The 144,179-nt window shown below is 38.2% G+C and overlaps 1 protein-coding gene across 3 annotated transcripts; it reads right to left on the bottom strand.

Annotated features, from left to right (window-relative positions):
- Window positions 1-39,389: 39,389 nt before the first annotated feature.
- Window positions 39,390-135,348, bottom strand: LOC149161799 (protein TOPLESS-RELATED PROTEIN 2-like). Of its 3 annotated transcripts, XM_089437046.1 has the most exons (84): window positions 135,268-135,348; window positions 134,781-135,161; window positions 134,561-134,612; window positions 117,557-117,810; window positions 117,376-117,455; window positions 117,133-117,180; window positions 116,829-117,039; window positions 116,344-116,420; window positions 115,936-116,238; window positions 115,717-115,798; window positions 115,529-115,573; window positions 115,348-115,427; window positions 115,100-115,244; window positions 114,801-114,990; window positions 113,837-113,913; window positions 113,409-113,731; window positions 113,189-113,270; window positions 113,001-113,045; window positions 112,820-112,899; window positions 112,522-112,568; window positions 112,220-112,429; window positions 111,757-111,833; window positions 111,303-111,651; window positions 111,083-111,134; window positions 110,895-110,939; window positions 110,712-110,794; window positions 110,468-110,554; window positions 109,248-109,778; window positions 109,020-109,109; window positions 108,832-108,876; window positions 108,651-108,730; window positions 108,411-108,555; window positions 108,260-108,309; window positions 107,715-108,162; window positions 107,210-107,286; window positions 106,748-107,106; window positions 106,043-106,119; window positions 105,734-105,940; window positions 105,514-105,593; window positions 105,023-105,175; window positions 104,524-104,600; window positions 104,079-104,421; window positions 86,962-87,030; window positions 86,742-86,821; window positions 86,497-86,547; window positions 85,739-85,815; window positions 85,284-85,633; window positions 72,283-72,359; window positions 71,907-71,983; window positions 71,597-71,803; window positions 71,377-71,456; window positions 70,959-71,034; window positions 70,502-70,612; window positions 70,282-70,363; window positions 69,897-69,967; window positions 69,677-69,756; window positions 68,827-68,900; window positions 68,344-68,721; window positions 68,124-68,205; window positions 63,341-63,417; window positions 62,961-63,238; window positions 62,688-62,820; window positions 62,253-62,348; window positions 61,677-61,753; window positions 61,237-61,577; window positions 61,017-61,098; window positions 56,516-56,592; window positions 56,153-56,413; window positions 55,933-56,012; window positions 55,673-55,720; window positions 55,504-55,580; window positions 54,967-55,043; window positions 54,556-54,862; window positions 42,543-44,095; window positions 42,336-42,418; window positions 42,023-42,134; window positions 41,837-41,928; window positions 41,420-41,669; window positions 40,992-41,258; window positions 40,782-40,859; window positions 40,370-40,505; window positions 40,052-40,253; window positions 39,725-39,890; window positions 39,390-39,591 (listed from the first exon to the last, which is right to left on the bottom strand). In XM_089437046.1, the coding sequence occupies exons 42-46, from the start codon at window positions 104,149-104,151 to the stop codon at window positions 85,756-85,758; spliced, it is 333 nt and encodes a 110-aa protein (XP_089293172.1). In that variant the 5' UTR covers window positions 104,152-104,421; window positions 104,524-104,600; window positions 105,023-105,175; window positions 105,514-105,593; window positions 105,734-105,940; window positions 106,043-106,119; window positions 106,748-107,106; window positions 107,210-107,286; window positions 107,715-108,162; window positions 108,260-108,309; window positions 108,411-108,555; window positions 108,651-108,730; window positions 108,832-108,876; window positions 109,020-109,109; window positions 109,248-109,778; window positions 110,468-110,554; window positions 110,712-110,794; window positions 110,895-110,939; window positions 111,083-111,134; window positions 111,303-111,651; window positions 111,757-111,833; window positions 112,220-112,429; window positions 112,522-112,568; window positions 112,820-112,899; window positions 113,001-113,045; window positions 113,189-113,270; window positions 113,409-113,731; window positions 113,837-113,913; window positions 114,801-114,990; window positions 115,100-115,244; window positions 115,348-115,427; window positions 115,529-115,573; window positions 115,717-115,798; window positions 115,936-116,238; window positions 116,344-116,420; window positions 116,829-117,039; window positions 117,133-117,180; window positions 117,376-117,455; window positions 117,557-117,810; window positions 134,561-134,612; window positions 134,781-135,161; window positions 135,268-135,348; the 3' UTR covers window positions 39,390-39,591; window positions 39,725-39,890; window positions 40,052-40,253; window positions 40,370-40,505; window positions 40,782-40,859; window positions 40,992-41,258; window positions 41,420-41,669; window positions 41,837-41,928; window positions 42,023-42,134; window positions 42,336-42,418; window positions 42,543-44,095; window positions 54,556-54,862; window positions 54,967-55,043; window positions 55,504-55,580; window positions 55,673-55,720; window positions 55,933-56,012; window positions 56,153-56,413; window positions 56,516-56,592; window positions 61,017-61,098; window positions 61,237-61,577; window positions 61,677-61,753; window positions 62,253-62,348; window positions 62,688-62,820; window positions 62,961-63,238; window positions 63,341-63,417; window positions 68,124-68,205; window positions 68,344-68,721; window positions 68,827-68,900; window positions 69,677-69,756; window positions 69,897-69,967; window positions 70,282-70,363; window positions 70,502-70,612; window positions 70,959-71,034; window positions 71,377-71,456; window positions 71,597-71,803; window positions 71,907-71,983; window positions 72,283-72,359; window positions 85,284-85,633; window positions 85,739-85,755. The 3 variants fall into 3 exon arrangements, with proteins under 3 accessions (XP_089293172.1, XP_089293170.1, XP_089293171.1); XM_089437044.1 differs by lacking the exons at window positions 62,253-62,348; window positions 62,688-62,820; window positions 62,961-63,238; ... (58 more) ...; window positions 134,781-135,161; window positions 135,268-135,348 and adding an exon at window positions 61,844-61,921; XM_089437045.1 differs by lacking the exons at window positions 54,556-54,862; window positions 54,967-55,043; window positions 55,504-55,580; ... (68 more) ...; window positions 134,781-135,161; window positions 135,268-135,348 and having other exon boundaries at window positions 42,543-47,715.
- Between the last annotated feature and the right edge of the window lie 8,831 nt (window positions 135,349-144,179).

Genomic DNA, 144,179 nt, shown 5'->3' with positions numbered 1-144,179 from the left:
TCCAGTAGTCGGATATGATCCAAGAGTTTGGGTACCTCAAGGATCCTGCGCCTCATCTTCTGTAGTCCTTCTGACTACAGTGTGATGTCTTCCCACCTCTTCTTTAGAGGTTAATGAGCACTCATGGCACAATCGTCATCCGTCTCGACTTCTTTCTCTGCCTTAGACAGAGCTTCGTTGGAGTCATAAGTCTCTCCCTTATTCTTCTTCCTGGAACACTGAGTTGCATAATGACCCAAATCCCCACAATGGGAGCACTTTACCTTGGAGATGTCCTTCTTCCTCTTCCCCTGCTGTCCTGCAGATGTTAGAGTTGCATCCTCCTCCTCCTCTTTCTTGATTCGACCTTTGTTGCTGCTACTTCCCGCCTTGGTCAACCGTCTGCTCTCTTATTGGCGAAGAGCTGCCCACATCTCTTCCCACACTGGAAGATAAGTTCTGCCCAAAATGCTTTGGACAAATGTCTCCCAATCCTCAGAGACTGCATTCAGGGCGGTCCTCACCATGAACTCTTGATCCGGTGTGGTCCCTATGGAAGTAAGTTGGTCTTGAATCTCTTGCAACCTGCTAAGGTATAAATCTATCTTATCCCCCTTCTGTATCTGATACGTCTGCAGCGGTGGTCAAGGTATCCCACATCTCCTTTGCTGTGTTCTTCTCGACAATATGTAGTATCACATGATCCTTGACCTCACCAAGGATTATGCACTTTGCCTTCACCATTGCATCCTCATATCTTTCATTATCCGTTAGGTCGACTGGGATAGCCACGGTTCTCAAGGCGAAGCCCTTGATGCGATGTCTATCCAGAACAGACAGGATCCTGGCCTTCGAGATGACAAAGTTGGAGGACCCGTCCAACTTGTCGTGATCCCTCAATGCCCATCTACGCTCTTTTACTAGACTCCCTCTGAGTCTCGACTTCCCTCCTGGAAGTGCTCTCCTAGACTCCCTTTGAGTCTCGATTTCCCTATTGGAAATCTTTCCGCCAACTGTTGATCCGCTCCTCTCCAATTCTCTTTGCACTTGCAACATGGATCTGGATTTCCTGGCTAGAAATCCCTCAAGGTAGCGGTTCCCTCTACCTTGGTTCTGTTCTGTTAGGTAATGTTTTGCTTCGACAGCAACATCACCCCACCAGTTTCCTAATTTACAATCTGCCCACAGTGCCCTAGGCCCCAACAACTGAAGAAACTGGGCCTCTTAGCTTTGGGCAATCCCAACAAGGTTGAATCGCTCCTTTGGCCAACTGCATCAAGCCTACCTGAGTGAGTAGGATGACGTGGCTCTTCATGAGCCTCTTCTGCCTCTCTCTGCCTCTGCGCTAACCCTCTATCTGGGTCAAAATGATGAAGCCTACCCTCTGCGTCACTCCTTTACTGCTGCGTTTTGCTTAGGAACATCTCTGTCTCTGGGGACAATTGTTTCTGCTGCAAATTTTATGATTTAGGTGTTGCCTTCAACTCTCCTGTGATCTGCAATCCTCTGATAACAAGTTGAAATTTCTAAGTCTAACACGTTAGAAATTCTTCCTACATTATCTAGTTTATTTCTCCTACTTGTTTATTACTCAACAAGTTATTTAACCATATAAACACTGAAAATAAACACAAATGCAGTCTCAACTCATATACAGATCATCAATTGAAATAATAAACAACACACAAGGGACATGTTAAATTTGGACAACTAGGTCCAAACTCCATGTTCTGATGCTCAGATTAAGAGGCTAATATTTTTGTTGGATTCCTCTTTCTGAGAGGTGTAAAATCCATATAAAAATAGTCTTAATCCGATGAGCAGAACTTATATTTTGAATTTATTATTCTTAATAAATTATATGTGCAAAGGTCAGCCAGTTTTGTAATGTAGGCTCACATGCCCAACAGATGTGTCACACACCCTCATTGATGGATATATATATACAGGAAAAGTTGGAGAGAATTTGATCACAAAACAACTCACATCTTCCTCTCTCATCCTAAAAAGTACGAGCTACCTGGAGGACGAATTTCAGCCACACGTGGGAAGGACGAAGAGGATTTTTCTGCTGCTAGGGTTTCGCAGAAGTTTGACCAGCGTTGACTTTGGTCAACGCTTGGTCCAAACAAGCTGAAAACTTGTGGGAGGTTCGATTTTTGAAGGCCACACTACCTGGCACAAAAATCGAGGTCAAAGGGTTGACCGTTTTGCTGCTGCGTTGACTTTTAGCTTGCTGCCCCTGCGTTGACTTTTCAGGACAACGTTGACTTTTGTAGAACTGACTTGGGTTGACTCATCTACTAGTTGGAGGGTTGTTGTGACACATGCTGGGCTGGCTGACCAAAGGAGATTTTGCTGGTTGAAGCATCCTGTTGACCGCCGAAATAAACACATACATTTTTCTTGTTTCTGATTTGTCTTCTGTAAGATCTGCTTATATGTTCTATCTGCATTTTGCTTATCTACTTGTATGATTGCTGTGAGAAAAGTGAAATTGCTCTTAGCATAGAACATCTACAAAACTTTACATGGAATCGGAGCTGAGGTGAAGACAAACTCTATCTATAGCAATCATCATCGAAGGAAATGGATTCCTCTAAGCTTGAATTCAGGGAGAATGACAAGCTGACTGGAAGTGATGACTTCCATGCCTGGAAGATGTTATTAGATCTCAAATTAGAAGATCATGATCTCCTAGATCATGTGACAGGGAAGATTCAAGAACCTCCATCAAATGCCTCTGCTGCTGTTAAACACAAGTATAAGAAGGGAGAAATCAGAGCAAAACTGCTGATCAGGGAATCCATAAATAAGAGTCTGGTTGCCTACATATCTGAACTAGGCACATCCAAGGAGATGTATGACAAACTGATACTTATGTTCCGAGTAAACAATGTGAACCGAGTGCTATTCCTCAAGAACAAGTTGAAGAATATGAAGAAGGGCCGAGACGAGTCTATTCAAACTTTCTTTATGAAGTTGACCAAAACCAGGAACAATCTGCGAGCTATTGGGGAGACAATAGCTGATCGTGAGATGGTTCTCACCGCACTTGGAGGACTTCCATATGAATGGAAAGTATTCACAACTACCATTCTCAACAATAATACCATCCCTAACTTTGATGAGCTTTTGTCTAGATGTATGCAAGAAGAAACAAGGATGAAGGAATTTGATAATGAAAGAAATGCTGCCTATGTTGCTCATTCCCGAAAGAAGAACTCTGGTGGTTCCAAGGACAAAGGAAGGACTAAGACTCAAAAGAAGAAGGGTAAATGTTTCACCTGCCATAGGACTGGACACTATGCTAGAGAATGCCCCTTCCAGAAGAATTCTCCCGATAGTGACGACAACAACAACAACCGAAGGAATGGGAATCAAAGAAATGACAAATCCAAAGGAAAGAGGAAGGCTCACTTTGAAGGAAACCATCCACCTTCTAAAAGGACCAGAAATCCCAGGTATGAGGAGTCTAATGTTGTTGATAAAAGAAATGAGTATATTCTAATATCTGCTCTCTCAGCTGCATCTCCGCCCGACACTATGGATGTCTGGCTAATCGATAGTGGTGCCTCAAGACACATCACCGGATTCAAGGAAGCACTTTCTGACATGGTTGAAAGGGATACTAATCTAGAAATTATCCTTGGGGATAATGCCACTTATCCTGTGAAAGGGACCGGGACTGTGACCCTCCACTTGTCTCAAGGACAAGTCCTCCATCTACAAGATGTACTCTATGTACCCAAATTGAAGAAGAACCTTGTGTCTGTATCTGCCATGGAAGACAAAGGATTCAATGTAACTTTCTCTGATGGAAAGGTACTCATGTGGAAGAAGAGCTTCAAGGAAGCTATCTCAATTGGTTTTAGAGTTGGTACACTCTACCAGGTTGGAGGGAGTCCGTTGGGAGCTATGACTTGTGATACTATCCGTCAAACCGAACTATGGCACCGAAGATTTGGACACCTTCATTACAAGGCTCTCCCCGAAGCAAGGAAGGTGGTGACAGGGATGCCTGATTTTGGAAATAATCATAAAGGTGTATGTAAGGGCTGTGCTGAAGGAAAACATACAAGGGGACCTTTCCCCTCAAGTGTCACAAAGATATCTGAGATATTGCAACTGGTCCATTCTGATCTTTCCGGTATGTTGCCTGTAACATCCCTGGGGGGATGTTCTTACTATATGACATTTACTGATGACTTCTCTCGCAAAACCTGGATATACTTCTTGAAGAAGAAGGATGAGGCTTTCATGTGGTTCCGTACCTTCAAAGCCTTGGTGGAAAATATGACCGGAAAGAAGATCAAGATTTTGAGGACTGACAATGGCACTGAATATGAGTCAAATGAGTTCAAAGACTTTTGCAGAGAAGCTGGCATTAAGAGGGAGACTACCATTGCATATACTCCTGAGCAGAATGGTGTTGCTGAACGCAAGAATAGGACTATTGTGGAAGCTGCCCGTGCCATGCTATGTGACCAGGGTCTTCCAAAGTTTCTGTGGGGAGAAGCTGCAAATACTGCTGTGTACATTCAAAACCGATGCCCTCATTCCGCTTTGGACTCCAAAACTCCCGAAGAGGTTTTCTCTAGTAAGAAACCTGATGTCTCACATTTTAGAATTTTTGGATGTCCTGTCTATTTTCATGTGCCGAAAGAAAAGAGAAGTAAGCTGGATGCTACTGGGAAGAAAGGAATGTTTGTGGGCTACAGTGAGACTTCTAAGGCATATAGAGTCTATGTACATGGTCAAAGGGAAGTAGAGATAAGCCATGATGTCACTTTTGACGAAGATGCTTCCCTGAAGAAAGTAGTAGATCTTCCTAGATCTGAAGAAAACCATGAAGAAAGATCTGGAAATCTGGAAGAACCCCAGGATGAGACTATGCCTGATGTTGAAGGGCCAATGGACCCTATTGATCCTTCCCCTTCTCTAGGAAAGAGGCCATCATGGCTCAGGGACACCCTCGAAGATGCTGAGGGTCATGCTGCCCCAAGGGGAACATTCCGAGAAAGCAAGAAGCCGTGTAGATACCAAGGGTATCTAGCTGCCATGAGTACTATTATACAATCTGAACCTGGATCTTTTGAAGAAGCCATCAAGCATCAAGTCTGGAAGGATGCTATGCATGAAGAATATGAGGCTATTATGAAGAATGATGTCTGGGATGTGGTCCCGAGACCGAAGGACAAATCTGTTGTCACCGCTAAATGGCTCTACAAGATTAAACATGGATCTGATGGGAGTGCTGAAAAGTTTAAGGCAAGATTTGTTGCCCGTGGCTTCTCTCAAAAGGAAGGAATTGACTATGACGATATATTTGCACCTGTGGCTCGATATACCACCATACGATCCATCATAGCCCTTGCTGCTACGCAAGGATGGAGTCTTCATCAGATGGATGTCAAGACCGCTTTTCTGCATGGTGCAATAAAGGAAGAGGTGTATGTAGAACAACCTCTGGGATTTGAAGTTCAAGATCGAGACACTTATGTCTGCAGGTTGAAGAAAGCCCTCTATGGGTTAAAGCAAGCACCCAGAGCTTGGTATGAGAGGATGGATAGTTACTTGATGAAGCTGGGCTTCACTCGAAGCAATGCTGATCCAAACCTTTACTTTAAGGTTGAGGAAGGAAAGCCTCTCATTCTAGTGCTGTATGTGGACGACCTCTTCCTGACAGGTGATGACCCTCTCATTCATCAATGTAAGAGGGAGCTTGCTGCTGAGTTCGAGATGAAAGACCTAGGACTGATGTACTATTTCCTAGGCCTGGAGGTCTGGCAGAGACCTGGAGAGATTTTCCTTTCTCAAGGAAAGTATATTGTGAAGCTTCTGGAAAGATTTGGGATGGTGGACTGTAAGTCCGTGTCGACACCAATGGAACTCAACTTTAAGAAGTTGAGTGGCAGCGCTGCAGGGCCTATCTTGGCCAATCCTACTGAGTATCGTCAACTCATAGGAGCTTTGATGTTCTTAGTGAACACCCGTCCGGACATATGTTTTGCAGTGAATACTTTGATTCAACAGATGGTTGAGCCTCATCATTTTCACTGGGTTGGTGCCAAGAATCTTTTGAGATATCTTCGGGGCACGATAAACCATGGGCTAAGATACACTGCCGGGAGTGTGATACTCCGGGGATATACTGATGCCGATTGGGCTGGCAGTGTGGTGGATCGTAAGAGCACATCTGGATGCTGTTTCAATCTTGGTTCTGCTTCGATCTCATGGATGAGCAGGAAGCCGAAGTCGGTGGCTTTGAGCACCGCGGAGGCCGAATACATTGTTGCTAGTATGGCCTGTTGTGAAGCAGTTTGGTTGAGGAAGCTCTTTAGTGAGCTGTTCCAACATGTGCTAGATACCACTGTAATACTCTGTTATAATCAGAGTGGGATTCGTATGACTGAGAATCCTGTGTTCCACGACCGATCCAAGCATATTGATATCAGGTACCACTTTATCTGGGATATGGTACAGCGAGGCGCCGTAAGGCTCGATCATATAAGAACTGATGAGCAGGTCGCGGATATTCTCACTAAGCCCCTGGGGAAGGTCAAGTTCCTAACCTTCCGTGAGAGTCTTGGTGTCGTGGAAAGACCCTATGATGTGGGTCCTGTTGGACGATGAGCTCTGGGAGCTCTGGGGGGCTTTGGGGATAGCTTCTCGGAGCTATAAGCACTCATAATGCTTCTGCCCCACCCTTGTGATTATTGAGCTGGTTCGCCACTCATTTAATCTGTGCCCCGTATGCATCCTACCCATTGAGTTCAGGGCTCATGGGAAGTACCTCTCATTTGGCCAATGAGGTGTGGAAAAGCTAGAGACTATTAGCAAAGACTGATGGACGCATCAGAGATTGCCGTACTCTCTATCTAGGATGGCATGGTCCAACCACTTGATCTGGGATCAAGATTTGTGAGGTCTGGGACCTCTGGACTGATTATGTCAGTCGGGGAATGATGTCTTTGTCACTGACCCACTTCTGTTCTGAAATAAAGAAGCCAGCAAAGCAAGTTTCGGCGGGATGACTCACGATGTTAATTGCACTAATAGATGGAGTTCTCCCTAGTTGAGAGGGAGTGTTAAATTTGGACAACTAGGTCCAAACTCCATGTTCTGATGCTCAGATTAAGAGGCTAATATTTTTGTTGGATTCCTCTTTCTGAGAGGTGTAAAATCCATATAAAAATAGTCTTAATCCGATGAGCAGAACTTATATTTTGAATTTATTATTCTTAATAAATTATATGTGCAAAGGTCAGCCAGTTTTGTAATGTAGGCTCACATGCCCAACAGATGTGTCACACACCCTCATTGATGGATATATATATACAGGAAAAGTTGGAGAGAATTTGATCACAAAACAACTCACATCTTCCTCTCTCATCCTAAAAAGTACGAGCTACCTGGAGGATGAATTTCAGCCACACGTGGGAAGGACGAAGAGGATTTTTCTGCTGCTAGGGTTTCGCAGAAGTTTGACCAGCGTTGACTTTGGTCAACGCTTGGTCCAAACAAGCTGAAAACTTGTGGGAGGTTCGATTTTTGAAGGCCACACTACCTGGCACAAAAATCGAGGTCAAAGGGTTGACCGTTTTGCTGCTGCGTTGACTTTTAGCTTGCTGCCCCAACGTTGACTTTTCAGGACAGCGTTGACTTTTGTAGAACTGACTTGGGTTGACTCATCTACTGGTTGGAGGGTTGTTGTGACACATGCTGGGCTGGCTGACCAAAGGAGACTTTGCTGGTTGAAGCATCCTGTTGACCGCCGAAACAAACACATACATTTTTCTTGTTTCTGATTTGTCTTCTGTAAGATCTGCTTATATGTTCTATCTGCATTTTGCTTATCTACTTGTATGATTGCTGTGAGAAAAGTGAAATTGCTCTTAGCATAGAACATCTACAAAACTTTACAAGACACCATTATTTTTGGACAATCATCCCCGAGAAAACCCAACTTGGGAAAATCGGTGCAACAGTTCTGAGGGTTTTATTATTAAGTAACTTTCTTGAGTACAATTAGGGTGCCAAACTGGCTCACCCAACAGAGATATCTATCTGGTAGTAATACCTCTCTTCAGAAGCATATATTCAGCAACTCTGCTCCACGAAAATCTCTCCAACGCTTCTCTTAGGCTCTGCGTCAACCCTCCTAGCCTCTACATCACTCTGAAACCCCCTGCGTCACTCTGAAACCCACTGCGTCACTCTGAAACCCCCTGCGTCAGCCTTCTTCTGCTCTGCGCTGGTTCTCTGGCCTTCTGCGTTACCCACGTAGGCCTTATTAGCCTCTGCGCAGTCACTCTGGCCCTCTGCGTGGCTCCTGTTGGCTCTGTGTAGCCTCCTCAATCTTTGCGTTGATCCTTCAGCACTATCTCTGCCTCTCTGCTATGCACTCACTGCCCCTCTTTGCAACTTGGATCACTTGTTTGAATTTTCTCAGTGACCCTGCTCCAGAAAATCGAACTGACTGAGCAATTTTGGTGTCTCTCCAACTGACCCTCAAGCCTCCTCTTATACTTTTCCTGTTGAGTCTTCAATGACCGAGATTAAGTCTCTAATCAACGACGAAGATTAGATTTGGCTTGATCCATGTCATTTAGAACATTCTCACCTAGTTTTATATTAATACCCGTGAATATTTTAATTTTCCTAAGCTTAAACTGAGGAACTCCATTAAAAATACAAATTATTTTAATATCTCTCTAACCGGGTGGAATTTCCCCAAACCATTTCTGGGTCTTGGAGATCTCATGTGCTTTAGCTTCCACCAATTTTCATGGCTAGAGCACATCTGATGCTACCACAAATCAACATGTATCAAGGGCATGAGGGAGATGATTGAGGGGCAAGGTCTTGACATACATGTTGCTTTTTATGAAAATCATATTGAAAAGCGGTAACCGAAGTTGACTCGTCATATATATCATTTATAAAATTTGAATATTATTGAAAGGTGATACTGGGAGGAAGTGAAGATGTCTCAAACAAATTAATAATCATATCCTCTTGATCATTATATGGAAAGAAAAGCAAGACAAAATTATTGTTAGTATCATAATCGATATTATATATTGGATCCTTGTCAAAATGATGGCTACTCATATCCCACTTCCCCTCTGCTATATGCAAAAAGTCACCAATGTTAATTTATAAGGAATTTATGTGATCATCCTTTTCAAGGGCTTCACAAGATGTATCACCATACTCAATATCCATGAAACATATGGAGCCAGCCTCAATTTCTCATAATAATATATCATTCTCAATGAGACTTTCCTCATTAATACCAGAGTCCTCTCTTGGATCATATTCACAATCATTTTCAATATATTCATCTTGATGATCCGAAAGGGATTCTTCCTCTTGCTCGAGGTATTCTCTTCATCACAACCTTGATTCCCTTCATCAACAAGATGATCAGTGTTTTCTTGATAATCAGGGGTGATGTTATGTTCTGGATGACAATGATCATATTCCTCAAGTTCTAAATCTTTAAGGGATGAAGAAGGCACTTCTTCCGGATGGATATGGAAAAATCTCGAAGGACTTTTTCACCACTTTGAAACATTGACCCCTAATACTTAAGAAACCTTTCAATAAATACCTTGATAGAGGGAATGCTTCTAGGTCCATAGGAATATTTAACCTATTCATGTTGATCAGTCCCAAGAGAGTTAATGAATAACCTCATGAGAGCATCCTCATGAACCATATTGACCTTTGAGGCATATTTGATGAATTTTTTTATGTGACCAATTGTTGAAGAAGGGTGACCATCAAATTTTGGAACATTTATCATAGAATTTGTATCCCAATGATTTGGATATCTAGGAATATCCTTGACATCCAAAGCGGGGTACATATTATGCAAATCCCAAGGAGCCATTGCCTTGAGTCTTGCATAACAACCAAAATTCCTTAAGGGATGTTTGCTTCACCCTACAAGCATTGAAATTTTGAAGCTCAATGAAGAACTAGGGCTTCACTCTTCCAATGGAGTCGCTAGAAGAGAATCTATATTGTTAGAATATTCTCTTCAAAGGAAAGTGAAGCTCAATCTTCAGATAACGAGGAGGTTGACTCAAATCCTCCTTGGCAACAACGCTATAAATTTTGCCTCAAAATCCAGTAGGTCTTGTGAGATGCCTCACAAGACAAAAGATAGACTAAGACACAATGAGGTGGATGCCACTGTCACCTCAACTCTCCACCCCCTGCTCTTTAGTGGAATTTCACCACATGGGAAGATTCCTAGTATAGGTCACCTAAATAGTATTCTAGGCCAAAGGATCAAAGGTGACACTTCAATAGGCTTAATCACGGTACTCGGGATAAGAACATTGCTCAATTCTTTGTGATATGGAATAACCTAAAAGCCTTCAAATGGTCTTAAGTTGGAGCCTTAAATTTCCGGGGGTAGATGATGTCAGCCCTAGGGAAGCACTTTCAACCATGAAAATTACTAGATTTTGATGTTTTAAGGCTCAACAAGGTGAAATGACATCAAACCAGCTCAACATCCAAGCCCTAGTTGAATTCAACTTGAAATCATAACCCTAACAACTTCTCATGAAAGGCCAAAATTTTAGGAGAGAAAATGATATTATTTTTGAGTTTTGATCACCAATATGGATGCCAGTGCCCTTTAGATACTTGGGTGATGGAGTCTTAGGAATTTTGACCATGGAAATATCAAATCCTTGAAGGGATTTGAGGGGGTGGAGGCAGGAGAACTAGGTTTTCACTCGCTACCCGTAACTTATCACTTTATGAGGGGATGATACATTAACCTTAGCAATACTCATTACATGCAAAAATCATTAAAGGTATTCGCCAAAATGTACTCATAAAATATCCAAGAACAAATCTTCTTTATCCCAAAATGATGTCTCTGCAACAAGACTAGTCTCCAATAGCCAAAAATCCACAAAAGATCACATCTTCACAAAGTAGTGAAGTACAAATAACTAGGCCCAGTTCTCTAAGAGAGGCTGAATTTTCCAGAAGTGATGTTGAACAAAATGAGAGAGGTGATCCTCTATTTATATGAGGTCCACCTCTTCTAATTTCTAACTAAAAGCCCCTACACAAGTTTAATTTTTGAGTGGAACAAAATGAAATTCGGTTACAAGCCAATGCACTAGCTTTACAACATAAATATGCCAAGACAAACTCTCATGTGAGTCATAGACCTAAAAAAGTGATGATGGCATGCCATTTGAGGGCTCCAAATGCTCTATCAAGGCAATGCCAAGGCTCAAAATGTCTTCAAGCATCATGATCATCCCGCATTTGAGTAAAATACCCAAATCATGCATCAAGGTAGCTCCAAGGGTCCAAATATAGCTATAGGTACCACATATAATCTCCATGGTTGTCAGGTTAGCAACGTGGTGCCTCCTCTCTCCATTGTTAGTGATCCATTAGGCGCAACAAGCCCTCAATCATCCCTAAGGATGATCATCCTCATATGGGCCTTGGATCCAAGTGGTGTTAAGGCCAACTTGGGGGCATGTTGGGTCCATTGGTACATCATCGATAATCTTCTATGCTAGGCAAGAGAAACCCAATGTTCTGGCTCCTCGAGGTGCTCTTGGATGTATATCAACTACTTCATCAACAGACCAAAGTCTCTGCTAAAAGGGGGAAACACTACAACTACAAAATCATCATGCTCTCTGGAAATTATGTAATGTATGGATTCATCATCATGTGGAGTAGGGTGCCCTCAAGGCCTCTCCTTGGACCACCTAGCAAAACTAACTCAAACTCAATTGAAAGAAACCATTCATTAGAAACTAAGATCATAAATGCATTTAAGTGGACTATGCTCAAATGTTAAGGGCATATTCATGCTTCAAATTGAGATGACCCTTAAATATCTAACTAGACTAAGTCTTGTAAAGGTGTTCCCCACTATAGTAGTTAAGTAGTCAACCCTATTAGGTGCTTCTAACCCACAAGGGTAGGTGAAATTTTGAAGGTTAATCCTTTAACCAATAGGTGTTGGCATAAGTAAGTGGCAATGGAGGGGATAAATTTCATGGCTAAGTGGCATGGTCAATTGGGGCCAACGACAGATGTAATGGAGGAAACAATGCACGCGTTACCCTACTTGACCCACTTTTTCCTCTAAAATGAAATAAAGGCTCTAGTGGGCCTTTTATTTCTTTTTGATAATGCTTTGTATTATGGTGCATAACTTAAGGATCAAATCTTGCTCTTTATGATATAACATTTAATTACCCCTCAATATGAAGCAATTTATTGATCATTAGGGTTGGGACATGCAAATGTTCCTTTTGATGAGATGGAACATCAAGTGCTCAGGGACTCAGTGATTGTTAATGAGAAGGGTAGAGCTCATTTTAGGTTTTTGGTCACATGCTAACTTATGTCTTGACCATATTTTGCATTTCAATCTTATTTTTCTTTCATTGTGGCCATATTATGCTTTTACATTCTTTTAGCTGTAATAACTTCTAGGTCATTGTTTTCTGGCCCTACCAAGGATGTGGATAAGAGAGTGCTAAATCCTAATGAACCGGTAACATTTGAACTTATAAAGTATGGAAATGATATAAAGGGCTAATAATGTGACTTGGAAAGTGTTAAAGGATGGTAAAAGGGAGAATAAACACACTATTTCAATCCAAGTCTTCCACATAGTGCCCCTCCTATAATCCTAAGGCCTTATGGGAGGTCCCACTAGACCTAGGGCTAAAGATTAACTCCTCGAGTAAGGTGAGAGAAGAAACTTACACTCAATATTAATCAATCATCTAGATTACCCAATTGCACAATGATCAAAGTACATGTTGAGTGGTAGTCTATCTTTAACCCCTTTGGTAAGGTGAGAGAATAATCTAACAATCAATATCAATCAATCACCCAGATTATGCTTTTATCCATACTAAATGCCCAAAACATTAAGTAAATGCACACGATTGCATTATAATCAAAGTATTTGTTGAGTGGTATCTCACCTTCATTCAATAGAATTGCTAGATGGTGAGAGGTTTCATGAGATGGTGGAGTTATCATACAATCATCATCAAGTAGTGTGTGGGGTTGTTGGCTAGAAGTTTGTCCAAAATAGGAGAAACAATTTTTTCCTTTGAGGTTACCCATTTTGGTGGGTAACATGGCCTTAAATAATTTATTACTTGATTATGGCAAGTTGTGAAGTGGCTTTTGCACAACATCAATTTATTGATTTGGTATGGTACAATAACTCTTAAGGCAGAAAAAAGTTCTTAAAAGATTGAACGTTGGTAAAAGTCTCTATGAAGTGCACATTAACAAGTCATTTTTGCTTCAAAATCAAATCTTTAAGTTAATATAATAAACCCCTAAGAACAAAAATCCATCTGAGGAAAAACTCGACTGTTAGGGTATTGCTACTTGAACACATCTTATTTTCTTGAAAATGTATGACATTTGAGAATGATCTCCAATTTAAATGAAATCTCTTTGAGCAATTGTATTGAAATTTTCCGAAAATTTTGTTTTACCCTGTGATTGTGTTCTAAAATGTTATTAGCCTAGATATCAATTTGGACAAATATCCACCTATTTAGTGGAATCTATGTACAAACGCCATAAATTTTCTTTTTTTGTTTCTATGATTGAGCTACACATGGGGCAACAACCTCAACTCTGCGTTGTAACTTCAAATGTAAACTGTGTATGTTACATTCAAATTGTAAATTGCATTTTTTTCTTAGTTATCTAATAATATTAGTTAATATATGAATTTGTTGAATTATTTTTAAGATGAAAACATTTCATTAAAAATTAACTAAACTGGTTCTCAACATCATAATACATAATATTAAAACATAAATGAACTATTTTATAATTATCACTCACACACACATTAAATAAATAATTTGTTGTAAGTTAGAAAAAATTCATTATACTATCTTGGTATTTCAAGTGTATGTTAAGATGGTTAGTGTCCTCTGAGATTGTGTGAAGCTTCAAATTTTGGAACTATTTTGGGTATATGATCAATGTGAGGATTTGTGACATATTTGATTTGTTTGTAAGCAGATGGGGCGGAATAAATGAAATAAATGAGGAGGATAGAGAATGCCATGCATGCTATAGAACAAACCTGCACTACGGAATAAATGAAATAAATGAGGAGGATAGAGAATGCCATGCATGCTATAGAACAAACCTGCACTACGATCCATCATTGTGTTTAGTGATTCCCATTTTAAATAACGAGGATGAATTTTTGAAATATGTATTGTCCTCTAGCTGTGGCCTTGGGGAGTTATTGGATTGATTTAGTTGTTTCAACACTTTTTTATGACGAGGAATCATGTCTGCGCATGTTAGAGAAGGGAGAAAAGACCTATACTTGTTAAAGACCAAGAAGTGTTGTCATTGTTTCCAAGTGGCATGATTGTTTTGTTGCCAAGTGGCACAATATCTACTGACAAGTGGTGCCATGATATGTTGCCAAATGGCGCCATGATGTGCTATCAAGTGGCAGTATGATATGTTGCCAAGTGGCTCCATGATATGTTTCGAAATGGCTCCATGGTTCGTTGCGAAATGGTGCCATTGATTTTTCGCCAAATCACAACATTGATCTATTGCCAATTGGTGCAACTGATATAGTTGCTTATGGTCGACAACTAGCTTTCCTAGGGCCCTCGGATCTTGACCACTCGATTGGTCACAAGTGGCGGGACCTAGGTCCTTGGATATGAGTGTTGAATGGGCGATAAGTGGCAGTCTTAGGCCCTCAAATTTGGTCGCTGGATGGGTGACAAGTGGTGGGCCTAGGAGCCTTAGATTTAGGTGCTCGATGTTTGACAAGTGGCATGCCGAGGTCCCTCGGATCTGGGTGTTGAATCAATTACAAGTGGCTTGCCCAAGTCACTTGGATATGGATGTTGAATTGATGAAAATTGGCCTTCCTGAGTCCTCATATTAGGGCGCTAAATTGAAGACAAGTGGCTTGCCCATGCTCCTCTGGTTTTGGCCCTCTGTAAGTGGATGCCCTTGGATCTGGCTCTCGATGGGTGACACGTGGTGGGTTCAGGCCCGTCAGATCTATGCGTTAGATGGGCGAGACGAGGCAGGCTCAGGACCCTTGGATTCGTGCATTGGATGGGCAACAAGTCGTGGGGCCACTCCCCTATGTTTAGGTCGCTAGATGTGTGACAAGTGGCCTCCCAAGTCCTTGTGATTGATGGATGACAAGTGGCAAGCTCAAGGCCCTCAAATCTAGGTTATTTTGGATGCCAAGTGGCAGGCTAAGGTCCCTCCGATATGGGCTCTCAATGGAGGACAAGTGGTAGGGTAAGGTCCCTTCGATGAGGACACTAGATGTGTGACAAGTGGCTTGCCTAGTTCCCATCTATTTGGGAGATCGATTGATGATAAGTGGCTTGCTTAGGACCCTCTGATTTGTGCACTTGATGGATGACTAGTGGCTTGCCCAGGTCCCTTCGATTTGGGTGCTCGATGCATGATAAGTGGTTTGTCCAAGGCCTTTGGGTCTGGGCTCTCTTTAGATGACAAGTGGCAGGTTGAGGCCCCTCAGATATGTTTTCTAGATGGATGACAAGTGGCAGGTTGAGGGCCCTCTTATCTGGGCTCCCATGGAGGACAAGTGGTAGGCTTAGGTCCCTTCAATTAGGCCACTAGATGTGTGACAAGTGGCTTGGCCAAACCCCTACAATATTGGTGCTTGATGGATGATAAGTGGCCCACCAAGGTCCCTCTAATTTGGGTGCTCAATAGATGATAAGTACTTTGCCCAGGTCTGTCAGTTATGGGTGTTCAATGGATGACAAGTGGCTTACTCAAGGTTGTTGGATCAGGGCGCTGCATGGGTAACAAGTGGTGGGTTAAGGGTCCCAGATCTAGGCGTTGCATGGGAAAAAAGTGGCATGCCCAGGGCCCTCAGGTTTACCCTCTTGATGTGACAAGTGGGGGGCTTAGGACCCTCGGATTTGGGCTCTAGATGGATGACAAGTGACGAGATGAAGGCCCTTGGATTTGGTCTCTCATGGAGGACAAGTTGTAGGCTCAAGTCCCTCCAATCTGGAAATTGGATTTTCCCTATTGATGGGTGAAGAGTAGCGGGATTAGGGCTCTCAAATCTGGGCACTCGATGGAAGTGGCGAGTTCAGGGCCCTAAGATCTAGGATTTGGATGGAGGACAAGTGGTAGGCTCAGGTCCCTTAGAACTGGGTGCTCGTTGGTTGACAGTGGCGGGTGTAGGTCCCTTGGATCAGGGCGCTGCACGTGCGACAAGTGGTCTTCCCATGGCCCTTTGATCTGTTGGCAGGCTCAGGCTCGTTAAATTTGTGTGCTAAATGAGTGACAAAATGCTTGCTCAAGGTCCACGGATTTGGGTGCTCAATGGTAGACAAGTGACCCACTTAGTGCCCTCAGATCTGGGTGTTGCATGGAAACAAGTGGCGGGTTAAGGGCCCTTAGATCTAGGCATTGCATGGGAAACAAGTGGCGGGTTAAGGGCCCTTAGATCTGGGCATTGCATAGGAAACAAGTGGCAGGTTAAGGGCCCTTGGATATGCCCTATTGATGGATGCCATGTGGTGGGCTCAAGGCCCTCAGATCTGTCTTCTTGATGGGTGCCAAGTGGTGGGCTCAATGCCCTCAGATCTGCCCTCTGTATTGGCAACAATTGGTGGGTTCAGGCTCATCGGATCTGCAATGCTTGATGGGCGAAAAGTGGTGGGTGTAGGTCCCTTGGATCATGCCACTGCATGGGAAATAAGTGGTCTAATGAAACCTTCAGATGCATTGGCACGTTGACAAGTGGAGGGCTTAGTTTAGTTGGATCGACATGTTGGATGAGTGACAAATGGCTTGCGCATGGTCCTCGTATCTGGGCATTGACAAGTGGACCGCCTAGTTCATGTGGATTTGGGTGCTACATGGGAAACAAGTGGCTTGTTCAGGGCCCTCAAATCTTCCCTTTTGATGGGTCAAAAGCGGTAGGCTCAGGTTCCTTGGATTTGTGATTGTATTTTTTGACATATAAGTTATACAACGTGTAAGTTATTAGGTGGTTAAGTGATGTTCCCTTTCAACAAATAACTTATCTAATAGACAAGTGACGTAACTTATCCGATAACTTATTCCACAAAAAGGAACATCACTTATCCTGGAACTTATCCTTAATTGGCGACTTATCCCTAAAAAATAAGTTATCCTTGGATGTGTGACAAGTGGCCTCCCAAGTCCTTGTGATTGATGGATGACAAGTCGCAAGCTCAAGGCCCTCAAATCTAGGTTATTTTGGATGCCAAGTGGCAGGCTGAGGTCCCTTCGATATGGGCTCTCAATGGAGGACAAGTGGCAGGGTAAGGTCCCTTCGATCAGGACACTAGATGTGTGACAAGTGGCTTGCCTAGTTCCCATCTAATTGGGAGATCGATTGATGATAAGTGGCTTGCTTAGGACCCTCTGATTTGTGCACTTGATGGATGACTAGTGGCTTGCCCAGGTCCCTTCGATTTGGGTGCTCGATGCATGATAAGTGGTTTGTCCAAGGCCTTCGGGTCTGGGCTCGCTTTAGATGACAAGTGGTAGGTTTAGGCCCCTCAGATATGTTTTCTAGATGGATGACAAGTGGTAGGTTGAGGGCCCTCTTATCTGGGCTTCCATGGAGGACAAGTGGTAGGCTTAGGTCCCTTCAATTAGGCCACTGGATGTGTGACAAGTGGCTTGGCCAAACCCCTACAATATTGGTGCTCGATGGATGATAAGTGGCCCACCAAGGTCCCTCTAATTTGGGTGCTCAATAGATGATAAGTACTCTGCCCAGTTTGTCGGTTATGGGTGTTCAATGGATGACAAGTGGCTTACCCAAGGTTGTCGGATCAGGGTGTTGCATGAGCAACAAGTGCTGGGTTAAGTAATGTTGAAAAGGAACATCACTTATCTAATAAATTATCCTTAATTGATAATTTATCTGCTAATAACTTATCCCTAACAAATAAATTATCGTTGATAAATTATCCCTAACATATAACTTATCCCTAACTTATATCTAATAACTTATCCTTAATAGATAACTTATTTGTTGATAACTTATCGCTAATAGATAACTTGTCATGGGCAACTTAACAAATAAATTGCTGAAAATAAACATTACTTATCCACCCAATAACTTATTAGCATAACTTTTCCGCCGAAAAGGAACATCACTTATCTTCCTAATAACTTATGTGTCGAAAAGGAAACTTCTTATTTGACTATAACTTATTTTCCGGAAAGGAACATCACTTATCTGCCACATAACTTATGCACTGAAAAGGAACATCACTTGTCCATTGAATAACTTATCTGACGGTTGACAAGGAATGTCACTTCTTGCTTTGGAGCATCTATAAAGCTCCATTCTAGCGTGCAATTCAATCATAGTTTCCTCTTAAACTTTGTAGGAACTACAAAAATCTATCTTCCTACTTACGAAAACTCTATTGCTCGTCTCTAGTTTGTAGCACCTTTTCCTTCAAGGTATGGCTTCTTTTCTTTAACTGGTCCGCTTTTTCTTGTCAAATGTTGAGCTTTTAGATGGCTACGAAAGGGCGAAGGAAATGTGTTTATTGTTTTCCGTACACTGTTGTATGTTGCATTTAATCTTTATTGCTTGCAAATTTGCGTATTGTAGCATGGGACCTCTAATCTTATAATCCAATCTAAATTCAAATTAAACATGATTTAATTGAGGGTTTGATATCACTTCTAGGAAAACTAGACTTTTCAAGCTCGAAAGCAATGGCTTTCCACGTTGTTAAAAACACTCGCATGGGCGCTAAGAGAGTGATCAATTTAACTCTTGAATCCTTCTGGGATAGCAAGAGCTCTACCACTGATCTCGAGGCCATGGCCAAGGCACTAGAGGCTTTCCTCTGAAGTAGATGGTAGCTACCAGAGTTAAATTGATTCCCAACAATGTCTTGTTGTATTAGAATCCAGTTCTGGACACCACTATCATGCTTGGAGTTGTTCCTCCCAAGTATGGCTTTGTTGGTAGGGATATTGGCTTTGACATTTACTTTTTCATGGCCCGAGGAAATGCCATGGTCCCTGCAATGGAGATGACCAAGTGGTTTGACACTAACTAGCAAGTTCGATCTTGATGAAATTGACCTTTTTGTGAGGATTGCTAAGTCTAGTTATTGGGCATTAGGCCAGGATCTAAGAAGATTGTGTTTTTGGTTGGTTCAAGGCCCTCGGTTCTGGACGCTAGATGGGCAACAAGTGGCTTGCCTAGGTCCTTGGATCTGGATGATGGGTGGATGGCATGTGGTTGGTTCAAGGCCTTTAGATCTGGATGCTGGATGAGTGACAAGTGGCTTGCCTAGGCCCCTTTGATTTTTGCCCTTTATAGTTGACAAGTGGCTTGCCTAGGCCCCTTTGATTTTTGCCCTTTATAGTTGACAAATGGCTTGCCTAGGCCCCTTTGATTTTTGCCCTTTATAGTTGACAAATGGTGAGCTCAAGGCCCTTGGATTTGGGCTCTCGATGGGCGACACTTGGCAGGAGTAGACCCCTTGGATTTGCATGTTGGATGGGCAACAAATGGTAGGGTTCAACGCCTTGGATTTGTGAACTACATGTGTGACAAGTGGTAGGGTCACGCCCCTTCGATTAGGACGTTGGATGTGTGACAAGTGGTATGCCGAGGGCCCTTCAATATGAGGGCTTGATCGATGATAAGTGGTGGGCTCAGGGAGCTCGGATATGGGCTTTCTTGGATGACAAGCGACATGCTATGGGTCCTTGGATCTAAGCCCTCTTGAATGAGAAGTGGTGAGTTGAGGGCCCTCAGATATGGGCTCTAGATGGATGAAAAGTGGCGGGTCGAGGGCCCTCAGATATGGGCTCTAGATGGATGAAAAGTGGCGGGTCGAGGGCCCTCAGATATGGACTCTAGATAGATGAAAAGTGGCGGGTTGAGGGCCCTTAGAGGCTCTAGATGGATGACAAGTGACATGCTCATGCTCAGGTCATTGGATGTGTGACAAGTGGTATGACGAGTGCCCTCGAATCTGGGTGCTTGATCGATGACAAGTGGTGGGCTCAGGGACCTCGGATATGGGCTCTCTTGGATGACAAGTGGCGTGCTATGGCCACTTGGATCTAAGCCCTCTTGAATGAGAAGTGGCGAGTTGAGGGCCCTCTGATATGGGTACTAGATGGATGAAAAGTGGCGGGCCCCCAGAGGTTCTACATGGATGACAAGTGACATGGTCATGTCCCTTCGATTTGGGCTCTCGATCGAGGACATGTGGCAAGCTCAAGTCCCTCTGATTAGGCAACTAGGTGAGTGACAAATGGCCTACTAGGGCCCTTTGATATTGGTGCTTGATGAATGACAAATGGCTTGTTCTAGTCTCATTGATTTAAGTGCTCGATGGATGACAAGTGGCCTGCGTAGGTCCCTTTGTTTTGGGCACTCGATGGATGAAAAGTGCCTTGCTCGGGCCCTCCAAATTGTGCGCTTGATGAATGACAAGTGGCTTGCCTAAGGTCCCTCTAATTTGGGTGATGGATGACAAGTGGCTTGCCCAGGTCCCTCCGATATGGGTGCTCAATGGATGAGAAGTGGCTTGCCTACGCTGTTGGATTTGGTTGCTTGATGGATGACAAGTTGCTTGCCCAGGGCTGTTGGATTTGGGTGCTTGATGGACGACAAGTGGCTTGCCCAGCGCTGTTGGATTTGGGTGCTCGATAGATGACAAGTGGCCAATTCACATCCCTTGGATTTGAGTGCTCGATGATGACAAGTTGCTTGCCCAGGGCTGTTGGATTTGGGTGCTTAATGGATGACAAGTGGCTTGCCCAGCGAGTTCACATCCCTTAGATTTGAGTGCTCGATGATGACAAGTTGCTTGCCTAGGGCTATTGGATCTGGGTGCTCGATAGATGACAAGTGGTGGGCTTAGGGCCTCAGATCTAGGCACTCGATGGATGACAAGTGGTGGGCTTAGGGCCCTCAGATTTGTTGGTTCGATCATTGACAAGTAGCCTGCTTAGTGCCTTCGGATCTGCGTGTTTAATGGGCAACAAGTGCCCTGTTTGACACCCTTGGATTTGGGTGCTTGATGGTGGACAAGTGCCTAACGTAGGGCCTTAAGCCCTGGGTGCTCGATGGCGAACAAGTGGCTTGGCTAAGTCCCTCAGATCTAGGTGCCGAGTTGGTTTAGGGCCCTTGGATTTGGACATTAATGGGCGACAAGTGGCTTCCCTGGCCCATTTGATTTTGGTCCTAAGTCATTGACAAGTGGCAGGGTCAAGGCCCTTGGATCTAGGCTCTCAATGGGTGACATGTGGAGGGCTTAGGGCCTTCGGATATGCCCGTTGTATGGGTGACAAGTGGTAAGCTTAGGCCCCAATAATCTATGAACATGGGCAACCCCTTCGATCAGGTCACGAGATATGTGACAAATGGTGGGGTGATGCCCCTTCGATCATGTTGTTGGATGTGTGACAAGTGGTCTGTCCAAGGCCCTTGAATTTGGCGCTTGATTGATGACATGTGGCGGGCTCAAGGCCCTTGGATTTGGGCTCTCTTGGATTATAAGTTGTGGGATGAGGGCCTAGGATTTGGGCTTTAGATGGATGACAACTGGCAGGTTGAGGGTCCTCGGATCTGGGATCTCTCATCGAGGACAAGTGGTAGGCTCAAGGCCATCTAGACATGCCATTGGATGTGTGTCGAGTGCCCTACCTAGGGCCTTCCGATCTTTGTGTTTGATAAGTTTGATAAATGATAGGTGCCTTTGATCTAGGCACTTTATGGATGACAAGTGGCTTGCCCATGTCCCTTTGATTTGTGTGCCCGATGGATGACAAGTGCCTTGCTTATATCCCTCTAATTTGGGTGCTTGATGGATGACCAGTGCCCTGTTGATATCCCTCTAATATGGGTGCTTGATGGATGACAAGTGCCCTGCTTATATCCGTCTAATTTGGGTGCTTGATGGATGACAAGTGGCTTTTCTAAGGCCCTATGATCTAGGTGCTAGATGGATGACAAGTGGCTTTTCTAAGGCCCTCTGATCTAGGTGCTAGATGGATGACAAGTGGGCTGTCTAGGTTTGTGAGATCTAGGCGTTGATAGATGACAAGTGGGCTGTCTAGGTTTGTGAGATCTAGGCGTTGATAGATGACAAGTGGCTTGTTTAGGGTTATCGGATTTGGGCTCTCTTTGATGACAAGTGGCGTATATCTAATGGCTAATGGCTAAGATCTAGTGCTTAGGGCCTTGCCCAGTGGTACAGATCCAATGGTCGAGACTATTTATAGTCTATGGGTGGGTGGTATGGGACCACCCATGATATTTTAAGAATGGGACCAAATAAATGAATGCTATTTTAACATCCACGAGTTGGAGTGTCAGATAATATATTACTTTGGAGTGAAAATAATATATATTAGTAATGCCTCAAATTCCTATTTCTTTGAGCTCGCTAAACGCGACCCTTCTTTTTTTAGGAGATTGATCTTAGGACCAGGTCGTATACATGATTTATTTGGGGGGTGGAAAACGACCGGCATATTCTCCATCCGCTTGTTGTCCCCTATCCGAAGGTTGGGCGGGAGCTACACGAAATCACCTATATAAATAAAGATAGAATCACGATATCGTAGTCATTTCGACCCGATAAAACAGATCTAGATACAACTATCCCGTTACTCCGATGGAGGGGTCCGCTGTAGTGAGTCTCGGCCTGACGATGGATAGGTAAACGACCATCAGTAACACGCCAAAGAGCGAACCAGCCCCGGAGATCCAATGGCCAAGATCTAGCGGCCAGGGCACCGCCAAGTGGCAGAGACCAGTAGGCGAGATGTCGTGTCCATCTCACTGCCAAGTGCGCAGTATCAAGGGGCCAGAGGACTTGTCCAACTCACTGCCAGGTGGCGCAGTATAAAGGGGCCAGAGGACTTGTCCAACTCACTGCCAGGTGGCGCAGTATAAAGGGGCCAGAGGACTTGTCCAACTCACTGCCAGGTGGCGCAGTATAAAGGGGCCAGAGGACTTGTCCAACTCACTGCCAGGTGGCACAGTATAAATGGGCCGGAGGACCTGTCCAATGCATTGCCAGGTGGCACAGCAACAATGGCCCAGTCTGCACAGGTCAGGTGCCTGCAAGTGGTGCAGATCTGGCTGCGAAGTGGCTCTGATCCAATCGCCCAGATCTGGCTAGCGAGGATCTGCTAGGTGGCACTGATCGAATGGCCCAGTCTGCACAGGTCCGTCGGATATATCCGTTGTTGTGCGACAAGAAGTGGGATCAGGGGCCCGCGGATCTTCGCCTGGTCAATGGAACAAGTGGTCGGCTGCCGGAAAATGCTATTTCCAACCCCATAGCCTCATTAATGCGGGGCTACATGTGCAGGAGATAGCCACCTCGCGTTTAGATAATAAAAAAAAAACGGCGTAGTAACCACCTCGCGTGTTATAAACTCCTATCTCCTGTGCATGTAGCCCCGCATTAATGAGGCTATGGGGTTGGAAATAGGAGTTGCGTCGGCTGCCAACCTCGCGTAAGTAAAGCTTCGCTGTAATATTATTAACCTATTGCTTGTGAAGAACTTCTATGTTAGTCACTTACCGGCGAGAACGTATTTTTGGATAAGTTATCTGATGATAGCTTCTGGGCAGAGGGTAGATAGCGTAGCTACCAAGGACTTATCTCCATATAAGTTATAAGATGATAGCGTATCTTCCAAGAACTTATCTCCATATAAGTTATAAGATGATAGCGTATCTACCAGGAACTTATCTCCATATAAGTCCTCATCATAGAAGTTATCAGATGAGAGCGTATCTACCATAGCTTATCCCATATAAGTTATCATCCTATAAGTTTTCATATGATAGTGTATATACCAATAAGTTATCTGCTTAACTTATCTCCATATAAGTTATTATCATAGAACTTATCAGATGATATCTTATCTACCAATAAGTTATCTGTTGAACCTATCTCCAAATAAGTTATTATCATAGAACTTATCAGATGATATCGTATCTACCAACAAGTTATCTTCTGACAATTATCAGAACATAACTTATCTGAAAATAATGAGTTATCATCTGAAAACTTATTGAATTATATCCGATCAGCTGATAATGTATCGTTATAACTTATTAGCAAATAACTTATCGTCGAATAACTTATCGGCTATTAATTTATCAGCTTATAACATTTGGTAGATAAGTTATAATCTTATAAGTCATCAGCGGATAGCTTACTGTTAGATAATCTATCAGCCAAGGACTTATCATCTGATAACTTCACGGAAGATAATCTATTCGCTGATAACTAAATGGATGATAATTTATCGGTATCCGTTAGATCTGTAAAATCTGAGCCGTCAGATCCAGACAGATATGGGCCGTCGGATCTGGAAGATCTGGGCCGTCAGATCTGACATATCTCAGCCGTCGATTTATTCAAATATGAGCCGTCGGATCTCGCCAATCCGGGCCGTCAGATCTCGCCAGATCTGGGCCGTTGGATCTTGCAATCTGGTCCGTTGGATCTCGCTCAATCTGGGCCGTGGGATCTGGCAGATCTGGGCCGTCGGATCTAGCTCAATCTGGGCCGTCAGATCTCGCTCAATCTAGGCCGTGGGATCTGCGAGATCTGGGCCGTCGGATCTGAAATATCTGAGCCGTTGGATGAAGCGAGATCTGGGCCGTTGGATCTGGCTCAATATGGACCGTTGGATCTGGCTCAATATGGACCGTTGGATCTTTCTCCATCTGGACCGTTGGGTCTGGCTCAATCTGAACCGTTCGATCTTTCTTAATCTGGACCGTTAGATCTGGCAGATCTGGGTCGTAAGATCTAGCCATATCTGGACCGTCGGATTTAAGAAAACATGGACCGTTAGATCTACCGGATCTGGGCCGTCAGATCTAGCTCAATCTGGGCCGTCAGATCTCGCTCAATCTAGGCCGTGGGATCTGCCAGATATGGGCCGTCGGATCTGGAATATCTGAACCGTTGGATCAAGCAAGATCTGGGCCGTTGGATCTGGCTCAATATGGACCGTTAGATCTCGCTCAATATGGACCGTTGGATCAAGCAAGATCTGGGCCGTTGGATCTGGCTCAATCTGAACCGTTCGATCTTTCTTAATCTGGACCGTTAGATCTGGCAGATCTGGGTCGTCAGATCTAGCCATATCTGGACCGTCGGATTTAAGAAAACATGGACCGTTAGATCTACCAGATCTGGGCCGTCAGATCTAGCTCAATCTGGGCCGTCAGATCTCGCTCAATCTAGGCCGTGGGATCTGCCAGATCTGGGCCGTCGGATCTGGAATATTTGAGCCGTTGGATCAAGCAAGATCTGGGCCGTTGGATCTCGCTCAATATGGACCGTTCGATCTTTCTCCATCTGGACCGTTGGATCTGGCTCAATCTGAACCGTTCGATCTTTCTTAATCTGGACCGTTAGATCTGGCAGATCTGGGTCGTCAGATCTAGCCATATCTGGACCGTCGGATTTAAGAAAATATGGACCGTTAGATCTACCAGATCTGGGCCGTCGGATCTGGAATATCTGAGCCGTTGGATCAAGCAAGATCTGGGCCGTTGGATCTGGCTCAATATGGACCGTTGGATCTGGCTCAATATGGACCGTTGGATCTTTCTCAATATGGACCGTTGGATCTGGCTCAATATGGACCGTTCGATCTTTCTTAATTTGGACCGTTAGATCTGGCAGATCTGGGTCGTCAGATCTAGCCATATCTGGACCGTCGGATTTAAGAAAATATGGACCGTTAGATCTGCCAGATCTGGGCCGTCGGATCTGCCTCAATCTGAACGGTTGGATCTGGCTCAATCTTAACCGTTGGATCTCGCTCAACCGTCAGATTTAAGAAAATATGGACCCTTGGATCTTTCAGATCTCGGCCGTCGGAACTCGACAGATCTGTGCCGTCAGATCTCGGCCAATCTAGGCCGTTAGATCTGGAAGATCTGACTCGTTGAATCATGCCAGATCTGGGCCGTCGGATTTTATATTTTCTGGCCGTTGGATCTCGCTCAATCTGAACCGTTGGATCTCGCTCAATCTGGACCCTTAGATCTGGAAGATCTGGGCCGTCAGATCTAGGCAGATCTGGGCCGTCGGATTTAAGGAAATATGGACCGTCGGATCTACCCAGACGTGGACCGTCAGATCTAAGGAAATATGGGCCGTCCGATCTAGGAAGATCTGGACCGTCGGTTCTCGGGCGATCAGAGCCGTCGGATTTCAACAGATCAGAGCCGTCGGATTCAGCAGATCTGGGCCGTGGAATCTCTCCAAATCTTGACCGTCGGCTCTCGCTAAATCTAGACCGTCAGATCTGGTCGAGGCGTATGTAAACCGTGCGACATTGCAGTAGCGTGTGGCGCATCTCAAATCTGTTCCAGCTCGTGAGCGCGCATTTCAGATCGAGTCCGGTGGGTGCTGGTCAGCGCAACCAGATAAGCATGTGATTCATCGCAAATATCAGATGGGGCATAATTTTTTGACTGAGAAACGAATTTATGGGGTACTATGTATCCTGCTCTGAAAAAACCTGAGGGGAGGGAGCGTCTCAACACTTTCCATACCCTCAGCGGGGCAGAACGGACGCCCACGTACAAAAATAGAGGATATTAGTTTTATTGCGCATCTATACAACAATTCAATACCCATTTGCCATTCACACGTGCATTGTTACCACTAAAAGTAAGATTTTATATTAAGATTAATTATATAAATTATATGTTGCTTCAAGCAACCTTTTTCTTTTTATTTTGATTATTTCTTTTTTTATTTTAATATTAAAATTAATTTTGATTAAATAAATAATCATTGTTATTGTTAAAAAAATTGAAATTAAAAATGTTAATAGTGTTATAAATTTTTCAAAATTAAAAGTAAAAATGAATATGTATAAGGTTGAAGGACGGGTTGAGATATCCATGTATCATTAAGTCCGTCATAATTCCTACATATTTTATGATTTGATGAAAAACTTGTTTCTTCAAATATCAATTTTATAAATTTTATTATAGTTATACAAATTATATGTTGTTGTCATTCATCATTAAGTCCGTCATAATTCTACATATTTTATGATTTTATGAAACTTCTTCAAATATCAATTTTATAAATTTTTTATGAAACTTCTTCAAATATCAATTTTATAAATTTTATTATAATTATATATTGTTGTTTCAATATACTTTTTTTTATAAATTTTATTATAATTATATAAATTATAGGTTTGTTTCAATCTTTATTTTATTTTATTTTAATATTAATCTTTAATAAAATAAAGAGTCATTGTTATCTCAATTTTTTAAGATTAAAAATGTTAATATCATTATAAAAATTGTAAAATTAAAAGTGAATATGCATAACGTGCTATAGGAGTTTTTGAGATATTTATTTATTATTAATTGAATTACAATTTGTATTTCTAATAAAATTTTGAAAACAATGCAATAATGATATACAAAGAATATTTTCCAAGGACTATTGGGATTAGCAAGAAACATAGAATTATATATCATGACATTTTAATGGATTATTAGTATGTTTCCATTAGAGGTTTGAAATACCATATTTAAATGAGATCTATAGTACAAAGTGCGTGCTTGAGAGCAATGACTTCAACAATTTGCAGTAGTAATGATTTACTAACTCCTAGTGTTACTCACTCCTAGTGCTTTCTCAAGAATGGATTTCCATCCAAAATGGAAACAAATAGTAATGTTTGTAGTGAGTTGTTTTGAATGTAAGATAACACTCCTAGTGCTTTCTCAAGAATGGATGTCCATCCAAAATGAAAACAAATAGTAATGTTTGTAGTGAGTTGTTCTGAATGTATATATTGTTAGTGTATTTCTCATGTTATTATGTTAAATTAAATTATTTAGACATAATATTTAAATTGTTTAGACATAATATTTAGGGTTTGTAGGTGGAAATGATTTACAAGACAAGAAATCTCCTTGACAAACTACCATTGTTGACACAACCTAGGTGTTTCTCTTACGACACCATAGGGTTTGCAGGTGAAAATGCTAATCCAACACGGGCGAATACATGCAGATGCAGCGAAGAAACATAATAAAAAACTTAGCTTAATATCAAGCTACACAGAAAAGTTATGTAAACTATCAACCCAATCAAATACCTGTATAGTTTAAAGAAATCATGTGACATTGAACTTGGTACGGTTTATAAAAACCAGACACTACAACTGGTGAGAACAATACTGCAATTCAATCAACAAAACCATTTTCCTCTTCATTGTTTCTTACAAACGCAGGCACTCGTCCAAAATTTCCAGGTCTACACAAGAATCCAAGATGTGGTCAATAATGGAAATTTTTTAAAGCAAATAAAAAAATATGACTAAAAATTATTAAGTTAATGGATGGGTAAATATATAAAAGGGTAATATTAATATTTTGTCTCTATTTTGTTTTTTACATTTTTCTTATACATGCAAATTCAACAAGTTAATCATTATTATAAGTAATATTCATTTTATGCTCTTTGTTGTTATTATACAATATGATAGAGTTTAAGGAAACAATATTCATAGTGAAGTTATAAATAACAAGTTAATCATTATTACAAGTAATATTCATTTTATGCTCTTTGTTGTTATTATACAATATGATAGAGTTTAAGGAAACTAGTGAAGTTATAAATAATTATGCAATTGTTTCTTATAGTCAATTATAAAAGTGAAATGAAGTAGAAAAATTAGCTTTTTAAGCTCCTCAAAGTATTATTTCTAATATTTATTTTATGTTCTTTGTTTTTATAATTAAAATTAATATAAAGTTTAGAGAAACAATGAGATTACTCATAAAGAAGTTATAATGTATGGGTTTTAGTTTTCATTTTAAGGGCAACATGTACATATTCACACGCTCATGGATCATATAGATGTTTATCGATTTATCACATCATATGGTCACAACCTTAATGGCGATCTTGCAATAGAGGAAATAAATTGTGTTGTGAATCCACCATCTAACCATATTACAAAATATAGATTATAGGATTGGGATAAGCCAATACTAGGGAGAAATGGTATTCATGCACATGGAACATTTGCAATTCAACAATTCATTGTTTCACTATTTTGATTTATATAAAAAAAATAAAACCATATAATACTCAAAAATCATACTTTTGGTATTCATCTATTCAAAACATCATAATTTGGGTATTATCCATTCAAAACATCATAATTTTGATATTAGTCTATTTGACACAATTATTTTCAGTAATGTCATCATTTGGTTATATCAAACATTTTTCAATTAGGAATAAATTTTAATTTTTCAATTTATGATTAAATTTTGAAATGTGTTGATAACTTGAATATGTTGATTACACAATATTAATATGCATACTTACTATTAAAACATTAACTTAAAGTGGATTAAAGTGGAAGATGTTGTGACGAAGCAATTTTATGCTTATTTGGAAACCACTTCTTTAAAATTCAAAGTTGGGTTGGAAAGAGGATCAACTAACCACATAGCGCTGATTAGGTTGAAAAGACTAGATATTCGGAGACTCTTTGATTGTTATTAAATGGTTTAATGAGATTAACAAATGTCACACTCACAGATTGTTGCCTATTCTTAGGAAATTTTGAGCTTAAATCTTTTGTTGTTGTTGTTCAAATTTCATGTGCTCATATTTACAAGGAAATGAATAGAAGATGTTGTGACGAAGCAATTTTATACTTATTTGAAAACCACTTCTTTAAAATTCAAAGTTGGGTTGGAAGGAGGATCAACTCACCATATAGTTTGATTAGTTTCAAATTGTTATTGTTGTTAGCTATCGAAAGGATGTTAGAAGACTAGATATTTGGAGAATCTTTGATTGTTATTAAATGGTTTAATGAGATTAACAAATGTCACACTCCTAGATTATTGCCTATTCTTGAGGAAATTTTGAGGTTGAAGCTTTTTTTTGGGTTCAAATTTCATGTGCACGCAAATTGCTTATCAAACTCTATAGGAAATTTCGAGGTTAAAGCTTTTTTTTTTTGGTTCAAATTTTATGTGCACACAAATTGCTTATCAAACTCTAGAGGAAATTTTGAGGTTAAAATTTGTTTGTTTGTTTTTTTTTGGGCAAATTTCATGTGCACACAAAGTGCTTATCAAACTTCTTGATATTATTAGCTTTTTGGTTACATTCTCATTTAAATTTTGAAAATTTTGATGTTCCAAATAGATAGAATTTTAATGTTTCGAATAGATAGGCTTTGATGATGTATCATTTGTAAGATGATATGTATTTATTTTGTGGACCTTTTTATATGATGGGACATAATACGAGCTTTACAACCCAATTTGTTTTGTGAATGGGTGACTTTTACACTTATTTAAAATATGAAAAGAGAAATTATACATTTCATAAATATTTATAATATTTAAATTTGGAGGATTAAAAATTAATCTCCCCGACTTATGATTAAAGTTAGATTGTTGATATTAAGCCAACCCACAAATATATCAAAACCATTATAATAATGCTCATCATGTTACTAGTAAATTTGAATTTGAATAGAGAAAATTACAAACCTCAATTAACATATAAAAATGATTAAACTTTAAAATTAGAAATTTCAATTAACCTAATTAAGATATACAAATTATTAAACATTCAAACTTTATTATTGGTGGGAGGTTGTTTAAAATGACTTTTATTATTGATTCATATTTTTAAAGATAATTTTATTATTTAAAAAAAAACTTTATATATTTCATAAATATTTTTTATAAGAAATGTTAAATTAAATCTTGTGGGTTTAAAATGACTTTTATTATCTATTTATAAACTCAAACTTTCAAACTTGTGGGGTTGTTTAAAATGGCTTTTATGGAAATGTTAAATCAAATTTATATAAAAGGAAACATGATACTATTCAGGATCATATAAATTACTTAACATAATACTAGGTAAGAAATGTTAAATTAAATTTATGGATAATTAACATGATACTATTCAGGATCATATAAATCACTTTGAACTTATAAACATATACTATTCAGAATTTTTAAATTTTATAAGAAAAGAGACCTAGATAATTTTTAAATAATTTTAAATAACTTTGTAGGAAAATTTTTAAATAATTATGAACTTTTAAAGTTGGTAAGAAAATAGTTCATAAAAAAAACGTTAAATTAAATTTATATAAAAAGAAATATCATATAAATTTAAACTTTGTAGGAAAAGAGACATGATACATATATTATGTTTATATTTGTATGAAAGAAAACATGATACTATTCTTAAATAACTTGAATTTTTAAATTTTGTAAGAAAAGAGACTTACATATATTATGTTTGTATGAAAGGAAACATGATACTATTCATAAATAACTTGAATTTTTAAACATGATAAATAACTTGAATTTTTAAATTTTGTAAGAAAAGAGACTTACATATATTATGTTTGTATGAAAGGAAACATGATACTATTCATAAATAACTTGAATTTTTAAACATGATAAATAACTTGAATTTTTAAATTTTGTAAGAAAAGAGACTTACATATATTATGTTTGTATGAAAGGAAACATGATACTATTCATAAATAACTTGAATTTTTAAACATGATACATAATATTATGTTTGTATGAAAGGAAACATGATACCATTCATAAGAATTTTTAAATTTTGCAAGAAAAGAGAAGGGACTTGCACAATTTTTAAATAATTTTGAACAACTTTGTAGGAAAATTCTTAAATAACTTTGAACAATTTTGTAGAAAAAGAGACATGATATAATTTTCAAATAACTTTGAAAATTTGAAGTGATTAAAAAAGAAGAAGACATGATATGATTCTTAAATAGTTTAAACCTTTAAACTTGAACAGAGACATATACAATTCAAATAACTTTGAAGTTTATGATGATTTTATAAACTTTTAAATTTTATGACGATTTTATAAATTATGATGATTTTATAAACTTCAGAGAAGTATACCATTCTTAAATAACTTTGAAGTTTATGATGATTTTATAAACTTTTAAATAACTTTGAAGCTTAGGATGATTTTATAAACTTTTAAAGTATACCATTCTTAAATAACTTTGAAGTTTATGATGATTTTATAAACTTTTAAATAACGATTTTATAAATTATGATGATTTTATAAACTTCAGAGAAGTATACCATTCTTAAATAAAAGAGACATATATATTTCAAATAACTTTGAAGTTTATGATGATTTTATATACTTTATTTGAAGTTTATGATGATTTTATAAACTTCAGAGAAGTATACCATTCTTAAATAACTTTGAAGTTTATGATGATTTTATAAACTTTTAAATAACTTTAACTTGAAGTTTATGATGATTTTATAAACTTTTAAATAACTTTAACTTTGAAGTTTATGATGATTTTATAAACTTTTAAATAACTTTAAATAACTTTAACTTTGAAGTTTATGATGATTTTATAAACTTTTAAATAACTTTAAATAACTTTAACTTTGAAGTTTATGATGATTTTATAAACTTTTAAATAACTTTTTGAAGCTTAGGATGATTTTATAAACTTTTAAAGTATGCTTTGAAGTTTATGATGATTTTATAAACTTTTAAATAACTTTGAAGCTTAGGATGATTTTATAGCTTTGAAGCTTAGGATGATTTTATAAACTTTTAAATAACTTTGAAGTTTATGATGATTTTATAAACTTTTAAATAACTTTGAAGTTTATGATGATTTTATAAACTTTTAAATAATTTTGAAGCTTAAGATGATTTGATAAAATTTTAAATTTTATGATAATTTTTTAAATTTTAAGATGGTTTTATGTTGATTTTATAAACTTTTAAATAACTTTTTGAAGCTTAGGATGATTTTAAATAACTTTGAAGTTTATGATGATTTTATAAACTTTTAAATAACTTTGAAGCTTAGGATGATTTTATAGCTTTGAAGCTTAGGATGATTTTATAACTTTGAAGATTAGGATGATTTTATGAACTTTTAAATAACTTTGAAGCTTAGGATGATTTTATAAACTTTTAAATAACTTTGAAGTTTATGATGATTTTATAAACTTTTAAATAACTTTGAAGTTTATGATGATTTTATAAACTTTTAAATAATTTTGAAGCTTAAGATGATTTGATAAAATTTTAAATTTTATGATAATTTTTTAAATTTTAAGATGGTTTTATGTTGATTTTATAAACTTTTAAATAACTTTTTGAAGCTTAGGATGATTTTATAAACTTTTAAAGTATACATTCTTAAATAACTTTGAAGTTTATGATGATTTTATAAACTTTTAAAGTATACATTCTTAAATAACTTTGAAGTTTATGATGATTTTATAAACTTTTAATTAACTTTGAAGCTTAAGATGATTTTATAAACTTTTAAAGTATACCATTCTTAAATAACTTTGAAGTTTATGATGATTTTATAAACTTTTAAATAACTTTGAAGTTTGAAGTTTATGATGGTTTTATAAACTTTTAAATAACTTTGAAGTTTATGATGATTTTATAAACTTTTAAATAACTTTGAAGCTTAAGATGATTTTATAAACTTTTAAAGTATACCATTCTTAAATAACTTTGAAGTTTATGATGATTTTATAAACTTTTAATTAACTTTGAAGCTTAAGATGATTTTATAAACTTTTAAAGTATACCATTCTTAAATAACTTTGAAGTTTATGATGATTTTATAAACTTTTAAATAACTTTGAAGTTTGAAGTTTATGATGGTTTTATAAACTTTTAAATAACTTTGAAGTTTATGATGATTTTATAAACTTTTAAATAACTTTGAAGCTTAAGATGATTTTATAAACTTTTAAAGTATACCATTCTTAAATAACTTAGAACTTTGAAGTTTATGATGATTTTATAAACTTTTAAATAACTTTGAAGTTTGAAGTTTATGATGGTTTTATAAACTTTTAAATAACTTTAAAGCTTAAATAACTTTGAAGTTTATGATGATTTTATAAACTTTTAAATAACTTTGAAGTTTGAAGTTTATGATGGTTTTATAAACTTTTAAATAACTTTAAAGCTTAGGATGATTTTATAAACTTTGAAGTTTATGATGATTTTATAAACTTTTAAATAACTTTGAAGTTTGAAGTTTATGATGGTTTTATAAACTTTTAAATAACTTTGAAGCTTAGGATGATTTTATAAACTTTTAAATTTTATGATAATTTTTTAAATTTTAAAATGGTTTTATGAATTTTTAAACTTGTATACTTTAAATAAAATAAAATTGAAGCTTATGAAGCTTATGATGATTTTATAAACTTTTAAATTTTATGAATTTATTTTATAAACTTTTAAATTTTATGATAATTTTATGAATTTATTTTATAAACTTTTAAATTTTATGATAATTTTATGAATTTATTTTATACTTTTAAATTTTATGATAAATTTTTAAATTTTAAGATGGTTTTATGAATTTTTAAATTTGTATACTTTAAATAAAATTGAAGCTTATGATGATTTTATAAAAACTTTTAAATTTTATGAATTTATAAAATTTTAAATTTTAGGATGGTTTTTTGATTTTATAAAATATAATGATTTTATAACTTTGAAGTTTATGATAATTTTATAAAATATCACGATTTTATAATTTGAAGTTGAATTTTTGGACAAGTGGTAAGAAAAATGATTGAATTGTTTTGGTAGACATAGAAGTTGAATTTTTGGACAAGTGGTAAGAAAAATGATTGAATTGTTTTGGTAGAAATAGGTATTTTATAAGTTGTAAAAGTTATTTCTTAATTAAATTTTATGATAGTTTTATGAATTTTTAAACTAATGATTTTATGAATTTTTAAATTTTATTTTAAATTTTATGAATTTTTAAATTTTATTTTAAATTTTATGAATTTTTAAATTTTAAACTAATGATTTTATGAATTTTTAAATTTTATTTTAAATTTTATGAATTTTTAAATTTTATTTTAAATTTTATGATTTTATAACTTATGAATTTTTAAATTTTATGATTTTATAACTTTGAATTTGAATTTTTGTACAAGTGGTAAGAAAAATGATTGAATTTCCAAAAAATTGGTATTTTATAAGTTGTGAAAGTTATAATAATGTTTTAAATATATTATATATATATATATATATATATATAAAATTGAATTTTTAGACCAGTAGTAAGAAAAATAATTGAATTTGAAAAATGATTGAATTTCCAAAAAATTGGTATTTTATAAGTTGTGAAAGTTATAATAATGTTTTAAATATATTATATATATATATATAATTGAATTTTTAGACAAGTAGTAAGAAAAATAATTGAATTTCCAACCTAAGTTGTGAAAGTATAATAATGTTTTATATATATATATATATAATTAGACAAGTAGTAAGAAAAATAATTGAATTTCCAACCTAAGTTGTGAAAGTTATAATAATGTTTTATATATATATATATATAAAATTGAATTTTTAGACCAGTGGTAAGGAAAATGATTGAATTTGGTAAGGAAAATGATTGAATTTGGTAAGGAAAATGATTGAATTTAAGTGGTAAGGAAAATGATGATTGAATTTGGTAAGGAAAATGATTGAATTTAAGTGGTAAGGAAAATGATTGAATTTAAGTGGTAAGAAAAATGATTGAATTTCCAAACCAATTAAATATATTATATATATATATATATATAATTGAATTTAAGTGGTAAGAAAAATGATTGAATTTCCAAACCAATTAAATATATTATATATATATATATATATATATATAATTGAATTTTTAACAAGTAGTAAGAAAAATAATTAAATTTCCAAGCCAGTTGTGAAAGTTGAAATTATGTTTTATATATATATATATATATATATAAAATTGAATTTTTAGACCAGAGGAAAATGATTGAATTTGGTAAGGAAAATGATTGAATTTAAGTGGTAAGAAAAATGATTAAATTTCCAAACCAATTTTGGTAGACATAGGTATTTTATTTTTATATTCATTACACCATGGAAAAATATACACCATGGAAAAACATTATGTAGAATAAGTTCCAGTTTCTAAAAAAATCTCTCTAAATCTGATTATATAAAGTTTGCAATCCCTCTTTACCACTGAAAAAAAATCTCTCTAAATCTCATTATATAAAGTTTGCAATCCCTCTTTACAGGACACTGGAAAAATCGAAATATTACAGGACACATGGAAAAGATAAAACCTCCAATGGCATTGGCATAAATGAAGCTTCCTATTAAAGCGACATGGAAATCGAAATATTACAGGACACATGGAAAAGATAAAACCTCCAACGGCGGTAGCGTAAATGAAGCTTCCTATTAAAGGGAAATGGAAAAAGACCCAAGGAAAATCTCTCAAATACAAAAATCCATACAATACAAAACACATATACAAAGAGTCCATCATATACAAAACACAAAGGCTACAGCAATGAAAAATATGAGGACACAAATCCATCATATACAAAACACAGGCTACAAAAAATATGAGGACACATACACAAATACAAGAGTCCATCATATACAAAACACAGGCTACAGCAATGAAAAATATGAGGACACAAATACAAGAGTCCATCATATACAAAACACAAAGGTTACAACAAAGAAATATATGAGCATTATCCCATCAACTGAAAGACTTTCCATAGATATGTGGCAATATGATAGTCTTTCATAGATATGTGGCAATATGATTAAACAATAAAGTCATCAAACAAGAGAGTTGGTTGAATCAATTGCAGAAGCAATATGTTTAAACAATAGTCATCGAAGACTTTCGATAGATATGTGTCAATATGATTAAACAATACACAAAGGCTACATACAAAACACAAATACAAGAGTCCATCATATACAAAACACAAAGGCTACAGCAATGAAAAGTATGAGCATTATTCGCATTATCCCATCAACTGAAAGACTTTCCATAGATATGTGGCAATATGATTAAACAATAAAGTCATCAAACAAGAGAGTTGGTTGAGTCAATTGCAGAAGCAATATGTTTAAACAATAGTCATCGAAGACTTTTGATAGATATGTGTCAATATGATTAAACAATACACAAAGGCTACATACAAAACACAGATACAAGAGTCCATCATATACAAAACACAAAGGCTACAGCAATGAAAAGTATGAGCATTATTGAGTCAATTGCAGAAGCAATATGTTTAAACAATAGTCATCGAAGACTTTTGATAGATATGTGTCAATATGATTAAACAATACACAAAGGCTACATACAAAACACAAATACAAGAGTCCATCATATACAAAACACAGGCTACAGCAATGAAAAGTATGAGCATTATTCAATCAACTGAAAGACTTTCCATAGATATGTGCCAATATAATTAAACAAGAGAGTTGGTTGAGTCAATTGCAGAAGCAAATATTGTTTAAACAATAGTCATCAAACAAAACAAAGTTCGCTGAGTCCATTGCAGAAACTCATGCATAATTAATGTTTCCTCGATTGCATTACTTCAATCTGAGTTCCAATGGCATTCAACCCAAAAATGCTAAAATGCTGATTCAGTTAATAAATAATATAATATTCCCGCAGGCAGCACAACTCCTACAGTTCAAGATCATATGATATCATGAAGACCTATAGCTTCCCGACCTATTGACTTCTTTCGATTGCTGGGCTGATCATATGTCTCCTGTACCTCGTGCTGCTTTTATCGCTAGCGGGTTGGTGGGTTGATGGGAGTGGTTTCTTTTTGCAGATATAGTAGTCTGAAATGAAATAGACCATGACAAAGCTTTCCTCATAAACCAGGTTGGCCCGAATGCACATGAACATATGAAAACAACTCGTGGTTCGAAAAAGGGTTTCAAAAACTGAGAAACGCTCGGAAATATCAGACTTTAAATTTTTACACGACCTAGAAAGGATATACTGACCAGGATTGCACCTAGATATTCATTTAGGTATCATTTACAATTGATTAACATCTACAGTGCTGAACAATATCTGATGAAAATTAGAATCTTGATAGAATGCCTCAACAACTGAACACAAGTTACCACTTATGTTTCCATTGAACTACCTTTGGCTCCGAACCTTTGGTTACTATTTGATCCGACAGTTTTATCTGGGGAAGTCCAACACCCCATTTCCCTTCTTACTCAGAAGGCTCAATAACATGAACTCCTCCATCTCTTATTCTAAGAGAAAATTGATTCGGTTCGGATGGATGTGATGCAATGATGCAACCGACTAGAGGATAGGCATTACCACTGCATAAATAACCAAACAATAAATTAAATCATAATATGCCTTCTCAAAAGGCAAATCTGAAAAATAGATGTATCAACCATGACAGTGAAGGAGCTCATTTACCTGTTCATTCCCGATGGTAATTGAATAATATGCAGAGGGTACAATGCAACAGTGAACCCTCAAGCTTTCTGCAACAAACACTCACTGCACCATCACAAAAGCTCGCATAAACTAAGACGCTGTCACATGAATATATAGCACTTTGAAATAGGGATAATATGCAGAGGGTACAATGCGACAGTGAAGCCTCAAGCTTTCTGCAACAAAGACTCCTCAAGCTTTCTGCAACAAAGACTCCAACTGCACCATCACAGAAGCTCGCATAAACTAAGACGCTGTCACATGAGTATATAGCACTTTGAAATAGGAACAAATAGGGAATCATGAAGAGACCACTGCAATGCAACCATGTAACAAGGTTATCCAATCAGATAAATAAGGTAAGGGACAATATATGACTGTCTATGTTTGAATTCAACATCGCTTACAAGTAATTACATAGCAATTGCTTACAAGTAATTGCATAGCGCAAACGCTCCAACTTGGAAGCATTATATATAGCAAGTTGGCTCTCATGCACAACCAACAAGTGAATTTGATCTTATGAAACTGTACTCTCGTATCCCCGACTGGTACAACTTTTGACTTGCGCTTGTCCCACCATCTATTCCCCAGAGGCATAACTGCCAAAAGATGTTGTGAGTACATGAACATTTCTACTCGGTAAATTTATGCGCACTTTAAAGTGAACATCCTGGAGTCGGACTACAGATAATAATAAGAGAAACCATATACCTGGTCATCAACTCCAAAAGATACCAACACATTCAAAACATGTGAAAAAGCCAGCCCTGTGATTCTCTTTCGGCGGCCTTTGAGCTTTGTTTTTACCTATAAAAATTGAGCATGCCACTTAGGTCATTTTTTATAAAACAGCACAATAAAGAAAAAAGAAAAGAATTTTAAATTCAAAGATATATTCACAGGCAGCACCTCATCAACTCGAACATTGTATATTTGAATTCATGAATCCTCCATACCAATTGGAATGATGTTATTGTGCTGGTGCTGAGGGTGGACAGCCAAAAGTGTGGCTAAGTTGTCATGATCTGCAATGAATCACTAATTAGTATCCCATGAAACCAGTTATTTAGATAAATTGGGAGCCTTTGAGTTCTTAGCCTATAGCGAGGAACATTACACAAGAACCTTGAGTGATCCTGAAGTGAACCCCGTTACCTTCATAATTTGAAAGTTAAAGGCGAGACATTAGATAATAAACCCTAAGCAGACCAAAGTATCAAAACTGAAATTATATATATCATCGGAAACATTGAAGCGAAACTGCTCTTTAGGTAAAAGGCACTCTTACCTTAGATGTCATCATATTGAGTAAGGAGACCTTGCCACAGGAAGTAGACATCACATAAGAATCATTCTCAATAAGCTATACAAGCAGCGGCTTCTTCTGGATTTGTATCACCAATGTCATTATTCATAACAATCCCACTAGCTGGTTGCCTGTGGTGGAATACTCGCTGTAGACGGCGGAACAAAGTACTAACTCTTAGTTAATCGTCAATCATTACTACATAAAATACAACTGCAAATTATATATCCAAAATTATAATAAACAAATAAATAAATAAAACAAGCTAAAATAAAAAGGAAACAAACAACAACTACTAAAGAACCCCACCTTTCCGGATGGATTCCTGTCACTCCGAGCTAAAACAACAACACCAACAACACCGGAATAGGTGTATATCAGTTTTACCACCTGCTTTACTTGTTTGGATCAATATCGACAGAATTTGTAGCACATGAAATTGTATATGGAGAGCATTGGACGTCAGAGCTAAAACAACAACACCGGAATAGGTGTATATCAGTTTTACCACCTGCAAGAAATTATCACATTACTTGTTAGGATCAATATCGACAGAATTTGTAGCACATAAAATTGCAATGTCAGATTTTAATGTTTTTTTTTTATAGTGGAAGGACGATTGCATACCTTGCTCGCATGCATTGTTAGGCAACCTGTGAGACCTACACTGACCCTCAGTGAATTTCCAGTTCTTGCTCTTGTCCGTGACCTCATCTAGAAGCCTTGGTTTAATATCTGGGGTCCGACTACTGTCTATACTACTCTGCACACATGTTGTGTGCAGTGTCAGATAATTGTTAGAATTCATTGATCATATCATCCCATTCCTATTAAAGATATGCCAAAATAATGGCTAATAGAGCATTTGAAAGGGGAAAAGAACAAAATCGTACGCTATATGAAAAGTTGAAAGCAACAATATCCGGACTCTTGGAGTGAAAGTTTAGAAAATGATAAGATATATGTAACCGACTAAACTGAATATGGGTAGACAAATACGCTAGATTCTAAAGAAACAATTCTAGGAGAAAGCTCTTACAAAATAGGTCATTTGACAATGCAGGTGGAAGTCTGTCTTAACGTTCAATAACACTGCTAAGGGAACCAGGAGCAGTGACTGCAGGAGGCATGACATTCACGATTGAAGTTTGCATAGTAAAAATGATCTAGTTAGAGTTTAAATTTGCCAACTTTGCCATTAATTAGTAGTTCGTGTACATAGTAAATGCGCATGGAAGAAGCAATTTACCTTTGTTTCCATTGACTCTGGTGGCACCCTCGTTCCCTCAAGGGATCTACTCTTGAGCATGGGAATTAGCAAAATCCCTCTACGTTGGCTAAGATCTTTATGCCATTGTCATTCGTTGTGACTGCCAACAGGGAACCACCATCTTGACTGAAACGGAGGCGAGGATTAGCTTGGAGCTTTTATTTCCACAGGGAACCACCATCTTGACTGAAACGAAGGCGAGGATTAGCTTGGAGCTTTTATTTCCACAGGGAACCACCATCTTGACTGAAACGAAGGCGAGGATTAGCTTGGAGCTTTTGGGAAATAAAGCAGAGATTTTGCATTGAGATGTGATTAAGAAAACTTAAATAATGTGTTAGATTTTTTTATTTTTTTTTATTAGGAAAATCAATCTCTCCCAAACTCTGAAAATAAAGCATCCTCACCTCATCTTCCAAAATAACTTCTTACCGAACTACCCTCAACATCAAGAGGATATTGGTGTTATCCATGTCCCAAAACTTTATTTGAAATTCAAAATCAAATGCCAAGAATCTATTCTTGGTTGTATCAAATTGCACAACACCTAATGAATGCTTCCTAAAACTAGAATAGGTCCGCCTGATTGTTCCCTCACTTTCGTTCCACTAAACGAGGTATGAATCACCAACTTTACTTGTTCCACAGGGAAAGAGCCTAATAAAAAATACAAATGATTATATACTTCAGATAAAATGCAAATGGTTATATAATCCATAAAGGATAGTCTTGACAGAGCAAATATAGAAAATTGGATAAAGTAAAACTCAGATCCACATGAAGAGACTTTACAAACCAAACACCATTCTAAGTTAACATTTTACCTTGTTCCATGAGCACTATAAGCCATTGTAGTGCACCATGGATCATTATAGTCCACCCTCGATCCCCCAAGATCACACAACCAGGCTTTGATCTTTCCATCAAATATAGAAAATTGGATAAAGTAAAACTCAGATCCACATGAAGAGACTTTACAAACCAAACACCATTCTAAGTTAACATTTTACCTTGTTCCATCAGCACTATAAGCCATTGTAGTGCACCAGAGGCCTGGATCATTATGGTCCACCCTAGATCCCCCAAGATCACACAACCAAGCTTTGATATTTCCATCAATAGCTGTAGAAAATATAAATTGCATACGAAAAAAGAATCATAATTCATCTATCTTTAGTGCAATAAAATATTTGTCATATGCCCAAAAATTAACAGGAAGCCAAACATCAAACAAAAATATAAAAGTAACTTCAAAACAACTAGAATTTAATATTACTCAACTACAATACACATAAATTTTTCAGGTCTCAAGGAACAAAGTACCTGAAAATTTTCTCACCGGTAAGGACAAACAGAACATATAGCTGCTTCATGACCTTCAAATGTGCACTGCTTTCGACCAGTTACTGCATCCCACACATACAGTCACAAACAATTTTTTTTTCTTTCTTTTTTAAATTTTCATATACAAATAAGTGCGACAAATAACAAATATTAGAATGAATCTTGACACATGATAAAGCGTATTACCTTGATGGTCTTATCATCCCCTCATGTAATTATGAAGAGCTGGTAGGGTGTGACAAATATTAGAATGAATCTTGACACATGTAAAGCGTATTACCTTGATGGTCTTATCATCCCCTCATGTAAGAATGAAGAGTTGGTAGGTAGGGTGTGAAAAAGCAATATCCTTCACACCACCAACATGACGCACATGTTTAAATTATATCAATGTTAATAAATATGCTTTCAATACAAACTTAATTTTACAGACCTACAAGAATGTACAGGTTGGCCATGCAAGCAAACCTCTAGCTGTTGTCTCAAATCAAACCTCTAGATGTTGTCTCAAATTGCCACAAAATAAGAATATATATGTGAATTATATGCTTGGAAAATGCAACTCCTATAACACAAATGCAGGCATGTCAGTATCTGAATAGAGGGGGTAGCACACCATTTTATTGGTGTGCAACCAAAAAAAGAGACTAGAGGCATTTGTAGATGGCATTATAACAAATCACTCACATTGTTGTATAAAGAAGGAAATGATATCAAAACATCTTATTAATGAATATAGAGTATAGATTGAGTTACCAAGGACTGGAGGACTGGAGTAGCGCACCATTTTATTGGTGTGCAACCAAAAAAAGAGACTAGAAGCATTTGTAGATGGCATTATAACAAATCACTCACATTGTTGTATAAAGAAGGAAATGATATCAAAACATCTTATTAATGAATATAGAGTTTAGATTAAGTTACCAAGGACCCCGATTTGGGCTAAAATACAACAATTCATTGATACAACTGGATTTTTCAAAAGAGCAGCGTAAGGTCAGTGCTATTGATCAAATATCAAAACATCTTATTAATGAATATAGAGTATAGATTAAGTTACCAAGGACTCCGATTTGGGCTAGCTATTGATCAAATATCAAAACATCTTATTAATGAATATAGAGTATAGATTAAGTTACCAAGGACTCCGATTTGAGCTAAAATACAACAATTCATTGATACAACTGGATTGCTATTGATCAAATATCAAAACATCTTATTAATGAATATAGAGTATAGATTAAGTTACCAAAGACTCCGATTTGGGCTAAAATACAACAATTCATTGATACAACTGGTTTTGTCACAAGAGCAGCTTAAGGCTGGTGCTATTGATCAACTCCAGTAAAGACTCTAAAATCTTTTCATGATCCATTCATACATGTACATTTTTCTAATTTTAATTAGAGAACTAATTTATGAAAAAATCATTTACCTGCATGGGAATCGAACAAGCAAAAATTTCCCAACCTTTAAAGGTCCAAATTTGAAGCACTAGTCAGTGTGAACATATTTATAAAGATAAAAGATACATCTTCCAAATTAACTGAATTTATTTAAATTATTTGAACCACATATTTATAAAGATAAAAGGTACTTCTTCCAAATTAACTTAAGGAATTTATTTAAATAAAGAATTGTATTGAAAGGAATTTGAAATCACCTTAGAATTGTTCGCTGCCAAAGGATGGAAACCCATGCTCATAACATTTGAACCCTGATTGAGAGTTCTTGCCTCGCTCGAAAATGAAGAGGGCAATATGTAACAATGCCAACTAATAACAATGCTATACCTAAAAACATTAAACATTCCCAGCTACTCAAAGATGCAAGGCCTTGTTAATTTTCCTTGATCATATAATATTTACTCAAGTGGCCCAAGGTTATAATGTTGAGGTCAATTAGCAAATTACATTGTATTATCAGGAGATGGAAAGTATCAATTAATTTTCTTTGATCATATAATATTTACTCCAGTGGCCCAAGGTTATAATGTTGAGGTCAATTAGCAAATTACACTAGATGCTCAAACTTAATTGCTTAGGGCATCTGAGCACTCATAACAAGACACAGGAAATAAATTGACTAGTTTGGATGATCATGGCCACCGTGAAGGATTATGGCTTTCATCCAAGATGTTTTCTATGTATCACATAGAACGAAATATCTTCGAGCACCTTTAATTTTGATAAGGGTATTTGTTAATTTTACCATTAGCTCTTTTTTCTTTCTTTTTTATCTTGTTATTCTGTATTAAAAGTTTTTCTTTGAAATATCTTCGAGCACCTTTAACTTTGATAAGGGTATTTGTTAATTTTACCATTAGCTCTTTTTTCTTTCTTTTTTATCTTGTTATTCTGTATTAAAAGTTTTTCTTTGGTTCTACATGAATAAAAGGCCACTTCCCACCAAGATGGACAAAAGGAGGGAGAGGATGCAGCGAAATGTAGATGGACAAAAGGAGGGAAAGGATGAAGCAAAATGTTGAAAGAGAATTGGGATCTTCCCAAGACTGCAATTGCAAGACCAGTACTGGTAATTTGGCAAGTACAAGCCCACCATTGTTTTGAGAAAAACCAACATTCAACATTTAATTTAAACTTGAGAAAGGGAAAAAGCAAATCTGGCTATAAGTTTCCCAGTATTTTGGTTTCATTTTTGAATGAGGCTATAATTGTGAAAGCTTTCAAGGAGGGGTTGCCAAAAAAAAGATCATTTCTGTTTGAAGTCCGTGGCATCAAGTATGCCCAATATGTATGTTAGATTTGATATGTTGTAACAAAAATTGCAAGGGAAAATTTTATTAAAAGATGGAGTATATTTTTGTCATGGTTATGCGTAAAATGAGCCTCTCATAAGTTCTGGTGGACTACTATCCAATTGCAAGTCGGTTGAGAACCAAAGGATACGATAGGCACCATAGAGAGATTCTCACAATCTGAGCCATCTGAAGGAAAGGCCCTAAACATTCACATGCTTTTTTCAAAAAAATCAGGATTGCTAAATTCCAAATCAAGGTTTTGGACGGACTTGGTCTTGATGTTAATTAAACAATCATAAGCTGCTCAATGGATTTGCACTAGATGTATTTTGAGCAGAGCAATCCACAAGGGAAGATGTTACAGCCAAGGAGATCAAAGCATTGCTGCTGCAAACTGCACACAATCAAGATGGATTGTAGTAAATATAACTTACTACACGCCAACAAATGCGCTTTAGTTGTTTCACTGTTTCAGTCACTGTTTAGACCAGAACACATTGAATTCAACAAATGCCTTTAATTATTTCAGTCAGAATTTAGACAATAACACATTAAATTCCCATGGTGGGAGCCCGGGGGAGAGGCCTTTTGAAATAGAAAATCAAGAAATTTTACTCTAAGAACTTGTGACAAGGGTTATCCATTGAATTCCCATGTTGGGAGCCCTCTCACCCAGAGAGGGGCCTTTTGAAATAGAAAATCAAGCAGTTTTACTCTAAGAACTTGTGACAAGGGTTAGCTAAGATAGTCTTGAAGCTATCCACATATCAAATTGTTTAGAGTAATTCAATATAGTCATGTCATAGTAATTTGAATGAATAATCTTCTGTGTACTCGTGTGAAGGCCCACATTTTTGGTTGTTTGTTTTAGAGATTCATAATGAGAAGACGTTTTTTTGGTTGTTTGTTTTAGAGATTCATAGTGAGAAGACGTTTTGTTATTGCAGTGCCTGCCAAACCCAACTTTATGACTATCACTAATGCTTATGGTTTGCGGATGGTTCTTGATACCTTCTAGGTGATCTCAAGGCTTCTTCAATTGCTCAATACTTCTAGGTGATCTTAGGGATTTTTCAATTGCCTGTCATATGTCAAGGGGAAAGGGTTACTAGTTTCAAGCTAGAACGCTTCAACAACTTCTTATTTAGATAGCGGATTTATGTACATAACGTCGAGCTATGGAGATTTATAACTTGTTAAATTGCATCTGTAGCTAGTTGTTTCAAGCTCACATGTAGATGTTTTGGAAAGACATGTAAATATCAATCATATAACAAACTACTGTATTTTAGATATGTAAATATAAAGCTTCAACAACTTCTTATTTAGATGGCGGATATATATACATAAGGCCGAACTAAGGAGATTTATAACTTGTTAAATTGCATCAATAGCTAGTCGTTTCAAGCTCACATTAGAAGTTTTGGAAATGTATGTAAATATCAATCTTATAACGAACTTCTGTATTTTAGATGAAAGTCAAGCATAAGGTCAAGTTGTTCCTTGTTTAGGAGCATTTAAAGAGGGTTTTCTCTTAAAGTCTACCATTATGAGCACGCATCAACAAAGCTACTGGGCAAAAAGGAGATTTGGTCATATTTGATAAGTACCCACTAGATTTTTTATAATTGTAGTCACAATGTTCTTCAAGTTCTTTTGGCCACTGAAGGGGTAATATTGTCTAATATTGTCTATCTGGGAATTGGAGAAACATTTGGTCATTAAGATTGATATAAATCCCATTGGTGATGATCCTTTGTGGATTGGATGGGCATATGTTTAACTTTATATTTAATATGAGCAGAGGGAAATTATCTCTTACGAAAGAAATTCCATTGGGTATGAAAGCTATTAGTCTTCGCACTTTTTGGTCTAGGAATTCAATGCATATTTTTGCAATGTCACCTAGGAGTGATAGGCTGACAACTCTATACAATAGCTTTGCCAATCATGGTAGCTTACAATTTGTTGTGTCTGATGAAAACAAAAGGTCCATGGAGCAATGTGCAGGTTGGGTGGTGATTTCAACGATATTTGGAGCCTACAACAAGATTATGCCACCTATGCATGTGAGGAGAATCACTGCTTTCCTTATGTTTGTGGGCAATATAGCTCTCGTACACCTTGCTAACCTTGCTAGTTACCAAATCAGCCAAAATGAATCTAATAAAATAGGACTTTGGCGCATAGTTTTGGCTAATGAGTTGCACCTTGCTAACTTTGTGTTGTAGTGGCTACAACCACCCTCCAAAATTTTGCCTTAGCTTTGTTTTGGAGCCTCCCTACCAACCATCCTTAGCAACATGTCTTGCACTGTCAAGTACATAGGCTTTAGCAGAGTTTCATTGGCTTGCTAGCCTGTGCATGTCAACTTGTGTGTCTCCCATCACAGGCTGCCATTCCGGACTTAAGTAATTTTCTGGCTGAGATGTTCACTCAGAAAATTGTGCAATTCTGGAGGGGGGACCAGCCTTCCCTCCAAAAATTGCGCAGTCCTTGCTGGGCTGCCTGCTGAGCTCTAGAATTGCACAATCCACCCAGGCAGCCCTCCCTTAGAAAATTGCCCAATCCAGCCCGACATAGGGCTTCAACCCAGAAATTGCGCAATGCCTCAGGGACAGCCAGCCCTGCTCAGCCCAGAAACTGCACAAATCCCTTTCCCAGGCTTGCAGATTGATGCATGTGCCTTCAGGTGGACCGGTTCCCTCCGGGACTGTGCAATCATGATTTGCATGAATGGGTTGCTTTTTCCCGAAATAGTAAAAAGCAAAATGCAAAGTGCAAAAGGAATCCCTAAATTTTAGGGATCTATTTTTAGCAGCTAGAGGTTACATGCAAAGATCGTTTTAGAAGCTTCCCTCCAAGTGTCATTTTTTCCTAAATTTGTGGCATGCGCATCATAACCTCGATCTTATCAAAACTCATTTTCCGGACGCTACAGAGCTCATTCCTCACATCAATCTTGCAACTCTGACATCCCACATCGCATCTAGGAGTCTTCGGCACATTCAACTCAACTTTTTCAAGGTAAGTCTACTTTTCATGTCTTGTGTTGCGTTTCTGTCACTTTTTGTATTTCGCTTTGTGTAAGTGTTGTCTGCTTGATTTCAATGAACGCTTGCTGTCGTTTTAATGTATATTAGCTTGTAGAAGCACCGTTTCAGTTTTTGTTTGCATCTCATTTTTTGCATGACACTATTTTGCACGGATGGTCGCCGTTGCGGCGACTTGTTTCACACACATGCATGCACTCTTGTTTTCTGAATCCTGCATTCATTGTTTGCATGCATGATCATTCACTCTTGCTTACACTCAGTCTCGCCATGCATCCAAACCTTTTCATGTTTTCAGTCAGTCGTCGGCAAATCTGGGTTGCCTTGGCCTGGACCTTGCCTTGCCCAGCAACAATGCACATTTATGAGAATGAAGGATTTGTGTTCCTCCCAGAAAATGCGCAAATCTGACCAACACTGGCCTCTAGGCTTGCATTGCGCAATTTTGGGAGGCAATGCCTTGTTGGCCCCAGAAATTGCGCAATGCAGTTCGCTGGTTTGCATGTCACTGCTGACTGAAATTGCGCATTGCGCAATTTCAGTCCTCAGTAGGCCAGGCTGGACTGTGCATTGTGCAGTTCTAGCAGTCAGTCAACCTCTTAACAGCCCGGACTATGCCTTGCGCAGTTTTGGCAGACAATCTCCAAGCTTCTCGGTGGAAATTGCACAATCTCCACAATCAGTCATATAGGTATGTTGCAAGTCAGTGCTCAAGTTTGTTTTGGTTCTCAACTGATGGATTGCTTGCCATGAGTGTTGCTATGTCTCCAGGTATCACAGGTGTTCGTCTGTCTCCAGTAGTACAAGCACAATGGCCTCTTAGAGAGCAGGGTCAAAGGACACCATTGAGAGCGCAACCGGAGATGCAGTTGAGAACATAGCAACATCGCAGAGAGAAGTACCATCAGCAGCAGCAGAGAGTAGCAGACTTGCGCGCGACAAAGGCAAGAAGAAGGTTGTTGACAACACAGTGGTGGGGCAAAGCTACAAGTTCAAAGCAGATCCAATTGTGATGAAAGCAGCTTTGGATATTGAAGCTAAGAGGTGACAGCGTGACAAGAGGATCGCGCAAAGGCAAAGAGACAAACAAAGGATGGAGGAAAAAAAGGAGGAGTTGCAGGAGTTGAAGCGACAACTCAGGGAAGAACAGGAGTTGTGCAGAGCAGAGAAGGAAGCACAGCAGGAACAGATCCAGCAGGAGGCGCAACCCGCATAGACTGATGAAACTGCGTGCCCATACAAGATATAGACCCATCCCAGCAGCTGGCACAAAGCAGACAGGGTGAGCAGTGTTGTTGATTGCATGCACGGGTGTTCAGGAGCATGGATGTCATTGTGCGCACGCATGCGATCCCATCCGTTGGCACACTCACCGAGGCGAAGACAAAGAACCAAGTCTAACTGGAGCTCGACATGTACTTCAACGAGTTGATGCGCATAGCCACCAACACACACTTGGAGATCAGCGCAAATAATATGCATCGGTGTGTTGCTGGCCCGACCACACTCAAGACTATGATGTGCATGTTATCAAACGAGTTGGACAGAGGAGCCAAATCAGTGTACCCGAATGCAATGGAGGCAAGAGTTCATTTTCAGTAAGATGTCACCATTGAGCATGTGGACACCATCACGGACTACCAAGCTTGGCATTAGTTCGCCACCGTTGATCATCATGAGGATGTCGAAGAGTTTTCAGTGTACCCGGATGCAATGGAGGCAAGAGTTCATTTTCAGTAAGATGTCACCATTGAGCATGTGGACACCATCACGGACTACCAAGCTTGGCATTAGTTCGCCACCGTTGATCATCACGAGGATGTCGAAGAGTTGGTCTTCCCACAGTTGTTTGAGTCTTAGTGATAGCTTGCATGGCTTTCTCAAGCCTATTTTGTCTCACATGGGTACATGTGCAGATTGTAATGTAACATCTTGTAAAAGTGAAAGACCAAGTGTCGATGGTCGAATGTAACAATCATGTAGTAGTTGAAGAGTCATGAGGGTAGGTGAAGAGTCACAAAGGGGAATGTCAAGGGTCACCTCGTCGTTTGCTATTTATAAAACCTCATAATGGTACAAGCTTTTGGGAGCCAAGCTTCCAATAGGTGTATCTTAGAGAAAGCTTGGAGTGTATTGTAACGAGCCTTGGCTTCTCCACAGTGCAGAGCTAGTATATCTCTTTGGAGGAGCAGGCAGTAGTGACTGTAACGTTCTGTTGTCGAGACTAGTAGTTGGACACGGTTGTGTGTATGATTGGAACTTTCACTTTCTTAATATAAGAGAGCCAACACGTTTCATGCATATTTTTTTATTGTATTTCAGCTATCTTGGTTACTCTAATGATATATGTAGTTGTTTGCTTACGCATATATGTATGGACTCTTTCTATATATGTATGTATGAATCTTATTGAGATGTGTTGTTGGTTTAACCATCACTTTGGATCGTTGGCTAACCTACTTTCCAACTTGTGATGTATCTTTGCTCGTGTGTTCCCTTTCAAGCTACGTGTTTCCACAAATTTCTAAGGGGCGCACTCATTCCCCATTTTGTGCCTGTGTGTTAGAACCCTTCATACACCTTCCTTGGCTTGCTGCGCTGGTCATACCCTTGTTACCAACAAAGACATCCTGCTTGCCTCTGCGTGCAACTGCGGTCAAGGCAATATCGTACGACTCACTGCTAGGACTCCTACACCAAACGGTCTGAGGTCTAGTTGGGACTTCTTACCAGGGAGATCCCCTGACATGTTGGCGAGTCCAACACCATCAACACTTTGCTAGTTACCAAATCAAACAAAATGAATCTCATAAAATAGGACTTTGGCGCATAGTTTTGGTCAATGAGTTGCCATACAAGAAAACTGTTATCTTCTAAACAAGTTTTTCCCGGCGCTAATGTCGCTTATACAAACTCTAGGTTGGTGATTATTTTTTGTTGGATATTGTTTTTAGCTTAAAGAACTCCAATACAAAGGTGGTCTTCTCATACCTATTGTAACTTCTTTCTCTGTTCGTTCCACGACTATAAAAATCATTCTGTTTTTGGTTGCAACATCATGTTTACGTCTACACAACATACAATTAAAGGGGTTGTAGTGATATAGAAAAATGTTTTGGATTTAAATGATTTAGACATAAGAAATGATCTCAAAGAGTTCTTTGGGAGAAAAGTATCATTGAAGCTACTCTTTGGGAGAAAAGTATCATTGAAGCTTCCCATCATATATTAGATCGATTCCAACAATGGAAGTGCAAAGTTAAGTGAAATGTGCTTCAACATCATCTTTACGTCTACATAACACAAAATTAAAGGGGTTATAGTGATATAGAAAAATGTTTTGGATTTAAATGATTTCATTGCAGACATCAGAAACGATCTCAAAGAGTTCTTAGGGAGTAAAGTATCATTGAAGCTTCTCATCATATCTTAGATCGATTCTAGCGATGGAAGTGCAAAGTTAAATGAAATATGCTTCTACGGGACTTAATATCTACTGATGAAGGAGTCATCACTGTCAGACCACTTATGCTTGGGTTTGTGTGAGTTTGCACCACAAAAGGGTTTGCCCTTTTGTGGACAAAGAACCCAAGCATTAGGATTTTGTACCCAAGGTGTGGGTGTGAAATCAAGAAAAGGAATTAAGGAATTATTATTTATTCATTGTTGCAAGTGGGGAACCCTTAGAGGAGGAAGGGTGATCTAAGGCTATGATGAAGGGTCTTAATCAAATGAAGAAATTAATTTTCCTTATGTTAGTTAGGGTTTGTCTAGAAACTTCAAGTCAGCCCAGGCTTGGAAAGACACCATCATTTGAGGGAAAATTCTACCCTAGTGAGAAAACTATGAGAAGGGAAGTTGTGAAACTCATTTGATTATCCAATGAGTGCAATTCTTCTCAAGTGAGAACTGATCCAAAGAAGCCGCATACCTCAGGAAGCCAATCTAGATAAAGAGCAAGAAGAAGGGTTTCGTGTTTGTCTTTTGTGTCATGCTCTTGTTCAGGTTCAAGGAGGACGTTGGTTGAGTTTGGCAAGGGTTTCAATGGGCAAGTCTGTGCATCCAAGTAGTGGAAGAGACTTGTGGAAAAGGGCTGAAAGTTCTGGGCTAACAACATTGGTACTTTTGTGATCTAGCCACAGAGTCTTGTACCTTATTAAAGGGCCAAAACACCTAGAATAAGGTTGTTTTGGTATGCCGTGAGGATTGGAGGAAAGTTGGAGTAACGCCGCTTGCCATAGAGAACGAATGCCACAAGTACAAGGTTGGAAGAAGGGTATCGCAGGTCTGAGATAACCCCAGATTTGAGGCCACAAAGATCTGTAGCAAGCCCTAGGATATCAGTCAAGAAAATGACCAGAACCATGGTTGCTTGGAGGCTAAGTGGTAGCGTCCTCAAGGAGATAGATTGCTAAGGTTGGGGGGTTGTCCCCCCAGATTTGAGGCCACAAAGATCTGTAGCAAGCCCTAGGATATCAGTCAAGAAAATGACCAGAACCATGGTTGCTTGGAGGCTAAGTGGTAGCGTCCTCAAGGAGATAGATTGCTAAGGTTGGGGGGTTGTCCATGAGGTTTTGGACAACAAATTTGATATGTTGTAATTAGGGCTTCTTCTTGTGCAGAGAGTCATCCTATGGTCTGCCCAAATCTTAGTGAAAGAATAGCCCAAATCTGTGATGAAAGGAGAGGGTTGAGACCCTAGAAAGGGAGGCAGATGCCTCTTTGTTGTGGGTAGAAGTTTGAGATGGAAGGAGAATGACAAGGGTGATGTAGAAAAGGAAGAGAAGAGGTATGTTCAAAGGTTTGTACAACAGTTGTAATTAGCCCTAAGAACAGGGGTATAGAACGCATCTTATCACTATCGGTGGGTTGTTTGGAATAGCCCTAGATCTGGACAATTTAAGGAGACAAATTGGAAGCCCTAGATTAGTCATGGTGTTGACTGTGTATGGGTAATTTTAGAATCCCTTTAGAATGCATCTTTTCAATGTTGGTGGGTTGTTTGGAAAAGCCCTAGATCTGGACCATTTAAGGAGACAAATTGTAAAATAAAGGGTAGCCTTGGAAGTCCTAGATTAGTCATAGTCATGGCGTTAACTGTGTATGGGTAATTTTGGAAGCGCTAAGGGTTGAATGTTGAAGGATGAAAGGGCATCCAATAGGACTAGATTTGGTGTGACCTAGCAGTAACATTTTAAGGCATCCATGACGTTGACAAGTGGGTAGCTTAGACGACCTCACATACATTATTCATGAGAGGAACCAATGGGCTATTAGGAGGCAGAGTGATGGAGCCCTAGTTCAGCTTATGAAAGGAGCCATATGGTTGACAAGAGGTCATATCCAGAAGACCCAAGGAGCAAACTTCTTAATGGAGCTAGAAGGTTGTTAGTGGGCATATCCGTGAGCCAAAGTTCAATAACACAAAAGGAGTTGTGATCATTGATAGTGGAAGCTGAAGATGCAAGTGCAGTGATCAACAGATTGGGAGGCAAGAGGACCTGCGAGATGTGTTCAAGGTATGTGGACTGAAAGGGCTATAGTGTGTGTTGTCAACAAGTAGGTCAAGTGTACTTTGTTTAGGGTAGAATGGTCGTGATAGCAAATGACACCAAGCCCTAGTTGTGTCCTTATATCAAGGTTGTATGTAAGGGCCATGATCCCTAGTACGGGAGCCTTAACATTGTTGTATTATAGTTTGTAATATAACAAGTAGAGGGTTTAAAAAGTTAAAAATTGTCATGTGCACTAGTTGATTCACTTATGTACGTTAATTCGTTGTGAAAAGTAGAAGTGTTGTCACATTTGAGTGTCTTTGTGTTCGTGATTTTAGACTCGAACAAAAGCCTTAAGTGTCGTGGAAAAATCAACAAGCTTACGCTTGAATTAACCATACACATATCCTGCCCTAACTTTGCTAATATTATAGTAGCAACAATCATGAAAAATAAGCACTAAAGATGTGAACCTAAGTATAACTTTTCTATTTCTTTCATATCAAAGTTTTAGGAAAAATTCTTGAATCTCACACACATGAACAAGATCATACTACCTTGAAACCATTACAAAAGGATAAATCGTTGTACAAAAAAAATATTTTAGCTTATTAAAGGACAATAGTATTTTGTAGGAGAAAAATATGGTTCACCCATCCTCTGTGCCAAGCTTCTAGAATTTCTAGTGTATCTTAACCACTTGATCTTTGTAGATTATACAATTGTAGTCGTTCACTACATAAAGAAGATCACTACATAAAGAAGATCATTATAGTTGATTATGAGAGCATAGATAACACATAATAAATTGAATAACAAACAAATGGACCCAGCAATTAACAAAACATACCTTTAAGTGAAATGCATTGCATATACGTATGTTAACTCACCTTCAATTATGAAGAATAACCTCCATTTTCTTTGGCTGCTTCCTTTATTTCTTTCTTTGTCTTCTTCCTTCATTTCATTTTCCACACCCAACAAATGTAACCAAGACCAAACTACAAAAAACGTGAAAAAAGGAAAACGAGTACAACACACCCAACAATTGAAACCAAAAAAAAAAAACGAAGGAAAATAAGTACAAATCAAAGCATGGCCATGCTCAAACTCAGAAAACAAAACATGCAAACAAGAAAAAAAGAAAAATTGCAAATATCCCCTTTGCACATCATCTCTCCTACAATGTGCTCTCCTCTGCTGAAAGGGAAAAAATTGGGTTGAATAAGGTTAAAATATACACACAATTAGTAATGGAAACATATTTCAAAACCAATAATTATTCATAATAGAAAACACACCTCCCCTAGAGTTTGTTTTATAACTATGGACACTCTCTTTTGTATTCCACTTGTTCGAGCTTATCAAAACAAGCCATCTACAACAGATACAAAACAAGATATTAGAATCGTTATATAAGTTATACTAAAGAGTCGAATGCAATAATTAATCGTAATAAGACATATTTCAAAACGAAAAATTATTCATAATAGAAAACACATCTCCCTAGAGTTTGTTTGATAAAGATGGACACTTTCTTTTGTATTCCACTTGTTCGTGCTCATCAAAATAAGCCATCGACAACAGATACAAAATAAGATATTAGAATCGATATATAAGTTAAACTAAAGACTCGAACGCAATAATTAATCGTAATAAGAAACACATTTTTGTGCTATATCTCAAAAAAAATAAAATTATAAACTAGATGTACTTCTACTACGAGTAATACAAACAATGTTTTCTTAAGATGGAATTTTTTGGGAAAAGGAATTCAAGTATATCTAAACATATTGAACATCCAAAATCCCAGGGTCCACAAGGCAGTAGTGTTGTACGTTAGCACGATGGTTGATTGGTTGAAGGGTCAATATGCTTGTCTGCTAGACCTAGACACTGCAACTACAGTCACTCACTGCACAAAGTAATATTATATATGAGATCACAAATAAACCACGAGAGAAAATGAATAACAAATATACAAAGCGACAAATTAATCACACGTACCTGGCCCTTGGCTAATGTTATAGCAGCCTCAACCATGAACAATAAGCCCTGAAATTGTGAACCTCAATATAATATTTCCCTTTATTATGTATCAAAGTTCTTGGAAAATCTCAAAGCTCACACCCATTAAAAAGATCATACTACCCTGAAGCCATGACAAAAGGATAAATCGATTCACAAAAAAAAAAAAAAAATAAAATCAAATCAAATCAAATCGACTAAAGTACAATATTCTTATGTAGGAAAAAAATATGGCTGACCAATCTTCTGAGCTGCATTGGTACAATGTCCAGGGTATCTTCACATTGACCTTCATAGACTATACAATTGTGGTCGCTCACTACACAAAATAGATCAATATAATTGAGTGTGAGACCACATATAAAACATATAATAAATTAAAAAGCAAGCAAATGGATTCACAAATGAGCAAAACATAATTGTGAAAGAATTGCATTGCATATAGTTAAGGTGATTCACCTTCATTTGTGAATGATAACCTCCATTTTATCTCTTTAAGTTTCTCTCCTCGTTGCGTTCCTTTCCTATTACACATCCAATAAACAAAACAAGACCAAACTAAAAGAAATGAGAAAAAAATGTAAAGCAAAGCTAAACGTGTACAACAAAAAGTATGACTATGCTCAAACTCAACAAAAACAAAACTTGTAGACAATAACAAACAAAAAATTGCAAACTTCCCCTTTGCAGATTATCTCTACTACAATGTCATCTCCTCGGCTAAAAGGAAAAAAAGTGGGGTGAATAACATTAAAATCCAAACATAGATAGTAATGGTAAGCATATTTCAAAACTAATAAGTATTCATAATAGCAAACACACCTCCTCTAGAGTTTCTTATATAATGATAAACACTCCATTTTGTATTCCACTTACTCGTGCTCACGAGAACAATACATCTACAACAAATACATAATAAGATATTAAAATCAATATACAATTTAAATTGGAGAATTGAATGCAATAATTAATGATAATATGAAACATGTCTTTGAGTTTTGTTATATAAAGGGGGATAATAATCCATTTTGTATTTCATGTATCCATAATTTTGATGGATTGTAGTAAACATAAGCTACACACCAACAAATGAACTTTAATTGTTTTAGTTAGACTAGAACACATTGAATTCAACAAATGCCTTTAATTATTTAGTCAGAATTTAGGCCACAACACATTGAATTCCCATGGTGAGAGCCCTCTCTCCATTGAATTCCCATGGTGGGAGCCCTCTCTCCAGAGAGAGGGCTTTTGAAATAGAAAATCAACCAAACTTACTCTACGAACTTGTGAAAAGGGTTAGCTAAGACAACCTTGAAGCTATCCACATATCAAATTGTTTAGAGTAATTCAATATAGTCATGTCATAGTAATTTGAATGAATAATCTTCTGTGTACTCGTGTGAAGGCCAACATTTTGGTTGTTTGTTTTAGAGATTCATAGCGAGGACACGATTTGTTATTGCAGTGCCTGCCAAACCCAATTTTATGACTATCACTAATGCTTATGGTTTGCGGCTGGTTCTTGATACCTTTTGGTTGATCTCAGGGCTTCTTTAATTGTTCGTTAATTCTAGGAGATCTCAGGGATTTTTCAATTACCTGTCATATGTCGAGGGGAAAGGGTTACTAGTTTCAAGCTAGAACTTCTAGGAAAAACATATGTTGCTTCAACAAATTCTTATTTAGATAGCGGATTTGTGTACATAAGGTCGAGCTATGGAGATTTATAACTTATTAAATTGCATCAGTAGCTATTCATTGCAGACTCACATGTAGAAGTTTTAGAAAGACATGTAAATATCGATCTTATAACGAACTTCTGTGTTTTAGATGAAAGTCAAGCATAAGGTCAAGTTGATCCTTGTTTTGGAGCATTTAAAGAGGGTTTTCTTACAGTCTGCAGTCATGAGCATGCATCAACAAAGCTATTGCATAAAAAGGAGATTTGGTCATATTTGATAGTACCACCTGGATTTTCTATACTTGTAGTCACAAAGTTCTTCAAGTTCTTTTGGCCATTGAAGGGGTAATATTGTCTATCTACAAATTGGAGAAACATTTGGTCATTGAGTTTGATATAAATCCCATTGTTGATGATCCTAGGTGGATTGGATGGGCATATATTTAAATTAAAATTTAATATGAGTAGAGGGAAATAATCTGATAAGAAAGAAATTCCGTTCGGTATGAAAGAAATTACTTTTTGCACTTTTCGGCAATGAATTCAACACATATTTTTGCAATGTCACATAGGAGTGACAGGCTAACAACTATATACAATAGCTTTGCCAATCATGGTAGCTTACGGTTTGTTGTGTCTGATGAAAACAAAAGGGCCATGGAGCAGCGCGCAGGCTGGGTGGTGATTTCAACGATATTTGGAGGCTACGACAAGATTAGGCCACCCATAAGTGTGAGGAGAATCACTATAGAATTCATTGGTTTCCTTATGTCTGTGGGCAATATAGCTCTCGTACACCTTGCTAACCTTGCTAGTTACCAAATCAGACAAAATGAATCTCATAAAATAGGACTTTGGCGCATAGTTTTGGGTGATGAGTTGCCATACAAGAAAATTGTTATCTTCTTCACAAGTTTTTCCTGACACTAATGTCGCTTATACAAACTCTGGGTTGGTGATTATTTTTTTGTAGGAGATTGTTCTTAGCTTAAAGAACTCCAATACAAAGGTGGTCTTCTCAAACCTATCGTGACTTCTTTCTATGTTTGTTACACGACTAGAAAAATCGTTTTGTTTTATATTTGTATGCAGACATTGAGCTCCAATCTCGTCCATTCTGCTAGCAAGCATAAGCGATTGAACCACCCAACATTGTATAAAGCCGCACAGTTGTTTGGCTACAACATCGTGTTTATGTCTACACAACAAAAAATTAAAGGGGTTTCGGTGATATAGAAAAATGTTTTGGATTTAAATGATTTCAATGCAAGGATCGGAAAAAATCTCAAAGAGTTCTTTGGGAGAAAAGTATCATTGGAGCTTCTCAGCATATCTCAAATTGATTCCAATAATGAAAGTGCAATGTTCTTCTACAAGTCTGGATCTCTACTGATGAAGGAGTCATCACTGTCAGACCACCTATGCTTGGGTTTGTGTGAGTTTTCACCACAAAAGGGTTTGCCCTTTTTTGGGCAAAGAACCCACGCATTGGGATTTTGTACCAAAGGTGTGGGTGTGAAATTAAGAAAAGGAATTATTATTTATTCATTGTTGAAGTGGAGAACCCTTAGAGGAGCAAGGGTGACCTAAGGCTAGATAAAGAGCAAGAAGGAGGGTTTTGTGTTTGTCTTTTTGTCTCATGCTCTGGTTAATGTTCAAGGAGGATGCTGGATGAGTTTTGTGAGGGTTTCAGTGGGCATGTCTGTGCATCAAAGTACTAGAAGAGACTTCTGGAAAAGGGCCAAAAGTTCTGGGCTAATAGAAGTGGTACTTTTGTGATCTAGCCGCAGAGTCATGTACCTTATTACATGGCCAAAACACCTAGAGTAAGGTTGGTATGTCGTGAGAATTAGAGGAAAGCTGGAGTAACGCCGCATGCCTTGGAGGACCAATGCAACAAGTAGAGGGCCGGAAGAAGGGTATCACAGGTCTGAGGTAACCCTAGATTTGGGGCCGCAGAGATTTGTCGCAAGGCACAGGATATCAGTTAAGAAAATGACTAGAACCATGGTTACTTGGAGGCTAAGTGGTAGCGTCCTCAAGGAGATAGATTGCTAAGGTTGGAGGGTTGTCCATGAGGTTTTGGACAATAAATTTGATATGTCGTAGTTAGGGATTCTTCTTATGCACAGAGCCATCCTATGGTCTGACCAAATCTCAATTAAAGAATAGCCCAAATTTGTGATGAATGAAGAGGGTCAAGACCCTAGAAAGGGAGGCAAATGACTCTTTGTTGTGGATAGAAGTTTGAGATGGAAGGACAACGACAAGGGTGATGTAGAAAAGGAAAAGAGAAGGTTTGAACAACAGTTGTAATTAGCCCTAAGAACAGGGATATAGAATGCATCTTATCACCATTAGTGGGTTGTTTGGAATAGCCCTAGATTTGGACAATTTAAAGAGATAAATTGCAGAAGAAAGGGCAGTCTTGGAAGCCCTAGATTAGTCATGGTGTTGACCGTGTATGGGTAATTTTCAAATCCCTTTAGAATACATCTTATCAATGTTGGTGGGTTATTTGGAATAACCCTAGATTTGGACAACTTAAGGACACAAATTGCAGAATAAAGGGCAGTCTTGGAAGTCCTAGATTAGTCACGGTGTTAACTGTATGTGGGTAATTTTGGAAGCCCTAAGAGTTGAGCTTTGAAGGATGAAAGGGAAGCCGAGGGGGCTAGATCTGGTGTGACCTAGGAGTAAAATTCTGGAGCATCCAGGACGATGACAAGTGGGTAGTCTAGAAGGCCTCTAGTACAGTGCTCATGAAAGGAATCAATGGGCTGTTAGGAGGCAAAGTGATGGAGCCCTAGTTCAGCTTATGAAAGGAGCCATATGGTTGACAAGAGGGCATATCCAGAAGACCCAAGGAGCAAACTTCTTAATGGAGCTAGAAGGTTGCTAGTGGGCATATCTGTGAGCCCGATTTCAGTGACACAAAAGGAGTTGTGTTCATTGATAATGGCAGTTGAATATACAAGTGCAGTGATCAATAGATTGGGAGGGAAGAGACCCGTAAGATGTGTTCAAGGTACGTAGACTGAAAGGGATATAGTGCATGTTGTCAACAGGTAGGTCAAGTGTACTTTGATTAGGGTAGATTGGTGGTCATAGTAGTTGACACAAAGCCTTAGCTGTGCCATTATATCAGGTTTGTATGTAAGGGCCATGATCCCTACTACAGGAGCCCTAAGACTGTTGTATTATAGTTTGTAATATAACAAGTATAGGGTTTAAAAGGTTAAAATTGTCATGTGCACTAGTTGATTCACTGATGTACGTTATTTCGTTGTGCAAAGTAGAAGTGTTGTCGCATTTGAGTGTCTTTGTGTTCGTGATTTTAGACTCGAACTAGATTCTTGAGTGTCGTGGAAAAATAAACAAGCTTACACTTGAATTACAAGCACTTGCCCTCCCTTGGCTAATATCATAGTAAAAATAAGCAGTGAAGATGTGAACATAAGTATTAAACTTTTTTATTTCTTTCATATCAAAGTTTTAGGAAAATTCTTGAATCTTACACACATGAACAAGATCATACTACCTTGAAACCATTACAAAAGGATAAATCGTTGTGCAAATAACAAATATTTCAGTGTATTAAAGGAAAATATTATTTTGTAGGAGAAAAGTATGGCTCACCCATCCTTTGTGCCAAGTTTGTAGAATTTCTATTGTATCTTCACCACTTGACCTTTGTAGATTATACAATTTTAGTCATTCACTACATAAAGAAAATCATTATAGTTGATTATGAGAGCATAGATAACAAATAATAAATTGAATAACAAGCAAGTGGAGCCGCAAATTAGCGAAAGATAATTTTAAGTGAAATTCATTGCATATAGGTATGTTAACTCACCTTCATTTATGAATAATAACCTCCATTTTATCTGTCTGCTTCCTTCAATTCCTTTTCCACACCCAACAAATGAAACCAAGACCAAACTACAAAAAACATGAAAAAAAAAAACGAAAGCAAAGGAAAATGAGTACAACACACCCAACAAATGAAACCAAGACCAAACTATAAAAAAAGAGCAAAAATACAAACAAACAAAAAACAAAAAAACAAAGGAAAATAAGTACAACTCAAAGCATAGCCATGCTCAAACTCAGAAAACAAAACATGCAAACAAGGAAAAAGAAAAATTGCAAATACCCCCTTTGCACATCATCGTTACTAAAATGTGCTCTCCTATGCTGGAAGGAAAAAATAGGGTTAAATAAGGTTAAAATATACACAATTAGTAATGGTAAACATATTTCAAAACCAATAATTATTCATAATAGAAAACGCACCTCCCCTAGAATTTGTTTTATAATGATGGACATTCTCCTTTGTATTCCACTTGTTCGTGCTCATCAAAACAAGCCATCTACAATAGATACAAAATAAGATATTAGAATTGATATACAAGGTAAACTAAAGAGTCAAATGCAATAATTAATTGTAATAAGAAACACACCTTTCTTTAAGACTGTTATATAAAAGGGGAGAGCCCATTTTGTATTTCATGTATTCATGCTCAATGGAGCAAGCCATTTGCACTAGATATACAATAAAATATTAGATTTCTAATAGAATTTAAACTAGAGAGTTTGAAAGTATGAACTTGTCATGCAACTTAGTTCGAGTCCAATTATATTATGTGCTATATCTCAAAAAAATATAAATTTTATAAACTAGATGTACCAACTACGAGTAATACAAACAATGTTTTCATAAGATGAAAATTTTTCGGAAAAGGAATCTAAGTATATCTAAACATATTGAACAACCAAAATCCCAGGGTCCACAAAGCAATAGTGTTGTGAGTTAGCATGATGGTTGATTGGTTGAAGAGTTAGTATGCTTGTCTGCTCGACCTTACCCACCTCCTCTACAAGGCACGTTGTGTGGGGTTGTGCATGTGATGTGGAGCAAGAGAACATACGCTGCACAATCCTAGACACTGCAACTATAGTCACTCACTGCACAAAGTAATATTATATATGAGATCACAAATAAACCACATGAGAAAATGAATAACAAATATACAGAGCGACAAATCAATCATACACATATTTGTTCACCCTTGGCTAATGTTATAGCAGCAACAACCATGAAAAATAAGCCTTCAAATCGTGAATCTCAATATAACATTTCCCTTTATTCTGTATCAAAGTTCTTGGAAAATATCAAACCTCACACCCATTAACAAGAGCATACTACGCTGAAGCCATGGCAAAAGGATAAACCAATTCGCAAAAAACACATATATTAGTTGATTAAAAGACAATATTCTTATGTAGGAAAAAAATATGGCTCACCAATTGTCCAAGCTGCGTTGGTACAATGTTTAGGGCATCTTCACCTTGACCTTCATTGATTATACAATTGTTGGTACAATGTTTAGGGCATCTTCACCTTGACCTTCATAGACTATACAATTGTGGTCGCCCACTACACAAAGTAGATTGATATAGTTGAGTGTGAGACCACATATAAAACATATAATAAATTGAAAAGCAAGCAAATGGATTCACAAATGAACGAAAGACAACTGTGAGTGAAATGCATGGCATATAGTTAAGGTGATTCACCTTCATTTATGAAGGACAACCTCCATCTTATGTCTTTGATTTTGATTTTCTCTCCTTGATGGCTTCCTTTCCTTTTGCACATCCAATAAACAAAACCAAGACCAAACTACAAGAAATGAGAAAAAAAAAAAAAAAATTAAAACAAAGCTAAAATTTAAAACAACAAAAAGCATGACTATGCTCAAACTCAACAAAAACAAAACATGTAGACAATAACAAACAAAAAATTGCAAACTTCCCCTTTACACATTATCTCTACTGCAGTGTCCTCTCCTTAGCTGAAAGGAAAAAAAGTGGGGTGAATAACATTAAAATTCAAACATACATAGTAATGGTAAGCATATTTCAAAACCAATAATTATTCATAATATCAAACACACCTCCTCTAGAGTTTGTTATATAACGATAAACACTCCATTTTGTATTCCACTTACTCGTGCTCACGAGAATAAGACATCTACAACAAATACATAATAAGATGTTAAAATCACTATACAATTTAAACTGGAGAATTGATACATAATAAGATGTTAAAATCACTATACAATTTAAACTGGAGAATTGAATGCAATAATTAATCATAATATGAAACATACTTGTCTTTGAGTTTTGTTATATAAAGGGGGGTAATCCATTTTCTATTTCATGTATCCATAATTTTGATGGATTGTAGTAAATATAACTTACTAAACACCAACAAATGCATCTACAACAGATACATAATAACATGTTAAAATCAATATACAATTTAAACTGGAGAATTGAATGCAGTAATTAATCATAATATGAAACATACTTGTCTTTGAGTTTTGTTATATAAAGGGGGGTAATCCATTTTGTATTTCATGTATCCATAATTTTGATGGATTGTAGTAAATATAACTTACTAAACACCAACAAATGCACTTTAATTGTTTTAGTCAGTATTTAGATCGGAACACAATGAATTCAACAAATGCCTTTAATTATTTTAGTCAGAATTTAGACCACAACACCTTGAATTCCCATGGTGGGAGCTCTCTCTCCAGAGAGAGCTTTTGAAATAAAAAATCAAGCAGACTTACTCTAAGAACTTGTGAAAAGTGTTAGCTAAGATAGCGTTGAAGCTATCCACATATCAAATTGTTTAAAGTAATTCAATATAGTCATGTCATAGTAATTTGAATGAATAATCTTTTGCGTACTTGTGTGAAGGCCAACATTTTGGCTGTTTGTTTTAGAGATTCATAGTGAGGAGACGATTTGTTATTGCAATGCCTGACAAACCCAATTCTATGACTATCACTAATGCTTATGGGTTGTGGATGGCTCATGATACCATCTAGGTGATCTCAAGGATTTTTCAATTGCCTGTCATATGTCAAGGGGAAAGGGTTACTAGTTTCAAGCTAGAACTTCTGGGAAAAACATATGTTGTTTCAACAACTTCTTATTTAGATAGCGGATTTGTGTACATAAGGTCGAGCTATGGAGATTTTTAGTTTTCTTATTTAGATAGCGGATTTGTGTACATAAGGTCGAGCTATGGAGATTTTTAGTTTATTAAATTGCATCAGTAGCTAGTTGTTTCAAGCTCACATGTAGAAGTTTTGGAAAATTATGTAAATATTCATCTTATAACTAAGTTCTGTATTTTAGATGAAAGTCAAGCATAAGGTCAAGTTGTTCCTTGTTTTGGAGCATTTAAAGAGGGTTTGAGCACGCATAAACAAAGCTACTGTGCAAAAAGGAGATTTGGTCATATTTGATAGTACCAATTGGATTTTCTATAATTGTAGTCACAACGTTCTTCAGGTTCTTTTGGCCATTGAAGGGGTAATGTTTTCTATCTGCGAATTGGAGAAAGAAATGGTCATTTAGTTTGATATAAATCCCATTGGTGATGATCCTATGTGGATTGGATGGGCATATATTTAACTTTATATTTATTATAAGCAAAGGAAAATTATCTGATAAGAAAGAAATTTTGTTGGGTATGAAAGAAATCATTGTTCGCACTTTTCGGCCTAGGAATTGAACGCATATTTTTGTAGTGTCACATAGGAGTGACAAGCTGACAACTATGTACAATAGCTTTGCCAATCATGGTAACTCACTGTTTGTTGTGTCCGATGGAAACAAAAAGGGCCATGGAGCAGTGCGCAGGCTAGCTGGTGATTTCAACGATATTTGGAGCCTAAATCAAGAATAGGCCACTGAAAAGTGTCAGGAGAATCACTACAGAAAACATTGGTTTCCTTATGTTTTTGGGCAATACAACTCTCATACACCTTGCTAACCTTGCTAGTTACCAAATCAGACAAAATGAATCTCATAAAATAGGACTTTGGCACATAGTTTTTCTCAATGAGTTGCCATACAAGAAACTTGTTATCTTCTTCACATGCTTTACCCAATGCTAATGTCACATATACAAACTCTAGGCTGGTGATTATTTTTCATTGGAGATTGTTTTAAGCTTAAAGAACTCCAATACAAAGGTGGTCTTCTCATACCTATCGTGACTTCTTTCTCTGTTCGTTCCACGACTATAAAAATCATTATGTTTTAAATTTGTATGTAGACATTGACCTGCAATCTCTTCCATTGTGCTAGCAGACATAACCGATTGAAACACCCAACGATGTATAAAGTCGAACAGTTATTCGAATACAACATCATGTTTACGTCTACACAACAAGAAATTAAAGGGGTTGCGGTGATATAGAAAAATGTTTTGGATATAAATGATTTCACTGCAGACATCAGAGATGATCTCAAAGAGTTCTCTAGGATAAAAAGTATCATTGAAGCTTCCTAGCACATCTCAAAACGATTCCAGCGATGAAAGTGTAAAGTTAAGTGAAATGTGCTTCTACAAGACTGGATCTCCACTGATGAAGGAGTCATCACTGTCAAACCACCTATCCTTGGGTTTGTGTGAGTTTGCACCACAAAAGGGCAAACCCTTTTGTGAGAAAAGAACCCAAGCATTGGGATTTTGTACATAAGGTGTGGGTGTGAAATCAAGAAAAGGAATTATTATTTATTCATTGTCGCAAGTGGAGAACCCTTAGAGGAGGAACGGTGACCTAAGGCTACGATGAAGCATCTTGATCAAATGAAGAATTTAATTTTCGTTAAGTTAGTTGGGGCTTGTCTAGAAGGCTTAGGCTTGGAAAGACACCATTTGAGGCTACCATCCTGAGAAAACTATAAGAAGGGAAGTTGTGAAACTCATTTTATTATCCAAAAAGTGCAATTTTTCTCAAGTGAGGACTGATCCAAGGAGATCGCATACCTCAGGAAGCTGAGCTAGATAAGGAGCAAGAAGAAGGGTTTGGTGTTTGCCTTTTTTTCTCATGCTCTGGTTCAGATTCAAGGACGATGTTGGCTGAGTTTGGTGAGGGTTTCAATTGGCAATTTTGTGCATCCAAGTAGTGGAAGAGACTTGTGGAAAAGGGTTGAAAGCTTTGGGCTAATAGCAGTGGTACTTCTGTGATCTAGAGGCGAAGTCTTATACCTTATTAGAGGGCCAAAACACCTAGAATAAGTTTGTTTTGGTACGCCGTGAGGATTGGAGGAAAGCTAGAGTAACGTTGCATGCCTTAGAGGACCAATGCAACAAGGAGATATATTGCTAAGGTTGGGGGGTTGTCCATGAGGTTTTGGACAACAGTTTTAATATACCGTAATTAGGGCTTCTTCCTATGTAGAGAGCCATCCTCTACTATGTCCAAATCTCAGGAAAAGAATAGCCCAGATCTGGATGAATGAAGAGGGTAGAGACCCTAAAAAGGGAGGCAATGACTCTTTTTTGTGGGTAGAAGTTTGAGATGGAAGGACAGCGACAAGGGTGATGTAGTAATGGAAAAGAGAATGCTTGTTCAAAGGTTTGAACAACAATTGTAATTAGCCCTAAGAACAGTGATATAGAACGCATCTTATCACTGTTAGTGGGTTGTTTGGAATAGCCCTAGATCTTAACAATTTAAGGAGACAAATTGCAGAAGAAAGGGCGATCTTGGAAGCCCTAGGTTAGTCATGGTGTCCACTGTGTATGGGTAATTTTGGAATCCCTTTAGAATGCATCTTATCATTGTTGGTGGGTTGTTTGCAATAGCCCCAGATCTGGACAGTTTAAGAACACAAACTGTAGAAGAAAGGGCACTCTTGGAAGTCCTAGATTAGTCATTGTGTTAACTATGTATGGGTAATTTTGGAAGCCCTAAGGGTTGAGCTTTGAAGGATGAAAGCGCAGTCGAGAGGGCTAGATCTGGTGTGACCTAGGAGTATCATTTTGGAGCATACAAGACGTTGACAAGTGGGTAGTCTAGAAGACCTCAAGTACAGTCTTCATGAAAGGAATCAATGGGTTGTTAGGCGGCAGGGTGATGGAGCCCTAGTTCAACTTATGAAAGGAGCCATATGGTTGACAAGAGGGCATATACAGAAGCCCCAAGGAGCAAACTTCTTAATGGAGCTACAAGGTTGCTAGTGGGCATATCTGGGAGCCAAATTTCTTAATGGAGCCAGATGTGTTCAATTTATGTGGACTGAAAGGACTATAGCGTGTGTTGTCAACAAGTAGGTCAAGTGTACTTTGTTTAGGGTAGATTGGTGTTAATAGCAGTTGACTCCAAGCCCTAGTTTTGTCTTTATATCAAGGTTGTATGTAAGGGCCATGATCCCTAGTACGAGAGCCCTAAGACTGTTGTATTATAGTTTGTAATATAACAAGTAGAGGGTTTTAAAAGTTAAAAATTGTCATGTGCACTAGTTGATTCACTGACGTATGTTATTTCGTTGTGCAAAGTAGTAGAAGTGTTGTTGCATTTGAGTGTCTTTGTGTTCGTGATTTTATACTCGAACAAGATTCTTGAGTGTCGTGGACAAATCAACAAGCTTACACTTGAATTAACCATACATATACCTGCCCTCCCTTGGCTAATATTATAATAGCAGCAATCATGAAAAATAAGCAGTAAAGATGTGAACATAAGTATTAAACTTTTTTAGTTCTTTCATATCAAAGTTTTACGAAAAATTCTTGAATCTCACAGATATGAACAAGATCATACTACCTCAAAACCATTACAAAAGGATAAAAATCGTTCTGCAAAAAGAAAATATTTCAGTGTATTAAAGGACAATAGTATTTTGTAGGAGAAAAGTATGGCTCACCCATCCTTTGTGCCAAGTTTGTAGAATTTCTAGTGTATCTTCACCACTTGAGCTTTGTAGATTATACAATTGTAGTCGTTCACTACATATAGAAGATCATTATAGTTGATTATGAGAGCATAGAAAACACATAATAAATTGAATAACAAACGAGTGGAGCATCAAATTAGCAAAAGCTATTTTTAGGTGAAATGCATTGCATATAGGTATGTTAACTCACCTTCATTTATGAACAATAAGATCCATTTTCTCAATCAGCTTCATTCATTTCTTTCTCTGTCTTCATTCATTTCTTTCTCTGTCTGCATCATTCATTTCCTTTTCCACACCCACCAAATGAAACCAATACCAAACTACAAAAAACATGAAAAAAAAGGAAAACAAGCACAACATACCCAACAAATGAAATCAAGACCAAACTAAAAAAAATGAACAAAAAAAACAAAAACAAAACAAAGGAAAATAAGTACATCTCAAAGCATGGCCATGCTCAAACTCAAAAAACAAAACATGCAAAAAAAAAGAAAAAAGAAAAATTGCAAATATCCCAATTGCAAATATCCCCTTTGCACATATCTCTCCTACAATGTGCTCTCCTCTGCTGAAAGGAAAAAAAGTGGGTTGCATAAGGTTAAAATATATACACAATTAGTAATGGTAAACATATTTCATAACCAATAATTATTTATAATAGAAAACGCACCTTCAGAGTTTGTTCTATAACAATGGACACTCTCCTTTGTATTCCACTTGTTCGTGCTCATCAAAACAAACCATCTACAACAAATACAAAATAAGATATTAGAATCGTTATATAAGGTAAACTACAGAGTCGAACGCAATAATTAATCGTAATAAGAAACACACCTTTCTTTAAGACTGTTATATAAATTAGATGTACTTCTAGTACGAGTAATACAAACAATGTTTTGATAAGATGAAAAAATTTCAGAAAAGGAATCTAAGCATATCTAAACATATTAAACACGCAAAATCCCAGGGTTCACAAGGCAGTAGTGTTGTACGTTAGCATGATGGTTGATTGGTTGTCAGTATGTTTGTCTGCTCGACCTTACCCAACTCCTCTACAAGGCATGTTGTGTGGGGGTGTGCATGTGATGTGGAGCAAGAAAACATACACTGCACCATCCTAGACACTACAACTATAGTCACTCCTTGCACAAAGTAATATTATATATGATATCACAAATAAACCACGCGAGAAAACGAATAACAAATATATAGAGCGACAAATTAATCATAAACATACTTGTTAGCCCTTAGCTAATGTTATAGCAACAACAACCATGAAAAATAAGCCCTAAAATTGTGAACCTCAATATAACATTTCATTTTATTATGTATCAAATTTCTTGGAAAATCTCAAACCTCACACCCATTAAAAAGAGAAAACTACCCTGAAGCCATGACAAAAGGATAAATCGATTCACATAAACACATATTTTAGTCAATTAAAGCACTTATCCACAAAAAACACATATTTCAGTCGATTAAAGGACAATATTCTTATGTAGGAAAAAAATATGGCTCACTAATTGTTCAAGATGCATTGGTACAATGTCTAGAGTATCTTCACCTTGACCTCCATAGACTATACAATTGTGGTCACTCACTACACAAAGAAGATCGATATAGTTGAGTGTGAGACCACAAATAAAACATATAATAAATTGAAAAGCAAGCAAATGGATTCATAAATGAACGAAAAATAATTGTGAGTGAAATGCTTTGCATATAGTTAAGGTGATTCACCTTCATTTATGAATGATAACCTCCATCTCATGTCTTTGATTTTGATTTTCTCTCCTGGTTGCCTTCCCTTCCTTTTGCACATCCAATAAACAAAACCAAGACCAAACTACAAGAAATCAGAAGAAAAAAAAAATGTAAAACAAAGCTAAACGAGTAAATAGTAGTAGCAATCATGAAAAATAAGCAGTAAAGATGTGAACATAAGTATTAAACTTTTTTTATTTATTTCATATCAAACTTTTAGGAAAAATTCTTGAATCTCACACACATGAACAAGATCATACTACCTCGAAACCATTACAAAAGGATAAATGGTTGTGCAAAAAGAAAATATTTCGATGTATTAAAGGACAATAGTATTTTGTAGGAGAAAAGTATGGCTCACTCATCCTTTGTGCCAAGTTTGTAGAATTTCTACTTTATCTTCACCACTTGACCTTTGTAGATTATACAATTGTGGTCGTTCCCTACATAAAGAAGATTATTATAGTTGATAATGAGAGCATAGATAACACATAAAAAATTGAATAACAAACAAGTGGAGCCGCAAATTAGCAAAAAATATTTTTAAGTGAAATGCACTGCGTATAGGTATGTTAGCTCACCTTTATTTATGAACAATAAGGTCCATTTTCTTTGTCTGTTTCCTTCATTTCTTTCTCTAGTTGCTTCCTTCATTTCCTTTTCCACACCCAACAAATGAAACCAAAACCAAACTACAAAAAAAGATTTAGAAAAAAACAAAAAACGAAGAAAAATAAGTACAACTCAAAACATGGCCATGCTCAAACTCAATGGAGCAAGCCATTTGCACTAGATATACAATAAAATATTAGATTTCTAATAGAATTTAAACAAGAGAGTTTAAAGGTATGAACTTGTCATGCAACTTAGTTCGAGTCCAATTATATTATGTGCTATATCTAAAAAAAATATAAATTTTATAAACTAGATGTACTTCTACTACGAGTAATACAAACAATGTTTGCAGTAGCATTGTACGTTAGCACGATTGTTGATTGGTTGAAGAGTTAGTATGTTTGTCTGCTCGACCTTACCCACCTCCTCTTCAAGGCACGTTGTGTGGAGGTGTGCATGTGGTGTGGAGCAAGAAAAATACGTTGCACCATCCAAAACACTGCAACAATAGTCAATATTATCTATGAGATCACAAATAAACCACATCAGAAAATGGATAACAAATATATACAGCGAAAAATCAATCATACACATATATGTTCGCCCTTGGCTAATGTTATAGCAGCAACAACCATGAAAAATAAGCCCTTAAATTGTGAACCTAAATATAACATTTCCCTTTATTATGTATCAAAGTTCTTGGAAAATCTCAAATCTCACACCCATTAACAAGAGCATACTACCCTGAAGCCATGACAAAAGGATAAATCGATTCGCAAAAAACACATATTTCAGTCGATTAAAGGACAATATTCTTATGTAGGGAAAAAATATGGCTCACCAATTGTCCAAGCAGCGTTGGTACATTGTCTAGGGTATCTTCACCTTGACCTTCACAAACTATACAATTGCAATCACACACTACACAAAGGAGATCGATATAGTTGAGTGTGAGATCATATATAAAACATTTAATAAATTGGAAAGCAAGCAAATGGCTTCAAAAATGACTGAAAGATAATTGTGAGTGAAATGCATTTCATGTAGTCAAGGAAATTCACCTTCATTTAAGAATGATAGCCTCCATCTTATGTCTTTCCCCAAACTACAAGAAATGAGAAAAAAAATGTAAAGCAAAGCTAAACAAGTACAACAAAAAGCATGATTATGCTCAAATTCAACAAAAACAAAACATGTCGACAATAAAAAAGAAAAAATTGCAAACTTCCCCTTTGAACATTATCTCTACTGCGGTGTCCTCTCCTCAGCTGAAAGGAAAAAAAAGTAGAGTGAATAACATTAAAATTCAAACATAAATAGTAATGGTAAGCATATTTCAAAACCAATAATTATTCATAATACCAAACACACCTCCTCTAGAGTTTGTTATATAATGATAAACACTCCATTTTGTATTCCACTTACTCGTGCTCACGAGAACAAGACATCTACAACAAATACATAATAAGATGTTAAAATCAATATACAATTTAAATTGGAGAATTGAATGCAATAATTAATCATAATATGAAACATACTTGTCTTTGAGATTTGTTATATAAAGTGGGATAATCCATTTTCTTTTTCATGTATCCATGATTTTGACGGATTGTAGTAAATAACAAATACATAATAAGATGTTAAAATCAATATACAATTTAAACTGGAGAATTGAATGCAATAATTAATCATAATATGAAACATACTTGTCTTTGAGATTTGTAATTATTCATAATACCAAACACACCTCCTCTAGAGTTTGTTATATGATGATAAACACTCCATTTTGTATTCCACTTACTCGTGCTCACTAGAACAAGACATCTACAACAAATACATAATAAGATGTTAAAATCAATATACAATTTACACTGGAGAATTGAATGCAATAATTAATCATAATATGAAACATACTTGTCTTTGAGATTTGTTATATGAAGGGGGATAATCCATTTTCTTTTTCATGTATCCATGATTTTGACGGATTGTAGTAAATAACAAATACATAATAAGATGTTAAAATCAATATACAATTTAAACTGGAGAATTGAATGCAATAATTAATCATAATATGAAACATACTTGTCTTTGAGATTTGTTATATAAAGGGGGATAATCCATTTTCTTTTTCATGTATCCATGATTTTGACGGATTGTAGTAAATATAACTTACTACACACCAACAAATGCGCTTTAATTGTTTCAGATGGTATTTAGACCAGAACACATTCAATTCAACAAATGCCTTTAATTATTTTAGTCAGAATTTAGACCATAACACATTGAATTCCCATGGTGGGAGCCCTCTCTCCAGAGAGAGCTTTATAAATAGAAAATCAAGCAGACTTACTCTAAGAACTTGTGACAAGGGTTAGCTAAGATAGCATTGAAGCTATCTAGATATCAAATTGTTTAGAGTAATTCAATATAGTCATGTCATAGTAATTTGAATGAATAATCTTTTGCATACTCGTGTGAATGCCAACATTTTGGCTTTTTGTTTTAGAGATTCATAGTGAGGAGACAATTTGTTATTGCAATGCCTGACAAACCCAATTCTATGACTATCACTAATGCTTGCAGCTTGTGGATGGCTCTTGATACGTTCTAGATGATCTTAGGGATTTTTCAATTGCCTGTCATATGTCAAGGGGAAAGGGTTACTAGTCTCAAGCTAGAACTTCTAGGAAAAACATTTGTTGCTTCAACAACTTCTTATTTAGATAGTGAATTTGTGTACATAAGGTCAAGCTATGGAGATTTGTAGCTTATTAAATTGCATCAGTAGCTAGTCGTTTCAATCTCACATGTAAAAGTTTTGGAAATATATGTAAATATTGATCTTATAACGAACTTCTATATTTTAGATGAAAGTCAAGCATAAGGTCAAGTTATTCCCTGATTTGGAGCATTTAAAGAGGGTTTTCTCTTCTAGTTTGCAGTGATGAGCATGCATCAACATAGCTACTGCGCAAAAAGGAGATTTGATCATATTTGATAGTACCCACTAGATTTTCTATAATTGTAGTCACAATGTTCTTGAGGTTCTTTTGGCCACTTAAGGGGTTATATTGTCTATCTAGAAATTGGAGAAACATTTGGTCATTTAGTTTGATATAAATCCTATTGATGATGATCCTATGTGGATTGGATGGGCATATATTTAACTGTGGATTGGATGGGCATATATTTAACTTTATAACTAATATGAGTAGAGGGAAATTATCTGATAAGAAAGAAATTTCATTGCGTATGAAGGCAATCAGTCTTTGCACTTTTCGGCCTAGGAATTCAATGCATATTTTTGCGGTGTCACATAGGAGTGGCAGGCTTACAACTATATACAATAGCTTTGCCAATCATGGTAACTTACGGCTTGTCGTGTCTGATGGAAACAAAAGGGCCAAGGAGTAGTGCGCGGGCTAGGTGGTGATTTCAACAATATTTGGAGCCTACAACAAGATTAGGCCACCCATAAGTGTGAGGAGAATCATTGCAGAAAACATTGGCTTCCTTATGTTTGTGGGCAATACAGCTCTCGTACACCTTGCTAACCTTGCTAGTTACCAAATCATACAAAATGAATCTCATAAAATAGGACTTTGGTGCATAGTTTTGGTCAATGAGTTGCCATACAAGAAAATTGTTATCTTCTTCACAATTTTTTCCCTACACTAATGTCGCTTATACAAACTCTGGGTTGGTGATTATTTTTTGTTGCAAATTGTTTTTAGCTTAAAGAACTCTAATACAAAGGTGGTCTTCTCATACCTTTCATGACTTCTTTCTTTGTTCGTTCCACGACTATAAAAATCATTATGTTTTATATTTGTATGCAGACATTGACCTGCAATCTCTTCCATCTTGCTAGCAAGCATAAGCAATTGAACACCCAACGATATATAAAACCGCACAATTGTTTGGCTACAAGATCATGTTTAAGTCTACACAACACAAAATTAAAGGGGTTGCGGTGATTTAGAAAAATGTTTTGGATTTAAATGATTTCACTGCAGGCATCAGAGACGATCTCAAAAAGTTCTTTGGGAGTAAAGTATCATTGAAGCTTCTCAGCATATCTCAAAATGATTCTAGCAATGAAAGTGCAAAGTTAAGTGAAATGTGCTTCTACAGGACTGGATCTTTACTGATGAAGGAGTCATCATTCTCATACCACCTATCCTTGGGTTTGTGTGAGTTTGCACCACAATAGGTTTTGCCCTTTTGTGGGAAAAGAACCCAAGCATTGGGATTTTGTAGCGAAGGTGTGGGTGTGAAATCAAGAAAGGGAATTATTATTTATTCATTGTTGAAAGTGGAGAACCCTTAGAGGAGCAAGGGTGACCTAAGGCTACGATGAAGGATCTTGATCAAATGAAGAAATTAATTTTCCTTTAGTTAGTTAGGGTTTGTCTAGAAACTTCAAGTCTCCCTAGAATTGGAAAGATACCATTTGAGGGCCAAGTCTAAAATCATGAGAAAACTAGAAGAAGGGAAGTTGTGATACTCATTTTATTATCCAACAAGTGCAATTCTTCTCAAGTGAGGACTTATCCAATGAGGTCACATACCTCAGGAAGCCGAGCTATATAAAGGGCGAGAAGAAGGGTTTCATGTTTGCCTTTTTGTCTCATGCTCTTGTTCAGGTTCAAGGATGTTGGTTGAGTTTGGTGAGGGTTTTAGTGGGCAAATCTGTGCATCCAAGTAGTGGAAGAAACTAGTGGAAAAGGGTCGAAATTTCTGGGCTAATAGCAGTGGCACTTATGTGATCTAGCCGTAGAGTTTTGTACCTTATTAGAGGGCAAAAACACCAAGAATAAGGTTGTTTTGGTATGCTGTGAGGATTTGAGGAAAGTTGTAGTAACGCCGCATGCCTTAGAGGACCAATGCAACAAGTACAGGGTAGGAAGAAGGGTACTGCAGGTCTTAGGTAACCCTAGATTTGGGGCCGCAAAGATCTGTAGCAAGGCCTAGGATATCAGTTAAGAAAATGACCAGAACCATGGTTGCTTGGAGGCTAAGTGGTAGCATCCTCAAGGAGATAGATTGCTAAGGTTGGAGGGTTGTCCATGAGGTTTTGGACAACAGTTTTGATATGCCGCAGTTAGGGCTTCTTCCTATGCAGAGAGCCATCCTATCGTCTATCGAAATCTCAGTGAAAGAATAACCCAGATCTGTGATGAATGAAGAGGGTCGAGACCCTAGAAAGGGAGCCAGATGACTCTTTGTTGTGGGTAGAAGTTTGAGATGGAATGACAGCGACAAGGGTGATGTAGTAAAGGAAAAGAGAAGGTTTGTTCAAAGGTTTGAACAACAGTTGTAATTAGCCCTAAGAACAGGGATATAGTTTTGAGAAATCTAAGGCATCATGAAGTAGGTGATTTCTCTTAATTAGTAACTGCTTGTGAATGACTTTTACTTCATTAGATTAGGATCTTCTAGTTGCTTAAGTTATTAGTGTTCTTCTTCATCAAAGAGTTACTAATGCATGAACATAAATAGACAACAGACACAAAATGTAGGCTATCAGCCAGGGCCAAAACCTCTCACTCTATCAGAGGAAAACCCGCACAAATTCTTCTTATAGAGATTCCAATTGACGAATACCAAGACTAAGACCTTTGACCTAGTGGCCTCTCCAAAACAAGGACACAAGTTCTCTTGACAGTCAACCTTCTTGTCGACTCCTCTTCCACTTCGATCTTTTGAGCATTGAGACATTGTCACCACCGAGTTCTTATCGAGAGATATCTTGTGAGACCTCCTCGCTGTCATCATCAACGAACTGTGGTTGTACCAAACTATTATGTCCTCAAGATTGTATTTCTGAATCGAGACAAAGAGACCCTTTATTGTGAGATAGTACTGAGTGTCTCTGCCATCTCGTATCCTAGACCTCGCTCCTACACCGAAACAATCTCTGTATTATTTATCCAAGACTTACCTCATACGAAATTCCAAAGTGATCTCTGAACTTCTTCACTGTGATTAGCCCATAAGAGATCCTCGTTGTCCCTTACTTATCTATCTAAGTTCCAACCGCACTGTAGCCTTCTATACCGAACTGTGGCACTGAAACTTACACCTGAAATGTTCATACGAATCTCAGAGTGTAATCCGAACTTGTCTCTTCATTAGGCCACCCGAAATCCGAACTTGTCTCTGTCACTGTTACCCGAAAGAACCAAAGATATGTTTGAACTCACTGTTGAAATGCAAAGTGCCTTCACCCATATATATAATGGTTGCCTTCTATAAATAAGTCGACCTGTGATCTTGAACCGATGTGTGTCCAAACAAGTGAGCTGATGTGAGATTGTTATTTCATTTTGAAGTCGACATGAAGAGGAGGACTTGTGCTTGTCGTCAGAGGGCTATCTAACAATCTTATTGACTCATATACATTCTTCATACATGACATTAACTCTATACGACTTTTATGACAAATCCTAAAGGCTCTAAATGGGAGCCATCTAAAATAAAATCTCTTGCTCATGAAACCCATGAAGCAAGCAATAATAAATTTATTTTCTTATTTTCATCATTTACAAAAATCATAATTACATGTCATTATGAAGATTGAACCTAGTTATACTTTTCAACAGTCCCTCTTAACTAGGGAGGTATTCATAATGGTACTTGGTCATTCTCAATCTGAAGAATTTCTCATAAGAAGAATCAAATTGGTAACCCATTTGATTAGCATCATATCAACCAGCATTATTACATAGCAAGGCCTCGACTAACAACTCTATCTCTCCATAAGATCTGAGCTCAATGCTAGCGAGACCAATGATTTATAGACACCCTCATCATTGTCTCTCTCGGAACACACCCCACCCGGGTTCACAGGGTGTATTCCATGAGGACTATTCTTATCTTGGACTCCCCAGCCCTCAAAGAATATCGGTCCTCTACGACTACTCTTATCTTGGATGCCCTATCTCATCCTCAAAGAGTATTAGATGCCAAATGATTACCCAATTGATCCAGGTGGATGTTGGTGGCCACCCACCTATCCCATTTGGACCCCCACAACTGTCTCTTTCAGTTTTCAGTTTCCTTAATTATAGCGCAGTTTACTATTTTTAGCAGTTTTTTGGGTCCTAAACTTCCGGAGCCGTTTTGAAGCCCTAAACGACGTTTTTTGGGGAAATCCATCGCCAGCGATTTTTCTGATAAAAATCGTCTTTTCCGTCGTAGTCCTGGGAGAGATCTTTCCAACGGGCTATCATGCGTGTCAAACGGAGATAATACGACCAATTCGCGACCCCGGGAAGTTGGTTGTCCAACTCACCCCAAAATGGGGCCCACAATTTGGTGTTTCATCTTCTAGGGTTAGGTTTTGGATTGTGAAGGGTTTTCCATTGTTTCTCAATAATAAATAGGCCTTCGAGCCTCATTGTAAACACAGTTAAGAAGCATGTAGCCGACACATCTCTTCTCAGAGATAAGCTACCATCGCCCTCGCTGGGTTATTTCTATTTGTAAGCATATTTCAGTATTCTCCATTAATAAAATGAAGTATTATTTCCGCTGCATCTCTGTTTTTATGGTTATCGCATCTCTGTATTTATGGTTATCTCTGTAATCTATTGCGTTCCTGTTTAAATCCGGATCAGTGGTATCAGAGCTGTCTGCTTTTTCTCTGTTTTTCTTTGCATGTCCCCAACGAGGTCGGGATATAAGGAGTTAGGTCTGGAATTGGTCGAACCTTTGCAAGACTAGCCTCGCAAATCTCGACGACCTCCCATGGCGAATGAGAAGAAAAACGAGGGGGCAAGAGATCCTATCAAAATCTTGCTCGAAGAAGCCCTCGAGCAGCAAAGGAACGCGATGATGGACATCTTTGCCCAAATCCTTCAGCGGCTACCTAGAGGCGACGCATCGGCTTCCAACAGCTACTCTGGAAATGCCACACCGTTTAAGGTACAAGTTAATTTTGAAATCCCCATCTTCGAGGGTCAAATAGACGCAGATGCCGTAGATAAATGGTTAAATCTGCTCGATGGGTATTTTTCTCTTCATGAATTTTTAAGTCGGGAAAAGATTGTTTTCGCTCTTCTCAAAGCAGCCCCCCACATCAAGGACTGGTGGGAAACCTACTGCGAACAGAAGGATGAAAGTACAGGCTCACTATTTTCAGTCGCACCCACTTGGAATGACTTCCGGGATGCCATCAAGGAGCAGTACTACCCTGTCAAAAGCTATGAGGACAAATACATCAAATGGACCACACTGCGGCAGGGACGAGACCAAGATGTGTCGGAGTTCACAAACATTTTTCATACCCTTCGCACACAATTGGGTATCAAAGATTCTGAGCTGCATCTGGTACTCAAATACCGCGGCTGCCTACACAGATACATCCAGGAAGAGATGGAGTTCTTGAACATCTCCTCACTCAGCACAGCATACCGATACACTATCAAAATCGAGCAAAAGTTCAAACAGAAGAAGCGAGACTTTGGATCTGCAAATCCAAAGCCCAAAGGACAAAGCCAAGGCGGGGTGACCCAAGACAACCCCTCTAAGCTGCAAGAAAAGAACAACACCACGAAGCCGAAGAAGGACACAGGAAAGTGGTGTGAGTTCCACAAGAGTCTCACTCATAACACAAGTGAGTGTCGGACCAAGCAGTCGCTGGTGGCCGAGTTGAAGGCTTCTGAATCAGATGCATGTTCTGACTCTGAGCCGGAACCCGACAAGGGGGATGGCAAAGGGAAGCAAATCATTGATGCGGATCCTAGTGCCACTGCCAAGATCCAGAAGAATGAGCCCGAAGAGCCAGAGCAGGGGTAACGTCTTTTCCACTCACAGATGTGGGTGAAGGGTTCGCCGCTGCAATTCATTGTCGATAGTGGCAGCCAAAAGAACCTCGTTTCAGCAGAGGTCGTGAAGCGGTTGGGCCTACCAACTACGCCACACCCACAACCGTACAGTATCGGGTGGCTTCACGAAGGACGAGATCTCAAAGTTCACCAGCAGTGCCGCCTTCCCTACAGCATCAAGCCCTTCACAGACGAGGTATTGTGTGATGTTACACCTCTGGATGTTTGTGATGTATTACTAGGCCAACCATACTTATGGAGGCGACATGCTGTATATGAGTCAAGGCCTCGTGCTGTCATTATTTCTTTGAATAATTCATTATACAGGATACCGGAGGTAGCCCCACCTACCGCCACCTCTTTGATCACTGCTAAGAAAGGCAGCAAGCTCATCTCACAGACTAGGAAATTTATTTTCTGTCTGGTTCGCTCCCAAAGTAAGGGGAAGATCGTTGCTACATCCATGACCCCCGTGAAGGGTTCCTCCACACAGCAGCAGCAACAGAGGGATACAGGCGTGACAGAACACAAGAACAACTTCTCCTTACCCGGAGGGGTACCACACAAGCTTCAGGTGGGCGACAAAGTTTGGTTACATTTGCAAAAGGAACGCCTTACCAGAACCCATCAGAAACTCAGACCACTTCGACATGGTCCTTACACCAGTAACAAGGCTATGGAAAACAATGCTTTGAAGCACAACATTCCTTCATTCCTCCGCTTGGACCGAGTGTTCAATGTGGACCGTCGTCTACCATGCTCCCCACCATTCCTGGACACATCAGAGATTGCAGAACAGCTCACCAGAGACCCAGCTCAGCAGAAGCTTCCTCATCTCAGGGAGGAACTCAACGCAATGGGGACCATTGCTTCATAAGGGGGGAGGAATGATCCAGGTGGATGTTGGTGGCCACCCACCTATCCCATTTGGACCCCCACAACTGTCTCTTTCAGTTTTCAGTTTCCTTAATTATAGCGCAGTTTACTATTTTTAGCAGTTTTTTGGGTCCTAAACTTCCGGAGCCGTTTTGAGGCCCTAACCGACGTTTTTTGGGGAAATCCACCGCCAGCGATTTTTCTGATAAAAATCGTCTTTTCCGTCGTAGTCCTCGGAGAGATCTTTCCAACGGGCTATCATGCGCGTCAAACGGAGATAATACGACCAATTCGCGACCCCGGGAAGTTGGCTGTCCAACTCACCCCAAAATGGGGCCCACAATTTGGCGTTTCATCTTCTAGGGTTAGGTTTTGGAATGTGAAGGGTTTTCCATTGTTTCTCAATAATAAATAGGCCTTCGAGCCTCATTGTAAACACAGTTCGAAACAGTTAAGCAGCATGTAGCCGACACATCTCTTCTCAGAGATAAGCTACCATCGCCCTAGCTGGGTTATTTCTATTTGTAAGCATATTTCAGTATTCTCCATTAATAAAATGAAGTATTATTTCCGCTGCATCTCTGTTTTTATGGTTATCGCATCTCTGTATTTATGGTAATCTCTGTAATCTATTGCGTTCCTGTTTAAATCTGGATCACCAATCCTCCATTTTGTCTTCCCATGTGAAGACTAGAATAATGTGCCTATCTCTCCCTCTCAATTAGGGAGGATATATCAATTCCAATAAAGGAATGTACTCATTCCTATAGACGAAATGTACCTAAGCTCCCTCTTGGCTTAGGAATTTCCAAGTTTCTTCCAAGTAAGAAACTTGTTTCCAGGCTTCCTCTTAATTAGGGACCTACAGCAGCTCCTCAGGGGGAGATAATGGGACAACCAACTGCTTGAAGAGCTCCTTCCTTCAAAGTCATGAATTTCTTTGTCAAGGAGTCTTCATCTCTTGGGACTTCTTCATAGGGCACAAATCATCCATCACTTTCATTCATGAGTTAGTGATGTTATCATTCCTTTCATCAAAAAGTGATCTATCAGTCTACATTTGGCCTCGCTTCATGTTATGTTGCCTTCATCATGCTTTCTTCTTCGGAAAGATCTTACATCCTTCTACATGGTTATCTTGGAAGACATCCACGGTTCTTCCCTTTGGCAGCCCTACATAAGCCCATCCAGATACTAGTTCATAAATAAGAAATGAACACTTAAATCATAATTACCTTTTTGATGGTCTTTCATCATGACATCTTCCTGTAGGCATCAACATCCAACGTACATGTTGACACATCTCCTAAAGATATGTATTGTCAAGGGTCTCCATCTTTTCCAGACTTCCATCAGAGTCTTCATATCTTTCTGGGAGATATCATAGTCAAATCTTCTTGGTCTTCCGAATGTTGATTGCCTTTACCATGGTTGCATATGTTATGATCTCTTCCTTCCTTTCTTCACACATTTCATTCCCAGGAGATTCCAATCAGAGTTCCTCAATTGTATTCAATCATGTCATACTTCATATGAGGACATATTATGTTGATTTCATCTAGTGTCACTCATGCCTTCCAGCATTCTTTCATAGGAGGAGATTCCTTTCCTTTGATCATGCTTCTCAAAATAATCAGAGTTCCTCAATTGTATTCAATCATGTCATACTTCATATGAGGACATATTATGTTGATTTCATCTAGTGTCACTCATGCCTTCCAGCATTCTTTCATAGGAGGAGATTCCTTTCCTTTGATCATGCTTCTCAAAATAGAGCAGTGATCTAAGTTATACAACATGACTTTATAATATCGAATACAAGCATACATACCTCGTTTACCTTTAGGTCATCTAGGCTCCTTTCAGCAGCTTCCTTGATTGAAAATATATTCAACCCCTTGATCTGCTTCATCTCCTACGTCATCATACCATCATCCCATGAATTCCACAAGTGGGAGTTCCAGATGAAACACTTGTTTCCTCTCTAGATCGGTGAACCCTCCTATGAGGATTCCATCAAAGAATCTTGAGGATCTCGCATATCCTTATCCAACAAATGTTTCCTTTTGGCTGATGTATGATGAGCCTTGTCCTTGTTGACTTCTTCCTTTCCTTAAGTTTCCAAAGAGGTTCCCAAGAGCTATATCCTTCATATTTGATTGCCATAGATTTTGTTCTAGACATCCTTCATGTTTCCTTATGGTGATTGTCCCAAGCTCTTGCTTTAATGCTTTTCCTTGTTCAGCGTCCTCCACTTCTTTGGTGAAATGGAATTCTTCTCTACTTTCTTTGTTAATGTCCCTCCACTTCTTTGGTGAAATGGAATTCTTCTCTATTTTCTTTGTTATTGTCCCTCCACTTCTTTGGTGAAATAAAATTCTTCTCTACTTTCTTCATTATTGTCCCTTTTGAGCTTAGGACAATCTTTCCTGTAATGCCTTGAAACTTAGCTATGTTCTTCTCTCCTTTCGAGAAATGTCTAAATACCTTTTTCCCTCAACCTGTCTTCTTCTATCTTGCATAGAAACCACAAGTTGTTGAATGGGAAAGACATCTTATCCTCATAGACATTTGTTACCTTGATCATCAGTTAGTGCATTTAGAACAATGAAGATTCTCTCCAAGATCTTGTACTTCAAATCTTATGAAGATAACCTTTTATCCTTTGATACCTTCAATTTGTGTAGATCAGATCTAAGTGATATGACCTTTCTTATCGCATCTTTAGAGAATAGCTCCACCAGTTTATCATATATCTCTTTGATGTCTCCAATCTTGCTATATAGGGGTGAGGGGACCTTTGACTGATTTCATAAGAATCCCTTGAGCCCTTCGATCCCTTTCCATGTACTCAGATAATGTTTGACCTTCGGATAGTTTGGAGACTTTTCCATTGAAATGACTTCACTTTCTTCGAGGACTATGTCTATCCTTCTTTTCCATGCAAGGAAGTTCAATGACCCAACGAGCTTATAGATCTCCTTGCAAAACAAAGTCATTTTCCTATATTAGATTATAGAATCAAAGATACTTACTTGACAAGTGAAGATGAAATCTTCAACTTGATCCCTTTGATGGTGGTTGATGAAGATGTATTAGTGCCCTTGTGGATGCTCTTCTTCCAAATGAAATCCCTTCTTCAATAGAAGGAGATAGCCCCTTTTTATGATGACAACACCTTTGATCTAGCTCCTTTTGATGATGTTGATTGATGAGGATGTCTTGATGCTTCCTCGAATGATCTTCTTGGAACCTTCTGAAGATGATGAAGGTGACTTTAGCCTTCTTTGGATAATTAGCCTTCAAGATACTTTGACTTCGTCGGTGGTGAATGCGTGTAGATCAGAAATGCTTCTAAGGTTTCGACCTTCTTCAAGATGATGTGATCTTTTTGCTTCTCTTGGTTGTCTATACTTTGGGCTACCTTGCTTTGTAGATCTCTTCACCTTAATAAGGGTCTTGGTCTTTTGAAAATGATTAGAGGATCCAAAAGTTTTGTTGGAGTATACTTCTTCTTTGATCTAGGGTTTGATACTTTGATGTAGATCTTGACTTCACATTGACATTCTTTGTCTCGCTTTGATACCTTTCTTAAAACTCGATCCTTGTGTCTCCTTAATCAGATGCCCCTCCTTGACTTTAGCACCTTACGTCTGATACCATGTTGAGAAATCTAGGGCATGAAGAATTAGGTGATTTCTCTTAATTAGTAGTTGCTTGTGAGTGACTTTTACTTCAATAGATTAGGATCTTATGGTTGCTTAAGTTATTAGTGTTCTTCTTCATCAAACAATTACCAATGCATGAACATAAATAGACAAGAGACACAGAATGTAGGCCATCAACCAAGGCCAAAACCTCTCAGTATTTGAGAGGAAAAACCGCACAAATTCTTCTTATTAAGATTCCAATTGACGAATACCAAGACCAAGACCCTTGAACTAGTAGCCTCTCCAAAACAAGGACACAAGTTCTCTTGACAGTCAACCTTCTTGACTCCTCTTCCACTTTGATCTTTTGAGCATTGAGGAGTTGTCACCAACGAGATCTTATCGAGATCTCTTGTGAGACCTCCTCGTTGTCATCATCAACGAACTGCGGTTGTACCAAACTGTTATATCCTCAACACTGTGTTTCTGAATAGAGACAAAGAGACCCTTTACTGTGAGATAGTATCGAGCTTGTCTCTGCCATCTTGTATCCTAGACTGAGCTGCTACACCGAAACAATATCTGCATTATTTATCTGACACCTACCTCATACGAAATTCCAAAGTGATCTTTGAACTTCTTCACTGTGATTAGCCCAAAAGAGATCCTCGTTGACCCCTACTTATCTATCTGAGTTCCATCCGAACTATAGCCTTTTATACCAAACTGTGGCACTGAAACTTCCTCCTGAAATGTTCATACGAATCTCAAAGGGTAATCCGAACTTGTCTCTTCATTAGGCCACCGGAAATCCGAACTTGTCTCCTCATTAGGCCACCAGAAATCCGAACTTGTCTCTATCATTGTTACCCGAAAAAACCAAACAGATGTCAACACTCACTGTGGAAATGTGAAGTGCCTTCACCCATATATATAATGGTTGCCTTCTATAAATAAGTCGATGGATGATCTTGAACCGGTGTGTCTCCAAATAAAGACGACGTGAGATTGTTATTTCATTTTGATTTAGGAAACAATCTTGAATCTCACACACATGAACAAGATCATACTACCTCGAAAAGATTACAAAAGGATAAATCGTTGTGCAAAAATAAAATATTTTGATTTATTAAAGGACAATAGTATTTTGTAGGAGAAAAGTATGGCTCACCCATCCTTTGTGCCAAGTTTGTAGAATTTCTAGTGTATCTTCACCACTTGACCTTTGTAGATAATACAATTGTAGTCATTCGCTACATAAAGAAGATCATTATAGTTGAATATGAGAGCATAGGTAACACATAATAAATTGAATAAGAAACAAGTGGAGCCACAAATTAGCAAAAGATAATTTTAAGTGAAATGCATTGCATATATGTATGTTAACTCACCTTCATTTAGGAAGAATAACCTCCACTTTCTCAGTTTGCTTCCTTCATTTCTTTCTCTGCCCGCGTCCTTCATTTCCTTTTCCACACCCAACAAACGAAACCAAGACCAAACTAAAAAAAAGTGAAAAAAAAAACAAAGGAGAACGAGTAAAACACACCCAACAAATGAAACCAAGACCAAACTACAAAAAAAGAGCAAAAAAACAAACAAACAAACAAAAAGAAAGGAAAGCAAGTACAACTCAAAGCATGGCCATGCTCAAACTCATAAAACAAAACATACAAACAAGAAAAAAGAAAAATTGCAAATATCCCCTTTGCACATCATCTCTCCTACAATGTGCTCTCCTCTGCTAAGAGGAAAAAAAGTGGGTTAAATAAGGTTAAAATATACACAATATTAGTAATGGTAAACATATTTCAAAACCAATAATTATTCATAATAGAAAACGCACCTCCCCTAGAGATTGTTTTATAATGATGGACACTCTCCTTTGTATTCCACTTGTCCATGCTCATCAAAACAAGCCATCTACAACAGATACAAAATAAGATATTAGAAGCGTTATATAAGTTAAACTAAAGAGTCGAACACAATAATTAATCGTAATAAGAAACACACATTTCTCTAAGACTGTTATATAAAAGGGGAGAGCCCATTTTGTATTTCATGGATTCATCCTCAATGGAGGAAGCCATTTGCACTAGATATACAATAAAATATCAGATTTCTAATAGAATTTAAACTAGAGAGTTTCAAGGTATGAACTTGTCATGCAACTTAGTTCGAGTACAATTATATTATGTGCTATATCTCAAAAGTATATATATTTTTTAAACTAGATGTACTTCTACTACGAGTAATACAAACAATGTTTTCATAAGATGAAAATTGTTAGTAAAAGGAAATTAAGCATATCTAAACATATTGAACACCCAAAATCCCGGGTCCACAAGGGAGTAGTGTTGTGCATTAACACGATGGTTGATTGGCTGCCAGTATGCTTGTTTGCTCAACCTTACCCACCTCCTCTACAAGGCACGTTGTGTGGGGTTGTGCATGTGATGTGCAGCAAGAAAACATACGCTGGACCATCCTAGACACTACAACTATAGTCACTCCACAAAGTAATATTATATATGATATCACAAATAAACCACGTGGGAAAATGAATAACAGATATGCAGAGTGACAAATTAATCATACACATACCTGTTCACCCTCGGCTAATGTTATTGCAGCAACAACAATGAAAAATAAGCCCTGAAATTGTGAACCTCAATATAACATTTCCCTTTATTATGTATCAAAGTTCTTGGAAAATCTCAAACCTCACACCCATTAACAAGAGCATACTACCCTGAAGCCATGACAAAAGGAAAAATCGATTCGCAAAAAATACATATTTCAGTTGATTAAGGGACAATATTCTTATGTAGGAAAAAAATATGGCTCACCAATTGTCCAAGCTGCATTGGTACAATGTCTAGGGTATCTTCACCTTGACCTTCACAGACTATACAATTGTGGTTGCTCACTACACAAAGTAGATCGATATAGTTGAGAGTGAGACCACATATAAAACATATAATAAATTGAAAAGCAAGCAAATTGATTCACAAATGAACGCAAGATAATTATGAGTGACATGCATTGCATATAGTCAAGGTGATTCACCTTCATTTATGAATGATAACCTCCATCTTCTGTCTTTGATTTTGATTTTCAATCCTTGCTTCCTTCCTTCTGCACATCCAATAAACAAAACCAAGACCAAACTACAAGAAATGAGAAAAAAATGTAAAACAAAGATAAACAGTACAACAAAAAGCATGACTATGCTCAAACTCAACAAAAACAAAACATGTAGACAATACCAAACAAAAAATTGCAAACTTCCCCTCTACACAATATCTCTACTGTAATATCCTCTCCTCAACTGAAAGGAAAAAAAGTGGGGAGAATAACATTGTAGTATCCTCTCCTCAACTGAAAGGAAAAAAAGTGGGGAGAATAACATTGTAGTATCCTCTCCTCAACTTAAAGGAAAAAAAGTGGGGAGAATAACATTAAAATTCAAACATAGATAGTAATGGTAAGCATATTTCAAAACCAATAATTATTCATAATACCAAACACATCTCCTCCTCTATATAACGATAAACACTCCATTTTGTATTCGACTTACTCGTGCTCATGAGAACGAGACATCTACAACAAATACATAATAAGATGTTAAAATCAATATACAATTTAAACTAGAGAATTGAATGCAATAATTATTCATAATATGAAACATACTTGTCTTTGAGTTTTGTTATATAAAGGGCGATAATCGATTTTGTATTTCATGTATCCATGATTTTGATGGATTGTAGTAAATATAACTTACTACACACCAACAAATGCGTTTTAATTGCTTCAGTCAGTATTTACACTAGAACATTTGAATTCAACAAATGCCTTTAATTATTTTAGTCTATATTTAGGCCATAACACATTGAATTCCCATGGTGTGAGCCCTCTCTCCAAAGAGAACTTTTGAAATAGAAAATCAAGGAGACTTACTCTAAGAACTTGTGACAAGGGTTAGCTAAGATAACCTTGAAGCTATCCACATATCAAATTGTTTAGAGTAATTCAATATAGTTATGTCATAGTAATTTGAATGAATAATCTTTTGTGTACTTGTGTGAAGGCCAACATTTTGGCTTTTTGTTTTAAAGATTCATAATGAGGAGACGATTTATTGCAGTGCCTGACAAAACCAATTCTATGACTATCACTAATGCTTATGGTTTGTGGATGGCTCTTGATACCTTCTAGGTGATCTCAAGGACTTTTCAATTACCTATCATATGTTAAGGGGAAAGGGTTACTAGTTTCAAGCTAGAACTTTTGGGAAAAACATTTGTTGCTTCAACTACTTCTTATCTAGATAGCAGATTTGTGTACATAAGGTCAAGCTATGGAGATTTATAGCTTATTAAATTTCATTAATAGCTAACCGATTCAAGCTCACATGTAGAAGTTTTGGAAAGATATGTAAATATCGATCTTATAATGAACTTTTGTGTTTTTAGATGAAATTCAAGCATAAGGTCAAGTTGTTCCCTATTTTGGAGCATTTAAAGAGGGTGTTCTCTTATAGTGTGCAATCATAAGCACGCATCAACAAAGCTACTACACAAAAAGGAGAATTGGTCATATTTGATAGTACCCACTGGATTTTCTATAATTGTAGTCACAATGTTCTTCAGTTTCTTTTTGCCACTGAAGGGGTAATATTGTCTATTTGGAAATTGGAGAAACATTTGGTCATTTAGTTTGATATAAATCCCATTGGTGATGATCCTATGTGGATTGGAAGGGCATATATTTAACTTTATATTTAATATGAGAAGAGGGAAATTATCTGATAAGAAAGAGATTCCGTTGGGTATGAAAGCAATCAGTGTTCGCACTTTTCGGCCTAATAATTCAACACATATGAGATTCCGTTGGGTATGAAAGCAATCAGTGTTCGCACTTTTCGGCCTAAGAATTCATCACATATTTTTGCAGTGTCACATAGGAATGACAGGCTGACAACTATATACAATAGCTTTTCCAATCATGGTAACTTATGGTTTGTTGTGCCTGATGGAAACAAAAGGGCCATGGAGCAGTGCACAGGTTGGGTGGTGATTTCAACGATATTTGGAGCCTACAACAATATTAATGTTGATTTTGGGTAGCATCGGATGTGCTCTAGCTCCGAAATTTTGTGGAGGGGCTAGGACACATGAGATCTCCAAGACCCAGAAATCGTTTGGAGAATTTCCACCTAGATGGGGAGTTATTAAAATAATTAATATTTTTAATGGGGTTCCTAAGTCTAAACTTAGGAAAATAAAAATATTAATGGGTATTAATAAAAATATGGGTGAGAAGCTTCTAAGAGATGAGGATCAAGTCTGTTTTAATCTTAGCTGTTGATTAGGGACTTAATCTTGGTCCTTGATTCATCAATAGTAAAAGTATAAGAGGAGGCTTTAGGGTCAATTGGAGAGGAGACACACCAAATTGATCAGTCAGTTCGATTTTTTTGGTGCGTGGTTTGCTAAAAAATTCGAACAAGTGATGTGAGTTGCAGCAGAGGGGCAATGATAGTTGGGGTTGGAGGATCTTCTCTGAGACCCCGAATACTCAACAGAGAGAGGCAGAGATACGCTATAGGAGGCAGCGCAGACCAAGGAAGGCTAACGTTGGGCCAAGAGGGCCCACACATTGCTTGACGCAGTACCAACGCAGGGGAAGAGCTGCCCTCCTGCAGAAGTCCAAATTCAGCCAGGGAGCAACAGGATCAGCGGAGAAGGCTGACGTCAGAGCTCCAGGAGGCAAAGGAGGAAGCGCAAAGTTGATGCAGTGTCTCAAAGAGTCCCACACATGCCCACGCAGCTACTGCGAAGGGGCAACGCAGTTGTACACGGGGATGGTCAGTGCCATTGCCTGATCGGAGGGATTTTTCCGGGTGAAGTGAGGTAATCTCACATAGGTTTCTGCCAGTGTATTTTATCTTTGTAACTGGATAGCCTAGAGGGCATCCAGAGTTGTATTTGGAACTACTACTTAATAATAGAAAACCCTCAAAGTTGTTGCACCGGTTTTCCAGCATTGGGTTTTTCCGGGGACATTTGTCCGAAAATAACAGTGTCCCTTGTTTGTTTGTCTCATATTTGTCTTAGTTTATGATCTGTATGTCAGTGTAGTCTGCAATAGTGTTTTTCATCACTGTTTATAAATTAAATAACTTGTTGAATGAAATAACAAGTAGGAGATGCTAAACCAATGACTGCAGTAGGATTTATGTTTGTAAAGATTCAAAACTTTTCACATGGTATCAGAGCATTGCAGATCATAGGACGTTGAACACGTCAACCGAGAGATCTAGTGAATTTGGTGCAGAGAAGCAGTTGTCCCAAGTGATAGCGTTGTTTCAGAGGCAAAGGAGTAGCTAAAGGAGTGACGCAGAGCCAAAGAAGTGATGCAGAGGCTCACGCAGTGCCTGCATCAGCATTTCGAGCCTGTAGAGGGTGACGCAGTACCCGAGAGGAGTTCATGCAATGACTGCGTCATCTCTCTGGGCCAGCGCAGAGCCTGAGAGGCTCAAATCAATCAGTTGTCGGGGATGAAGGAGCAGAGCAGTTTCAATCAATGGAGTTGGTGGGACGTTGTTGTTGTTGGTGTAGAAGAGTGTCTATGCAGACAAAGTCAAGGTAGAGGGATTCACTGCCTTGACAAATTTCTAGCCAAAGAAATCTAGAACCGAGTTGCAGCAGCAAAGGAGGATTTGAGAGGAGTGATTCGACATTTGGCTGGAGGATTTCCGTGAAGGAAATCAGGACTCAAAGGGAGTCTAGAGGAGCTTGTTCCTTAGAGGATTTCTAACATCGAAGAAATCTAGATCTGAGCCTTGTTGGATTAACAGCAGGAGAGGGAGAAAAGAACCAGTGCTATTTTTGTTGAGCAGAGATGGCAATCAATGGACTGAGGGATCAGGACAGATTAGATGGAGCATCCAATTTTGTTATCTAGAAGGGCAAGATCCTATTAGTCCTAGACAAGAATCGCATCAAGGACTGTGCCTTGAAGGTAGTTGTTGTTTCGGTCAATGCTGATCCGCTAAAGAAGTACGAAGAGGCCCAGGCAAAGGCTAAATGCATGATTCTAGACGGTGTCAAAGATCATGTGGTCCCACACATTGCTGAGAAGGAAACAGCAAGGGAGATGTGGGAGACGCTAACCACCTTGTACCAAGGGGCTTCTGTTCAACAGAAGATGCTATTGGAGAATCAGCTGAGACAGTACCAGATACAGAAGGGAGAAGAGATCGATCCCTTCCTTCTCAGGTTGCAAAGGATTCGAGACCAACTGACTTCTGTGGGGTCTACACCAGATCCTGATTTCATGGTCACGACTGCCTTGAATGTAGTCATCGAAGATTGGGAGACATTTGTCTAGAGTATCTTGGGCAAAGCTTCTCTCCCCAGTTGGGAGGAAATGTGGGCAGCTCTTCGACAGGAAGAGATCAGGAAGCTGACCAAGAAAGGAAGTAGCAACAAAGGAGCCCGGGTCAAGAAGGACGATGAGGAGGATGCAACTCTCGCATCATCTCCCATCATCGGGACAGCATGGGCAGCAAAAAAGGAAGAAAAAGGATATATCCAAGGTCAAATGGTTCAGGTGTGGTGAACTAGGACATTTCGCCACTCAGTGCCCCCAGAAGAAGGGCAACGAAGAGGCTTCTGACTCGAAGGTTGCTCCAACGAACGCTGACAAGGAGGATGATGACAAGGATTGTGCCATGAGTGCTCATGCACCTCTGGACAAGAGGTGGGGCGACATAGAGTTGTAGTCGGGAGGACTACACACACGCATGATCCTTGAAGTGCCCAAACTCTTAAGATCACATATGACTACGGGAGCCCTTAACGACAATAGCAAAATGACGAGTGTCGGTTGGTGCGAGTTGTGATGGAGCAACAATGGCAGAGCTAGAGTGCCAAAGTCTGAAGCAGCGCAGTGGATGTTGTAGCAGTGCGAGAGGCACAGAGCAGATTGCAGCTAGGAGCATCCATATCGACATAGAGTTGTAGTGACTACACACACGCATGATCCTTGAAGTGCCCAAACTCTTAAGATCACATATGACTACCCTTAACGACAATAGCAAAATGACGAGTGTCGGTTGGTGCGAGGTGTGATGGAGCAACAATGGCAGAGCTAGAGTGCCAAAGTCTGAAGCAGCGCAGTGGATGTTGTAGCAGTGCGAGAGGCACAGAGCAGATTGCAGCAGAGGTAGCTTCAACATCACGAGGCATCCATACTGACCAGCATGTCATCTTTTGGGTGAAGTTTCAGTTACTTACTTCTTAGTTACTGAGTTGCAGTGCAGCAGTTAGTTGTGGCAGTGCTATGGGCAGCATGATGCAACATTTTGAGAGGGAGTTGCAATACAGATGTAGCAGTGATAGTGGCAGAGTCATGGGCAGCAGTACAGGATGCAGCAGTGCAGTGGATGAAGGGCAACAGGCCAAGCATCAGTAGCACAGAGGACCATTGCAGTGGATCAGTGTAATACTTCTATTAAGAAGTATTGTTAGAGCACATTCCTTGCTAAGAGGGAGTGTTGATTTTGGGTAGCATCAAATGTACTTTAGCTACAAAATTTTGTGGACGGGTTAGGACACATGAGATCTCCAAGACCCAGAAATCGTTTGGAGAAATTCCACATGGATGAGGAGTTATTAGAATAATTAATATTTTTAATGGGGTTGCTAAGTCTAAACTTAGGAAAATAAAAATATTAATGGGTATTAATAAAAATATGGGTGAGAAGCTTCTAAGAGACTAGGATCAAGTCTGTTTTAATCTTAGCCATTGATTAGGGGCTTAATCTCGGCCGTTGATTCATCAACGGCAAAAGTATAAGAGGCGGCTTGAGGGTCAATTGGAGACACACCATATCGATCAGTCAGTTCGATTTTTCTGGAGCGTGGTTTGCTGAGAAAATCGAACAGGTGATCTAAGTTGCAGCAGAGGGGTAGGGATAGTTAGGGTTGGAGGATCTTCTCTGAGACCCCGAATACTCAGTAGAGAGAGACAGAAATACGCCAAAGGAGGCAGTGCAGACCAAGGAAGGCTAATGTTGGGCCAAGAGGGCCCACGCAATGCTTGACACAGTGCCAGCATAGGGAAAGAGTTGTCCTCCTGTCTCAAAGTGCTCCACACAGGCCCACATAGCTACTGTGAAGGGGCAGCGCAGTTGTAGCCAGGGATATTCAGTCCAGTTGCCAGATCGAAGGGATTTTGCTAGGTGAAGTGAGGTAATCTCACTTAGGTTTTCGCCAGTATATTTTATCTTTGTAATTGGATAGTCGAGAGGGAATCCAAAGTTGTATTCAGAATTACTGCTTAATAATAGAATACCCTCAGAGCTACTGCATCAGTTTTCCTGCATTGGGTTTTTCTGGGGACGTTTGTCCAAAAATAACGGTGTCCCTTGTGTGTTTGTCTCATATTTGTTTCAGTTTATGATCTGTATGTCAGTGTAGTTTGCAATAGTGTTTTTCATCACCGTTTATAAATTAAATAACTTGTTGAATGAAATAATAAGTAGGAGATGCTAAACCAATGACTGCAGTAGGATTTCTGTTTGTAAAGATTCATAAATTTTCACAACTAGGCCACCCATAAGTGTGAGGAGAATCATTGCAGAAAACATTGGTTTAAGTATTAGGGTTTTCGCAGGACATTATATTAGATATCATTTTGGGATTCAACTGCGTTAAGTAATTCATCTATTTCCATGAGAGGTAGTCGTAACTGACTAATTTCTCATGATTTTTGAATAGTCCACTTAGCACTCATTGCATTGGGTGATGCTCACAGGGGTGAAGAAATGGGATTGAAACTAGTGAAATGAATCACATAGCATCAATCATCACTTCCAGGGCTTGCACCCGATAACCAGGACTTCCCGAGAGGTCACCCATCTCAGATGGCCTCTAGCTCAAGCGCACTTAACTGTGGAGTTTTCTCCACAATCAAGCCCACTTAGCTTGCTACCCCATTTGCTTGGTGGGCTTGATTGTGGGAAAAACTCCACAGTTAAGCGCGCTTGAGCCAGAGGCGATCTGGTATGGGTGACCTCCCGGGAAGTCCTGGCTACCGAGTGCAAGCCCCTGAAGTGATGATTGACGCTATGTGATTCATTTCACTAGTTTCAATCCCACTTCTTCACCCCTGTGAGCATCACCCGATGCAATGAGTGCTAAGTGGACTATTCAAAAATCATGAGAAATTAGTCAGTTATGACTACCTCTCATGGAAATGGTCATAGATAAATGACTTACTTAACGCAGTTGAATCCCAAAATGATATCTAACCTTGGTTTAATTATGTTTGTGGGCAATATAGTGCTCGTACACCTTGCTAACCTTGCTAGTTACCAAATCAGACAAAATGAATCTCATAAAATAGGACTTTGGCGCATAGTTTTGGTCAATGAGTTGCCATACAAGAAAATTGTTCTCTTCTTCACAACTTTTTCCCAACGCTAATCTCGCTTATTCAAACTTTGCGTTGGTGATTATTTCTCATTGGAGATTTTTTTAGCTTGAAGAACTCGAATACAAAGGTGGTCTTCTCATACCAATCGTGACTTCTTTCTGTGTTCGTTCCACGACTATAAAAATCATTCTGTTTTATATTTGTATGCAGACATTGACCTACAATCTCTTCCATTCTGCTAGCAAGGATAAGCAATTGAAACACCCAATGATGTATAAAGCAGCACAGTTGTTTGGCTACAACATGTTTGCGTCTACACAACACAAAATTAAAGGGGTTGCGATGATATAGAAAAGTGTTTTGGATTTAAATGATTTCACTACAAACATCAGAGACGATCTCAAAGAGTCCTTTGGGAGAAAAGTATCATTGAAGCTTCTCAGCATATCTCATAACAATTCCAGCAATGGAAGTGCAAAGTTAAGTGAAATGTGCTTCTACAGCATTGGATCTCTACTGATGAGGGAGTCATCACTGCCATACCACCTATCCTTGGGTTTGTGTGAGTTTGCACCACAAAGGCTTTGCCCTTTTGTGGGAAAAGAACCCAATCATTGGTATTTTGTACCCAACCTGTAAAGTTTTGTAGATGTTCTATGCTAAGAGCAATTTCACTTTTCTCACAGCAATCATACAAGTAGATAAGCAAAATGCAGATAGAACATATAAGCAGATCTTACAGAAGACAAATCAGAAACAAGAAAAATGTATGTGTTTGTTTCGGCGGTCAACAGGATGCTTCAACCAGCAAAGTCTCCTTTGGTCAGCCAGCCCAGCATGTGTCACAACAACCCTCCAACCAGTAGATGAGTCAACCCAAGTCAGTTCTACAAAAGTCAACGCTGTCCTGAAAAGTCAACGCAGGGGCAGCAAGCTAAAAGTCAACGCAGCAGCAAAATGGTCAACCCTTTGACCTCGATTTTTGTGCCAGGTAGTATGGCCTTCAAAAATCGAACCTCCCACAAGTTTTCAGCTTGTTTGGACCAAGCGTTGACCAAAGTCAACGCTGGTCAAACTTCTGCGAAACCCTAGCAGCAGAAACCCTAGCAGCAGAAAAATCCTCTTCGTCCTTCCCACGTGTGGCTAAAATTCGTCCTCCAGGTAGCTCGTACTTTTTAGGATGAGAGAGGAAGATGTGAGTTGTGTTGTCATCAAATTCTCTCCAACTTTTCCTGTATATATATATCCATCAATGAGGGTGTGTGACACATCTGTTGGGCATGTGAGCCTACATTACAAAACTGGCTGACCTTTGCACATATAATTTATTAAGAATAATAAATTCAAAATATAAGTTCTGCTCATCGGATTAATACTATTTTTATATGGATTTTACACCTCTCAGAAAGAGGAATCCAACAAAAATATTAGCCTCTTAATCTGAGCATCAGAACATGGAGTTTGGACCTAGTTGTCCAAATTTAACACTCCCTCTCAACTAGGGAGAACTCCATCTATTAGTGCAATTAACATCGTGAGTCATCCCGCCGAAACTTGCTTTGCTGGCTTCTTTATTTCAGAACAGAAGTGGGTCAGTCACAAAGACATCATTCCCCGACTGACATAATCAGTCCAGAGGTCCCAGACCTCACAAATCTTGATCCCAGATCAAGTGGTTGGACCATGCCATCCTAGATAGAGAGTACGGCAATCTCTGATGCGTCCATCAGTCTTTGCTAATAGTCTCTAGCTTTTCCACACCTCATTGGCCAAATGAGAGGTACTTCCCATGAGCCCTGAACTCAATGGGTAGGATGCATACGGGGCACAGATTAAATGAGTGGCGAACCAGCTCAATAATCACAAGAGTGGGGCAGAAGCATTATGAGTGCTTATAGCTCCGAGAAGCTATCCCCAAAGCCCCCCAGAGCTCCCAGAGCTCATCGTCCAACAGGACCCACATCATAGGGTCTTTCCACGACACCAAGACTCTCACAGAAGGTTAGGAACTTGACCTTCCCCAGGGGCTTGGTGAGAATATCCGCGACCTGCTCATCAGTTCCTATATGATCGAGCCTTACGGCGCCTCGCTGTACCATATCCCGGATAAAGTGGTACCTGATATCAATATGCTTGAATCGGTCGTGGAACACAGGATTCTCAGTCATACGAATCCCACTCTGATTATCACAGAGTATTACAGTGGTATCTAGCACATGTTGGAACAGCTCACTAAAGAGCTTCCTCAACCAAACTGCTTCACAACAGGCCATACTAGCAGCAATGTATTCGGCCTCCGCGGTGCTCAAAGCCACCGACTTCTGCTTCCTGCTCATCCATGAGATCGAAGCAGAACCAAGATTGAAACAGCATCCAGATGTGCTCTTACGATCCACCACACTGCCAGCCCAATCGGCATCAGTATATCCCCGGAGTATCACACTCCCGGCAGTGTATCTCAGCCCATGGTTTATCGTGCCCCGAAGATATCTCAAAAGATTCTTGGCACCAACCCAGTGAAAATGATGAGGCTCAACCATCTGTTGACTCAAAGTATTCACTGCAAAACATATGTCCGGACGGGTGTTCACTAAGAACATCAAAGCTCCTATGAGTTGACGATACTCAGTAGGATTGGCCAAGATAGGCCCTGCAGCGCTGCCACTCAACTTCTTAAAGTTGAGTTCCATTGGTGTCGACACGGACTTACAGTCCACCATCCCAAATCTTTCCAGAAGCTTCACAATATACTTTCCTTGAGAAAGGAAAATCTCTCCAGGTCTCTGCCAGACCTCCAGGCCTAGGAAATAGTGCATCAGTCCTAGGTCTTTCATCTCGAACTCAGCAGCAAGCTCCCTCTTACATTGATGAATGAGAGGGTCATCACCTGTCAGGAAGAGGTCGTCCACATACAACACTAGAATGAGAGGCTTTCCTTCCTCAACCTTAAAGTAAAGGTTTGGATCAGCATTGCTTCGAGTGAAGCCCAGCTTCATCAAGTAACTATCCATCCTCTCATACCAAGCTCTGGGTGCTTGCTTTAACCCATAGAGGGCTTTCTTCAACCTGCAGACATAAGTGTCTCGATCTTGAACTTCAAATCCCAGAGGTTGTCCTACATACACCTCTTCCTTTATTGCACCATGCAGAAAAGCGGTCTTGACATCCATCTGATGAAGACTCCATCCTTGCGTAGCAGCAAGGGCTATGATGGATCGGATGGTGGTATATCGAGCCACAGGTGCAAATATATCGTCGTAGTCAATTCCTTCCTTTTGAGAGAAGCCACGGGCAACAAATCTTGCCTTAAACTTTTCAGCACTCCCATCAGATCCATGTTTAATCTTGTAGAGCCATTTAGCGGTGACAACAGATTTGTCCTTCGGTCTCGGGACCACATCCCAGACATCATTCTTCATAATAGCCTCATATTCTTCATGCATAGCATCCTTCCAGACTTGATGCTTGATGGCTTCTTCAAAAGATCCAGGTTCAGATTGTATAATAGTACTCATGGCAGCTAGATACCCTTGGTATCTACACGGCTTCTTGCTTTCTCGGAATGTTCCCCTTGGGGCAGCATGACCCTCGGCATCTTCGAGGGTGTCCCTGAGCCATGATGGCCTCTTTCCTAGAGAAGGGGAAGGATCAATAGGGTCCATTGGCCCTTCAACATCAGGCATAGTCTCATCCTGGGGTTCTTCCAGATTTCCAGATCTTTCTTCATGGTTTTCTTCAGATCTAGGAAGATCTACTACTTTCTTCAGGGAAGCATCTTCGTCAAAAGTGACATCATGGCTTATCTCTACTTCCCTTTGACCAGGTACATAGACTCTATATGCCTTAGAAGTCTCACTGTAGCCCACAAACATTCATTTCTTCCCAGTAGCATCCAGCTTACTTCTCTTTTCTTTCGGCACATGAAAATAGACAGGACATCCAAAAATTCTAAAATGTGAGACATCAGGTTTCTTACCAGAGAAAACCTCTTCGGGAGTTTTGGAGTCCAAAGCGGAATGAGGGCATCGGTTTTGAATGTACACAGCAGTATTTGCAGCTTCTCCCCACAGAAACTTTGGAAGACCCTGGTCACATAGCATGGCACGGGCAGCTTCCACAATAGTCCTATTGTTGCGTTCAGCAACACCATTCTGCTCAGGAGTATATGCAGTGGTAGTCTCCCTCTTAATGCCAGCTTCTCTGCAAAAGTCTTTGAACTCATTTGACTCATATTCAATGCCATTGTCAGTCCTCAAAATCTTGATCTTCTTTCCGGTCATATTTTCCACCAAGGCTTTGAAGGTACGGAACCACATGAAAGCCTCATCCTTCTTCTTCAAGAAGTATATCCAGGTTTTGCGAGAGAAGTCATCAGTAAATGTCATATAGTAAGAACATCCCCCCAGGGATGTTACAGGCAACATACCGGAAAGATCAGAATGGACCAGTTGCAATATCTCAGATGTCTTTGTGACACTTGAGGGGAAAGGTCCCCTTGTATGTTTTCCTTCAGCACAGCCCTTACATACACCTTTATGATTATTTCCAAAATCAGGCATCCCTGTCACCACCTTCCTTGCTTCGGGAAGAGCCTTGTAATGAAGGTGTCCAAATCTTCGGTGCCATAGTTCGGTTTGACGGATAGTATCACAAGTCATAGCTCCCAACGGACTCCCTCCAACCTGGTAGAGTGTACCAACTCTAAAACCAATTGAGATAGCTTCCTTGAAGCTCTTCTTCCACATGAGTACCTTTCCATCAGAGAAAGTTACATTGAATCCTTTGTCTTCCATGGCAGATACAGACACAAGGTTCTTCTTCAATTTGGGTTTGTCATTTCTTTGATTCCCATTCCTTCGGTTGTTGTTGTTGTCGTCACTATCGGGAGAATTCTTCTGGAAGGGGCATTCTCTAGCATAGTGTCCAGTCCTATGGCAGGTGAAACATTTACCCTTCTTCTTTTGAGTCTTAGTCCTTCCTTTGTCCTTGGAACCACCAGAGTTCTTCTTTCGGGAATGAGCAACATAGGCAGCATTTCTTTCATTATCAAATTCCTTCATCCTTGTTTCTTCTTGCATACATCTAGACAGAAGCTCATCAAAGTTAGGGATGGTATTATTGTTGAGAATGGTAGTTGTGAATACTTGCCATTCATATGGAAGTCCTCCAAGTGCGGTGAGAACCATCTCACGATCAGCTATTGTCTCCCCAATAGCTAGCAGATTGTTCCTGGTTTCGGTCAACTTCATAAAGAAAGTTTGAATAGACTCGTCTCGGCCCTTCTTCATATTCTTCAACTTGTTCTTGAGGAATAGCACTTGGTTCACATTGTTTACTCGGAACATAAGTATCAGTTTGTCATACATCTCCTTGGATGTGCCTAGTTCAGATATGTAGGCAACCAGACTCTTATTTATGGATTCCCTGATCAGCAGTTTTGCTCTGATTTCTCCCTTCTTATACTTGTGTTTAACAGCAGCAGAGGCATTTGATGGAGGTTCTTGAATCTTCCCTGTCACATGATCTAGGAGATCATGATCTTCTAATTTGAGATCTAATAACATCTTCCAGGCATGGAAGTCATCACTTCCAGTCAGCTTGTCATTCTCCCTGAATTCAAGCTTAGAGGAATCCATTTCCTTCGATGATGATTGCTATAGATAGAGTTTGTCTTCACCTCAGCTCTGATCCCATGTAAAGTTTTGTAGATGTTCTATGCTAAGAGCAATTTCACTTTTCTCACAGCAATCATACAAGTAGATAAGCAAAATGCAGATAGAACATATAAGCAGATCTTATAGAAGACAAATCAAAAACAAGAAAAATGTATGTGTTTGTTTCGGCGGTCAACAGGATGCTTCAACCAGCAAAGTCTCCTTTGGTCAGCCAGCCCAGCATGTGTCACAACAACCCTCCAACCAGTAGATGAGTCAACCCAAGTCAATTCTACAAAAGTCGACGTTGTCCTGAAAAGTCAACGCAGGGGCAGCAAGCTAAAAGTCAACGCAGCAGCAAAACGGTCAACCCTTTGACCTCGATTTTTGTGCCAGGTAGTATGGCCTTCAAAAATCGAACCTCCCACAAGTTTTCAGCTTGTTTGGACCAAGCGTTGACCAAAGTCAACGCTGGTCAAACTTCTGCGAAACCCTAGCAGCAGAAAAATCCTCTTCGTCCTTCCCACGTGTGGCTGAAATTCATCCTCCAGGTAGCTCGTACTTTTTAGGATGAGAGAGGAAGATGTGAGTTGTGTTGTCATCTAATTCTCTCCAACTTTTCCTGTATATATATATCCATCAATGAGGGTGTGTGACACATCTGTTGGGCATGTGAGCCTACATTACAAAACTGGCTGACCTTTGCACATATAATTTATTAAGAATAATAAATTCAAAATATAAGTTCTGCTCATCGGATTAATACTATTTTTATATGGATTTTACACCTCTCAGAAAGAGGAATCCAACAAAAATATTAGCCTCTTAACCTGAGCATCAGAACATGGAGTTTGGACCTAGTTGTCCAAATTTAACACAACCACCTATCCTTGGGTTTGTGTGAGTTTGCACCACAAAAGGCTTTGCCCTTTTGTGGGAAAAGAAACCAATCATTGGTATTTTGTACCCAAGGTGTTGGTGTGAAATCAAGAAAAGGAATTATTATTTATTCATTTTTGCAAGTGGAGAACCCTTAGAGGAGCAAGGGTGACCTAAGGCTACAATGAAGGGTCTTGATCAAATGAAGAACTTAATTTTCCTTAAGTTAGTTGGGCCTTGTCTAGAAACTTCAAGTCAGCCTAGAATTGGAAAGACACCATTTGAGGGCAAAGTCTAAAATCATGAGAAAACTATAAGGGGGGAAGTTGTGAAACTTATTTTATTATCCAATAAGTGCAATTCTTATCAAGCGGGGCATGATCCGAGGAGGGTTTCGTGTTTGCCCTTTTGTCTTATGCTCTCGTTCATGTTCAAGGAGGATGTTGGCTGAGTTTGGTGAGGGTTTTAGTGGGCAAGTCTATGCATCCAAGTAGTGGAAGAGAATTGTGGAAAAGGGTCGAAATTTTTGGGCTAATAGCAGTGGTACTTATATGATCTAGCCGCAGAGTCTTGTACCTTATTAGAGGGCCAAAACACCTAGAATAAGGTTGTTTTGGTATGCCGTGAGGATTCAAGGAAAGTTGGAGTAACGTTGCATAGAGGACCAATGCAACAAGTACAGGGCTGGAAGAAAGGTACCGCAGGTCTGAGGTAACCCTAGATTTCGGGCCATAGAGATCTGTAGCAAGGGCTAGGATATCAATCAAGAAAATAACCAGAATTGTGGCTAAGTGATAGCATCATCAACGAGATAGATTGCTAAGGTTGGAGGGTTGTCCATGAGGTTTAGGACAACAATTTTGATATGTCGTAATTAGGGCTTCTTCCTATGCAGAGAGCCATCTTATGGTATGTCCAAATCTCAGTGAAAGAATAGCCCACATCTATGATGAATGAAGAGGGTCAAGACCCTAGAAAGGCAGGCAGATGACTCTGTAGTGTGTGGAAGTTTGAGATAGAAGGACAGGGACAAGGGTGATTTAGTAAAGGAAAAGAGAAGATTTGTTCAAAGGTTTGAACAACAGTTCTAATTAGCCCTAAGAACAAGGATATAGAACACATCTTATCATTGTTGGTGGGTTCTTTGGAATAGCCCTAGATTAACATTGCATGCCTTAGAGGACCAATGGAACAAGTACAGGGTTGGAAGAAGGGTATCGCAGGGCTGAGGTAACCCTAGATTTGGGGCCGCAGAGATCTGTAACAAGGGGTAGGATATTAGTCAAGAAAATGACCAGAACCGTGGTTGCTTGCAAGCTAAGTGATAGCGTCCTCAACGAGATATATTGCTAAGGTTGGAGGGTTGCTCATGAGGTTTCGAACAACAGTTTTGATATGTCATAGTTAGGGCTTCTTCCTATGCAGAGAGCCATCTTATAGTATGTCCAAATCTTAGTGAAAGAATAGCCCACATCTGTGATGAATGAAGAGGGTCGAGACCCTAGAAAGAGAAGCAAATGACTCTTTGTTGTGGGTGGAAGTTTGAGATAGAAGGGCAGGGACAAGGGACAAGGGACAAGGTATATAGAACACATCTTATTATTGTTGGTGGGTTGTTTGGAATAGCCCTAGATCGGGACAATTTAAGGAGACAAATTGCAGAAGAAAGGGCAGCCTTGGAATCCCTAGATTAGTCATGGTGTTCACTGTGTATGGGTAATTTTGGAATCCCCTTAGAATGCATCTAATCATTGTTAGTGGGTTGTTTGCAATAGCCCTAGATCTGGCCAATTTAAGGAGACAAATTGCAGAAGAAAGGGCACTCTTACAAGTCCTAGATTAGTCATGGTGTTAACTATGTATGGGTACTTTTGGAAGCTGAAAGGGTTGAGCTTTGAAGGATGAAAGGGCAACTGAGAGGGCTACATCTGGTGTGACCTAGGAGGACCATTCTTGAGCATACATGACATTGACAAGTGGGTAGTCTAGAAGACCTCAAGAACAGTGTTCATGAAAGAAATCAATGGGTTGTTAGGAGGCAAAGTGATGGAGCCCTAGTTTAGCTTATGAAAGGAGCCATATGGTTGACAAGAAGGCATATCCAGAAGACCCAAGGAGCAAACTTCTTAATGGAGCTAGAAGGTTGGTAGTGGGCATATCCGTGAGCCAAATTTCAGTGACACAAAAGGAGTTGTGATCATTGATAGTGGCCGCTGAATATGCAAGTATTGTGATCAGCAGATTGGGACGCAAGAGGACCCGCCAGATGTGTTCAACTTCAAGGTACATGGACTGAAAGGGCTATAGTCCCTGTTGTCAACAAGTAGGTCAAGTGTACTTTGTTTAGGGTAGATTGGTGGTCATAGAAATTGACATCAAGACCTGGTTGTGTCCTTATATCAGGGTTGTATGTAAAGTCCATGATCCCTAGTACGGGAACCCTAAGACTGTTGTATTATAGTTTGTAATATAACAAGTAGAGGGTCTAAAAAGTTAAAAATTGTCATGTGCACTAGTTGATTCACTGATGTACGTTATTTCGTTGTGCAAAGTAGAAGTGTTGTCAAATTTGAGTGTCTTTGTGTTCGTGATTTTAGACTCGAACTAGATTCTTAAGTGTCATGGAAAAATCAACAAGCTTACACTTGAATTAACCATACACATACCTACCCTCCCAAACTAGATTCTAAAGTGTCATGGAAAAATCAACAAGCTTACACTTGAATTAACCATACACATACCTACCCTCCCTTTGCTAATATTATAGTAGCAGCAATCATGAAAAATAAAGCACTAAAGATGTGAACGTAAGTATAATTTTCTATTTCTTTCATATCAAAGTTTTACGAAAAATTCTTGAATCTCACACACATGAACAAGATCATACTACCTCGAAACCAATACAAAAGGATAAATCGTTCTGCAAAAAGCAAATATTCCAGCGTATTAAAGGAGAATAGTATTTGGTATGAGAAAAGTATGGTTCACCCATCCTTTGGGCCAAGTTTGTAGAATTTCTAGTGTATCTTCACCACTTACACTTGTAGATTATGCGATTGTAGTCGTTCACTACATAAAGAAGATCATCATAGTTGATTATGAGAGCATAGATAACACACAATAAATTGCATAGCAAACAAGTGGAGCCAAAAATTAGCAAAAGATACCTTTAAGTGAAATGCATTGCATATAGGTATGTTAACTCACCTTCATTTACAAACAATAACCTCCACTTTCTTTGTTTTCTTCCTTCATTTCTTTCTCTTTCTGCTTCCTTCATTTCCTTTTCCACACCCAACAAATGAAACCAAGACCAAACTACAAAAAACGTGAAAAAAAAGGAAAACAAAGAAAAACGAGTACAACACACCCAACAAATGAAACCAAGAGCAAACTACAAAAAATAGCAAAAAAACTATTAAAAAAAAAAAAAAAAAAATCAAAACATGGCCATGCTGAAACTCAAAAAACAAAACATGCAAACAAGAAAAAAGAAAAATTGCAAATAAAACCTTTGTACATCATCTCTCCTACAATGTGCTCTCCTCCGCTGAAACGAAAATGACTAGGTTGAATAGGGTTAAAATATACACACAATTAGTAATGGTAAACATACTTCAAAACCAATAATTGTTCATAATAGAAAACGCACCTCCCCAAGAATTTGTTTTATAATGATGGACACTCTCATTTGTATTCCACTTGTTCGTGCTCATCAAAACAAACCATCTACAACAGATACAAAATAAGATATTAGAATCGTTTTATAAGATAAACTAAAGTCGAACACAATAATTAATTGTAATACGAAAAACACCTTTCTTTAAGACTGTTACATAAAAGGGGAGAGCCTATTTTATATTTCAATGGAACAAGCCATTTGCACTAAATATCAATAAAATATTAGATTTCCAATAGAATTTAAAGTAGAGAGTTTGAAGGTATTAACTTGTCAAGCAACTTAAGTTCGTGTACAATTATATTCTGTTATATCTCAAAAAATATAAATTTTATAAACTAGATGTACTTCTACTACGAGTAATACAAACAATGTTTTCATAAGATGTAAATTTTTCGAAAAAGGAATCTAACCATATCTAAACATATTGAACACCCAAAATCCTAGGGTCCATAGGGCAGTCGTGTTGTACATTAGCACGATGGTTGATTGGTTGAACGGTCACTCTGCTTCTCTGCTCGACCTTTCCCACCTCCTCTACAAACGTTGTGTGGGGGTGTGCATGTGATGTGGAGCAAGAAAACATACATTGCACAATCCTAGACACTACAACTATAGTCACTCACTGCACAAAGTAATATTATATACGAGATCACAAAATAAACCACGAGAAAATGAATAACAAATATACAGAGAAACAAATTAATCATACACCTACTTCTTTGCCCTTGGCTAATGTTATAGCAGCAACAACAATGAACAATAAGCCATGAAATTGTGAACCTCAAAATAACATTTCCCTTTATTTTGTATCAAAGTTCTTGGAAAATCTCAAACCTCACACCCATTGAGAAGATCATACTACCTTGAAGCCATGACAAAAGGATAAATCAATTCGCAAAAAATAAATATTTCAATCAATTAAAGGACAATATTCTTATGTAGGAAAAAAATATGGCTCACCAATCGTCCAAGCTGCGTTGGTACAATGTCTAGGGTATCTTCACCTTGACCTTCATAGACTATACAATTGTGGACGCTCACTACACAAAGCAGATTGATATAGTTGAGTGTGACACCGCATATAAAACATATAATAATTTGAAGAACAAGCAAATGGATTCACAAATGAGTGAAAGATAATTGTGAGTGAAATGCATTACATATAGTTAAGGTGATTCACCTTCATTTCTGAAAGATAACCTCCATCTTATCTCTTTGATTTTATTTCCTCGTTGCTTTCCTTTCCTTTTGCATAGCATGACTACAAATAGCATGACTATGCTCAAACTTAACAAAAACAAAACATGTAAACAATGACAAACAAAAAATTACAAACTTCCCCTTTGCACATTATCCCATTATCCCTACTGCAGTGTCCCCTCTTCAGCTGAAAGGAAAAAAAGTGGGGTGAATAACATTAAAATCCAAACACTGATAGTAATGGTAATCATATTTCAAAACCAAAAATTATACATAATAGCAAACACACCTCCTCTAAAGTTTGTTATATAACGACGAACACTCCATTTTGTATTCCACTTAATCATGCTCACCAAAACAGGACATCTACAGCAAATACATAATAAGATATTAAAATCAATATACAATTTAAAGTTGAGAATTGAATGCAATAATTAATCATAATATGAAACATCCTTGTCTTTGAGTTTTGTTTTATAAAGGGGGATAATCCATTTTCTATTTCATGTATCCATAATTTTGATGGATTGTAGTAAATATATCTTACTACAAACCAACAAATGCACTTTAATTGTTTCAGGCAGTATTTAGACCAGAACACGTTGAATTCAACAAATGCCTTTAATTATTTTAGTCAGAAGACCATAACACATTGAATTCCCATGGAGCCCTCTCTCTAGAGAGAGCTTTTGAAATAGAAAATCGAGCAAACTCACTCTAAGAACCTGTGACAAGGGTTACCTAAGCTAGCCTTGAAGCTATCCACATATTAAACTTTTTAGAGTAATTCAATATAGTCATGTCATAGTAATTTGAATAAATAATCTTTTGTAAATTATACAATTGTAGTCGTTCACTACATAAACAGGATCATTATAGTTGATTATGAGAGCATAGATAACACATAATAAATTGAATAACAAACAAGTGGAGCCAGAAATTAGCAAAAGATACTTATAAGTGAAATGCTCTGCATATAGGTATGTTAACTCACCTTCATTTATGAACAATAACCTCCATTAACCTCCATTTTCTCTGTCTGCTTCTTTCATTTCCTTTTCCATACCCAACAAATGAAACCAAGACCAAACTACAAAAAATGTGAAAAAAAAAAAAAACAAACAAACAAACAAAAAGAACAAAAAAAAAAAAAAAAAAACGAGTACAACACACCCAACAAATGAAACCAAGACCAAACTACAAAAAATGAGCAAAAAAACAAACAAACAAAGGAAAACAAGTACAACTCAAAGCATGGCCATGCTCAAACTCTTAAAACAAAATATGCAAAAAAGAAAAAATAAATTGCAAATATCCCCTTTGCACATCATCTCTCCTACAATGTGCTCTCCTCTGCTCAAAGTGAAAAAATTGGGTAATAAGGTTAAAATATACACACAATTAGTAATGATAAACATATTTCAAAACCAATAATTATTCATAATAGAAAACGCACCTCCCTTAAAATTTGTTTTATAACGATGGACACTCTCTTTTGTATTCCACTTGTTCGTGCTCATCAAAACAAGCCATCTACAACAGATACAAAATAAGATATTAGAATGATTATATAAGTTAAACTAAAGAGTCGAATGGAAAAATTAATCGTAATAAGAAACACACATTTCTTTAAGACTGTTATATAAAAGGGGAGAGCCCATTTTGTATTTCTTGTATTCATACTCAATGGAACAAGCCATTTGCACTAGATATATAATAAAATATTAGATTTCTAATAGAATTGCACTAGATATATAATAAAATATAAGATTTCTGATAGAATTTAAAGTAGAGAGTTTGAAAGTATGAACTTGTCATGCAACTAAGTTGGAGTCCAATTATATTTTGTGTTGTATCTCAAAAAAACATAAATTTTATAAACTAGATGTACTTCTACTACGAGTAATACAAACAATGTTTTCATAAGATGTAAATTTTTCAGAAAAGGAATCGAAGCATACCTAAACATATTGAACTCCCAAAATACCAGGGTCCACAAGGCAGTAGTGTTGTACGTTAGCACGATGGTTGATTGGTTGAAGGGTCAGTATGCTTTTCTGCTCAACCTTACCCAACTCCTCTACAAGGCACATTGTGTGGGGGTGTGCATGTGATGTGGGGAGGGAAAACATACACTGCACCATCTTAGACACTGCAATTATAGTCACTCACTACACAAAGTAATATTATATATGAGATCACAAATAAACCACGAGAGAAAATGAATAACAAATATACAGAGCGACAAATTAATCACATGTACTTGGCCCTTGGCTAATGTTATAGCAACCTCAACCATGAACAATAAGCCCTGAAATTGTGAACCTCAATATAACATTTCCCTTTATTCTGTATCAAAGTTTTTTGGAAAATCTCAAACCTCGCACCCATTAACAAGATCATACTACCCTGAAACCATGACAAAGGTATAAATCGATTTGCAAAAAACAAATAATTCAGTCGATTAAAGAACAACACTCTTATGTAGGAAAAAAATATGGCTCACCAATCATCCAAGCTGCGTTGGTACAATGTCTAGGGTATCTTCACCTTGACCTTGATAGAATATACAATTGCGGTCACTCACTGAGATAACAAATAAAACACGAGAGAAAATGAATAACAAATATACAAAGCGACAAATTAATCACACGTACCTGGCCATTGGCTAATGTTATAACAGCCTCAACCATGAACAATAAGCCCTGAAATTGTGAACCTCAATATAACATTTCCCTTTATTCTGTATTAAAGTTTTTGGAAAATCTCAAACCTCACACCCATTAACAAGATCATACTACCCTGAAACAATGACAAAGGTATAAATCGATTAGCAAAAAACAAATAATTCAGTCGATTAAAGAACAACACTTGTGTAGGAAAAAAATATGGCTCACCAATCGTCCAAGCTGCGTTGGTACAATGTCTAGGGTATCTTCACCTTGACCTTGATAGACTATACAATTGTGGTCGCTCACTACACAAAGCAAATTGATATAGTTGAGTGTGAGACCACATATAAAACATAATATAAATTGAAAAGCAAGCAAACGGATTTACAAATGAATGAATGATAACCTCCATATTATCTCTTTGATTTTCTCTCCTTACTGCCTTCCTTTCCTATTGCACATCCAATAAACAAAACCAAGAACAAGATCATACTACCTCGAAACCATTACAAAAGAATAAATCATTGTGCAAAAATCAAATATTTTAGTGTATTAAAGGACAACAGTGTTTTGTAGGAGAAAAGTATGGCTCACCCATCCTTTGTGCCAAGTTTGTATTATTTCTAGTGTATCTTCAGTGCTTCACAACTTGAGCTTTGTAGATTATACAATTGTAGCCGTTCACTACATAAAGAGGATCATTATAGTTGATTATGAGAGCATAGATAACACATAATAAATTGAATTACAAACAAGTGGAGCCAGAAATTCACAAAAGATACTTTTAAGTGAAATGCACTATATATAGGTATGTTTACTCACCCTCATTTATCAACAATAACCTCCATTTTCTCTGTCTGCTTCCTTCATTTATTTCTCTGTCTAATTCTTTCATTTCCCTTTCCATACCCAAAAAGTGAAACCAAGACCAAACTACAAAAAACGTGAAAAAAAAAAGGAAAACGAGTACAACACAGCGAACAAATGAAACCAAGACCAAATTACAAAAAATCAGCAAAAAAACAAACAAACAAAAAAACAAAGGAAAATAAGTACAACTCAAAGCATGGCCATGCTCAAACTCATAAAAAAAGATGCAAAAAAGAAAAAAGAATAAGAAAATTGCAAATATCCCCTTTGCACATCATCTCTCCTACAATGTGGTCTCCTCTCCTCAAAGAGGAAAAAAGAGGGTTCAATAAGGTTAAAATATACACACAATTAGTAATGATAAACATATTTCAAAACCAATAATTATTCATAATAGAAAACGCACCTCCCATAAAATTTGTTTTATAACGATGGACACTCTCTTTTTTATTCCACTTGTTCGTGCTCATCAAAACAAGGCATCTACAACAGATACAAAATAAGATATTACAATGGTTATATAAGTTAAACTAAAGAGTGAATGCAAAAACTAATCGTAATAAGAAACACACCTTTCTTTAAGACGGTTATATAAAAGGGGAGAGCCCATTTTGTATTTCATGTATTCATACTCAACAGAACAAACCATTTGCACTAGATATATAACAAAATATTAGATTTCTAATAGAATTTAAAGTAGAGAGTTTGAAGGTATGAACTTGTCATGCAACGTAATTCGAGTCCAATTATATTTTGTGTTATATCTCAAAAAAAATATAAATTTTATAAACTAGATGTACTTCTACTACGAGTAATACAAATAATGTTTTAATAAGATGTAAATTTTTCAGAAAAGGAATCGAAGCCTACTAAACTTATTAAACACCCAAAATCCCAGGGTCCACAAGGCAGTAGTGTTGTACGTTGGAACGATGGTTGATTGGTTAAAGGGTCAGTATGTTTGTCTACTCAACCTTACCCAACTCCTCTACAAGGCATGTTGTGTGGGCGTGTGCATGTGATGTGGGGAGGGAAAACAAACACTGTACCATCCTAGACACTGCAACTATAATTACTCACTGCACAAAAGTAACATTATATATGAGATCACAAATAAACCACGAGCGAAAATCAATAACAAATATACAGAGCGACAAATTAATCACACATACCTAGCCCTTTGGCTAATGTTATAGCAACCTCAACCATGAACAATAAGCCCTGAAATTGTGAACCTCAATATAACATTTCCCTTTATTCTGTATCAAAGTTTTTGGAAAATCTCAAACCTCACACACATTAACAAGGTCATACTACCCTAAAACCATCACAAAAGTAATAATTGATTTGCAAAAAAACAAATAATTCAGTCTATCAAATAACAATATTCTTATGTAGGAAAAAAATATGGCTCACCAATCGTCCAAGTTGTTGCATTAGTACAATGTCTAGAGTATCTTCACCTTGACCTTGATAGACTATACAATTGTGGTCGCTCACTACACAAAGTAGATTGATATAGTTGAGTGTCAGTACACATATAAAACATAATATAAATTGAAAGCAATCAAACGGATTCACCAATGAATGAATCCTAACCTCCATATTATATCTTCAATTTTCTCTCCTTGCTGCCTTCCTTTCCTATTGCACATCCAATAAACAAAACCAAGAACAAGATCATACTACCTCGAAACCATTACAAAAGGATAAATCGTTGTGCAAAAAGTAAATATTTCAGTGTATTAAAAGACAACAGTATTTTGTAGAAAAGAAATATGGCTCACCCATCCTTTGTGCCAAGTTTGTAGAATTTCTTGTGTATCTTCACCACTTGATCTTTGTAGATTATACAATTGTAGTCGTTCAATACATAAAGAGGACCATTATAGTTGATTATGAGAGCATAGAAAACGTATAATAAATTGAATAACAAACAAGTGGAGCCAGAAATTAGCAAAAGATACTTTTAAGTGAAATGCACTGCATATAGGTATGTTAACTCACCTTCATTTATGAACAATAACCTCCATTTTCTTTGTCTGCTTCCTTCATTTATTTCTCTGTATGCTCCCTTCATTTCCTTTTCCATGCCCAAAAAATGAAACCAAGACCCAAGTACAAAAAAACGTGAAAAAAAAGGAAAACAAACAAAAAGGAATACAACACAGCCAACAAATGAAACCAAGACCAAACTACAAAAAATGAGAAAAAACAAACAAAAACAAAAAAACAAAGGAAAATAAGTACAACTCAAAGCATGGCCATGCTCAAACTTATAAAACAAAACATGCAAAAAAAAAAACAATTGCAAATATCCCCTTTGCACATCATCTCTCCTACAATGTGCTCTCCTCTGCTCAAAGGAAAAAAAGTGGGTTGATTAAAGTTAAAATATACACACAATTAGTAATGATAAACATATTTCAAAACCAATAATTATTCATAATATAAAACGCACCTCCCCTAAAATTTGTTTTATAACGATGGACACTCTCTTTTGTATTCCACTTGTTCGTGCTCATTAAAACACGCCATCTACAACAGATACAAATAAGATATTAGAATGGTTATATATGTTAAACTAAAGAGTCGAACCCAAAAATTAATCGTAATAAGAAACACACCTTTCTTTAAGACTGTTATATACAAAGGGAGAGCCCATTTTGTATTTCATGTATTCATACTCAATGGAACAAGCCATTTGCACTAGATATATAATAAAATATTAGATTTCTAATAGAATTTAAAGTAGAGAGTTTGAAGGTATAAACTTGCCATGCAACTTAGTTCAAGTCCAATTATATTATGTACTATATCTCAAAGAAATATAAATTTTATAAACTAGATGTACTTCTACTACAAGTAATACAAACAATGTTTTCATCACATGTAATTTTTTCAAAAAAGGAATCGAAACATACCTAAACTTATTGAACACCCAAAATCTCAAGGACCACAAAGCAGTAGTGTTGTACGTTAGCACGATGGTTGATTGGTTGAAGGGTCAGTATGCTTGTCTGCTCGACCTTACCCACCTCCTCTACAAGGCACATTGTGTGGGTGTGTGCATGTGATGTGGAAATGGAAAACATACACTGCACCATCGTAGACATTGCAACTATAGTCACTCACTGCACAAAGTAATATTACATATGAGATCACAAATAAACCACAAGAGAAAATGAATAACAAATATACAGAGCGACAAATTAATCACACGTACCTGGCCCTTGGCTAATGTTTAGCAGCCTCAACCATGAACAATAAGCCCTAAAATTGTGAACCTCAATATAATATTTCCCTTTATTCTATATCATGAACAATAAGCCCTAAAATTGTGAACCTCAATATAATATTTCCCTTTATTCTATATCAAAGTTCTTGGAAAATTTCAAAGCTCACACCCATTAAAGATCATACTACCCCGAAGCCATGACAAAAGTATAAATCAATTTGCAAAAAACAAATATTTCAGTCGATTAAAGAACAATATTCTTATGTAGGAAAAAAATATGGCTCACCAATTGTCCAAGCTACGTTGGCACAATGTCTAGGGCATCTTCACCTTGACCTTGATAGACTATACAATTGTCGTCGCTCACTACACAAAAAAAATTGATATAGTTGAGTATGAGACCACATATAAAACATAATATAAATTGAAAAGCAAGCAAACGGATTCACAAATGAATGAATGATAACCTCCATATTATCTCTTTGATTTTATCTCCTTGTTGCCTTCCTTTCCTATTGCACATCCAATAAACAAAACCAAGAACAAGATTCTTACTACCTTGAAACCATTACAAAGGATAAATCGTTGTGCAAAAAGAAAATATTTCAGTGTATTAAAGGACAACAGTGTTTTGTAGGAGAAAAGTATGGCTCACCCATCCTTTGTGCCAAGTTTGTAGAATTTCTAGTGTATCTTCACCACTTGATCTTTGTAGATTATACAATTGTAGTCGTTCTCTACATAAAGAGGATCATTATAGTTGATTATGAGAACATAGATAACACATAATAAATTGAATAACAAAAAAGAGGAGCCAGAAATTAGCAAAAGATACTTTTAAGTGAAATGCACTGCATATAGGTATGTTAACTCACCTTCATTTATGAACAATAACCTCCATTTTCTCTGTCTGCTTCCTTCATTTCCTTTTCCATACCCAACAAATGAAACCAAGACCAAACTACAAAAGCATGAAAAAAAAAAACAAAGGGAAACGAGTACAACACACCCAACAAATGAAACCAAGACCAAACTACAAAAAATGAGAAAAAAACAAACAAACAAAAAAACAAAGGAAAATAAGTACAACTCAAAGCATGGCCATGCTCAAACACATAAAACAAAACATGCAAAAAAGGAAAAAGAAAAATTGCAAATATCCCCTTTGCACATCATCTCTCCTCCAATGTGATCTCCTCTGCTCAAAGGAAAAAAAGTGGGTTCAATAAGCTTAAAATATACACATAATTAGTAATGATAAACATATTTCAAAACCAATAATTATTCATAATAGAAAACGCACCTCCCCTAAAATTTGTTTTACAACGATGGACACTCTCTTTTGTATTCCACTTGTTAGTGCTCATCAAAACAAGCCATCTACAACAGATACAAAATAAGATATTATAATGGTTATATAAGTTAAACTAAAGAGTCAAACGCACACATTAATCGTAATAAGAAACACACCTTTCAAGATTGTTATATAGAAGGGGAGAGCCCATTTGTATTTCATGTATTCATACTCAATGGAACAAGCCATTAGCACTAGATATATAATAAAATATTAGATTTCTAATACAATTTAAAGTAGAGAGTTTGAAGGTATGAACTTGTCATGCAATTTAGTTCAAGTCCAATTATATTGTGTTATATTTCAACAAAATATAAATTTTATAAACAAAATGTACTTCTACTACGAGTAATACAAACAATGTTTTCATAAGATGTAAATTTTTCAAAAAATGAATCGAAGCGTGCCTTCATATATTCATACTCAATGGAACAAGCCATTAGCACTAGATATATAATAAAATATTAGATTTCTAATACAATTTAAAGTAGAGAGTTTGAAGGTATGAACTTGTCATGCAACCTAGTTCGAGTCCAATTATATTTTGTGTTATATCTCAACAAAATATAAATTTTATAAACAAGATGTACTTCTACTACGAGTAATACAAACAATATTTTCATAAGATGTAAATTTTTCAAAAACTGAATCGAAGCATACCTTCATGTATTCATACTCAATGGAACAAGCCATTAGCACTAGATATATAATAAAATATCAGATTTCTAATACAATTTAAAGTAGAGAGTTTGAAGGTATGAACTTGTCATGCAACTTAGTTCGACTCCAATTATATTTTGTGTTATATCTCAACAAAATATAAATTTTATAAACAAGATGTACTTCTACTACGAGTAATACAAACAATGTTTTCATAAGATGTAAATTTTTCAAAAAAGGAATCGAAGCATACCTAAACTTATTGAACACCCAGAATACCAAGGTCCACAAGGCATAGTGTTGTACGTTAGCAGGCTAGTTGATTGGTTGAATGGTCGGTATGCTTGTCTGCTCGACCTTACCCAATTCCTCTACAAGGCACGTTGTGTGGGGATGTGCATGTGATGTGGAGATGGAAAACATACACTACACCATCCTACACACTGCAACTATAGTCACTCACTACACAAAGTAATATTATATATGCGATCACAAATAAACCATGAGAGAAAATGAATAACAAATATACAGAGCAACAAATTAATCACTTACCTAAACCGGGGCTAATGTTATAGCAGCCTCAACCATGAACAATAAGCCCTGAAATTGTGAACCTCAATATAACATTTCCCTTTATTCTGTATCAAAGTTTTTGGAAAATCTCAAACCTCACATCCATTAACAAGATCATACTACCCTGAAACCATGACAAAAGTATCAATCGATTTGGAAAAAACATTTCCAAATAATTCAGTCGATTAAAGAACAATATTCTTATGTAGGAAAAAAATATGGCTCACCAATCGTCCAAGTTGTGTTGGTATAATGTCTAGGGCATCTTCACCTTGACCTTGATAGACTATGCAATTGTGGTCACTCACTACACAAAGCAGATTGATATAGTTAAGTGTAATACTACATATAAAACATAATATAAATTGAAAAGCAAGCAAACAAATTCACAAATGAATGAATGATAACCTCCATATTATCTCTTTGATTTTCTCTCCTTGTTGCCTCCCTTTCCTATTGCACATCCAATAAACAAAACCAAGAACAAGATCATACTACCTTGAAACCATTACAAAAGGATAAATCGTTGTGCAAAAAGAAAATATTTATGTGTATTAAAGGACAACAGTATTTTGTAGGAGAAAAGTATGGCTCACCCATCCTTTGTGCCAAGTTTGTAGAATTTCCAGTGTGTCTTCACTACTTGATCTTTGTAGATTATACAATTGTAGTCGTTCACTACATCAAGAGGATCATTATAGTTGATCATGAGAGCATAGATAACACATAATAAATTGAATAACAAACAAGTGGAGCTAGAAATTAGCAAAAGATACTTTTAAATGAAATGCACTGCATAAGGTATGTTAACTCACCTTCATTTATGAAGAATAACCTCCATTTTCTCTGTGTGCTTCCTTCATTTCATTTTCCATACCCAACAAATGAAACCAAGACCAAACTACAAAAAAACGTGAAAAGAAAAGGAAAACGAGTACAACACACTCAACAAATGAAACCAAGATCAAACTACAAAAAATGAGCAAAAAAAACAAAGGAAATAAGTACAACTCAAAGCATGGCCATGCTCAAACTCATAAAAAAAACATGCAAAAAAGAAAAAAGAAAAATTGCAAATATCCCCTTTGCACATCATCTCTCCTACAATGTGCTCTCCTCTGCTCAAAGGAAAAAAAGTGGGTTGAATAAGGTTAAAATATACACACAATTAGTAATAATAAACATATTTCAAAACCAATAATTATTCATAATAGAAAACGCACCTGCCCTAAAATTTGTTTTATAACGATGAACACTCTCTATTGTATTCCACTTGTCCGTGCTCATCAAAACAAGCCATCTACAACAGATACAAAATAAGATATTACAATGGTTATATAAGTTAAACTGAAGAGTTGAACGCAAAAATTAATTGTAATAAAAAACATACCTTTCTTTAACACTGTTATATAAAAGGGGAGAGCCCATTTTGTATTTCATGTATTCATACTCAATGCAACAAGCCGTTTGCACTAGATATATAATAAAATATTAGATTTCTAATAGAATTTAAAGTAGAGAGTTTGAAGGTATGAACTTGTCATGCAACTTAGTTCGAGTCCAATTATATTTTGTGTTATATCTCAAAAAAAAAAAAAATAATATATATATATATATATATATATAAACTAGATGTACTTCTACTATGAGTAATACAAATAATGTTTTCATAAGATGTAAATTTTTCAGAAAAGGAATCGAAGCATACCTAAACTTATTGAACACCCAAAATACCAGGGTCGACAACGCAATAGTGTTGTACGACGCATTAGTGTTGTACGTTAGCAAGATGGTTGATTGGTTGAAAGGTCAATATGCTTGTCTGCTCGACCTTGCCCAACTCCTCTACAAGGCACGTTGTGTAGGGGTGTGCATGTGATGTGGGGAGGGAAAACATACACTACAACTATAGTTACTCACTGCACAAAAGTAACATTATATATGAGATCACAAATAAACCACGAGCAAAAATCAATAACAAATATACAGAACGACAAATTAATCACACGTACCTGGCCCTTGGCCAATGTTATAGCAACCTCAACCATGAACAATAAGCCCTGAAATTGTGAACCTCAATATAACATTTCCCTTTATTCTATATCAAAGTTTTTGGAAAATCTCAAACCTCACACCCATTAACAAGAACATACTACCCTAAAACCATGAGAAAGGTATAAATCGATTTGCAAAAAAACAAATAATTCAGTCGATTAAAGAACAACATTCTTATGTAGGAAAAAAATATGGCTCACCCATCGTCCAAGCTGCATTGGTACAATGTCTAGGGTATCTTCACCTTGACCTTGATAGACTATACAATTGTGGTCGCTCACTACACAAAGCAGATTGATATAGTTGAGTGTGAGACCACATATAAAACATAATATAAATTGAAAAGCAAGCAAACAGATTCACAAATGAATGAATGATAACCTCCATATTATCTCTTCGATTTTCTCTCCTTGCTGCCTTCCTTTCCTATTGCACATCCAATAAACAAAACCAAGACCAAACTACAAGAAATGAGAAAAAAATGTCAAACAAAGCTAAATGAGTACAACAAAAAGCTTGAATATGCTCAAACTCAACAAAAACAAAACATGTAGACAATAACAAACAAAAAATTGCAAACTTCCCCTTTGCCCATTATCTCTACTGCAGCGTCCTCTCCTCAGCTTACTCCTCGGCTTAAAGGAAAAAAAGCCAGGGGAATAACATTACAATCCAAACATGGATAATAATGGTAAGCATATTTCAAAACTAGTATTTATTCATAATATTAAACACACCTACTCTAGAGTTTTTTATATCACGATAAACACACCATTTTGTATTCAACTTACTCATGCTCACCAAAACCAGACATCTACAATGAATACATAATAAGATTTTAAAATCAATATCCAATTTAAACCATAGAATTGAATGCAATAATTAATCATAATATGAAACATACTTGTCTTTGAGTTTTATTATATAAAGGGCGATAATCCATTTTGTATTTCATGTATCTATAATTTTGATGGATTGTACTAAATATAACTTACTACACACCAACAAATGCGCTTTAATTGTTTTAGTCATTATTTAGACAAGAACACATTGAATTCAACAAATGCCTTTAATTATTTTAGTCAGAATTTAGACCATAACACATTGAATTCCCATGGTGGGAGCCCTCTCGAGAGAGAGAGCTTATGAAATAGAAAATCAAGCAGACTTACTCTAAGAACTTGTGACAAGGGTTAGCTAAGATAGCCTTGAAGCTATCCACATATCAAATTGTTTAGAGTAATTCAATACAGTCATGTCATCGTAATTTGAATGAATAATCTTTTCTGTACTCGTGTAAAGGCCAACATTTTGGTTGTTTTTTTTTAAGATTCATAGTGAGGAAATGATTTCTTATTGCAGTACCTGCCAAACCCAATTCTATGACTATCACTAATGCTTATGGTTTGTGGATGGTTCTCGATACCTTCTAGGTGATCTCAGGGCTTCTTCAATTGCTCGACACTTCTAGGTGATCTCAGGGATTTTTCAATTCACTGTCATATGTCAAGGGGAAAGGGTTACTAGTTTCAAGCTAGAACTTCTAAGAAAAACATTTGTTGCTTCAACAATTTCTTATTTAGATAGTGGATTTGTGCACATAAGGTCGAGCTATGGAGATTTATAGCTTCTTAAATTGCATCAGTAGCTAGTAGTTTCAAGCTCACACGTAAAATTTTTGGAAAGATATCTAAATATCGATCTTATAACAAACTTCTGTATTTTAGATGAAAGTCAAGCAAGCTCATGTTGTTCCCAACTTCGAAGCATTTAAAGAGGGTTTTCTCTTATAGTTTGCAGTCATGAGCACGAATCAACATAGCGACTGCGCAAAAAGGAGATTTGGTCATATTTGATAGTACCCACTGGATTTTCTATAATTGTGGTCACAATGTTCTTCAGGGTCTTTTGGCCAATGAAGGGGTAATATTGTCTATCTGAAAGCTGGAGAAACATTAGGTCATTTTGTTTGATATAAGTACCATTGGTGATAATCCGATGTGGATTGGATTGGATCGGCATATATTTAACTTTATATTTAATATGGGTAGAGGGAAGTTATCTTATAAGAAAGGAATTCCATTGGGTATGAAAGCAATCAGTGTTATCACTTTTCGGTCTAGGAAATCAACGCATATTTTTGTAGTGTCACATAGAAGTGACAGACTGACAACTATATACAATAGCTTTGCCAATCATGGTAACTTACAATTTGTTGTCTGATTAAAACAAAAGGGTCATGGAGCAGTGTGCAAGTTGGGTGGTGTTTTCAACAATATTCGGAGCCTACAACTGTTGATTTTTGGTAGGATTGGATGTGCTCTAGCCTTGAAATTTGGAGGAGAAGCTAAGGAACATGAGATCTCCAAGACCCAGAAATTGTTTTGAGAAATTCCACCTGGATGAGGAGTTATTAAAATAATTAATAATTTAATGGGTTCCTAAGTCTAAACTTAGGAAAATAAAAATATTAAAAGGGTCATGGAGCAGTGCGCAGGTTGGGTGGTGTTTTCAACGATATTCGGAGCCTACAACTTTTGATTTTTGGTAGGATCGGATGTGCTCTAGCCTTGAAATTTGGAGGAGAAGCTAAGGAACATGAGATCTCCAAGACCCAGAAATTGTTTTGAGAAATTCCACCCGGATGAGGAGTTATTAAAATAATTAATATTTTTAATGGGTTCCTAAGTCTAAACTTGGGAAAATAAAAATGTTAATGGGTATTAATAAAAATAAGGGTGAGAAGCTTCTATGAGAAGAGGATCAAGTCTATTTTAATCTTAGTCGTTGATTAGGGATTTAATCTTAGTCGTTGATTAGGGACTTAATCTCGACCGTTGATTCGTCAACAGGAAAAGTATAAGAGCAGACTTGAGGATCAATTGGAGACACACTAGCAGATACTCAGTATCTCAAGGAAAATCGATTCTCAAGTAGAGGAGATCGATTTCAGAGGGAGATTTGTAGTGTGGAGGAAGAGGAGGGCATCAACAGCAGGAAGAGACAGAGGAGGAGGTGACGCAAGGACAGTGGGAGACAGCGCAGAGAGAGATGCAGAGCCTATGCAGGCTGACGCACAGGGATGCAGAGCCACGCTGGGCCACACATAGTGATGCAAGCGTGACGTAGAAGTGGGTGCAGGGTCTCCAAAGTGTCAGAAGGTCTCAAAGGGAAAGTATCAGGTGTTTTCTTTCAGTTTCTCTGTAAAATCGTTCCTTGTAAAAGCAATTACTGCTGAAGATTAATAAAGCCCTCCTCTGTTACACTATTTTTCCCACATTGGGTTTTTCTAGGGACAATTGTCCAAAATAACTATGTTGATGTGATTGGTTCTTGTGCATGTATTTTCTCCGGGTAAAATATTTATTTCAATATTTACTGCAGGGGTTTCGTAAATAACTTATTGTGAAGAATAAGTAGGTGAAATAAATCAGTCGTTGCAGTAATAGAATTTCAGTTTAGAAATTTTCAAATGGTATCAAAGCAGAGATCCGGCAACCGGCAACAGGAGAGGAAAATCGATTATGGGTCAAGAGCATCATGCAGATGCATCCACTCAAGGGGACTCGCGCAAATTTCCAGAAGAATGCACATGGGACACTTACACCATGGGGCTCTGAGAATTCTTAGGGAAACAGTATCAGGAGTTCCAGAACTAAGCACTGAACGAGATGATGTATGCACAGGGTGCACTCTGGGCAAGTATGCCAAAGTAGTGTTTTCCAGAAGTAACAATAGGGCTAAGAGTGTGCTAGTATTGATTGATACACTCGGACATCTACGGATCGATGTCCACAAAATCTCTTAGTGGTGTCGAATACTTCGTCACCTTCATCGATGACCATTCCAGGAAGACTTGGATCTACTTTGTGAAAACCAAGGATGAGGTTTTCGGTCAATTCAAAGAGTTCAAGGCTCTAGTGGAGAATCTGACGGGTAAGAAGATAAAAGTGTTGCGCTCACACAATGGTGGAGAGTATGTTGACAAGGACTTCACCGATTTTTGTGCTAAAGAAGGTATCAGAAGAGAGTGAACAACTCCCTACAATCCAGAGCAAAATGGAGTAGCAGAAAGGAAAAACATGACTATTGTGGAAGCAGCTAGGGCAATGTTGTACGATCAGGATATGCCTAAATTCCTATGGGCAGAAGCATGCAGCACAATAGTTTATGTCCAGAACAGGACTCCTCACAAAGCATTGGGCAAAATCACTTCAGAGAAGGTCTTCACCAGGAAGACACCTGAAGTCAGTCATTTCAGGATATTTGGGAGTTTAGTGTATTGTCGTATACCCGAAGAGAAGAGAAAGAAATTAGATCAAACTGCTGAGAAAGGATATCTTGTGGGATATAGCCAGAATGCTAAGGCATATAGAGTCAATCTTCCAGGGAGTAGGAAGGTAGTAGTTCAACGGGATGTAAAGTTCATGGGGGATAGAGATTTCAGGAAATCCTGAGAAATGCCTTTCGAGGAGTAGTCGAAAGACGAGCCATTGGTCAAACCGCTTCAAGCAGCGGAAACTAGTACCAGAAATTCTCCTGAATACAAATCTTCAGAACAGAAGGAATCTCAGGAAGAGGAAGAGTTGATAGATGTGCCTACTACCAGTGGAAGAACAAGTTGGGAACTCCAACAGATTCTACGGGATACAAAAGACTTCATTGGTGCACCCAGGAATAGTAAAAGGGAGCGAAGACAGCTAGACAAATGCCAGGCCTTAGTAGCTCAAGTTGGGGAACCTTCTAGTTTCCAGGAGGTCGTTCAGCATCAAGAATGGGTGGATGCTATGGTGGAGGAATACAGCTCTATAATGGTCAATGATGTCTGGGAAGTGGTACGTAGGCCTCAAGATAGATCAGTGGTAGGTTTGAGATGAATCTACAAGGTCAAATATGCTACAGATGGTAGTGTGGAGAAATACAAAGCCAGGTTTGCGGCTATGGGGTATGCTCAGAAGGAAGGGATAGACTACGAAGAAACCTTCGCCCCAGTAGTTAGGTATACTTCTATTAGAACTGTGATATCTCTTACAACACAGATGGGGTGGGAGATTCATCAGATGGATGTCAAGACAGCATTCTTGAACGAGGTAATAGAAGAGGAAGTATACATTGAATAGCCAAAAGGTTTTGAGACACATGAGAAGAAATCTCATGTATGAAGATTAAAGAAAGCCTTGTATGGGCTTAAACAGGCACCTAGGGCATGGTACGGTCGAATTGATGGCTACTTGCAGAAGATGGGGTTCATCAAGAGTGACGCAAACCCTATAATCTACTATCTAGTTGTAGAGAATGAGCCTCTAACCCTAGTATTAGATGTGGATGATCACTTCCTGACAGGATCATCCAGGCTCATCAAACACTGCAAGAAGAACCTAGCCACAGAATTCGACATGAAGGATTTGGGACAGATGCATTATTTCCTGGGGTTGGAAGTTTGGTAGCAGAAAGGTGAGATCTTTCTTGGACAAGGGAGATATGCTACAGAAATCTTGAAGAGATTCAGGATGCAGGACTGTAGACCTATGGCTACTCCAATGATCACCAACTAGAAGAAGATTGATGCATCAGAAGATAAAGACGTTGATCCCACCTTCTACAAACAACTTATAGGGTCCCTGATGTATCTGGTCAATACCAGGCCAGACATTTGTTACACTGTCAACACCCTCAATCATTTCATGGTGGAACCTAAGAGGGCGCATTGGGCAGCAGCCAAACATGTTCTCAGGTATATACAAGGAATAGTCGAGCATGGACTATTGTACACCATAGGCAATGACATCAGGATGATTGGGTTCACTGACGCAGATTGGGCTGGAAGTTCAGTAGATCGAAAAAGTACCATTGGGTATTGTTTCAACATTAGATCAAGAATGACCTCCTAGTGCAATAGGAAACAAAAATTCGTGGCTCTAAGCTCAGCGAAAGCAGAATATATGGCAGCTAGCACAGCTTTGTGCAAAGCCATATGGCTTAGGAAATTGCTTGTGAATCTATTCAAGAGAAGGATGGAAGCGACCAGGGTCTTGTGTGATAATCAGAGTTGCATCAAGCTCTCTGAGAATCCAGTATTTCATGATCGGCCAAAGCACATTGATATTAGGTGTCACTTTGTCAGACACTGTGTCCAACGAGGGGCTGTAAAGTGGAGATACACTCCTACAGGAGAACAGGTGGCAGACATCCTCACCAAATCTCTAGGAAGAACAAAGTTTGTTTATTTCAAGGAGAAGATGGGGATGGTAAAGAATCCATTTCAGTAGCAGAAATGGATAAGTGTCAGGAGTTTCAGTGCAGCAGTTAGCAAGTGGCAGTGTTATGGGAAGCATAATGCAGCATGTTGAGATGGAGTTGCAGTACTGGTGCGGCACTGGCAATGGCAGTATCATGGGCAGCAGTACAAGAAGCAACAGTGCAAGAGAGGTGAGGCAACAAGCCAAGCATCAGCACAGGTACCAATGTGGAAGATCAGTGTGATGTTTCTATAGTGACACATTGCTAGAGCACATACCTCGCTAAGAGGGAGTGTTGATTTTTGGTCGCATCGAATGTGCTCTAGCCTTGAAATTTGAAAGAGAGGCTAAGGCACATGAGATCTCCAAGACCCAGAAATTGTTTTGAGAAATTCCACCCGAATGAGGAGTTATTAAAATAATAAATATTTTTAATGGGTTCCTAAGTCTAAACTTAGGAAAATAAAAATATTAATGGATATTAATAAAGATAACGGTGAGAAGCTTCTAAGAGACGAGGATCAAGTCTGTTTTAATCTTAGCCGTTGATTAGGGACTTAATCTCGACCATTGATTCGTCCACAGGAAAAGTATAAGAGAAGACTTGAGGATCATTTGGAGACACACCGGCAGATACTCAGTATCTCAAGGAAAATTGATTCTCAAGTAGAGGAGATCGATTTCAGAGGGAGAGTTGCAGGGTGGAGGAAGAGGAGGGCATCAGCAACAGGCAGTGACAGAGGAGGAGGTGACGCAGGGACAGTGGGAGACAACGCAGAGAGAGACACAGTCCAGAGGAGAGACGCAAAGCCTAAGGAGGCTGACACAGAGGGACACAAAGCCACTCAGAGCCACATTGGGCCACGCAGAGTGATGCAGGGTTGATGCAGAAGTGGGAGCAGGGTCTCCAAAGTGTCAAAAGGTCTCAAAGGGAAAGTCTCTCGGATTCCTCAGCATGAACCAATCTTCAGCTACCCTTCTTCCTCTATCAACCCCTAAGCTCAAGCATCAAGCTCATGCCCCCTAATCTCAACCCTTAAGCTCATGGATGGAGATAATGACTAATTCCTTCCTCAAAGCTCATGTGTTAAGATCCAACCCCCAAAGAGAAGCATTCCTCATTTCAAAAGCATGCATGAAGCTAACCCATTAAGCTAGACCTCTCCTGAAGCGGTGGTTTCTTTCAGTTTCTCTGTAAAATCATTCCTTATAAAAGCAATTGCTGCTGAAGATTAATAAAGCCCTCATCTGTTGCACCGGATTTACCACATTGGGTTTTTTTGGGGACAATTGTCCAAAATAATTGTGTTGATGTGATTGGTTCTTATGCATGTATTTTTCTCTGGGTAATTGTGTGATAACTGCAGCAGAATTTATTTTAATATTTACTGAAGGGATTTCGTAAATAACTTATCGTGAAGAATAAGTAGGTGAAATAAATCAGTTGTTGCAGTAGTAGAATGTTAGTTTAGAAATTTTCACAACAACAAGGTTAGGACACTATTAAAATTGGCAACTAGGGCCAAACTCCATGTGGGTCATCTTATTTATGGCAACTGATATTTCTGTTGGATTCCTCTTGTCAAGAGGTGTAGGATTGATCTAAGGATCATCCAATTCCGACATGTATTCATGGAGATATGAATTTATTTGTGTTATGGGACAATTCGTCAAGGTCAGCCAGCAACCAAATTGCCCCCACTTGTGCTCAATGTTTTAGTATAAAAAGAGGTGGCTTGCTAGTCATTTGCATACATACTCTTCTTGTGATCTCTTCCTCTCCACTTGTCTTTGGGTTTTGGTGGGAGGAGAGATCCTAAAAGACTACACAACTCTAATAAGAAGAAGCCCTTGCTCTACGTTGTCATGAAGGAGGCTTTAATGAAGCTACAATAACGCAACAAGGAGAGATCTAATCGCAAGTCTAAGAGAGACCATATTTGTTGTCCTAAAACGCTTCTTAACGCTGTCCTAAAGGAAGGAATCCTAGCCGCAATAAGGAAGAGTCCTAATCACAAATATCTAGCCTCACCTAATCCTAAATGCAGTCATGAAGGCAAAATGCCCTAGCCGCAGGTCTAAAGGGAGTTTATGCAGCAAAGGAGACCTGTCCACGCAGCAAGAAGATTTCACCTAACTGCAGTCACTAGAAGCCTCTACTCTGCCCTAAAATGAAGGATCTATGCAATGTAATGTAGGATCCTTTCACGCTGGGCAGAGGATCCCTTATCTACCCCTAAATGCAGTCAAAAGGAAGACGGTTCACACTGCCCTAACCACAGTCTTATGAGTCACAAACTGGTGCCCTAGACGTTGTCAATTCACAGTCCATGAAGGGAAATCAATCCTTAGTTGAGGAGGACAGTTAGAAGGAATGTTAGAGGCCTATTAGAGACAGTTATGTAGAGACCTTAACGTTGTCTCTATATACCCTAATGCTACCCGAAACGCAGTCATGGTAAAGTCCTTAATGTTGTCCATAAGGAGATCCCTAACTCGTTGTTCTAGGCCACAGTTAACAAGGGGTTCATCTACAGCAAAAGGAGGATGTACATACTGCGTTGTAAGGAAAGGTGATTGTGCAGTTATAAAGTTGATTGGAAGACAGTGTTGTCATGATGTTGTAGATGATAAGGGTGTTAAGCACTGTCTGGGCATATTGGTGATGAGCTTGATTTGAAGGGTTGCTATAGCTAGCTGCTTTGCTAGGCTGCAAGCAGCTAAGTCTGTCCCATGACAGTATTGCAGTGTACACCACAGTGATGATGAACAGTATATTAAGATGCAGCATACTTGGATAGATGCAACAAGAATAATGAATGCAGTGACTGCTATGGGCAGCATGGTGCAGCATGGTGCAGCACAATGAATGCAGCATGGGGCAGCATTATGGTACAACGTGATGATGATGGACATGGATGTATAGCAACAGCTCGATGCATTGCAGCAGCTTGTTGATGATGGGTACATCATGGTGATGAGGTACTGCTTAATGATGGAGCAGCATAGTGATGAAAGCAGCTCAGTGATTGGGTGCAGCACAGTGTCGGGTGCAGCACAGTGAGGTGTAGCATAGTGAGATGCAGCATGGTAATGGAGTCGCCTTGGAGGATCAGTTGAAGCAGTATGCCTTCACCTGAGATCAGATCAGCTACCTCATTATGTTGTCTTCATGGTGAAGATCTCTGCTCTTATCTTGTCAAGTCAAAGTGTTGACTTCTGATGTATATGTATTATCTCTCTCTCTACTGAACTATTGAAGAACATAAGAAGAATTGATCAAGGGTTTCCCCACATTGGGGATTGTCCCTGGCTAGCGCCACATCTTGTGTCCTCTTGTCTTAGCTTGTTTTCTATGATTTATGTTTATGTTCTATCTGCATTTTACTATCATGCTAAATGTGATTGCTAATCTGGAATTGATATTGAGCTAATATGGAAAATTGAAGTAAATTTTCTATCAGCATAGAACATACCTAAAATTAACATGGTATCAAAGCTGAGGTGAAAACAAAGCCCAAGCAAGAGTGAAAGAGCAATCACTGAAGACAATTGGAAAGGCTCAATGGGTTCCTCATCCCTCTTCAAATTCACCAAGGGTGAAGTCGAATCAAACAAGATCATCAGAGTGGCGCAGAGGAAGCATCTGATGGCCTACCTAAAGATCACTTCAATGGGAAGTCCGGATCTAAGGGTGGAAGGAAAGGCAGATGCCTTGGTTGCAATAAAATTGGCCATTATGCGAGGGAGTGTCTGAATAGAAGGGACTCATCACTTGATGATGATAACAATCATTCCAGGGACATCTTCAATGAAATGGCCGACTCTTCAAAGAAAGCAAGGAACTCCAGACTCTTTGGGAATCTGGCTTATTGATTGTAGTGCTTCAATCGGATAGAAGGAAGCTCTCTCTAATTTGGTAGAAATGGAAACAATCGTTGGGATTATACTTGGAGTCAATGCCACCTATCCCGAAAAGGGTGTAGGGAATGTTACCCCTCAATTGAATGAGGGTAACACAATTCATTTGCAAGAAGTTCTTTAAGTTCTTTATGTCTCTGATCTCAAGAAGAACCTGGTGTCCATTTCAGCAATGGAAGTCAAAGGTTTCAAGGTGGCATTCATCGATGGAAAGGTACGTGTTTGAAAATGGAATTTTCAAAGATGCCTTTATTCTTGGGTTCAAGGTTGGCAATTTGTATCAAGTTGCAGAAAGTCCATTGGGGACCATGTCAATTGACACATTCTTCTATATCACCGAAGGTCTGCTTATTATGGGGCCCTACCCGATGTGAGTCAGATGGTGACAGGGATGCCTGAATTCAAGAAGAGCATGAAGGTACATGTTCGAGATGTACCGAAAGAAAATCTTACAGAGGGACCATTCCCCTCATGTCACAAGTCCACAGGTTTGGAACAACCCGAGGGGTTTGAGATTCATGATCACGAATCTCATATATGCAAGTTGAAGAAATCTCTCTATGATTTAGAGGTAACACCCCGGGCTTGATATGAGAGGATTGATAGCTTTCTGATGAAGCTGAGATTCACTAGGAGTGAAGCTGATCCAAACCATTGCTTGAAGGTTTTGGATAAACCTCTCATACTGGCATCTTATGAGGAAGACCTCTTTTTGACAAGTGTAGACCCTCTCATTTACAAAAGTAAGAGGGAGTTGGATTCCGGATTTGAAATGGTAAACTGCAAGCTCGTGACGACCTTAATGGAGCTTAACTTTCAGAAGTTATGTGGTAGTGATGCCGGACATGATTTGGCAAATGGCTCTGAGTTTCATAAACCCATTCTAGCATTGATGTTCTTCGTGAACTCCTGTCCGAATATATGTTTTGCAGTTAGCATGTTGATCTCATATATGGTTGAGTCTCACTAGATTGGTGCCAAGAATCTTCTAAGATATCTTCGAGGAACAATCTCTTATGGATTGAGATACACTGCCGAAAATGTGTAGCTGCATGATTATTCAAATGCAGGCAGTGTGGAGGATCGCAAGAGCACTTATGGGTGCTAGTTCTCTTTGGGTTCTGCTACGGTATCCTGGATGAGCAGGAAGAAGAAGTCGGTTGCTTTGAGCACCGTTGAGACCGAATACATAGCTACGAGTATGGCCTCATGTGAAGCTGCCTGGTTGAGGAAGCTCTCCAGCACGCTGTTTGGACACATGCCGAATACCACCATGATCTTCTGTGACAACCATAGGGGGATTCGATTTTTGAGGAATCCCGTATTTATGATTGCTCCAAGCATATGGACATCAGGTACCACTTTATCTGGGATATGGTACATCGAGGAGCAAGAAGGCTCCATCACATTGGAACTAATGTGCAAGTCTCCAACATTCTGTCGAAGCCCCTGGGAAAGGTCAAATTTGTGACTTTTCGAGAACGACTAGGAGTCGTGGAGAGACTCTTTACTAAGGGTCATGTATGATATGGACATTGAGCTTTGGGGGCTTGGGGGTACATCTTGGAGCGATGAGCAACCATAGGGTGAGTGGTTCAGCCTTCCTCTAGTGGTTTTCTGTGTAGGCAGGACGAGTGGTTCATCCTTCTCCTGCTAAGAAATAGTCATAGGGTGAGTGGTTCAACCTTCCCCTAGTGATTTGTTGTGTACAGGGTGAGTGGTTCAACCTTCCCCTGGGATACCCCTGGCAACATGTAGGCAGGATGAGTGGTTCATCCTTCTCCTGCTGAGACATCCTACCCATGCAATCTGGGACTCATGGGAAGTACCTCTCATCTGGACAATGAGCAGGGAAATGAGGATAGGGACCATAGTAGCACCGATGGACGCATCGTGTTACTACCGTACTCCCTATGCTAGGATGATATTGATCTGGGATCAATTGGAACTGACTTTGGGTCAGTAAGAGTGATATAACTCAGTCTCTTTTGGAAATGATTTTGGATCAATAAGAGTGGTATGATACACTCTCTTTATTTGGAACTGATTTCGGATCAGTAAGAGTGGTATGACACACTCTCTTCATTGGGACTGACTTCGGGTCAGTAAGAGTGGTATGAGACATTCTCTGTTATATGGGACTGACTTCGGATCAATAGAGGATGGTATGATAATTCTCGATCACTTCTTCTTCATAGTTCAGCAAAGCAGTGCAGGGCACTGATAGCAGAGATAGTACAGTCTGACAGATGGATTAGCAGATGGAATTCTCCCTAGTTGAGAGGGAGTGTTAAAATTGGCAACTAGGTCCAAACTCCATGTGGGTCATCTTATTTATGGCAGCTTATATTTTTGTTGGATTCCTCTCGTCGAGAGGTGTAGGATTGATCTAAGGATCATCCGATTCCGACATGTATTCATGGACATATGAATTTATTTGTGTTAAGAGACAATTCGTCAAGGTGGCCAACAACCAAATTGCCCCCACTTGTGCTCAACGTTTTAGTATAAAAAGAGGTGGCTTGCTAGTCATTTGCACACACACTCTTCTTGTGATCTCTTCCTCTCCACTTGTCTTTGGGTTTTGGTGGGAGGAGAGATCCTAGGAGACTACGCAGCCCTAATAAGAATAAGCTCTAGCTCTACGTTGTCATGAAGGAGGCTTTAATGAAGCTACAATAACGCAGCAAGGAGAGATCTAATCACAAGTCTAGGAGAGACCCTATTCGCTGTCCTAAAAGGCTTCCTAACACTGTCCTAAAGGAAGGAATCCTAGCCGCAATAAGGAAGAGTCCTAATCACAAAGATCTAGCCTTACCTAACCCTAAACGCAATCATGAAGGCAGAATGCCCTAGCCGCAGGTCTAAAGGGAGTTTATGCAGCAGAGGAGACCTGTCCACGCAGCAAGAAGATGTCACCTAACCGCAGTCATTGGAAGCCTCTACGCTGCCCTAAAATGAAGGATCTATGCAACGTAATGTAGGATCCTTTCACACTGGGCAGAGGAGCCCTTATCTACCCCTAAACGCAGTCAAAAGGAAGACAGTTCACGCTACCCTAACCACAGTCTCATGACTCACAAACTGGTGCCCTAGACGCTGTCAATTCACAGTCCATGAAGGGAACTCAATCCACAGTTAAGGAGGACAGTTAGAAGGAATGTTACAGGACTGTTAGAGACAGTTATGTAGAGACCTTAACGTTGTCTCTATATACCCTAACGCTGCCCTAAACGCAGTCATGGTAAAGTCCTTATTGTTGTCCATAAGGAGATCCCTAACTCATTGTTCTAAGCCACAGTTAACAAGGGGTTCATCTACAGCAAAAGGAGGATGTACATACTGCGCTGTAAGGAAAGGTGACTGTGCAGTTATAAGGCTGATTGGAAGACAGTGTTGTCATGATGCTGTAGATAATAAGTGTGTTAAGGACTGTCTGGGCATATAGATGATGAGCTTGATTTGAAGGGTTGCTACAGCTAGCTGCTTTGCTAGGCTGCAACCCATAGCAAGTAGCTAAGTCTGTCCCATGACAGTATTGCAGTGTACACCACAGTGATGATGAGCAGTATATTAAGATGCAGCATACTTGGATGGATGCAGCATGAATAATGAATGCAGTGACTGTTGTGGGAAACATGGTGCAGTATGGTGCAGCACAATGAATGCAGCATGGGGCAGCATTATGGTACAACATGATGATGGGCATGGATGTATAGCAGCAGCTTGTTGATGATGGGTACATCATGGTGATGAGGTACTGCTCAATGGTGGAGCAGCATAGCGATGAGAGCATCTCAGTGATTAGGTGCAGCAAAGTGTCAGGTGCAGCATGATGATTGGGTGCAGCACGGTGAAGTGCAACACAGTGAGATGCAGCATGGTGATGGAGCCACCTTGGAGGATTAGTTGAAGCAGTATGCCTTCACCTGAGATCAGATTAGCTACCTCATTATGTTGTCTTCATGGTGAAGATCTCTGCTCTATCTTGTCAAGTCAAAGTGTTGACTTCTGATGTATATGTATTATCTCTCTCTCTATCCTATGTATGTGGGCAATATATCTCACGTACACCTTGGTAACCTTGCTAGTTACCAAATCAGGGAAAAAGAATCTCAAAAAATAGGACTTTGGCACATAGTCTCTAATGTCTCTTATACAAACTCTGGGTTGGAGATTATTTTTCGTTGGAGATTGTTTTAAGCTTAAAGAACTCCAATACAAAGTTGGTTTTATCATACCTATCATGACTTCTTTCTCTGTTCGTTCCACAACTATAAAAATCATTCCATTTTTTATTTGTATGCAGACGTTGACCTCCAATCTCTTTCATTTTGCTAGCCAACATAAGCGATTGAAACACCCAACAATGTATAAAGTCGCACAGTTGTTTGGCTACAACATCATGTTTACGTCTACACAACACAAAATTAAAGTGGTTGCAGTGATATAGAAAAATGTTTTGGATTTAAATGATTTCACTGCAGACATCAGAGACAATCTCAAAGAATTCTTTGGGAGAAAAGTATCATTGAATCTTCTCGGCATATCTCAGATCAACTCCAGCAATGAAAGTGCAAAGTTAAGTGAAATGTGCTTCTATAAGACTGGATCTCTACTGATGAAGGAGTCAACACTGTCAGACCACCTATGCTTGGGTTTGTGTGAGTTTGCACCACAAAAGGGTTTGCCCTTTTGTAGGCAAAGAACCCAAGCATTGGGATTTTGTACCCAAGGTGTGGGTGTGAAATCAAGAAAAGGAATTATTATTTATTCATTGTTGCAAGTGGAGAACCCTTAGAGGAGAAAGGACGACCTAAGGCTACGATGAAGGGTCTTGATCAAATGATGAAATTAATTTTCCTTAAGTTAGTTGGGGTTTGTCTAGAAACTTCAAGTCGGCCTAGGCTTGGGAAGACACCATTTGAGGGCAAATTCTACCATGATGAGAAAACTATAAGGGAAATTGTGAAAATCATTTGATTATCCAACAAGTGCAATTATTTTCAAGTGAGGACTGATCCAAGGAGGCCACATACCTCAAGAAGTCGTGCTAGATAAAGAGCAAGAAAAAGGGTTTTGTGTTTGTCTTTTTGTCTCATGCTATGGTTCAGGTTCAAGGAGGATGTTGTACGAGTTTGGTGAGGGTTTCAATGGGAAAATTTGTGCATCCATGTAGTGGAAGAGACTTGTGGAAAAGGGCCTAAAGTTTTGGACTAATAGCAGTGGTACTTTTGTGATCTAGTTGCAAAGTCTTGTACCTAGAATGAGGTTGTTTTGGTATGTCGTGAGGATTGGAGGAAAGTTGGAGTAATGACGCATGCCATAGAGGACAAATGCAACAAGTACAGGGCTGGAAGAAGGGTACCGCAGGTCTAAAGTAACCATAGATTTGGGGTTGCAGAGATCTGTAACAAGACCTAGGATATTAGTCAAGAAAATGAATAGAATTGTGGTTGCTTGGAGGCAAAGTGGTAGCGTCCTCAAGGAGATAGATTGCTAAGTTTGGAGGGTTGTCCACTTGGTTTTGCACAACAATTTTGATACATCGTAGTTAGGGCTTCTTCCTATACAGAGAGCCATCCTATGGTCTGTCCAAATCTCAGTGAAAGAGTATCCCAAATCTATGATGAATGAAGAGGGTCGAGACCCTAGAAAGGGCGGAAAATGACTCTTTGTTGTGGGTAGAAGTTTGAGATGGAAGGACAGCAACAAGGGTGATTTAGTATAGGAAAATAGAAGAGTTATACAAAGGTTTCAACAACAATTGTAATTAGCCCTAAGAACAGGGATATATAACACATATTATCACTGTTAGTGGATTGTTTGGAATAGCCCTAGATCTGGACAATTTAAGGAGACAAATTGCAGAAGAAACAGCAGCCTTGGAAGCCCTAGATTAGTCATGGTGTTGACTGTGTACGGGTAATTTTGGAATCCCTTTAGAATCTCTCTTATCATTGTTGGCGGGTTGTTTGGAATAGCCCTAGATCTGGGCAATTTAAGGAGACAAATTGCAGAAGAAAGGTCAGTCTTGGAAGTCCTAGATTAGTCATGGTGTTAACTGTGTATGGGTAATTTTGGAAGCCCTAAGGGTGGAGCTTTGAAGGATGAGAGGGTAGCCGAGAGGGCTAGATCTAGTGTGACCTAGGAGTAGCATTTTGGAGCATCCAGGACGTTGACAAGTGGGTAGTCTAGAAGACCTCAAGTACAGTGTTCATGAAAGGAATCAATTGGTGGGCTAGATCTAGTGTGACCTAGGAGTAGCATTTTGGACCATCCAGGACGTTGACAAGTGGGTAGTCTAAAAGACCTCAAGTACAGTGTTCATGAAAGGAATCAATTGGTTGTTAGGAGGCAGAGTGATGGAGCCCTAATTCAACTTATGAAAGGAGAAATATTGTTGATAAGAGGGCTTATCCAGAAGACCCAAGGAGCAAACTTCTTAATGGAGCTAGAAGGTTTCTAATGGACATATCCATGAGACAAATTTCAGTGACACAAAAAGAGTTTTGATCATTGATAGTGGCAGCTGAAGATGCAAGTGCAGTGATCCGCAGAATGGAGGCAAGAGGACCCACCAGATGTGTTCAACGTACGAGGACTGAAAGGGCTATAGTGCGTGTTGTCAACAAGAAGGTCAAGTGTACTTTGTTTAGGGTAGATTGGTGGTCATAGCAATTGACACCAAGCCCTAGATGTGTCCTTATATCAAGGTTGTATGTAAGGGCCATGGTCCCTAGTATAGGAGCCCTAAGACTGTTATATTATAGTTTGTAATATAACAAGTAGAGGGTTTAAAAAGTTAAAAAAATTCATGTGCACTAGTTGATTCACTAATGTATGTTATTTTGTTGTTCAAAGTAAAAGCGTTGTCACATTTGAGTGTCTTTGTGTTCGTGATTTTAGACTCGAACGAGATGCTTGAGTGTCGTGGAAAAATCAACAAGCTTGCACTTGAATTAAGCATACACATGCCTGCCCTTGCATGGCTAATATTATAGTAGCAGCAATCATGAAAAATAAGCACTAAAGATGTGAACCTGAGTATAACTTTTCTATTTCTTTCATATCGAAGTTTTAGGAAAAAATACTGAATCTCACACACATGATAAAGATCATACTACCTCAAAACCATTACAAAAGGATAAATCATTGGGCAAAAAACAAATATTTCAGTGTATTAAAGGACATTAGTATTTTGTAGGAGAAAAGTATGGCTCACCCATCCTTTGTGCCAAGTTTGTAGAATTTATAGTATATCTTCAGCACTTGACCTCCGTAGATTATACAATTGTAGTCGTTCATTACATAAAGAAGATCATTATGGTTGATTATGAGAGCATAGATAACACATAATAAATTGAATAACAAACAAGTGGAGCAAGAAATTAGCAAATGATACTTTTAAGTGAAATGCACTACAAATAGGTATGCTAACTCACCTTCATTTATGAACAATAACCTCCATTTTCTCTTTCTGCTTCCTTCATTTCATTCTTTGTGTGCTTCCTTCATTTCCTTTTCCACACCCAACAACTGAAACCAAGACCAAACTACAAAAACATGAAAAAAAGGAGAACGAGTACAACAAACCCAACAAATGAAACCAAGACCAAACTACAAAAGATAAGAAAAAAAAAAGCTAACAAAAAAAACAGTAAAATAAGTACAACTCGAAGCATGGCCATGCTCAAACTCAATAAAATTATTAAAAATATATAAATATAAAAATAAAATAAAATAAACAAAAAAATTGCACACAAGAAAAAATAAAATTTCTTATATCCCCTTTGCACATCATCTCTCCTACAATGTGCTCTCCTCTGCTGAAAGGAAAAAAAAGTGGGTTGAATAAGGTTAAAATATACACACAATTAGTAATGGTAAACATATTTCAAAACCAATAATTATTCATAATAGAAAACGCACCTCCCCTAGAGTTTGTTTTATAATGATGGACACTCTCTTTTGTACTCCACTTGTTCGTGCTCATCAAAACAAACCATCTACAACAGATACAAAATAAGATATTAAAATCATTATATAAGTTAAACTAAAGAGTCGAACGCAATAATTAATCGAAATAAGAAAGACACCTTTCTTTAAGACTGTTATATAAAATGGGAGAGCCCATTTTGTATTTCATGTATTCATGCTCAATGGAACAAGCCATTTGCACTAGATATACAATAAAATATTAGATTTCTAATAGAATTTAAACTAGAGAGTTTGAAAGTATGAACTTGCCAAGCAACTTGTAGGGCTCATAGAATCGTTATATAAGTTAAACTAAAGAGTCAAATGCAATAATTAATCGTAATAAGAAACACACCTTTCTTTAAGACTGTTATATAAGAGGGGAGAGCCCATTTTGTATTTCATGTATTCATGCTCAATGGAACAAGCCATTTGCACTAGATATACAATAAAATATTAGATTTCTAAGAGAATTTAAGCTAGAAAGTTTGTTTTATAATGATGGACACTCTCTTTCGTATTCCACTTGTTCGTGCTCATCAAAACAAACCATCTACAATAGATACAAAATAAGATATTAGAATCGTTATATAAGTTAAACTAAAGAGTCGAACGCAATAATTAATATAAATAAAAAAGACACCTTTCTTTAAGACTGTTATATAAAAGGGGAGAGCCCATTTTGTATTTCATGTATTCATGCTCAATGGAACAAGCCATGTGCACTAGATATACAATAAAATATTAGATTTCTAATAGAATTTAAACTAGAGAGTTTAAAGGTATGAACTTGCCAAGCAACTCGTAGGGCTCGTAGAATCGTTATATAAGTTAGACTAAAGAGTTGAACTCAATAATTAATTGTAATAAGAAACACACATTTCTTTAAGACTATTATATAAGAGGGGAGAGCCCATTTTGTATTTCATGTATTCATGCTCAATGGAACAAGCCATTTGCACTAGATAAACAATAAAATATTAGATTTCTAAGAGAATTTAAACTAGAGTTTGAGAGCATGAACTTGTCATGGAACTTGTATGGCTCGACCCTACTAAGTTGCATGACAAGTTCATACCTTCAAACTCTCTACTTTAAATTCTATTAGAAATCTAATATTTTATTATATATCTATTGCAAATGGCTTGTTCCATCGAGTATGGATACATGAAATACAAAATGGGCCCTCCCCTTTTATATAACAGTCTTAAAGAAAGGTGTGTTTCTTAATACGATTAATTATTGCGTTCGACTCTTTAGTTTAACTTATATAACGATTCTAATATCTTATTTTGTATCTATTGTAGATGGCTTGTTTTGATCAGCACGAACAAGTTGAATACACAGGGGAGTGTCCATCGTTATAAAACAAACTCTAGGGGAGGTGCGTTTTCTATTATGAATAATTATTGGTTATGAAATATGTTTACCATTACTAACTGTGTGTATATTTTAACCTTATTCATCCCACTTGCTTTCCTTTCAGGAGAAGAGAACACATTGTAGGAGAAATGATGTCCAAAGGGGATATTTGCAATTTTTCTTTTTTCTTGTTTGCATGTTTTGTTTTCTAAGTTTGAGCATGGCCATGTTTTGAGTTGTACTTATTTTTCTTCTTTTTTTTATGTTCATTTTTTGTAGTTTTGTCTTGGTTTCATTTGTTGGGTGTGTTGTACTCGTTTTCCTTTATTTTCCTTTTTTTCATGTTTTTTGTAGTTTGGTCTTAGTTTCATTTGTTGGGTGTGGAAAAGGAAATGAAGGAAGCGGACAGAGAAAATGGAGGTTATTGTTCATAACTGAAAGTGATTTAACATACCTATATGCAGTGCATTTCACTTAAAAGTATATTTTGCTAATTTTTGGTTCCACTTGTTTGTTGTTCAATTTATTAGGTGTTACCTATGCTCTCATAATCAACTATAATGCTCTTCTTTATGTAGTGAACGACTGCAATTGTATAATCTACAAAGCTCAAGTGGTGAAGATACACTAGAAATTCTACAAACTTGGCACAAAGGATGGGTGAGACATATTTTTCTCCTACAAAATATTATTGTCCTTTAATACACTGAAATAATTGCTTTATGCACAACAATTTATCCTTTTGTAATGGTTTCGAGGTAGTATGATCTTGTTCATGTGTGTGAGATACAATAATTTTTCTTAAAACTTTGATATGAAAGAAAAAGAAAAGTTATACTTAGGTTCACATCTTTAGTACTTATTTTTCATGATTGTTTCTACTATAATATTAGCCAAGGGAGGGCAGGTATGTGTATGGTTAATTCAAGTGTAAGCTTGTTGATTTTTCCACGACACTCAAGAATCTGGTTCGAGTCTAAAATCATGAACACAAAGACACTCAAATGCAATAGCACTTCTACTTTGCACCACGAAATAACATACATCAGTGAATCAACTAGTGCACATGACAATTTTTAACTTTTTATACCCTCTACTTGTTATATTAGAAATTATAATACAACAATCTTAGGGCTCACATACTAGGGATCATGGCCCTTCAATACAGCCCTGATATAAGGACATAACTAGGGCTTGGTGTCAACTGATATGACCACCAATCTACCCTAAACAAAATACATTTGACCTACTTGTTGACAACACGCACTATAGCCCTTTCACTCCACGTACCTTGAACACATTTGGCGAGTCCCTTTACCTCCCAATTCGTTGATCACTGCACTTGCATCTTTAGCTGCCACTATCAATGATCACAACTCCTTTTGTTTCACTGAACTTTGGCCCATAGATATGCCCACTAGCAACCTTCTAGCTCCATTAAGAAGTTTGTTCCTTGGGTCTTCTGGATATGCCCTCTTGTCAACCATATGGCTCCTTTCATACGCTGAATTAGGGCTCCATCACTCTGCCTCCTAACAGCGCATTGATTCCTTTCATGAACACTGTACTCGAGATATTCTAGACTACCCACTTGTCAACGTCCTGGATGCTCCAAAATGCTACTCCTAAGTTATGTTACCCACCATTTTGTGGGTGATATCCCTAGGAGAAAAAACATTCTCCAAGTTGGTCCTCAGCCGGCAACCAGCAGCCCCTTGCGGCCACCAACTAGCTCATTGTTCCATTTCTCCGCCATCTGAGCTAGCCATGTGGTCCCTCACCCGTCTGTCATGATTGTATGTTTGAAGGTGGGCCTCCTGAATCTAAAGGTATGCCTTGTCATTTGGTAATTGAATAGTGTAGTTTATTTATCATGGACACTTATGGGCATGGATTAATGGGGGGATTTGGCAGAAAGAATGGGCTAGGTTTGTGCTCTTATCCCCTAAACCCCTTTTGGATATTAACCTTGGATACTAGTCCCGTGGGATCTCTTTTACTGACAAGTTGGCTTCAGGGATGGTATTTCACAGAAAACCCTGATTTTGGTTGTGTGGTCTGGCTCCCTTATCCGCATATATTACCCCCTTGCCACTCATTATCACCCCATTTATCATTTCTCCCACCTGGGTCCACATTCCTTCACTGGGTCCACATAGGGTTAGCTCGCCCCTTCCCCTTGCCCACACCTTGGGTCAAGCCTAGAATGATGCCCCGGGGGTTGATGCAGCTAAAAAGAAAGATAAAAGCATATTTGGCCAGATTCAATAGAAAAATGTACCTCAAAATGCAAAAGATGGTCAGGACAAACACATTTAGCAAAAGCTAATACATGAGATCTACTCCATCATCATGGCCATCACCCTAGTTCCTACAGGCTCTATGAGCCTCCTTCATCATATAGGAACCCATGGTTGTCCTAACCGCTGGTGGGCAATGAATCGCTCTACCGTAAAAAGGGGGTATTCACCGCTATATCCCATACATCATGCTCTTGCCCCTTGAGCCCAGAGTAGTTAATCAAAGAAAAATCATAAAAAGGCAAAAGGCATATAAAGAAGGATGGAAAAATAAGGGTCGAGGCACCTCATGTATCACGATTGCTCCCTCTTATATGTTATAATCCCAAGTATGGGCTTCCCTTTTATTATCTACCCTTGCACCCCAGCATGTGGCCCAAGGTTGCCCCTTCTCATCCCCTACTTCATTCACCTATCTATCACATACCACCACCTTTTAAAGGATGTACCTTGAGCATATTATCCCCCTTAGAAGTAGAAACCACCTAATAGGATACTTGGTTAACCCCACTTGGAGTTTGGGAGACATGGGCACATCTCGAAGTCCATTATGGAAGGGTGGGTCATTATGAAGTCCCCCACTTGTGGTCCATGGTTGGTAAGCTCATTTACTCGATTTCTCTAATGACTTGTTGTATTGGAAGGCTAGGGGACGCATTGGATCTCATGCAAGATTGCAGATGGTCTCCATCTTGGGTGTGGTCTCCCTATACGAGGTCCTAATCCTCCAGAGGGCTACATTGGCACATGTAGGATGTGTGTTGAGAACCATGGGCCTCTACAGCAGTAGACAGCACTACATGGATCCCCGAGGATGTTCAGAGATGCTCGAGATTCACCTATTGGACGAGGAAGATGCGCCCGGTTCACCTTGGCCCAGCCGACCCCAAGATGTACCATACACTTGGCAGCTGACCCAGGACTTGTAGGATGATGTGGCATCCCCTACACCATCATCAGATCCCTTGATGATCTACAAGCATCTTCGACTCATTTGAAGACCCATGAGGTTATTATTGTGCCCCTGCACCCACTGGGAGTACCACAAGTTTATTATTTGGAGAATAAGGGGCCAACCCCTTCTCCATCACTTTTGAGGGGCACCTATGGACCTCACCAGGCCACTTGGAGGGCGCTACGACATGTGTTATTCATCATCTGAGCTCTTAAGAGGCTTATTATTTCATTTATGAGCTAGTTTGGTGGGCTTGTCACCAAAAGTTAGGTTATTAGCACATTATTTAATTTTTGGGGCATATGTAGGCCTAAGAGACTAATTCAAGCTCCTAATTAGTGTATAAATACAAGTGAGATGAGTTCATTTTTTCATCATCACTTGGATTGATCATTAGCTGTTGTGAGAATTTATTCTTTGGAGGAGATTTTTGGATGAATGGATGAATTTTGATGTTTGGTTAAATCTTCTTTGTCTTGGAGCTTCTCTTGTTGGCAAATTTGATGTATATTCTTCTTGCATGTAAGTACCTTTAAAAAATTATTTTGGTTATGTAATTTTGCTACATCATGATGTATTCTAGGGCTTATTTACTACATCAATTTATGCAAGGTTTTGGAAATTAAGTTTCAAAATGGTGGTGTATCGTGATTGGGTCATGCAATGAATAAATGAATGTTCCTATGGATAACTATTTCTCCTGACAAGTCATCGAATTATGCTAAGCAAAGTATAAAGACCTTAAAGTTGCTTCAAACTAGCCCTAAGCCTAGCGAAGTGTCATCTAAGCCTCCTTGATAAGTTGAAATCGAGCCAAATCCTAATTTATCCATGACTCCATCTCTACCAAAGAGCAAGGCGTTGGTCTTCCACTGGTGATCACTTTAAAGAATATTTTTCTTCACCTTCTCTCTTTCTTTCTAGGCCTAGCCTACATAGGTCACCTAGGGCATCACTTATCTCACAATCTAGCCATCCAAATACTTTGATCTTTGGTCCATAACTGCGTTGAAGTTTGCTCTAGAGTCCCTCCAAATTTGAGGCAAATCCGACTGTGGGATCTCGCGATATTGCAAGCCCTAGCTCGAACATTGTTTCTTGCCCTAGGTTTCCTTTGGCTAGTGACCTTATTGGGATTATTGCATCAAATTCAAAGGAAATTTCTCCTTTAATCCCATTCTCCCCCTCAATTACGTTAATCACACTCTTGGTTGATAAATTCCATCCCCTTGACCTAATTCTGGGTCCACTTGGTCCCGTGTGGTCCCACAACTTATTGAAGCAAATTTCACAAAGACCACTTGGAATCCAACTTTCCACAAGGATTTTAGGAGCTAAGAGTCTTCTTGACAAGTCATATACTCAAACCCTAGCTCTTAAAATTCCCCTAATCCCTTCCTAGAGAGCCTTTCATCTTGCTTTCAAAGAAAGCAAGCCATATATCTAAGCCTCTCTTCTAAATAGGCTTCTAGGATCACATCTCATCCTATCATTGATCCATTCATTTTCGCAATCCTTAGTATAACGGGTCTACTCCCAATGGTGAAAGTCCGCAAAGAGTAGGGAGCTTTAGTCAAGGTGACAGTGGGTTATCGCTCCATTGTTTCCCTTGACCTAGTAGTAGCCCTTCAAGGATCCCCTTTTAGGACCCCTGCTAATTTGAGCAGTAACAGGGCACACTAGATCTAGCCCTCTGAGCTGCCCTTTCATCCTTCAAAGCTCAACCCTCAGGGCTTCCAAAATTACCCATACACAGTTAACACCATGACTAATCTAGGACTTCTAAGACTACCCTTTCTTCTGCAATTTGTCTCCTTAAATTGTCCAGATCTAGGGCTATCCCAAACAACCCACCAACAATGATAAGATACATTCTAAAGGGATTCCAAAATTACCCACACACAGTCAACACCATGACTAATCTAGGGCTTCCAAGTCTGCCCTTTCTCCTGCAATTTGTCTCCTTAAATTGTCTAGATCTAGGGCTATTCCAAACAACCCACCAACAGTGATACGATGTGTTCTATATCCCCGTTCTTAGGGCTAATTACAACTGTTGTTCAAACCTTTGAACAAGCCTTCTCTTTTCCTCTACCACATCACCCTTGTTTCTGTCCTTCCATATCAAACTTCTAGCCACAACAAAGAGTCATTTGTCTGGCTTTCTAGGGTCTCAACCTTCTTCATTCATCACAAATCTGGGCTATTCTTTCACTGAGATTTGGACAAACCATAGGATGGCTCTTTTCATAGGAAAAGGCCCTAACTATGGCAAATCAAAACTATTGTCCAAAACCTCCTGGACAACCCACCAACCTTAGCAATCTATCTCCTTGAGGACGCTACCACTTGGCCTCCAAACAACCACGATTCTGGTCATTTTCTTGACTGATATCCTAGGCTTTGCTACAAATCTCTGCGACCCTAAATCTAGGGTTATCTCAGACCTGTGGTACCCTTCTTCCAACCCTGTACTTGTTGCATTGGTCCTCCAAGGCATGCGGCGTTACTCCAGCTTTCCTCCAATCCTCACGACATACCAAAACAACCTTATTCTAGGTTTTTTCGCCCTCTAATAAGGCACAAGACTCTACAGCTAGATCACAGAGGTACCACTGCTATTAGCCCAGAACTTTCAGCCCTTTTCCACAAGTCTCGTCCACTACTTGGATGCATAGACTTGTCCACTGAAATCACCAAACTCAACCAGCATCCTCCTTGAACATGAACCAGAGCATGAGACAAAAAGACAAACATGAAACCCTTCTTCTTGCTCTTTATCTAGCTCAACTTCCTAAGGTATGTGGCCTCCTTAGATCAGTCCTCACTTGAGAAGAATTGCAATTTTTGGATAATCAAATGAGTTTCACAACTTCATTTCTTATAGTTTTCTCATGATGGTAGAATTTGCCCTCAAATGGTGTCTTTCCAAGCCTAGGCTGACTTGAAGTTTCTGGACTAAACCCAACTAACTTGAGGAAAATTAATTTCTTCGTTTCATGAAGACCCTTCATCCCTGGGATTTTGGGTGTTCACCCCCGAGCCCGATTCCCGAGCTTGCAAGGACTACTCAAGGGCAAAGACCCAGTGGTCGAATTCCAGAGTTCTGGTCACTAGAGTTCCTTCTTTCCGAATGGAAACTCCCTCCCCTTCTTTATGTCTTCTCTTCCCTGGGTTCTCCTCAACCCGTCTCCCTTTTTTTACTTTGTCTTTTTGTCATCCTTTTTGGTTGGATTTTGCGTTGCTGGCCCAGAAATTTTTACACCAATCATATGAAGCCAAATTATAGTTTAGTTTTAGATTTTCTTTTAAGGTTGTTAGCCTTGTCATCATTGGTTGGCCCACCCAATCTTGTAAGCCAATCATCATCATACAACCTGCCCTTTTTGTTTGACATGTGTCAATATTCATGGCTTGATAAAAGACATCAATTATTCCCCTAGCACCCCCATCAGCACTGGAATCAGTGTCCCTTTCCTCAGCCCTTATGCCTATATTTTTAACTTTCAAATTTTACAATCGTATATGGTGAAAAAAAAAATGGGGTTGTCACAAACCCCTCCCCCTTGGGGGAACACCGTGTTAATTTTAGGTATGTTCTATGCTTAGAGCAATTTATTTCAATTTTACAGTTACATCAGCATTAAAGTAAATTATAGATAGAACATCAACATAGATCACAGAAGACAAACCAAGACAAGAGGACACAAGATGTGGCGCTAGATAGGGACAAGCCACAATGTGGGGAAACCCTTGATCAATTCTTCTTATATGTTCTTCAATAGTTCAACAGAGAGAGAAAGAGATAATGCATTTACAACATAAGTCAACACTTTGACTTATCTAAATAATAGCATAGATCATCTCTAAGAAGATGATACATGAGGTAACTAAACTCAGTTGAAGACATGCTACTTCAACTGATTCTCCCAAGTGACTTCATCACCCATAATAGTGTTGCACCTCGTCATCATGTTGCACTTCACTGTGTTGCACCATGCTGCACCCATCATCACTATGCTGGACCTCATTATCATACTGTTGCACACATCATACTATTGCACCTTATGCTGCACCTTTCGGTACTGCAACATCTTGTTGTACCTTATCATCTTGCTGCACTCACTAGTGCTGCCTCATCCTGTACCTCACCGTGCCCATCATGCTGCATCTCATTGTTGCACCGTGATTTCTTGTTGTTCCATGCATTGCTTGCTACTGTCCAATTGCTACATCTAAACATGTTG

Source organism: Pinus tabuliformis, chromosome 5_2 (assembly GCF_031772625.1).
Source record: "Pinus tabuliformis cultivar Carrire ecotype Pingquan chromosome 5_2, CPIR1, whole genome shotgun sequence".
In the NCBI taxonomy this organism is placed as follows: Eukaryota; Viridiplantae; Streptophyta; class Pinopsida; order Pinales; family Pinaceae; genus Pinus; species Pinus tabuliformis.
The sequence above is the reverse complement of the archived record's forward strand: the minus strand, read 5'-3'. Positions and strand labels throughout refer to the sequence as shown.

Coding starts and splice junctions, on each gene's coding strand:
- LOC149161799 (XM_089437044.1), bottom strand. CDS start 41,051: ATGCTCAAGAGTAGATCCCTTGAGGGAACGAGGGTGCCACCAGAGTCA. Junction 40,860..40,991: donor CAGAGTCAATGGAAACAAAG/GTAAATTGCTTC, acceptor TGCCTCCTGCAG/TCACTGCTCCTGGTTCCCTT. Junction 40,506..40,781: donor ATTGTCAAATGACCTATTTT/GTAAGAGCTTTC, acceptor ACATGTGTGCAG/AGTAGTATAGACAGTAGTCG.